General features: G+C 42.3%; 1 protein-coding gene and 1 long non-coding RNA gene across 4 annotated transcripts; one reads left to right on the plus strand and one right to left on the minus strand.

Moving 5' to 3' along the window:
- Positions 1-5,988: 5,988 nt before the first annotated feature.
- On the minus strand, positions 5,989-75,701 carry LOC147893070 (uncharacterized). Of its 2 annotated transcripts, XR_015542372.1 has the most exons (3): positions 75,417-75,701; positions 75,331-75,350; positions 5,989-6,129 (listed from the first exon to the last, which is right to left on the minus strand). It is a non-coding gene; the product is annotated as an uncharacterized LOC147893070 (long non-coding RNA). The 2 variants fall into 2 exon arrangements; XR_015542373.1 differs by lacking the exons at positions 75,331-75,350; positions 75,417-75,701 and adding an exon at positions 6,277-6,808.
- Positions 60,221-60,954, plus strand: LOC147893071 (uncharacterized). Of its 2 annotated transcripts, XM_087387785.1 has the most exons (3): positions 60,221-60,468; positions 60,535-60,559; positions 60,707-60,954. In XM_087387785.1, the coding sequence occupies exons 1-3, from the start codon at positions 60,317-60,319 to the stop codon at positions 60,776-60,778; spliced, it is 249 nt and encodes an 82-aa protein (XP_087243911.1). In that variant the 5' UTR covers positions 60,221-60,316; the 3' UTR covers positions 60,779-60,954. The 2 variants fall into 2 exon arrangements, with proteins under 2 accessions (XP_087243911.1, XP_087243910.1); XM_087387784.1 differs by having other exon boundaries at positions 60,221-60,559.
- Positions 75,702-144,179: the final 68,478 nt, after the last annotated feature.

Raw genomic sequence — 144,179 nt, forward strand, 5'->3', positions numbered from 1 at the left:
TATGAATGTCTCCTTCTCTTTCTCCTTCTCCACTTTTCCTCTTTTCCTCTCTCTTTCTCCCTCTCTTTCCCCTCTTTCGATCTCTTTTCATAAGCATATGTATTTGCCTATGCTTAAGCTTTCTCTCTTTTTCTTTTATGCTCATATGCTCATGCATAAGAATAAGCATATCCTTTATTTCCTTTTCTCTTATGCTTATTTTCTTTTTCCCTCTTCCTCCTCTTATGCTTATACTTATGCTTTCTCTTTTCATAAGCATATGTATTTGCCTATGCTTAAGCTTTCTCTCTTTTTCTTTGATGCTCATATGCTCATGCATAAGAATAAGCATATTCTTTCTTTCCTTTTCTCTTATGCACGAATGTCTCCTTCTCTTTCTCCTTCTCCTCTTTTCCTCTACCTACACCTAAGAATGGAAAGAAAGAAGGAATGGATGAGAGAATTTGAAACTTTAGAAGAAGGGGGTTAAAATGGAGGGGACATGATGCGAATTTTGGTAGTGGATGGGATAAAGGGAGCAAAATGCTAGTAGGAAGGGGGAAATGAGGCTGATGGGAGAGGTAGTGGGAGGAGGGGAAGATGGATAAGAGGGTCTAGGAAAGGGAGGATGAGGTAGGGGTGTAAGGGATGGTTGAAGGAGGATGTAGAGGTGGGGGGGAGGGTAGGAGGAGTTGGGGGGAGGTAGGAGGAGGTGCGGGAGTGAGGTGAAGGGGAGGGTAGGAGGTGACTGGGGAGGGAGGAGGTAGAGGGAAGGGTAGGAGGTGCGTGGTGGTGGTGGAGGAGGAGGAGGAGGAGGAGGAGGAGGAGGAGGAGGAGGAGGAGGTGGCGGTGGTGGTGGAGGAGGAGAGAGTGTGGTGGAATGGAGAGATGAGGGAGGAGAGGGGAATGAGAGAGAAAAGATTTCAACTCAAATATTGGAGGGAGTCCTAGTTGGTAAGGTATTCTTGGATTTTAGTGCGATAAAATATTCTTAAAAAGGACACTAGTCAAACTTTACTTACCAACTTAATCAAAATGGATTATCTCCCTAATCAACATTCTTAAAGAGACCTTATTTTTTCCAAACCTCCCCCAATGATGTAATATACAAGGAACCATCTCATAGTTTCAAATTTAAATAAATTCAAATAAATTTACAGAAGAAGGACACTAATATCATCCCAACATCCATTGAGGAACAAATTCATATCATGCTAGAGTATGTAGATACTTTCCATTCATAATTGAGTATGAGGTCATCATTCCTTACTATAGAACACCAATCCATTATGTGGTCATAACCCTAACTACTAGTTCTAGAAATGGCTTGGTGAATATCTTTTCCATGATGTTATAAAAGCTACATGTGCCTTTCTCATGTCATTCCATGAAGGCACAAATACTCATATGCAGAGGGTCGAAGAGGTATCAACTGACAAGTTATGGGAGTTGGATTCTTGTTGGAAAGAATACGTAACAAATGCAGAGGGAAGAGGTATCGGCCGATAAGTTATGGGAGTTTGATTCTTGTTGTTGGAAATAATACGTAACGAATGTTATCATTGGTTTAGCACTGTGAGACAAATTTGCACAAAGAGTGTTTTACACAAGGAGGAAGGCATGCATTGTGGGCAATGCCCGTAAAGATGCAAGTTGCAAAATATCACCAATGGCTAACATGGAGGCTCAAGCTATTTTAAAGAATCATCCATATATTGACATCTTGCAACATCTAAGGACACAATGGATTTCATTTGGAAGACCAAAGAAACCAATTCATGGCCTTGTAAAAGGATGTAAAAATCACCAAAACATGGATGTGAGTAATAAATTCTACCTTCTATTGTCATGCTAAGGTTTTCACTTATGTTTTCCATGTTCTATTTAGGTATGATTTCTCACTTCATATGGATAATGGCACTACTTCCATTCTGCACAACCTCATAGGAAAAGTGGCACTAGTGCCATTCTCCATGGCCTCATATGAGGTTGTGGAGAATGGCATCTCCAAAAGCTCTTATTAGTCTAGGAAGAATGGAGTTGAGCTTGGCTATTACATGTCTTGGTTAATCTAATATGATTTTAAAAAATAATAATTTGTATCCATGCGATCCATCTTCACCACTGACACCCTTATGCTAACTTATAAGGCATTTGACATCTATGAAAGGTCCATCAAAGTGTTTAACTTTTGACACTTATTGAAAATATATCAATGGTGGGATGACCTTGCAAGCTATTTCAACATTGACATGCAAGTCTATCAATGCTTGCATGAATGAACTGTGAGACATCACTCAAAGACAAGGTACAGGTTGGCAAGGCAACACCAAACTTCCCACAATGTGTAGTCTAGTACATTAATGGATAATTATTGTAGAAGAAGGCACCTATAGCTCAGAGTCTTATTTTCCATGCACAGTCTCTTTGGTAAATATGGAGATGGAAGCCTGAAGGTGATAGATTCTTAACACATCATTTCAGGGATCCACATCCATTTAGATTAGGTGTGCACTAGACACTACACAAAGTTCTACCAAAGAGGTGCAATCCAATAAGGATGCATTTGGCAATTTGACAAGGATGTGATGTAGATCACACTATCTCCATCATAGTTGATATTTTTTATCCTTCTTGAATGAGGGCTCATTTTGGAATAAAATGTTTGTGTGTGTCATCCATCCAGATGATATTTCCCTATGAATAGAATACCTTTTACATCCTAACATTCGTGAGCATAGAGGGTGGCCTTGTAGGATAAGGATGTAGTTGGATTAGGGGTGTGATGTAGACCACAATATCTCCATGATAGTTTATATTGGCATCCTTATTGAATGTGTGGGATATGGTCAATTGAGGGTTCATTTTGGATTCAAATGTTGGTGGGTGTCATCCATCCAAATGACATTTCTCCTATGGAGCCTTCTGCATCCTAAGATTTATGAGCATAGAAGGTGGCTTTATAGGATATGAGAACGTGTTGGAATTATTCAAGCCTTATACTATATTTTGAGATGCTTGGCACTTTATTAATCTTGAGGGTCAAGATATGGGGGATGCAAAAGAAAAATGCAAAGGCAATATCATCAAAGATTGCATCATGTACTTTTGTAGGGAATATCAATATATTGTTGACTGCTTAACCAAAGGAGCTATGTCAAGGCATGCATTGGTGTCCCTAAGAGGAGTGGTTGTATTGGTAATAATAAATCAACAAGCCAGAGATGTCTAGTCCACTGTTTATATTTGGCATCAAACAATCCACTAATTTAGATTTGGGCGAGCATCTCAGAAGAGAGTCCAAGCAACTATTGAGCTATTACAATTGCAAGTACCTAATCCACATGTAAATGGTGAGGTCATTGGTCCCTTGCCTCTTGTATCACCACATGAACTTGAAAATCTCCCATGTATTACATCAATTGCAGATTGGGAATGTGACTTATAGGTAGCCTATTTGTATCATGAGGCCTATTTGTAAAGCCCCTGTTGTGCCAATTTATTATGAATAAAACAAACCCTTGTTATATTCAATCTATGAATTACCCCTTTAATGATACCCTTATGTATGTGAAAAATGTGTTAAAATGGGATTTAAAAAACTCCTGTTGGACCCACATGCTACACTTCACATATATATGAGCAAAACCCCATCCCACCCCCCAAGAGTGCTTCATACAAATCTCCTTAACGTCATAGGGAGAATGCCACTGGTGCTATTCTACACAACCCCATAGGGAGAATGCCACTACATGTTGGAACTATAATGAAGGTATCATTCTCCCCATGTGGTTAATACATTAGTATCATCCTCTCATCATGGGAAATGCCACTAGTCATACTAATCCCCAATGGGGTTACATAGAATATCAGTAGTTCTTTTCCAATAATCTCTATGAATCTTACTTAGATAACCTCATATGGGTTTACATACAATACCATTAGTTCCAATAATCTCTATGAATGGCACTAGACATTACTTAGATAACCTCATATAGTTCTTCTTAACCTCATATGGAGGATGGCGTACATATTGGGACTTTTTTTCAAGAAAGTGCATTTGACGAAATGTTTTTGGTATTCCACATCATAGGAAACAATGACGCATGGAAGGAGATGGAGACAAGTGTAGAAGAAAACATACCATGATTGGGACACTTACAAGCATTAATCATACATTTTTAGAAAAAACATGACACCTGAAATTTTCATTGGATGCACATAAGGGTTTGGAGGAAACAAGAACAAATAATCTTATTGTTGCTACAAACACTTGAAAACATGGCACCAAGCCGTTCAAGGGAGTCAACCACTAGAAATTGAGGTCAATCTAGAGCTACATCCAAATCCAACATCTTTGGATAAGCCAAGACTCGCTACGATATTACACTTCAATAGCTTGCTATAGGACAAGTCTTGAAATTGTAAAAGCTATTAAGATGCTAAGGGTCAATGAAAGAGAATTTTCATTTGATTGAATTTGGAAATCAATGTTTTTGCGATATTTAGAATGTAGTTTATAAAGTGAAGATTCTATGTATGTCGTGAGAATGTAGTTGATATTTCATAGTTTTGAGAATGAAAATATAGTTCATTTTTCTATTTCTCTTTATTTTTCATGGAAAAAAGCTATAGTTCCTCCCAATACTATCATTTATAGACACGGGATTTTCCTAAAATATTCAATATAGTGTTCACTTATCTATGACTACTTTCATCAACATTATCTTGCATAGAATTATAATTTCATATTTTTGTTAAAAGTTTCTATTAACTTCTATAATTTTTCAATCATCTACAATCGTGAGCTATAATTTACTTGTGAATTATAGTGTAGTGAGTCCTCAAGTTTTAAAATATGCAATGATGAATATGCTCAATTGTACAATCCTTCACTTACTTACGCGTATGAGGTATAATTATCAAGTGTATTCAATCATGAGGTATAATTAACAAGTGAATTTTGAAAAAGTATGGCGGGGCTATTTAAAAGGTACTTTCCATTTTATAGTTTGGCACTCTTTCTAGAATGGTGAACGTGTATATTGAAAACATTAACATGTAATAATGAGTCATCACATAGTAACTTTTTTCCTCTCCAATGAGTTTTATGTGTTTTTTCATTTTGTTGATGAATTAAACAATCGTTAATAATTTGAGGACAAAAGTACTTCCTCCATCCATTCTTGTCTATAAATTAATTTAATCTATGTCCAGACGTTAAACAGCAAACTATTAGAACACAATGGTCATAATTTGTACTATCACTTTTATAAAAAAAACTGTTTCAGACTTGTATAAATAGAAAAGGGGGTGGTCATCCCAACAGGACAAATCAGATACAATAATTGGCAGACTCAAGAGGCTAATGCCTGAGGGCTGCCCCACTACTGTAGTATGAAATCACCCTGTAGAATGCTGCCTATGTGCTGAACTAATCCTTCTTAGCTACCACCACTCCCACATTCCATAACTTCTCCTTACAATCATAAACCAGCAAGGACAATCTGCACGCCTGAAAGATCAACTCATTTCTGACAGACCAAATGGCCATGACCAGGGCAACACACAAAAAGGGTTGAATACTAATCTTTCGATTTTCTTCAATTTGTAGAATTAATATATTTTATGTACTGTAGCAGTAGTTGTTCCATCGCATTTCATTAACCTTCAATTCCCAACCGATTTTGGTCTGGGTAAGAACAGAATTTCTAGTCTTACCGCCTCAAAACATTTATAGGCCAGAGTATTATTAAAATACAATTATGGTACGATTAACATCCGTCCAAAATTCAACGTCAACATGCTCCTCAAAATTTTAAATGTCCACATTCGAACGTTTCGGTCGCATACACGAACGTCGCTGCGCGGAGAGCAAATGGTTTCGTCGACCGAAAACTACATACAGTCGACCGACTCGGGACATCAACACGAAGATATTAAACAGAAGTTACAACAACAACATGGGCAAATGCAGGGAACACGATTCAGTTATGAAAATCTGAGCAAGGCTCTTTTGTGGTCTAGAGCCAACCATTTTTCCAACACGCACTGCTTCCGTGCATGGACATTCACACATCATCAAGTACGCTGCAGTGACAGCCAGTCAGAAACGTCGGCCTGCGTTACGATCCTCACAACGCCTGCGACCTACGATCAGAAACAAAAGTTAACGCAAAGCTGAGAAGCGGCATCTTTGAATCAAAAGATCCCAACGTGTAGCTTGGTTTATGGTTTTGAGCTGGGTATGCGGAACAAGGAATACAACATCAAATAGCGATTTTCAACAACCACAACTTACTGAGAACCGCCCTTGCCGTGGTGGTCATGATGGTTATCAAAAGAGTTCTTCCTCGTAGAGTTTGCCTCCGTGATGTCCTTCATGCCCACCACGTTTGGGGTGGTCATGGCGGTAAACTTCGCGCTGACCTTCATGTACAGCTTCAACTTTGGGGGTGGCTTGATGTCCTTCATGTCCACCACGTTTGGGGTGGTCATGGCGGTAAATTTCGCGCTGACCTTCATGTACAGCTTCAACTTTGGGGGTGAAAGCCACCGCCACCAGAACCGCAACCAATAGCACCGCTAAAACCTTGTGACCCATTTCGTCTCACTCAACAGCTTCAAGCAAAATTACTCTTGCAAACTAAGGCTCGCAACCCTTGTGTGCTTTTATACACGAATCGTGACTCACCAGTCCAGGCACCTGGACCGGTAGCCCCTGGCAGCTCCCCTAAATGCGCCGGATCCCACCTAGTGTAAAATTAGTTCTACCTGCGCCTGTTACTCCTGGGAGTTACGCCCGCGGTGTCGGGCTGGCAGTCAGTGGCAACCAGCTCGGTGGCCAGACTTGTTTCCACTCTAATGCCTCTTGTACACGCGTAAAGTATTATCAGGTCGGGCTGGCAGTCAGTGGTAACCAGCTCGGTAGCCAGCCTTATCTTTCAGTGGCAACCAGCTCGGTGGCCAGCCTTATCTTTCAGTGCCATTCTCTTATCACCCCGAGAAAAACGAGGGCACATCAGCATTTTTGGCCAGCCCCTTGTGGGTAGCCTAAGCCATGGCCTCATTTTGGGAAACGAGAAAATACAATTTTTTGAAACTTCCATGATTATGTTGTGATTAGTACACTTTGGAAACCACTAATGGATTGCCTCGAAAAACTAAACGCAAGTCAAGCCCCTCTAGGAACAAACCTTAATTTGGAAGCATGTAACTTGATTCGATCACACCCTGTGACAATGGGACAATACTATGTGAACAAATTTCAAGCATTGAAAAAGTTGTTGAGAAAAGATCACACCATCCTAGGCAAAGTTCGTGATTTTTTCTTCGTGATCAAATTCCAAAATCGAGGAAGCCAACATGATCATGGCCTCGTATGGGTTTGTTAACATCCACAGAGTACAACCACCAAATGCAGGGTAATCAGTGATCAAAGGTGACCAAGCCGCATGATCTACTTCAACGGACAAGCTCAAGGAGTTTGACCCCCAAATACCCCAAGGCCAGTGATTACAAGCAATGTACACACGGAAGGAGTATAGCTCAAACTCAGGGAGTTTGATCCCCAAATATCGAAAGTCCATTCCAAAGTCCAAGGATTCAAGGATTCCAGGCACAGGTTACATGTTCCAGCTAACGCTAAGAACAAAGAGTACAAGCAATGTGTACACTTCTGGTCTACGTCCATGAAAATAGCCATGAAAGGAGTATAGCTCAAACTCAGGGAGTTTGATCCCCAAATATTCCGAAGCAAAGGATTCTAGGCAACGTGCAGGGTTGTCATGGGGTGTCTCATAGAACTTAAGCCTTGCCACTCTAGGTTTTGGGCTGCATTCATGGGGTTTGAACCACAAATGGTTTAAGGTGTGAGGGCACTCAGGGAGTTTGAGCCCCAAATCACCTAAGCCTAGGAGATGCAAGGCTAACACAAGCGCTATTTGGGAGCCGGTTAGGAACACTTCCTAATGCCAAGTTTATCCCAAGTGCTCTAATATGGTTAACACAAGTGCTATTTCCACTAGTAAGGAGAGATTGAAAGAATAGAAATATGCCTTGGCACCCTATGGGCCCAAGAGCCTTTGGTTATAAAGAGAGGGAGAGTGCTAAAAAGGAAAAGGATTAGCCCTCCCTTCAAAAGGTGACTTGTATAAAAGGCCAAATGGTTGACTTTGGTCTTCATTGTTGTTTGCACCAAGTTGAATACAAGCTCCGTCTTCTCTTCCAAGAGAGTGTTTTGGGTGTTCTCTTGTTTCATTCATAGTGCCCTTGTGTCTCCCACTCCATCCCCCTTCATCCTTCTCTTCTCTTCTTCTTCCTTATCCCTTCTCCCTCCCCTTTCCTTCTCCCCTCTCCTCTCCCCTCTTCCCCTTTCCCCTTTCTCATGTGGAGATACATTGCAACAATCCGGAGGCCGCTCGAGTGACATTGCGGATGACTCGTGCTGTGCATTGCTTCCGCAAGGAGTAGCTAGGAGTGAAGACTCTGTTGGCATATCTTCAACATCCCCACAACACGTGAGTGACTGCGAAGAACCACAATATTTTTGGCATCGTTGTCGAGGAGAAAAGATATGCTTTTGCATTTGCACTTGTCTTCCTTCGATACATTCCCATTACACTCACATAAAGTGGGAAATCTACCGTGGAAATCTGAAAACCAATAGTGACAAGATACTGTCCTATCCTGTTAGACCATGCTCTGGGTGCTTGCTTCAAGCCATACAAGGCTTTTTTCAACCTACAAACAAACTCAGGATGAACAGCATGCACATAACCTGGTGGCTGTTCCATATAGACCTCTTCTTGCAAATCACCATGCAAGAAGGCATTCTTTACATCCATCTGATGTAAAGACCATCCCTTCGATGCAGCCATAGCAATGACTGCTCTTATAGTTGCCATCCTTGCAACTGGACTCAATGTTTCTTCATAATCAATGCCTTATGTCTGTGCATACCCCTTGATAACTAATCTTGCCTTGTATTTGCTCATAAAACCATCTGCATTGTGCTTCACCTTATAAACCCACTTGCAGCCAATTGCATTCTTGTCTTTAGGCAAAGGCACCAATTCCATATAGCATTTGCTTCCAAGGCATCCATTTCTTCATCCATGGCTTTCTCCCATTTTTCTTTTCCCATGGCTTGCTCAAAAGAAGTGGGTTCTAGCTCTTGTATCACTTTGACCATATAGGCATAGTGAATGGCCATAAATCCATCATATTTCAGCCTATCCACAGGATACTTGACTCAGATAGACCTGCACAAAATAGGCTCACTACCAAGTGCTCTCAAAACATCCCTTGTCTTCCTTACTCCAAGTGTAACAATAGAAGGAATACCCAACTCATCATTAAGGCTCTGTTCTGAGCCACTGGATTCACCATCCACATAAGAATGACCTGCATTCACATCAACCATGGGCTGATCTACTTCTCTTTTCCTTTTCGTGATACTTGCATACCACTATCTGCATTGCTTTGAGGAGATGCTCCTGATCTCAATTTGCCTGTCCATGGCGAAGTATGTGAACCACTGCTGGAGGACACTATAGGTCCATGAATATTTTGTGATTGCTGATGTGAATTCTGTGCAGCATTACCATTTGGTGCATCTACGTCATCAATCACATTTATTGGTTTATACCAGCTGCTCATCTCATCAAAAACAACATCTCTGCTCACTGTAAACTTATGAGTAGAAGGATTATAGCATCTATACCCTTTCTGTTATAGAGAATATCCAATAAAGATGCACTTCTCAGCTTTTGGATCCAACTTGGATCGCAACTTATCTGGCACATGAACATAGCCAATGCAACCAAAAACTTTCAAATGAGAAATATATGGTTTCCTACCAGTATAGCTCTCCTCTGGCATCATGCCATGTATTGCTGCAGTCAGAGTCTTGTTGATTATGTAGACTGCTGTAGCAACTGCTTCAGCCCAATAAAAATCTGGTACGTCTTTTTCGTTGAGCATGGCATAAGATACCTCTCCAATATGCCAGTTTTTCCTTTCTGCAAGTCCATTTTGCTGTGGGGTATGACTGCATGAATATTGCTGCTTTATACCATTCTCCTGCAGGAACCTTGCAAACTCATTTGAGAGGTACTCTCCCCCTCCATCTGACCTTAGGCATTTTATTTGCAAGTCTGTTTCTTTTTTAACCATAGCTTTAAAAGCTTTGAAATGCCCAAGCACTTCACTTTTCTTTTTCATAAAATACACCCAAACTTTTCTGCTGTAGTCATCAATAAAAGTGAAAAAATAATGACAGCCTCCAATAGATGCAACTTTAGTAGTCCACACATCAGAGTGGATTAATTCCAATGGCCTCTTACTCTCTTGAACATGTCTAGGAAATGGTTTTCTTGCCTGTTTTCCAAATTGACAGGCTTCACATACCTTATGCATTTCTGCAACCTTGAACTTAGGCAATCTTGCAACAATATTTTGGGCCTACATTAATTTAAGTCGATGTATATTAACATGACCAATGCGTTTATGCCAGATATCAATATCTGCAACTACACCGATCCCATGTGCAAACATTCCTGCACTCAATTCAGGCATGTCCACATTCAACGTAAACATCCTACCCTTCTTCTTCCCTTTTACTATCAAGTGACCTTTATTTTTCATATCCTCACCAAAGCATCAATCAGGATTAAATCTGACCTGCAAGCCCTGCTCAACCATTTGACCAACAGAAACCAAGTTCTTAGTGATGTTCAGGACATGAAATACATCAGACAGGTATTTCTTTTTCCCATCCTACATAGACAAAGGAATTTTACCAATCTGTACAATAGGATGCGCGGTATCATCACCAGTCTCCACAAATCCTAGTTTTTCCATTTTCCACAAGGGCAGATCTGCAAAACTGACGAAAGTGGTATTTGACCACACAGTCACTTCCTAGTGATGATTTTGCATCAACAAGCAATAAGAATGATTCTATTACTCTTAATATCTCTGTGCATAGGCATACGATGCAATTTCTACGGCAACTTTTCATCGACCTGTAGAACAATAGTCATACAACCAAAACAGGGCACTTTTCTGAGTGCCTGCGAAAAACTTCCACCACCAAAACAGGCCCTGAAACGGCCTGGAATCAAAAAAATAATGTCACTGAGGGCTTTGGCCTCACCCGTAGCATATACTACCCTCTCGCCACACCGCAAAGGGCATCTCAATGTGAGACAGTGCACTCTTGCACTTTTCGGCTGTGTTACCTGTAGAGATTTACTCCTAAACTGGAAAAAGGAAAGCAACACTGATCCTCTTACTAACACACTGCGAACTTGGTTTGCTTCCTTGAGCTCCTTACCACGAACTGAGCTCTGATACCATATGAAGAGAGTGGGAGAGAGGTAAGGAGTCTCACTTGCAGCTTTCTTTTTTTTTTGGCCGAAAAAACAGTGCTAATTATATTACTTCGAGAACAAGATACAAGAGGTCAGCTTATAGCTGACGGGCTGCGTTCACAAATCGGACACAACCCTAAAAGGTAGCATAATAAATCATCCTCTCACGGAGGGATAAGACGAGTGTGAATGAACAGCCATCGGGGTGGTGAGTAGTGCCACCGAAGGCCTTGCGTAGTCTGCTCGAAGAAGAGGCCCTGTGTGTCCCAAGCCCGGAGGAAGCATCTCCGCTTCTCCTGATCGGCCCGGGAGTCTCCCTGAATCTGGTCCCACTGGCCTCTGAGGGTATGAATAATCTCACTCCAAATCTCTGCCATGATCTAGGCAGTCGATAAGGAGGTGCCACCGAGGATCTACGCGCAGCGCGAGGTCCAGATGTGCCACCCTGTAATGCTGCTAATAATCTCCCAGACTGGCTGCCTCTCCCGAACTCCTGTATCAGCCTCTGCTAGGTGCTGTGGGATACCCTCGAGCGGTCCCCACGTCCCCTGTGTGATAAGGAAAGTGGGGTCCTGCTAGCATGCCTCGAATAAGTGATGAAGACCAGGTGCGGTGCTGCACCAACAGAACGCGCCCCAAGTGATCAATCCTAGCTCTGGTGCTGCGCGAGTAAGAATCCCAAAAGTCCAGCTCCACACATCCTGGGCGCGAGTGCAGCTCCACAGCAGGCAGTGTTTTGGTGACTCCTCATCCGCATGGCAAATCTGGCAACATCCGTCCTGGCCTATCTGCCTCAACCAGCTCCCCACTGGAAGACCTTTGTGGGCAAGAAGCCACAGGAAGTATGAGATCTTCTGTGGCCGCCAGCTCTCCCACAAGGCCTTCCAGAATGCCTGCAAAAAGAACCTGGAAATACCCTGTGCGTACCAGCTGGGTCGCTGGGTGGGGGGGCGGCTCTGCATCCTCCCGAGAACTCGCCTGCCCAGAGTCGTACTGTAGGCAAAGAAGGAGGTCGGCCCCTGTCCTGTCACAATCTCTAGCCACCACCACTCTCCTAGGTCCCAATCAAGCTCTGACAAGGCCCGCCCCTCCTAGAGCCAAAGACGCCAAAGCTGCACCTGGTCCTGCTCGATGCTAGGGTCGGTACGCCAGACCTTCCCCAAAAGGCCTACGACCCGAACCCTCTGCCACGGGAGTAGGGGGTCAATGAGCGCATCCTCTCTCCTGAGTCGTTCATCCCCAGAAACCGCGAAGAAGGAGATAGAGGAGTCATCCATACGTCCTGCGATCACCAGTGGGATGCCACAGGGGGTGAACTGTCCCAGCCAGCGGGTGTCACCAGGCATGAGGACCTGAGGCTCAGGTGGAACCAACCAAGCAGCTGGGATCGCACCGTCGATCTCCGTGCGTCTCGCCTGGGCTCCACGTGCACCTCCAGCTGCGTCTGCAAGATCAGTCATCTCCAGATGTCTGTACGTATCCCTCCAAACTCGAAGGGATCGGGCTGGCCCCCTCATCCAGCCGTCCCACCTGATATGTGATCTCTCCCCCAACTGAAGGCCCTCGGCATCTCTGACCTGACTGTTCCAAATAAGCGGCTGGCGATTGATCTCCTCCTGACAGCTGGGAGGGGACTGAATGAGACTGAGGCGAAGCCGCCTCCAAACCATGAGGAGGCTACGAACGAGTGGGGAGCGGGGCGGAAGTGAAGATCCACCTGAGGGACGGTAGCCACTCTCCACCTCGGCGCGGGACACAAGAGCCGACTCCCTGCTGAAGTAACATCTTCCACGTCTGCCCCCTCGGGGTCAAATCGCGGATGACAAGCTTGCCTAACAAGGCCTGACTCTGAAGCTCTCGATCAATGACCCCCAGGCCACCCTCAGCCTGCGGAAGAATGACTGTCTGCCAAGCAACCCTGGCTCTGGTATCTCTATGACCATCCTCCCCAGACCAAAGGAAGTTCTGAACCAACCTCCTGAGCTGTGCCACGCTGGATCTCGAGAAGCACCAGCAGGAAGCCACATACCAAGCCGTGGCTAGGAGGACCTGGTTAACTACCAAGGCACGACCTGCAAGAGAGAGCTTAGCAGTGCTCCAGAAAGCCAGCTTCCGTCGGATGGAGTCTAGCACCGGGAGAAACTGCTGAGCTGGCGTGATGTCTAGGCCAACCTGAAAGCCAAGGTATCTAGCTGTCTGTCCCCGTGGAATCCATCTAAAACCCAAAAATCGCCCCCACTGAGAACACGCCCCAGGGTCTGTGAGAAAACCAACTGATTTGTTCCAGTTGATTTTTGCACCAGCGGCTGAGCAGAAAACCTCCAGGGCCATCCGCACCCTCTCTAGCATCCTCTCATCGTCCTGGACATAAAGGGCTGTATCATCTACGTACTCCGAGTCCAAAAGCTCCGTGTCCTCCCGGAGTGGAAGGCGAACACCCCTGATCCCTGTGGACCTCGCCCGAAGGTAGTAAGTCATGGCCTCGGCGAAGAAGAGAAACAGGTAAGGAGCAAGGGGGCAGCCCTGACGCACTGATCTCTCCAAGCTAAAGCGCTCACCCATCCTGCCTCCAATGATAACTCTGCTAGACGCTGTCCTGTACAAAGCTGAGATACCCTGAATCCAACCTACCGGGAAACCTAGCCGCTCCAGAGTCCCCTCCAAAAAGGACCAGTCCACGCGATCGTAGGCCTTCTCGAAGTCGAGAAGTAGAATGGCAAGGTGTGATCCGCTGTGCTGAGCCCACTCCGCCGCCTCTGAAAAGGTGAAGACATTATCCAGGATACTGCGATCCTGGACAAAGCCTGTCTGAGTGTCATGGATGAGGTCTGGGAGTAGAGGCTGAACTCTGGCACTGATCATCTTGGCGAGGATTTTGTAGGCAGTGGTAAGGAGAGTGATCGGACGCCACTGGCGGATCTCCTGTCTATCTCCTCCCTTCGGGATGAGGCAAATCAGTCCCGAGGAAAGGCTCTCTGGCATCTGACCACTGCTGAAAATCCCCTGCAGAGCTGCAAGGAGGGGCTGATGGATCTGGTCCCAGAAGGAGGTGAAGAATGCTTGGGATAGCCCATCCTCACCTGGGCATTTCTATCCGTCGATAGCCATCAAGGCCTCCAACATCTCATCCGAGGTGAACGGTGCCAACAACGTCGCCTGCATGCTAGGCTGGACCAGGGATGGAATGTGCCTCCACACCTCCTCACGGGCACGACTAGCACGAGGGGCAAGCGGCTCCTGCTGGAAGAGGGTCCTGTAGAAGTCAGTGGCCAACCCCAGGACCTCCCCCGGATCCGTAACAATGTGACCATCTGCTGTCCTGAGACTCCGAAGCTGATCACCTGCAGCTCTCTGGCCATGCGTCCTGAAGAACTCCCTGCACATCCGGTCACCCTTCCGGGCCCAGAAGGAGAGAGAGGCATGATAGGAAAACTCGGAGCGACGCTCGAGTGTCTCCTCCAGGAGGGCTCTGGCTCGAAGGGCCTGGATCCGAAGCTCCTCCGAGCTCGGGGAAGCCTGCTGGAGTCACTGAATGGAGGCGAGGTCCCTCCGAAGAGCTCTCTCTCTGCTCCACCAATCCTGTCGAACCTGTAGGGCTGCGAGCTGGCAGATCTGGCTGGACTCCTGCAGAGCCTGCGCGACCGAGTCTACCAGATCCACGCACTCCCCCCAGTCTTTGTCCCAAAGACTGCAAATACTGCTGCGCACGTCCACCCTCGAGAAGATGGAGTCGGGAATCCTGCATGATCGGGGGGGGAGGGTCTGGGCTGCCGAATCTAATGATAGGAGCACAGGCGCATGGTCGGAAAGTGTCGTCCCTGGAACTATACCCGCCTGACCGCCTCTGCTGATGGCCCAATCACTGACATAAAATCTATCAAGCCTCTCCAGGAGTCTGCCTCCTTCCCTGCGGAAGCCCCAAGAGAAGTCCAGGCTCTCGTGCCAACGCCGGAAGGACGGGTCTCTCCAACTGTCCCTCCCTCCTGTCGCGAAGATGAAAGAGTCCCAAGCTGACTGCTCTGCCTGAGCCATACCTGTGAACTCCGAACCTCTGCCCTGCTGGTCCTCCAAGGTCTCCAGATTGTTGAAGTCACCTCCAACAATCCAGGAATCCATGTCTGGAAGAATCCCTGTAAGTGTCCTCCAGAAAGTGGCTCTGCATCGGAGGTCTGTGGGAGCATAAATGTTGAGGATTCCTATTTTGGATCCCTCCAAATCCAGGCCTACCCAAAGGGCTCGGCCTGGGATCAACGTGCCGTGACCGAAAACTCCCTGGGCTAACTGCTCGCACACGGAGGTACAGACACCCCCACTCCTCCCCTGTGCGCCGATCAGGGGCTCCCAATAAGTGTAGGAACGTCCAGGGAGAACCTTCTTGCAGCTACGGGAATGAGCCGCAGAAAGCTTGTGCTCCTGGAGCAGAAGTACATCCAAACGACCAATCACTGCAGGCTGAAGTTCCTGTCGCAAAATGAGCTTCCTGGGACCACGGGTGCCAGAAGAGTGAAACCCGTTCACATTCCAGGATACGAGGTGTAGGCTCATGGAGGGGGATGGGGGGCCGCGAACAACTGTCTGCTCGCGGTCGAAGTCGATGAAGAATCAGACATATCGAAATGGAGGCGCTGCCGCTTATGAGAAGGTTTGGAGGGGGAGACGGGGTCGTCCTGCCCGTTCTTCAACACCTTCAGCAAAGGCGAGAGGCCTTTGGTGCCATGAGCAAATGCTTTCTCGAGCCAGCTCGAGATCTCTGAAGTGGTCATCCCGTAGAAAGTTCAGAGTTTCTGATGGGACCAAGCTCTGACATCCTGGGGGAGAGGCCATGACAGGGGAGGTCTGAGGATCACAATCAGTCGAAAGCGTTTGGCGGCGCAACGCCACCGCAGGCGCACATCGCCCTCGGACCACTGAGTCTCGAGAAGCTGTCCACGGGCCTATCTAGGAGCAAACCTGGGCGTGTGTCTGCTCTCTGAGAGCCTCCCAAACCGAGTCGTCTGTCCAGGTCTCGGTGCCATCGCTGAGGAACGTGAAAGCGAAGCTAGGGCCATCCCTAGGGGCCAAGGCGGCAATCTTCCCATCCGCCCCTTTGCGGAGCAGGAAGATACTGATGTCGAGACAAGCCGGGAAGGTCCCAAGGTCGGCCACATCCAGGTAGTCCCAGGGGCCAGATCTGTAAAAGTCTCGAGGAAGCTCTCTCTCCTGAAGCTGAGACCCATCAGAGTCTGCCACTGAGGGGCTAGCGGGCAGGGAAGCCTGCTCCAGTGGTTGTGTAGACTCCGGGTGTCCTGCCAGCGGGGGGGGAGGGGGAGGGGGCTGAGGGGTAGGCGACTCGGACTCCACGGTGGCGACTGGCAGAGAAGGTGGAGGAGGTGGAGCGGGGGTTGCACTCGGCTGGGAAGCCGACGGTGCAGCTAACTCTGTAGGAGAGGCGAGGGGGATGGGGATGCATCTGGAACTGGGGCTGAGAGGGAGGAGGAGGAGACTGAGGAAGAGGAGGCGGGGGCTGAAGCTGCGGGTCGGGCGAAGGGGGGGGGAACTGGGGAGGGGGCTGGGACTGAGAGGAAAGGGGCGGGGGAGTGGGAGAGAGGGGAATCTGAGGCTATGGAGGGCGGGCTGCCGTCGAAGAAGAAGCTCTCCCAGGTCCCTGGGGCGGCTGCCTGTCAGGTCTCTGGGGTGCTGCTGCAGGAAGGGTAATCTCTGCCTCCTTGCCTTTATCCGAAATCTTCTTGTTCCTTCCTCTTTTCCTTCTAACCTCGGTCCAACCGCCCACTACCTCTGGACCGGACTCCGGCTGCCTCGGCTCCTCCTGACGTGGTTGTCCGGGGGGGGGGGCGGGGGCGGAGGGGGCAGGGGCAGGGGGGGTCGAGACGAGCTGGCGAAGCGTGGACAAGCAGCCGCCAAGTGCCCAAAGCCGTGGCACCGTAGGCACTGACCTGGCTGTCCGGTGACTATCATGCTCTGGGTGATGCTACCGGCATCTGTCACAATCTCGATCACTGCAGGGAGAGTCGCAGGATCTGCCACAGCCACACGGACTCGGGGGGCTCCTGCCGTGGTCACCGCGTCGGCGAAAGTGTCGTGCATAACCCAGCCAAAATGGGAGCCCAAGTCCCTGACAATCGGCTGCAGCTCAGCAGCAAGACCTGGAAAAACTAGTGTCACTGGGTGGCGAGGTATACGGAACCGAACATCAAAATTCGCTGCGCTGAATCCACGGTACCACGGGACTATCATGATAATCTTCCCATCCACCGATGTGGGGGAACCGGCAATCAGGTTGCTCGCAGCTTTCTCATTGGAGAGTTTGAGCCAGAAGATGCCCCTTCCCATAAGGGCCACCTCCTCAATATGGCCATCCTCTAGCAGGAGAGTGGACTGGAGCCAGTCCCTGATGGCTGATCTGGAGGGAGAGTGTCCAATGACTCTACCGTAAACAGAGGTACGGGCAAAGTCAATGGCAACCTCCTGAACACGAGATGATTGTTGCTCTGTCAGGATAACGCGGTAGGCATTTGGAGAGGGAGGGTCTGACTGGGCCTCCGGATCCGGGCAGGGGGCCGCCATACCGCCAAGACTAACTGCAAGCTTCCGATGAGGAACAGGCTGCCACCCAAAAAAGGGGGGGGCGAAGCGGGAGGGTGGAGCCTGGGTGTGGAGAGGACGGTTGCGGAGGCAGAAGGTGGAGGTGGGGTGGAGGAGTGGAGCGGAAGGGCGGGCGAGGCGAAGTGAGGGGCAGGGGGGGTCGGGACGGGGGGCGGGGTGAAGGGTGCGGGGTGCGGGGAATACGGGGGGCGCGGAAGAGCAGGGGGGGGGCAGGTTTGGAGTGGCTGGGGCGGAGAGGTGAAGCGGGGGGCGGGGAGAGCGGAATGGAGGTGGGGGGGGCGGGTGAAGCGAGGGGGGTCGACGGGTGAGGCGGAGCGGCGAGAGGGGGGGGTGAGGTGAAGCGAGGGGGGGGTTGGGTGAAGCGAGGTGAGGCAGAAGGGGCAGGGTGGAAGAGAGCGCGGAGAGGTGAGGGGCGGCTGAGACGAGGGAAGGGGGGGGGAGTGGAGGCAAGGGATGACGATGGAGAGGTGAGGTGGAGAGGAGCGGAGGGGCGAGAGAGCAGCGAGGGGGCGAGGTGAAGGGGAGCGGATGGCGAGAGAGCAGCGAGGGGGGGCGGGAGTGGAGGTGAGGGCGCAGCGAGGTGGGCGGCGGGTGAGGGGGAGGGGGGGCGGGGGGCGAGGGTGGAGGGGCAGGGGGCGGGGGTGTCGCAGCGAGGGGAGGAGCTAGGGGGGGAGGTAGAGCTAGCGGCGGGGGGGGAGGGGAAGCTCGCAGGAGCTATTCTATTGTGGCTATATGGAATATGCAAGAAGCGCACTTGCAGCTTTCTCACATACACAATGGGGGAATACACACAAAGGTGGAGGCTGAAAATAGTTCTTCTCTTCTTAGTTGTGAAAACCAAAAGAACTCTCTCTCTTAGTACAAAAGGAATAGATGAACCCTATATGTGGGTCTCAAACCAAACTCAGCTAACCTAGGTGTCATACTAACTGAGCCACTAACTAGAGTACATAAAGATAGCTGTCATCCGAGTGTCATCCAGCTATTATTCATGGGTGCTGTACCAACAGCATCTACAGCTAACAAGTCGGTGACATAAATGCACAACGGTCACCCTAGCATATCACAAGTGGAGCTCGATATCTCAACAGTAGGGGCCAAGAAAGTTTCTAGCATTCACACATGTTCCTCGCATTGTTTTCTATGCTAGGGGGTAGGCAATGGATTGATGACTCTCTCTACTACAACCTGTTTGCAGTAAGCTATTGCAACCTACTTCTGCCTCACCTAAGCCAATAGACTATACATAGCTCGAAGAAATGGTCCAATTTGGTGATATAGAGATCCATGAATCTTTAGACTATTGTACTATCCCATCATTCAGCCTTTTGTTGGGCCTATGAGAAGCTGCAAACTTGGGGGGGGGGGCCGAGGGGAGGGGAGAGTGGGGAAGAGAGGGGGGGAGAGAGAGAAGATACTAGAGAGAAGTGCGAGAGATGAGAGAGAGAGAGAGAGAGAGAATATATATTATATTAATTTATAAATATTAACCAAAATTAAATAATTATATAATATATAAAACAAATGAATATATATATATATATATATATATATATATATGTATATATATGTATATATATATATATATATGTATATGTATATATATGTATATATATGTATATATATATATATATATATGTATATGTATATGTATATATATGTATATATATACATATATATATTATTAGTAATTTAAGAAAGTTGGTACACTCTGAAATCTGCGTAGCTAATTAACGATCACAGAACTAATAAGTAGGCTACAAGCAACTGGGAGTCCTAGATTCCAAAGAATAGTCTCCGAAAATGTTTAAAATTCATAAGAGGCATTTAGATATTGAGATTTATAAATAAAATCTTAAATTATATTCCTTGAAATGAAAGGGAGCCTAGGATCCCAACCTTTAGACCCGGCGGAGCAGGTCACTAGCCCATCATAGACGGGTCAAGTTACTCATAAGCTATATAGCTCAAAATCTCAAAAACAAAACTAGAGAGCTGAGACTCAATATCTGAAACCAGGCACCTTGGTGGCTCTCCGATGGGTTGCAAAGACATCGTGGATTAGTGTTTGTGGGGTTAGTTGACTCGTGGCTGTAGAGCTATCCCATCAACCGTTGCTATCCTGCTACTCTGCTGCTGGTGTGGTGAACCCACCCCTATGTCCGGGTCATATTCATGTCCCTCTGCTCGTCGTGTTACTCCGATCACACTACCCATCATTATTTTCATTCGATCGATCGTTGTTATTTTGATCTCATTGCCTGGTGTTATACGCTTACTCTGCCATTGTCGCGGTATCCTTATTCTGACGATCTTTGCCATTTCAACCCCCATGTCCATCACCATAACTATACTACCAACCGGCGCATTGGTAAGATCCCATCGATTCCCTACGCCACCCCTCGCTATCGTAACCATATCCCTACATCTGAGGGATAGCACTTGCGGCTGTCCCACTGACCACATGGTAAGATCTATTCCACCAATCATCGCGATACCTCTATCCCACTGCCCGCTATGATTCTTACTCTACCGCCATCACTATACACTTATGCCGTCACCCGTCGCTAAACCTGTACCCCATCGCTCGGTGCGATATTAGATCCCACCGACCGTAGCTATAGAGCTATCCTTCCGACTAGCGCAATACCTCTCCGGTAGCCAAAGAATTAAAAGAAAATTCCAGAACCTCAGTTCAGCCTGAGTGTGCCTAGCCAGAGGCATCCCCTCGGCATCCCACATGCACTTGAGGTTTGGAAGGATTTTGCCAAAGGATCCCATGCTGAAAGAAAGTGCTTCGAGCTACGCTCACAGCCCACCCTCCATCCTAGCTAGGAATCCGGAAGCTTGATCCCGAGCCTCCACTCATTAGTAGGTCCCTGACTAGGAACTCTATCTAGTTTTGATGAAGCAGAGAGTCTGGAACAAGCAATGCAAGACCCTTCGGGTCCAAGGGCATCAGAAGCTCCATTGTAGCATCACCCAACTCTCCTGCACCTTCAATTACATCCAAGCTTAGAGGTACATTCTCCAACATGTTCGGCCGCTTAGGCCACCAAACAGAGTCAGTAGACATGGAGAACACCTTTGCCAGTATGTCCGCAGGGAGGGAAGGCAAGCAGCAACCAACTCCTGAACCATAGACCAGGATGAAAACCACTTTCACTGCCACCGAATCCAGGACCCTCCACCTATGCCAGACCTCCCAAGTGGGAAAACATGGATGATGAAGATCCATGGATGTGGAATTTTGAAGGCAAGACCCAAGTGGAGGGGATACGAGGAACTTCCAAGGTGGAGTGCCTTATGAACCTCTAATAGCCCCGACACCACTAGCCTTCATCAACTATGGGGCACCACTAGCCAGCCCTGTGTCCGGTTAAGCCCACAGCAACACCACCCCCGCTAGCCACTCAAACGGTGTTGACTAATGAGGCAATCCATATTTTGGTGAATGCCCTAGAAAGGGGGGCAACACCACCTCCACCCGCCCTAGTGTTTCCTGCAAGGATGGAAAATTCCTCGAGAAGTCGTTCCATAGCCATATCCAAGCTAATGACACTTCCTAGGAGAAGGAGACCCGGTCTTCCACATGGAATGGTTTGAACAGATTTGTGAATCCTTTGGTGCGTCCGGAGACCTAGAGATGTCCAATGCATTTGGACTTAGCCTGGATATCAAGGCAAGCCAATGGTATAGGTCTCTCACCCCAGAAGAAAATATCAATTAGGAGACATTGAGAAAGGCTTTTATTGTGGGGTTCGCCCCCAGCGGCCATAAGTGGAGCCCGATCAATCAATTGTATGGGGTAAAACAGAATGACAAGGAATCCTGAGGGATTGCATTGCTAGGATCAAGCACCTCAATGCCTGCTATGAGCCATATGAGTGGATGAGCAGCGAATGATTGTTGCCTCGCTTCCTTATCGGATTGGCAGACCTGAAGCTGCACAACCACCTCATGGTGATGAACCCTACCTCCTTTGATCTATGCAGCAAGGTGGCCATCTGTATATGTGACATGATGGACAAGGTGAATTCATACAAGGCCTCGATCCCCTCAAAAATAGCTCCATCAGTTAGGTCCTCGAGTGTAGAGTCGATCAAGAAGAAGGCTAACGAACCTAAAGGCTTGGACATGAGTGAGCTAGCCTCCAATTTGTTGGATCAACTAGGCCAACAATGGAGGATAGGAACCTCTAAGGAGGTGCCAAGCGACCCCCACTTGTTTCCATGGAGAGACAATGTCTGGTGTGGGGTATGCAATGGCAACCACCCCTCCAATGAGTGCCCGTGCCTAAGGGCAAGGCCAACACTCTACTGTGCACACTGCCATAGGTGGGGAAATCATGATACCTCCCAATGTCGATTTCCAAGGACCCTTCCCTAACCCATGTATCAAATGAGGCCCCCATTAGCCCTAACGGTGCCACCCAACCCCCAAATCTCTCAAGGTGGTCCCATGGCTGGCTCTAGCTAGTATAGGACTCAACCAGCTCCATTACCACCACCCATTTTGGGTCCATAGCCCTCGCTACCTCATATAGCCCCAGTTAATCAAGTGTTGGTTGAAGAATTGCCCAATGACTGGGAGGAGATGGATCCTAATCACAGCCCTCATGATTACTACCCCTACGAGGAGGAAAGTGGTATCGTGATCCACTACCTCCCACCAGAGGAACAATAGGTCCCTGTATTCCAGACTGCCCCCATAAACACAAGGGTGATGAGGGATCTAAACTCTATTGCTCGGAGATCCGTGCTCCAATGTTGCACCTACCAGGGTCCCCATAGAGTAAGTGAATGCCCCTACAGAGGTACTTCAAACCCTCCGGTGTCTTGTTTCAAATGCCAGGGCCCACACTTCTTGAAGGACTGTCCATATAGGGATCGTATACCCACTGCCCCAACCATGACCAACCCCACCCCTTTGTGTGCAAGATGCGGAATGGAGCATCTATTCCAAGACTGTCCCCCCACGAGGAGACCGACCAACCCAATCATCCTGCCAAAGCCCTAGCCTCAGTTTGCTTAGCATCGACGAACAGGGCCATGTGGCCGCAGTGCCACTACAAGTCATTAGGAGGATGCAAGCCAAGGCATTAGGCAAGGCAATGGGGAAGCTCAAAAGGAAGGGTAAGGTTTCCCCGTTGCCCAGCCTTGAGATTCCCCCACATCCTCTAACTCGATCCAAGAAGGCCATTCGAGTAGGTGATGGCTCGATGCTCATCCAGGACGATTCTGATGAGGAGACAGCTAGTCTTGCCACCTCCTCTACTTCCGAACAGTCTTCCACCCAAGGTGACCTTGAGGTACCCCTGATCCCAGAGGTGAACAAACCAGTGCAGGCCCAAGGCTTGGCACCCTCACCCACCTATAAGGAGACCTATCCCAGTCTTATCTAAAAGCAATACATAAAGGATGCCCAGAACTTGGTACGGGATTGCCAAGAGAAATTTGAGCATAGACTAAAGGCGAGTTGGGGGTCAGATACTATTCATCCAACTCACCTGATGGGCAATCAAAAGGGTGGAGGAAGAGGACCAACACAACTTTGAGCAATCAAAAGCTTCAAATCTGATGCAGAAGATGTTCCAAGAAGACTGAGTGTTGCATAACCTCCAGGACGAAGGAAACCTGTACGGATTCGAGGACATCTTGTCCATGGAGGAAGAAGCTTCACCCTACGATATCGTCGGGTTGGTTGCCTTCCTATTGAAAGAGGTGAAAATGCAAATCACTTCCTTACTAAGAGGAAATCCCATCCTATGGTGTGATCTATCCAATTGGATGAGTAGACCATTCCTACCTCCAACCCTTGCCAGCCCTAAGCCCAACCAATCAATGTTAGAAAAGGGGTAGAACCTACCTAAGTTTCCCATCAACAAGCTAGGCCACTACTTCAAGGGTGATGACACGAATGCCTCTACCCCCATAGTCTATCAAAACTAGAAGGTGGAAGCCATCCTAGATGGGGGAGTAGGAGTGAGTGTCTGCACCAAGAAATGCTAGGAGAAATGGAGAAAACCCGCACTCAAATAGACCCATTTGGTAGTAAAGTTAGTCGACGGTGGGGGAACCGTTGAACCTCTGGGAGTGCTGACTGGCATAAACATTAATGTATTTCGATTCATGTACCCCGTCAAGTTAGTGGTCATGGACTTCACTTAACAGCAAAGATATGAAGCTATCCTAGGCAGGCCCTTCTTGTGAATGTCTGGACTCATGCATGATTGGCGTAATGGGTGTAGCCTTTAGAATCAATTTCCTGGCCTCTACTGCTTTCATTTTAGGGGTTGGTCTTCCTACCATCAGGTACCCAATGATATCTCCACAGCACTCTGGAATAGCATCTATTTGAAATAGTGTGGCATCTGGTAAGTCATCTTCTACTCCAATGGCTTCTTCTCTCGACTTGACATGAGACATGTGATCGGCAATGTAGTGTTGGGCACCTTTGCGGACCACTATTTTGAAGTTGAATTCTTGAAGCAAGAGGAGCCATCTGGTTATTCTTCTTGTTGTACACGGACGGTTCACAAGATAAAGCAATGCTTGATGGTCAGTGTAGAAGACAAAATTGTTTGCTAGTAGATAGTGCCGAAATTTCTTTATACTATACACCATTGCTAGGGCTTCTCTTTCTATGTATAGTTGATCTCTACATCATTGAGTTGTTAATTGGCGAAGTAGAATGGGTAGTCTTTCTTATGTTCACCAGGTTGACAAAGCACACTCTCAATTGCATACTTGGATCCATTAGTATGAACATGAAAATCAATATCCCAATTGGGAGATATAAGGATGGGTGCTATGATTAGGTGCCACTTTAAAAGCTCAAAGGCTTGGTCGCACTCTTCAGTCCATAAGAATTCCACTAATAATTTGTAAAGTGGTGTAGCTATCATGGCATACTGCAATATAAATCTTCTATAATAGCTGGCATGTCCCATAAAGACCTGTACACCTTTGGAATTTCTAGGAGGAGGCAATTCCATGATGATTTTGATTTTGTCCATGTCAGTTGCAATCCCATGTTGAGAGACGGTGTCCCAAAGCAACTCCATGGGTGACCATGAACTGGCATTTGTTGGATTTAGGGAGATGCCATACTCCCTACATTTGATTAGTACTGCTTCAAGACATTTAAAGTGGTCTTTTTTATTTGAATGGATGCACAAATCATCCAAGAACACTTGTAAAAACTTATTCAGAAATGACTTGAAAGCTGTGAACACGACTCACTGGAATGTGGCTGGGGCATTACAAAGGCCGAATGGCATGACTTTATATGCAAAAATACCCCATTCTGTAGCAAATGTTGTTTTTGATTAGTCTTTAGGAGCAATTTGCACTTGATTATAGCCACTGAAGCCATCCAAGAAGCTATATATTTTGTAGCATGCCACCTTTTCCAACACTGTTTCTGTTAAGGGTAGGGGATAGTGATCCCTAATTGTGGCGGCATTCACATTTTTAAGTTTATGCATATTCTAAGTTTCTTGTTGCATTTAGGCACAATGACGATTGGTGAAACCCAATCAGTGTGCTCTATCTCATAGATGAATCTAGCATCTAGGAGTTTTTCTAGCTCGTCATAAACCATGGTGCCATATTTAGGATTTGTGCGATAAGGTCCACATACCTTAGGGTGAGCACCTTCCCTTACATGTGTACTACCACATCTAGTGAAATTTCTTTCATCTCTTTGTATGACCCTGCTAGGCAGTCATGGTATTCCATCTAGAGTGCTTTGAGTTTGGTTTCATCTTCTTGTCGAACATGTTTCCAGATGAAAACTAGTTTTTCTTCCTCCCCTTCAAGGGCGAGGTTTATTGTGTGTGTTGTTTTTGCCGGTCTCTCATAGATTGGAGTTTCTCCAATGTTTTCTATTTCTTGAACTTCAGATTCTCTTAGTGGTCTTGCATTGCTATTGGCATATTGCCACTTGTGTAATTCTTGAAGTATTCTGGCACTTCTCGAAGATTCGGCCTCTGATGGTGTTCAACTAGCTTGACATGTGCCATGTGTACTGGGTGGCATAGTTTCATTTACCAATTTGTTAGGCTCTTTTTGACTTTCTTTTTTGAAGTCTCCTGATCGAGCTTCATCCCACATGTGGCTTATATTTTCGAAACTTTTTACATTGGGAACTATGGGGTACCTTTTCCACTGGTAAGGTGTTTTCAAGTAACGGTTCATTTGTTGAGCATACTCCTTCCAGTCAAGAGGCAGTGGCTCTGATTTTGAGGGAGCTGGCTTTGCAAGGTACAATTCAACAATCCTTGTTTGGACTCATTTGAATTCATTGAAGTGTTCGGCTTTGGCTTTTCTACGATTTCCTCCATCTTTCTTGCAGGATCTTCTGCTATTATTCAACTTTGGAGGTTCAACTTTTGGGAGTTCGACTACCATTAGGGCATGCAAAATGGCTAAGTCATTATCAAAGATTTCATTTTCAATTTCAGCATTCTCAACCTCTATTTCAAGGTCCCAAGGAAAATCTGAGTCATCATTGGTATGGGTACCTTCTTCAAGTTCATTATCCCACTCAAGGTCAGCCATAAAGAATGGCACCTCTAGATCAATTGGTTCTTCATGTGTGAGTGGAGAATCTACCTATAGCACCTTAGCATCAATTTGCGAGAAGATGGGGTCTAATGAATGCTAGTTGTCGATGGTTGCCAATGTTTGTATCCAGTTATTGACATTACTTTGTGAGTCACCCGCTATGGCATTGTGACATGAAGTTGGGGGTAATAAACTTCACGCACCTCTTCACTTCCTGCTGCTTTCGAACTCACAGCCACATATATTTATCATTGAGAATGGGACATTAGAAAAAAGCTTTTATACCAAGATACCACACCATACTTTCCTCCCTTAGATGAGAATGAAGATGGTAACATCACAAGTGATGTTGTAATCAAGCATAGGGAGAAGGAAAGGATTAGCAGAGGCCATAATCTCAGCGAGCCAGTCTACACCAAAGAGGAGTGATACGTTGTTGAAAGAAGATCTTGCAGCTCAACATGACATGAACTGATATATGTCGAGGAGTTTGAAGGGGCTGATTGGGTCGGATGGGTAGATTCTGAGGAAACATTGCACCTCCTTCATAGACACCCTTATACTTAGCTCAAAACACTCTACAAACTGTCATTAGACACAGAGGCCTATAACTTTTAGTAGAGACATGATATCAGAGATTAAAGCACACAAAGAGATGCGCCTTGAGATGGGCTTCACACTGATATAAGTTTCATTGAAAATAGACAAACGGTTGAAGAGATATGGATAGTTTACTGGAAGGGGGTAAAAACTGTCATGAAAATAGACTATCAGACATAGAGACTCATAACTTTTTGCAGCAATATTTGATTCAAGATCTGATTACATAGAAACATGCATCTTGAAGAGAGCTTCATGCTGATATAAATTTCATTATAATCGGAATATTGAGCAGAAAGTTATGAGCAAAACACTAACAGGGGGTCAAAGTGTCATGAAAACTACCCTCCACCCAGGCTAATTTCGCCTGAGCAAAATGCTCCCTCAAGACTGCACCTTCATCAATGATCCACCCCTCATAGATTTTGCCTAGAAGAGGGGAAGAAGTTTGCATGGTGGCTCGGGAAACAGAGGGACCATGTGTGCACAGTGAGCAGCCGAATAGCAAGAACTTTTAAGGCTTTGAAAGAAAGAAAAGGGAAGAGACACTCAAGAGAGAGAGAACCTAAAGTGACCTTCATTACAAATAGAGTGAGAATCCACTTCAACACTACAAACACAAGGGAGAAGAAGAGGTTTCATACATACAAGAGGGAGCAGAAGCTCCAAGACTACTCATAGAGAGAGAATAAACTAGAGAGAGAAGGACTCAAGAGTCTACATAAGAGAATATCTACAAGAGGGAGAGAAGGCTCATGAAAGAGGCTTGGGGAGACTAGAGCTATAGTAACATGAGGCCTAATGGTGGAAGAGATTGATGAACAAGGGAGAGGAGGGCTCCTTTTATAGAGATTTTGTTACCCTCCTTCACCCATTTACAATTGCTGCCTATAGATTCCTTTCCCCATCAATCACATAAGCCCGTATGTCACCATCCATGTCCTTTTTGGCTACTCTTGCCATGGGTCCCATCAAAAGATGCTCAAGACTCTTAAAATATTGAGAAAGTCAAGAGTCTCCTCACATGGAGCCCATAGGGACCCTCTCTTTTCCACATGTCCACATCCTCCTTATTCCACATAGGAGTTCTAGAAGGATTCCTCTTGACTTCACACTCCTCCATATGCCTTCCACATGCTTGGCATGTGGCCTCTCTTATATTATTGAAACACATGGACATGAGCCCACCTCTTTATATGACTCACTCTTCCTATTTTCTAAAAACTCCATAATATCCCCAATACACAAACTCTGCTTCTGTTGTGGAGTTAATCCTCGAGGAAACATGCCTTCTTCCACATATTTCAGAACATCTTGTAGTTTTGGCCATCCAGTGTCTACCCAAGAAACCACCCCCCGATCTGGCACTACAATGGCATTAGCTAACTCATCTGCCCTTTGATTTTCTTTTCTGTTTATATGAACAAACTTGCGAAAATCAAACCGACTACATTGTGCCATAGCCTTTTGATTAGGCTCCTTCAAATGAGGACTTCTTGTCTTGTAATGCCCTTGCATCTTTAATGTTCTCCTTACATTTCTTTTCTTCTCCTAGATCCTCCCGTCCTGTGAGCAAATCTGCCATAGTGGACCTAGTGGTATTTTCAGTGACAAAAGAGAAAGAGAACTCTTGAAGCTCTGACAACCATTTTGCAAATCTCCCCCCAGGATTAGGCTTGCAAACTAGATATGCTAATACAGATTGAGAGGTAAGGAAGAAAAATGGTCCATGTAATAAATAGGAGCGAAACTTTCTGACGGAAAACACCAAAGAGAGAGCTTGCTGCTCCATTTCTTCATACCTTGTTTCCACATCTATAAGCTGTCGGCTGGCATAATAGATGGGTTGCATTCTACCTACCTCTCCTTTTTGTAGCAATACAGCACCAATTGAATGCAAAGATACACTTGGATTTACATAAAAGTCTTGAGACCAATCAGGGGGCTTCAATATTGGGCCCTTACTCATGGCCTCCTTAAGTTGCTAGAAAGACTCTTGTTGCTCCACACCCCATTGGAAAGAAACTCCTTTTCTTATCAACAAGTTCATGGGATGCAATATCTCTATGAAATCATCACAAAAGCGTTGATAATACTTGCTCTTTCCTAGAATTCCACGAACACTAGTGACACTCTCAGGACTTGGCAATGCCATGATTGCTTGAACCTTGTCAGGATCCCTTTGCAGGCCTTCTTCAGACAAAATATGCCCCAACAAGGCTACTTTTGTTTGAGCCAAATGACACTTGCTAGGATTTAGACACCCTTTTGCTTCATCAATCCTAGCTAAGGCCATCTTTAACTTCTCCATGTGATCTATGCGCCGAGAATAAATGCAAAAATCATCCAAAAACACCCGTATGAACTTTCCCAAGTAAGGCTCCAGGACTTGACTCATGAACATTTGAAATGTAGCTGGTGCATTGGTCAACCCAAAAGGCATCACTCTATAAGCAAAAACTCCCCAAGGTGTGACAAATGATGTTTTCTTTTGATCTTCCTCCTGAATACGAATTTGAAAGTACCCAGAATACCCATCACATATAGAATGCATCTCATGCCCTACTACTTGGTCTAGTATTTCATCTTGGAATGGCAAAGGAAAATGATCCCTCTTAGTGCATGCATTCAAAGGACGAAAGTCCACACAAATTCGCCACTTATTTCCTTTCTTTGGTGTGACAACTATAGGAGATATCCATTCTGAATCATCAACAGGAAAGATGAATCCCACCTTGAGTAGCTGTGTTACCTCTTTCTTTAGTGCCTCAGCTTGGATCACCCCCAATCGCCTTAAGCGTTGCACAACTGGCTTGCTTTCTGGCTTCAACTCAATCTTGTGCTCCACAAGAGAGACTAGTCAAACCTGTGAATAGCTTGTTGCAAAGAGACATGGAAAATCATTTAGCATATCCAAGTACTGGAGCTTCTCACTACCTGATAGAGAATCACCAAGAAGCTCTTCATTGCGTTGGCATCGTTTAGTGTGCTCCACATCCTCCACATGAAGTGTCTCTACAGGATCTTCTTGCACCACCACCTTGTTCCTTCCTGACTCATCCCGATCAGCACCAAGACAGAGACCAAAGGCCACTCCTTCCACCTCACCCTCTGAGTTGGACTCCTCGGAGCTACACCCTGTCTCTTCTTCTTCATCGGTTAAGTCAGAGCTTGAACTCTCTGATGTTTAAGACTCCTCCTTGACAACTTCCTTTTTGCGGCTTCTGATGTTGTTGTAAAGAATTAGGGAGAGAGATAGGAGACTCAAGTGTAGCTTTCTTCACAACACACAAAAGAGAGAGGACACAAGGTTGGAGGGTGAAGCCTTTCTTCACTTTTGCACACAACAACAATACAATAGAAGAGGGAAATACCCTATATGTTGAAACCTAGAATACGTGGTTCATATGTGAACCCAAAACCAAAAACATACGTGGTAGTCTAACTACACCACGAGTACAACTAACATAGGCGGTGACATAAATGATAGTCATCCAGGAGATATATCGGGGGTAGAGCTTGATATCTCAACACTCCCCCTCAAGCTCAAATCCATCTCACGTACACCAAGCAAGCTCCTAAATCTGCGAAGCTTCTCGGTACCCAATGCCTTCGTAAAAATATCAGCCACCTGCTCCTCAGTGCTGACATAGACAAGATCAATCTCACCAGCTAGAACCTTCTCTCTCACAAAGTGATAATGCACCTCAATGTGCTTCGTTCTAGCATGATAAACTGGGTTATTAGCAAGCATGATGCTACTAATGTTGTCACAATGAATGACAACTGCTGCATGAACTGACTATCCCATATCTGCAAGTAGCTTCCGTAACCAAGCTACCTCACATGCAGCCATTGCTGCACCCCTGTACTCAGCCTCTGTGTTCGACAAGGCAACTGTTGGCTGCTTCTTGCTGCTCCAACTGATGGCACCACTCCCAAGGGAAAACATAAAACCACTAGTAGATCTCCTGTCTGAGACACTACCAGCCCAGTCATCATCTGTGTATCCATGTACTTGTAATGCACACCCAACTTCATAAAACAGTCCATAATGCAATGTGGACTTCACATACCGCAATATGCGCCTAGCCGCATCCAAATGTGGCTTCCTCGGTGCCTGCATAAACTAACTCACCAGTCCCACAGCATAGCTCAAATCTGGTCTGGTTATAGTCATGTAAATCAAGCTACCTACTATGCGCCTGTACATAGTAATATCTTCAAGAAGCTCACCTGACTCTGCATTGAGCTTCACATTCTGCTCCAATGGAACAGAGTAGGCTTACAGCCTGTCATCCCATATTTGGACAGCATGTCCAAACCGTATTGCCTTTGCAACAGCCATATCCCACTCGGGGATCTAATAACCTCAATGCCCAAGAAGTAACGCAGCTCTCCCAAATCCTTCATCTCAAATTTCTGCTTCAACAGCAGCTTCACTTCATTAATGTCTGCATCACTATCACCTGTTATAATCAAGTCATCAACATAGATGACTACAAGCACAATCCCTCTGTTTGTCCTTTTCACATAAAGTGAAAAATCTGAATTGGAAATCTGAAATCCAATAGTGACAAGATATTGCCCTATCTTGTCTGACCATGCCCTCGGCACCTGTTTTAAGCCATACAAGGCTTTGCGCAACCTGCATACAAAATCGGGGTGTGAGTTATCCTCATAACCTTCTGGTTGCATCATATAAACCTCTTCCTACAAATCACCATGCAAGAAGGCATTTTTCACATCCATCTGATGCAAAGACCATCCCTTTGCAGCAGCCATAGCAATTACTGCTCTCACGGTTGCCATCCTTGCAACTGGGCTGAAAGTTTCCTCATAGTCAATTCCATATGTCTGTGCAAAACCTTTGGCAACCAATCTTGCCTTGTACCTGCTAACAGACCCATCAGCATTGTGCTTTACTTTGTAAACCCACTTGCAGCCAATAGCCTTCTTATCATGAGGCAAAGGCATCAAATCCCAAGTGTGGTTTGCATCCAAGGCAGCCATCTCTTCATCCATAGCTGCTTCCCAATTTTTATGCCCTGCTGCATCCTCAAAACATGTGGGCTCTGGCTCCTCTAGAACCTTGACCATATAAGCATAGTGATGTGCTGTATACCCATCATATCTCAGCCTATCAACTGGATACTTAATACGAGTGGACCTCCGTACAACTGGATCAATTGCAGGAGTCTTTAAATCATGCCTGCTTTTCCTTGCACTAGGTGTAACAACAGAAGTAATCCCAAGTTCCTCATCAAGGCTCATTTCAGAGCCACTTGACTCTCCATCAACATGAGAGCTACCAGCAGACACATCAAACACTGGAGCATGGTCCACTTTTTCTTTTCCCTTATGTGATACCTGCACAACACTATCCGGACTGCCATGTGACGATTCACTAGATCTCAATCTCCCTGTCCATGCATTAGATCCACTAGTAGAGGACTCTCTGGGTCCACTCAAGGCTTGAGATTGCTGCTCTGCATTTATTGCAGCATTCCCATTTCCTGCATCTGCATCTCCTACCATAACAGTTGGTGCATACCAGCTGCTCATTTCATCAAAAACAACATCTCTGCTCACTTGCATTTTGCGGGTGGAAGGGTTATAACAGCGATACCCTTTCTGGTGCAGAGCATATCCAATAAAGATGCATTTTTCTGCTTTTGGATCCAACTTTGTTCTCTTCTCATCAGGAACATGAACATAAGCTATGCAACCAAATACCTTCAAGTGAGAAATATCTGGTTTTTGGCCTGTATACATTTCTTCAGGCGTCATGCCATGGACAGCTGCAGTGGGGGTTCTGTTCATAATATAAACAGCAGTTGCTACTACTTCAGCCCAAAAATAATCAGGCATGTTTTTCTCATTTAGGATCGCCCGTCCTACTTCTGCAATATGCTTGTTCTTCCTTTCTGCAACCCCATTCTGCTGAGGGGTAGACCTGCATGAGTACTTCCTTTGAATTCCCTGTTCTTTCAGATATTCACAAAATTCTTCTAAAAAGTACTCTCCCCCTCCATCAGATCTTAGCACTTTAATATGCACACCTTTCTCTTTTTCAACCATGGCCTTAAAGGCCTTGAAATGGCTGAACACTTCACTTTTGTGCTTCATAAAATAAATCCACACCTTCCTAGTGTAGTCATCAATAAATGTCACATAATAATGGCATCCACCAATAGAAGCAGCTTTGGTTGTCCAAACATCTGAATGGATCACTTCCAAAGGTCTTCTGCTCACCTTAGCATTTTTGGGAAATGCATGTCTGGCCTGCTTACCCATTTGGCATGCTTCACATACCTTTTGCATTCCCTCAACTCTGAATTTAGGCAAACCTGCAACAATGTTTTTCGTTTGCATAGATTTCAGCCTTTGTATATTCACGTGCCCAATGCGCTTGTGCCATATCTCAATATCTGCAATGACACCTCTCCCATGCGCAAACATAGCAGCTTTCACCTCAGGCATATCAACATCCAAGGTGAACATTCTGCCATTTTTATTGCCTTTTGCAACCAAGCGGCACTTATGTTTCAAGTCCTCAACAAAGCATCCATCAGGATTAAATCTAACCTGCAGACCTTGCTCAACCATCTGGCCAACTGAAACCAGGTTCTTAGTGATTTTTAAAACATGAAGTACATCTGCCAAGTACTTCGTTTTGCCATCCTGCATAGCCAATGGCACTTTACCAACCTGCGTAATTGGGTGCGCAGTATCATCACCTGTTTCAACATAACCTGGCTTATCCAAATTTCTAACATCATGAAACCACTCACCATGACTGGTCATGTGGTTAGAGGCACCTGAATCAACATACCAAACATCATTGCAAGCTGCAGCATCTCCTGACATGGAGTTAACCATATGCTGCATCACAAAAAGGTGCTCATTTCTGTCATCACCATGCCCACTTGATGATGCATAGTTGCTTTGCTGCAACTTCCCACTTTTGATGTCATTCTGCTTTTTATAGCATGTATTCTCCTTGTGTCCAGGCTTTCCACAATAATAGCATTCTGTGCTGCTATTTACTTGCTAGTTCCTTTGCCATGAACCACGGCCTCTTTGGCTCCCCCTGCCTCTAGAACTACCACGTCCCCCTCCATAGGACTGGTTTTCCTGTTATTGCTGCTGGTTCTGATTTCCTGCATGGCCACCAAAACGGCCTCTTCCTCTACCCCTGCCTCTACCTGTATTCGAGTAGAAAGCAGTCTCTTGAGAAGTTGAGGTGGCTGAACCACCATTCCTTTGCTCTTCACTCAGCAAGAGAGCAATAAGTTCCTGAAAATCAGGAAATGTTTCACGGACTCCAATGGATGTCCGAAACTGTGCATAATCTTTCCCAAGACCATTCAAGGTCACGGACACTAAGTCCTCATCATCAACAGGTGCTCCAATGGAGGCAAGAGAATCTGCAAGGCCTTTCACCTTCAAGGAATACTCATTTATATTCATATTTTTCCTTTGCACATTGTGCAACTCCTGCTTTAGCTGCATCTTTCGTGCTTTGGTATTTGTGCTATACAGCTTCACCAATGTATCCCATGCCTCCTTAGGCATCTCTACATCCTGTATATGCACAATCATAGAATCTGAAATGCTAACAGATAGCCAATACAACCATTTTCTGGCTTTTTCATGCCATTCCTTAAAGGCCTTCAATTCAGCAGGAGTGGGAGCAGCACCCAAAACTGGTTCTGCAGTTTCACCACTGATGTACTCCCAAACTCCCTTTCCCATAAGGAAGTTTGTCATCCTGAACTTCCATGCTTGGAAGTTGTTCTTGTCAAGCTTCTCACTGACAATGGTAGACAGATTCTCAGACATTTTACAAATCACGAATTGCAACAGCAACCTGTAAACACAGCAAATGCCTCACAAGGGCAAATAGCAAAACTTCTGCAAAAAGCCTCACAGGGACAGATCTGCAACACTGACGAAAGTGGTATTTCACCACACAGTCACTTCCTAGTGACGATTTTGCATCAACAGGCAATAGGCATGAATCTGCAACTCCCAATATCTCTGCACATAGGCATACGATGCAATTTCTGTGGCACCTTTCCACCGACTAGCCGCGCAGCGGTCGCACAGCGAAAAACAGGGTCTTTTTTCGAGTGCCTGCGAAGAACTTCCGCCTTCAAAACGGGCCTCGAAACGGCCTCAAATAAAAAAAATAAAGTCACCAAGGGCTTCGCCCTTTCCCGCAGCATATACTATGCTCTCGCCACACCGCGAAGGGCCTCTCAATCTGAAACAGTGCACTCCTGCACTTCTGGCTGTGCTACCTGCAGAGATTTGCTCCCAAACTCGAAATAGGAAAGCAACACTGGTCCTCTTACCAAGACACCACAAACTTGGCTTGCTTTCTTGAGCTCCTTACCACGAACAAGGCTCTGATACCATGTAAAGAATTAGGGAGAGAGATAGGAGACTCAAGTGTAGCTTTCTTCACAACACACAAAAGAGAGAGGACACAAGGTTAGAGGGTGAAGCCTTTCTTCACTTTTGCACACAACAACAATACAATAGAAGAGGGAAATACCCTATATGTCGAAACCTAGAATACGTGGTTCATATGTGAACCCAAAACCAAAAACATACGTGGTAGTCTAACTACACCACGAGTACAACTAACATAGGCGGTGACATAAATGATAGTCATCCAGGAGATATATCGGGGGTAGAGCTTGATATCTCAACAGTTGTAGCGCACCTTCTTATCATTTCCCTGCAAAATCAATTCTCCAGTATCCCACTTTTGAATAGCCTTCACCTTGCGTAGCCAAGGCCTTCCCAAAATCAATGGATAGGCACGTGCATCTGGCTTGGTAGGGATCACCTAAAAAGTAGTTGGCACAAAAATTCCACATACATCCACTTCTAGATTCTTCACAACTCCCAAGATCTTAACCCTAGTGTTGTCAACCAATTTGATGCGATAAGGAGAGGTAGTACTAGAGTATTTTAAATCAGCATCTTAATCGATGCACCTCCATCAATGTACACATTAGAAATCACTTGACCATCAATGATCACATCAACTACAGGTACATCATCACCAACATCTATATCTACCTTTTGAACAACAGGAATGGCACTTTTCTTCTTTTTCTTCTTTGAAAATCTTGTGCTTGCTAGTTTTCCCCATTCCTTCCGTAGTTTTGGAGACAAAGCAAGTAATTGACCATAGGTGATATGAGCTTCCTTTTCTTTAAGGTCGGACAACAAGTCATAGCTTCCAATTCCTTGTCCTAAAGGAAAGTCTGACTGGCTAATTCTCCTTCTAGATGCCTTCTTTTTCTTACTACAGTGTTCCTCTTCCTGATGTTCCTCATCTATTCCTTCCTTGCTTTCTTCTTCTTCTTTTTCTCTACCACGCCCCCGTTTAGCCATCATTACCTCTCTTTCCTCATCCCCTGAAGAAGCTTCTAACAAAGATACTTGTTTTTCTTCTTTCTTTCTCAATCTAGGACACTCGGGGTGATAGTGACCTTTTTCATTACATTCATAGCAAGTGACCCCACTCCTATCTCGAGGCCTATCTTCACTCTTTGGTGCTCTAGGTTGTCGTGCATTAACCAAATGCAATTTTAAATCAGCAAACTTTGCCATCAATTGGGAGATATTATGATCTAACTCAGAGGACTTTGGTACCTGAGGAGTGCTCATTACCTCCGCCTTAGAAGTTAAAGCTGTTGAAGACACAAAAGAGGATTTGATCTTTAGAGAAGCTTCTTTCTTGGTCTATCCCTGAGGAGTGCTCTATCCCTGAGAGACTTTGAGGGGCTAATGATGTAGATGTCACGGCTCGCAAAGCTGCCCTTTCATACTTTGTCCATAAAGTTTCATATCGGATTGCGGCCGTAGAGACCAACTCACCCTCTCCTTGATAGAACCGGTCCAATTGCAACATCAAAGCATTTGGTGACTCCACTGCCCCAAATCTCCAGAGGCCATAATCTCAGCGAGCCAGTGTGCGCCAAAGAGAAGAGTGATACGTTGTTGAAAGAAGATCTTGCAGCTCAACATGACATGAACTGATATATATCAAGGATTTTGAAGGGGCTGGTAGATTCCGAGGAAACATTGCACCTCCTTCATAGACACCCTTATACTTAGCTCAAAACACTCTACAAACTATCATTAGACACAAAGGCCTATAACTTTTAGTAGAGACATGTTATCAAAGATTAAAGCACACAAAGATATGCGCCTTGAGATGGGCTTCACGCTGATATAAGTTTCATTGAAAATAGACAAACGGTTGAAGAGATATGGATAGTTTACTGGAAGGGGGTAAAAACTGTCATGAAAATAGACTATCAGACACAGAGACTCATAACTTTTTGCAGCAATATCTGATTCAAGATCTGATCACATAGAAACATGCGCCTTGAAGAGAGCTTCGTGTTGATATAAATTTCATTACAATCAAACTACTGAGAAGAAAGTTATGAGTAAAAAACTAACAGGGGGTCAAACTATCATGAAAACTACCCTCCACCCAGGCTAATTTTGCGTGACCTTCATTACAAATAGAGTGAGAATCCACTTCAACACTACAAACGCAAGGGAGAAGAAGAGGTTTCATACATACAAGAGGGAGCAGAAGCTCCAAGACTACTCATAGAGAGAGAATAAACTAGAGAGAGAAGGACTCAAGAGTCTACATAAGAGAATATCTACAAGAGGGAGAGAAGGCTCATGAAAGAGGCTTGGGGAGACTAGAGCTACAGCAACATGAGGCATACTGGTGGAAGATATTGATGAACAAGGGAGAGGAGGGCTCCTTTTATAGAGATTTTGTTACCCTCCTTCACCCATTTACAATTGCTGCCTGTAGATTCCTTTCCCCATCAATCACATAAGCCCGTATGTCACCATCCATGTCCTTTTTACTCTTGCCATGTGTCCCATCAAAAGATGCTCAAGACTCTTAAAATATTGAGAAAGTCAAGAGTCTCCTCCATGGAGCCCATAGGGACCCTCTCTTTTTCACATGTCCACATCCTCCTTATTCCACATAGGAGTTCTAGAAGGATTCCTCTTGACTTCACACTCCTCCACATGCCTTCCACATGCTTGGCATGTGGCCTCTCTTATATTATTGAAACACATGGACATGAGCCCACCTCTTTATATGACTCACTCTTCCTATTTTCTAAAAAACTCCATAATATCCAATACACAAATAACTCTCACCCCATACCAAGGTATTTATAATTCATACCTATGGTATTTTCAATGAGCCATTCCACTCATCCTCTCCATCCCATACAATATCATAGAAAATAGAAATAAGTGAGAGCCGCTAGGCTATCACTTGATACTCAAACTCTTATTAAACATAGAGAAAAACAATACCAATGCCAAATTAAAAATATCAATTTTTGGCGTCACAACATTCTGTTGCAAGGGAGTTGATTTGCTTGAGATTGTCATGGAAGATGTGTCATCCAATGCTCTAGGCACAATTGGTTTTACAACTCCTGTTCCCACATTTACCTTGATTGCGATGTTGTGATTCTGGATTGTCAGTCTATCAATTCCCCAATTATGGAGGACTGATGCTTCTTGTAACCAAGGACGTCCCAATATGATTTGATAGGATTTTTTGGAAAGATCCAAGATTGTGAATTGAAGGGAAAATGGACTCCTGCGACCTTTGTTGACATGCCATTCACTATTCTCAAGGGTTTAGCCCGTGAATCATCGGCAAGGTGTATGTTGAAATTAGCCTTTTGCATTGGTGGGAGACCCCATTCTTCGTAGAGCTCCTTTGATAGGACATTTACATGTGCTCCACCATCCACTATGGCTTGGACTTCATTATATGCCTTGTGGATCAAAGGCAAAGTAATGTTGTGTATGTCATCTCTCTCACCCATTCCAACAGGGATATCTTTGATGTCGTTCATAGGTGGAGGGGGATTTGTGAGTTCAATCCATCCTTTGAAACTCTCCCACAGATTGGGACAATTCGGTAGGAGGATTCCGATGGGAATTGACATAGGGCAACTCAGGATGCTAGAGAGTGCAACTCCTTTAAGTTGATGTGGCAATACATTATGTTGTGGAGTCTGATGTTGGAACAAAGGCTCGAGTATAGTATCAATACTTTGTGGGACCAAGTCATGGATTAGGTCTTGAGCTTGTTTCTTAGCCTCAAATTGAGCTTCTTCCTTTTGTACCCATTGTTGAAGTGCTTGAAAGCGAGCCTTCTCCACCTCTGCATTTAAGTATGGAGCTTCTTTTATTTGAGACTTAGGAGTTAATGTGGATGAGCTCGGCTACTCATTGCTCCACGAAGGTGGAGGTACTTATGCTTTCTTTTTTAAAAGTCGCTTTGGTTGGATTGAAATGTTAGGGTCCTTGGTGGCCTCTTTGTGTTGGCGTGTAATTACATTTATAGGTTGTGATATTACACTTGCCGAACCTAGACTTTGATGGTCCACCCCAATGATGTCAATTGGGACATCAGGCTTAACCTCTGTTTGTTGTGGGACTTTATTTTTCATGGGACAATCCACACAGGCATGTCCTATGCCACAGTCTCTACAGAATGGTTGGAAAGTAGCTGGGCTACCACAATGAGGGCACTCTACAATTCGGTAATTTTTGCCACAACCGTAGCACTTGATTGGTGCTCAATATGTGTTGGGACATACTTGATTTGCATAAACTAGTATTAGACCCTCTACACCTTCTACATAGTACATTGGGTACTCTATTTCATACTCAAATGACAAGCCTACTTCCTCGGCTTGTAATTGATGTATTGGAACTGCTTGAGGAGCTAGATTTGGTGCTCTTGGATGTGGTCATGGATTTGGATTCCTGAGTAGTTGTGGGACTTGTGTCTGGGACTTGTGTCCGAACGGGAACAGGATTTAGCCTCGGAGTTGGGGGCACTTGTGCAAGTTCTGATTGCCTATACACTGGCATGGGTGCCACTTGGTATTCTTGAGGTCAAGCAGGTTGTTGCACATGTTGAAGATGCAACTGTTTTCATCATGGCCGACAACGACACAGATATGGCACCACAACCTTGGTAGTGAATTTGCTTGTGCAGTGATCCTAGCTCTTAGGATCGGGCACTCATTTGCTATATGATTGGCCATGTAGTGTGGACACCAGACATTTTCTCACCATGGATATGTCTATGTTGGCAGCTGAGACAAGTGAAGTTTTTGTTCCATGGCCTGCATCATGTCTTCTTTCAGCTTCATGGTCATGGCCTCTAGGCAATCTTCATTTGATGTTGCAGCAATGGACTTTGATTTGCCATTTTTCAAGTGCTTATCTCGTGCACTAGATCTCCCCTCATCACTACTAGTGTCTGAGTCGGTCATGCCATCCTCGATGTCAATGGCTGCCACATGAGCAGCACCGGACGTTTCATAGCTACTTATCTTTTTCATAACCTTTCAAATTTTCTTTCTTAGTCCTATAATGAACCATGCTGTGAGGTACTTTGCATCTAGGAGTGGGTCACATTTGGCGATTAATCTTTTCATCTTACCCAGGTACGTGCATACATCTTCTCATCGGCCTTGTTTGATCTTGTAGCCTCTTCGTTTGAAAGCGTCATTTAAATTCTGTTTGAAGTAGGTCCCATGTGGCACGGTCTTCCACTAGAAGGTCTAGGTACCATTCAGATGCTTCATTAGTTAAGGCCATGGGAAACCAAGCCACCTTGGTTTCATGGGATTGATCTCCACCTGCTGGGCATGTGGCATCAAAATGCTGGAGGAATCGGGCTCGATCTCCCCTACCATTATATTTGGAAAGTTTTAGTTTTCCCAAGGGACGTCTTTCTTAATTGTTATTATTTCTTCGATTAAAGAAATTGTCAGCCTTTGCATCGAGGTCGATATCCCCATCATTGTCACGATGGCATCTAGCCATGTTGGGGGGTGGAGGAGTTAAAGGGAGTGATTGAATCTCAAGGGGGGATTTGAGGTAGAGGATTTTCTGGGGCAGTGGTTGTAGTGGAGTTGTATGCAAATTTGGTGAGCATCGGAGTCAGAGGCATTGGTCGAAACGTAGCTACATGCAGATTGGGCGAGATTTGCAAAGGGTGTCTCTGCCACAAGTGCGGGTGTGGATGTAGTTTTGTTGGGAGGGTTAGAGTGGTGTTAGTTTGTGTAGGGACCGTCGTGTTAATAATGTGCCTAAGATTGTCCTACGTGTGTAGGGAACTGTGCCGGTGTAGATGGATCGTTAATCGGAGGTCACGGTGTGAAGATACGAGCGAATTTGTGCAAAACGAGGCCCACACGAGGGCGTGAATGAGCAAGTGCTAGGGATGACAAAATGGTGTGCAATGGGTTGGAAAAATACCTCATAGCATGGTGTTTCCATGTGTGAAATCTTGGTTCAAAAGGGGTCCTAGTTTGGGTCCCAAATGGATGAGTTACGAGGGGTTAAAGTGGGGGTAAAATTTGCTTTTTGGGTGAGGGGTCTTAAGGGTGGTCTGAATGGACTTTAAGTCCAACTGAGGGGTTTGAACCAAGTTAAATCTAGTTAGATTAACTAACCTATAACCTCCCAGTTATTGTAATTGGGAGGTTAACCTTGTGAAGATAGTGGGAGAGAAGGAAGGAAGCTCACTTGCAGCTTTCTCACATACACAATGGGGGAATACACACAAAGGTGGAGGCTGAAAACAGTTTTCCTCTGCTTAGTTGTGAAATCCAAAAAGAACTCTAGTACAAAGAAATAGAAGAACCCTATATGTGGGTCTCAAACCAAACTCAACTAACTAAGGTGGCATACTAACTGAGCCATGAACTACAGTACATAAGGATAGCTATCATCCAGCTATTATTTATGGGCGGTGTACCAACTGTATCTGCAGCTAACAAGTCGGTGACATAAATGCACAACGGTCACCTTGGCATATCACGAGTGGAGCTCGATATCTCAACAAACCTAACTAGGTTCATTAACTACAGTTAGTTACTAACTCAAGGTTAGTTAAACGAACCTAACTGTTAGTAGCTAACCTAGGGTAAACCTAACACCTAGGGTTCGGTTTAGGTTAGTTTTTTTTTTTAAAGAACTGTTTGTGGGGGGGGGATTTCATCGCGGCAGCAGGGGGTGTTTCAAGCAGCGGCCAGGGGGGGTTTCTTGGCAGCGGCTGGGGGGAGGGGGGGTTTGCGAGCCACAGTGGGGGGGTCAAACAGAGGGGAGGGGAGGGAGGTGGAGGGGAGGGGAGGGTGGAGGGGCAGGTGAGGGATGTAGGCGGGAGGTAGAGGGTGCGGGCATGGGAGGGCGGAGGGGGGAGGCTAGAGAGAGGCATAGAGAGGGAGAGAGAGAGAGAGGGGGGGAAGAGAGAGAGAGAGGGGGGAAGAGAGAGAGAGAAAGAGAGAGAGAGAGAGAGAGAGAGAGAGAGAGAAGAGGAAGGGGGAGGGGGGGATGGGGGGGGGTGGGAGAGGGGGGGGGGAAGGGGGTGGTGAAGGGGGTGAGGGAGTGGTGGAGGGGGTGGTGGTGGAGATGAAGGGGGGGGAAGGGGGAGGGGGTGGTGGTGGGGGGGGTGGGTGGTGGAGATGGAGGGGGGGAGGGGGTGATGGAAATGGAGGGGGGTGCGAAAGAGATGGTGGAAATGGGAGGGGTGGAGGGAAGGGGGGTTGTGGTGGAGGGGGAGGGGTGGAGGGAAGGGGGTGAGAAAAGGGATGGTGGAGATGGAGGGGGGGAGGGGGGAGGGGGTGGTGGAGATGGAAGGGGGTGGGAAGAGGGAAGAAAGAGGTGGTGGAAATTGGAGGGGTGGAGGGAAGGGGGGGGAATCGTGGAGGGGGAGGTGGTGGAGATGGAGGAGGGGGGGTGGTGGAGATGGAGGAGGGGGGGGAGAATGGAGGGAGGGGGGACAAAAATGGAGGGGATGGTGGTGGAGGCAGAGGGGAGAAAGAAAAACGAAAAAAGAAAAAAACTTGACGAACGGAAAAATTTGACGGAAATCTAAAGGGAGGAAGAGGTGGTCACTTGAACGCTCTCCAAGACTTTCTTGATGTAACGGGTTTGTTGAGGACCAATGGATGGTGGGTGGATGGCTAGGTTATCACTGCGAGATGGGCTCGAAGTAACTTACCATGTGAGGATGGGAGTAGGGTGGTGGTCGATGGAGAGGGAGGAATATCTTGCATAGGGCTCGAAATGGGGAAGAGGATGGAGGCAAGATGTGAAAGATGAAGAATGAGGGGGTACAGCAGGTATTTATAGGAAGGAGGTTCAAGGGTTAGAAGGAGGTTCTAGAGTTTAGAAGAGGTTCTAGGGTTAGAAGGACGATCCAAGGTTCAGGGTAGAGTACATGGTGGAGAACTCGTCTCCCTTGTAGATCATGGAGGTTAAGGGTTGAGGAACAAAGGGTTTAGGGGGAGCACAAGAGTGGGAGAGGAAGAAGGTGTAAGAGCATGGGGGAAAGAAGAGAGGAAAGAGGAGGAGGAGGAGAAGGGAGGAGGAGAAGGAAGGAGGAGGGAGGAGGAGGAGGAGGCAGAGGAGGAGGAGGAGGAGGAGGGAGGAGGAGGAGGGAGGAGGAGAGGGAGGAGGAGAGGGAGGAGGAGGAGAGGGAGGAGGAGAGGGAGGAGGAGGAGGGAGGAGGAGGTTGGAGGAGAGGGGAGGAGGAGTTGCAAGGTTAGGACATGCTTTTGGACATGGAGTGCAAGGGAGCATGGACACTTTGAGACAATTGCTTGGAATACCAAATAAGAACTCAACACAATGCCCCAAAGAGTGTGGGCTTCATTCCATTATGGGGTATTTATACAAGTTGGAGAGCTTCTCTGTATGCATGTAGGAATTGTAAGCCATTCTCTCTCCACATGTAGAACTTGTATATAGAAGTTGCATGTAGGAGTTGCATGTAGGAGTTGCATGTAACTCGCATGTAGAACTTGCATGTAGGAGTTGCATGTAGGACTCGCATGTAGGACTCGCACATAGGAGTTGCATGTAGGACTCGCATGTAGAACTCGCATGTAGGAGTTGCATGTAGGACTCGCATGTAGAACTCGTGTTGGGGTAAAGGGCAGTGTGCCCACCCACTTGTACAGTGCCCATGTATACTCATATATATATGATAGAGGAATAAGCTGGAGTAGCTTTTGCTCCACCACTTTTGGTGTCTCCGTATTCCTTTGTGTGTGCTCTCCTCTCTCACAACTGGTATCAGAGCCCATGGCCTTCGATCTACGAGGAGCTCGGTGAGAGGAGAACGGGCACTGCTTCGAGAGATCTACCGGGAGATTTGGAGAGCTTGATTCTCTCATTCATGAAGAGATTTTGGGTAGACATTATCCAAATCTGTTTGCTCTACAATGCAGCTGCAAGAATCACTTTGGGTTATCTTCTAGCGCTCCAGTGCTCTAGCAACCTAGCATTGGAAGGAGACCGCTGTCTGTTGGTCTTGACGTTGTCTCGTGGGAGCCTATCGTTGGCTGTTGATGCATCCTTTGCAGCAAGTGGCTGGCAGTTGTGTGCTTATTGGAGGCGTTGGTTATCATGGGCAGCTAGTAGATAGGCATCAAGAGCAATTGTTGCTACTATTCTGTGAGCCAGGAGTCGGTTGGTGAGCAACTTCTTTGGCATAGGAGACCGTGAAGGAGCGCTGGAGAGCTGCATATGCAACTTGTGGTGGAGTTCGCATAGTCCTCCGATTGCGATTCCGTCGATGCCAGGCTTCCTAAAAATTTGCAATTGTGCTACCTATAACCTCACATCGAGGTTTCCTCCCTGTAGATTTGGGTCTTATTTTGGCGCCATAGCCATTCTTGGCACTTGCAGGTTCCAGTCTTGGCATAGTTCTTTGCCATTGTCTCTAGCGCTCATCTGGGAGCTGTTGGGAAGCCTCTGGATTGCATGTTTGATGCAGTTGTATGCCTGGGAGATAGCCGGTGTTGCACTTGAGGTCTTGGAGCTGAGCATTGGCTGATTTTGGTCTCTTTGCGGGACATTTTGCAGAAGTACGCCTTGTGGACATTGTGTGGGATATGTGCTTGTGCACTATGCAACTTCTTTTGGTTGCAGTTGAGCTTTGTTAGCTCGTGTTTTCCCGTGCATTTGGGTCCTTGTACGGACATACTCTGGTGCATCTTAGTCCTTGTGAACATTCCGTTACAGTTAGTCACTGGGTTGCATATCTTTTTTGCAGATACATCATTTTGGCAGTGGCAGTGACACATGCTTTGACAGTGGTACATGCCTGGTTGAGATGCATTGACAGTTTGTTGGATGCATGGTTATTTGCCTATGTTGGATACATACGGTGGTACGGTGATGTATAGAGATCCTGTCAAATGAGCATTGTTTGGAGCTGTTTTCAGGGCTGATTTGATACCGTATTCAGGGCTGATTTTATGGCATTGTGTTTGCCATTGGTCAAGACATTACAATTGCTGCTGTTGCTGTTTTTATGACAAAATAGTCATTTTCAAGACTGAATATCTCTTTCCTGAAGCGGAATTGCACTTTGTGCCGAACTGGAAAGTTGTAGTTTACAGAACATACTACAACTTTGCTTTTGGAAGCAAGTTGATCCAGTATAAGCTGCAGGAGTTACAACCTCTGCAAAACCACAAATAGTTGCAGTCTACTGTCTATCTGTGACCAATGTATAGGAAGCTGTTTTTCAGGTGAGAATATCTGAGAATCCACAAGGATTTGGCTCTTGAGGTCAACTGACAAGTTGTAGATCTTTCTACCAGCTACAACTTTGCTGTTTACTGCTTTGGCATCTGGTCTTTCAGTGAAAAGATATCGCTGTTCAAAGACAGGGACACCGTTCTTTTTTGCCCAAAGTGGCTATGAGGTATTGTTGTAGGGATTTCTCTTGCACAACAGTGAATTGGGAACTCACAGTAAATTATATAAAGTGATTGGGATGTCACTTCAGTCCAAGGGCATTATTGGCATTTTGGCAAGTCACTTTGGCACATTTGGCAAGTGGTGAATGCTTGATTTTGTTGCCAAAGGATTGCGCGCTTGAGGTGATGCATTGGTGATGCAGTAAATGCCATTTCGATGCATTATGGATTTGCATTAGTGGATGCCACACTGATGTTTATGGATAGTTGAGCTGGGCTCCTATTGCCATTGGTTGAGCAGGCATTGCTCATTTGGTTCAGTGCATTTCTGACTTCAATTGCCAGGCATTGGCAGGTTACTGGGCTGCATATATTCTTGTTTATGCCTCTTTATGGCTGAGTGCTTTTGAGCATTGGTTCAGCCACTTTATTTGGAGACCTGATTGGTCTGGACAACACTATATTTTTGGTCATTTGGGTTGCCTATTGCACTATACTGCTCTTTGGTTGTGAGCTATTGTGCCACAGATATGGCATCTACAGCTGGTAGTGCCCTCTTTGATATTGAGAGGTTGGATGGATCAAACTTTCAGTATTGGAAAGAGCAGATTTATGATGTGTTAGTGCAGAAGAGGCAACATAAGCCCATTCAATGCAAAGGTGTCAAGCCTAATAGCATTAAACAGAGTGATTGGGATGACATGGATGAGCAAGCATGCTCTATCATTCAGGCATCACTCTCGAAGTCAGTCTACTTGCAGGTACAGGATGGTGTACAGGGTGTAGACTACCATGCATATGAGTTTTATACTCATATATGCCGGATGTATGACCATGATAGTGTTATGTTACAGCATGATGGGCTGAAATACAGCCTTGATATCCACTCCAAAGGTCGATCAATTGGTAGAAACAGGTCATGTTCAAGGGGGAATTCCAGGAGCAAGTCTAGCTCTCGGACTTGTGTTAGATGTTTCTATTATGGAAAGTATGGCCACATGAAAAAGTATTGCTGGAAATGGCTGAGAAAATACAAGAAGAAGAGCAAGGTTAAGAATGATAGGAAAAAGGAGAAGAAGCATGTTGAGCTTCAAGGCGTGGATGCCAGGGTTTCCACTGACAGTAGCAGTGATGAAGGCATTCTTTTGTCTATGTCTGACACCTCCTTCTTGGCCATTGATGTACCCATTCTTGGTGATTGGATGTTAGATCCATGTGCTTCATGTCATATGACCCCTCATAGGTCATGGTTCAATGCATATCAGGAATGCATTGTAGAGAGTGGTTTGATGGGCATTGATCATTCTATGGATGTCTATGGTTATGGGGATATCCACCTTGTTATGCCTAGTGGCTCTATTCTTGTTCTACAGAGGGTTAGACATATACCAGGACTTGCTACGAGAAAGATCAGTACTGGACAGTTGGTTGAGGCAGGTTATCATGTCTCTTTGGGTGATCATGCATGGAAGATTGCTAAAGGCAATCTAGTTATGGCTAGGGGATCATGGGTTGGATTCTCTTATGCATTGCATGTATCAGGTGTCCAGGATAAGATGCTTACGATTAGTAAGTAGCCATCAGTTAGTTTATGGTATGCCAGACTTGGACATATGTCTATTGCAGGTATGGAAGCCCTTATAACATTGAGATACATTCCTGTTATGGATGTCTCTCAAATTTTATGTCATGATTGTGATGATGATCAGCATTTAGGATCCTCTTTTGTGAGGAAGACTGTCAGTGAGAGGTATGTTGAGCCATTGCAATTGGTTCATAGTGCAGTTTGTGGGCCTATGCCTACCGTTTCACTGGGTGGTGCCTCTTACTTTGTGACATTTATTGATGCTGCTACAAAGTACATATGGGTATATCCGATTCGGCAGAAGCATGATGTATATGATACATTTCAGTGCTTCTTGGGTAATGCTGAAAATCAATCAGGAAAGAAGCTATTGAGCTTGATGACTGATTCAAAGCCACAATAAGCCCTGTTTTGCCCTACTAATGTTTTTTATTTAGTAGTTACAAAAGAATGTTTTTTATTACAAAATTTTCCTTATGGAAAGGGTGATACAAAATCGCTCAAATGAACCGATCAAGCGATAGAAGCATATACATGTCAAAGATATACAACATTGTTTGTTACAAAATTACCCTTTCGAAAAGGGTGATACAAAATCGCTCAAACGAGCTGATATACAAAAGCGTATACATGGCGAAGTATATGCAAACTACTACTACTACTACTACTACCACCACCACCACCACCACCACCACCACCACCACCACCACCACCACCACCACCACCACCACCACCACCACTATTACTACTACTGCTGCTGCTGCTGCTGCTACTACTACTACTACTACTACTACTACTACTGCTGCTACTACTACTACTACTACTACCACTATTACTACTACTGCTGCTGCTGCTGCTGCTACTACTACTACTACTACTACTACTACTACTACTGCTCATTTGAATCGTCGTCATCATCCTTGTCCTCGTCTTGCTAGCCTGATCCTTGGCCCTCATGAGCTGCGTCTGATCCCTGGTCCTCGTGAGATGTGCCTGATCCCTAGCCCTCATCAAAGCCGTGTAAGCCTAATCCCTTATCATCACCGCTCACCTCCACTGATGGGATGCTCGAGCTTTGATTCTAAGAGTGAAACCATATTAGTTGGAAACTAGGTTGGAACTTAAAGAATAAAACAGTTTAAAAAGTGAGATTACAAGTAGGAGTAAACTTATACCATGCGAGTAGCCACCTCAACCCAATCGATCGTCGCTCCCACTGACCCATCGCAACTTGCTGTGGGCCCAATTTATGAGAGTTAGATAAAGTGCATGCAATATGTAGTAAAACAAATAAAATAGTATATGCCGGCGTATTGTGCAGTCAAGAGTCACTTCTCCAGCTACGAGTGGTCGATGTACTCCTATGTAGTTGAGAGTCGCTTCTCCAGCTATGAGTGCCCAGTGTACTAGCTCAACACGAAAGGGTAGCAAGTGTAGTAGCAGGGAGAGAAGTGGGGGATGCATGGCACAATGCTTTGGGAGGGGTAGTGGTGGGGACGAGGATGATTCAAAGGATGCAAACATGCCAGAGGATGATGGTACGATCTTCTATGACATCACTCAGATAGGAGGCATCTTGATGGATGCACGGGGGAAGGACATCATGGCCTTCATGCGCTCTGTAATTGCTAACAACTACAGAGATTGCTTTATTCACTACAAAGACCAACCAAAAAAGTTGGCTAATGAGACCCTTGCTATTATTTGCTCTAAGTATCCCAATCCCCCCAATGTTTAGTTCATAGATAAATGGGCCAAGTCAAAGATTGTTATGATACTTGGCAATAAAAGATCTTTACTCAAGAGGCAGGCATTAGCTAAGATTGCCAGGCTTGAGGGAGGTCAACCACCAAGGGGCCATCCCCACACCTATCACAAGCATGAGTGGAAGACAGCAATAAAGGTAGCGAAGGTGGACCCCAATCTACAGCATGTGGAGGCACAAAGGATCCAAATGGAGCAATATAGAAGCGTGGATTTTGGAGTAGGGGGTGTTGAATCATGGGAGGCCCAATTTGTAAGTATCAATCTCAAATTATATTGTTTATGTAGTTTATTAGGAGGTTGTTTCTTTGTACTAACCCCTCCGCAAATTGTGTCATCTCGCAACTTGATGTCATGGGCAAGTACCCTACTCCTGTCGAGACAGCCTAACACTGCCACCATCATAGAGGAGATACATGGGGGCACTTCTATGATGACGGTTTGATTATTGAGGACCAGTATATCCGGGCTACTGGAGTGCCCCCCAGGTATTTAAAAGTAATTAAATAATGTCAATATTGTAACTAAAGATTTGATTTTTCATACATTGATACATGTCCCTTGTTTACAGGGCCTTGTGACTGATCTGGAGGAAGAAGATGAGGAAGAAGGGAGCGAAGAAGGGGGCAAAGAAGGGAGTGAAGAAGGGAGCAAAGAAGGGAGTGAGGACGCCGAGAACTCTGATTAGTCGTAGAAGTAGTGCTAGCTACTCTTTTTTGTACTTGAAGCCATTGGCTTGGCTTCGTGCCTCTCTTGTATATAGACTCCTCTTATTTTTTGTACTTGAAGCCACAGGACGTGGCTTGGCTTTGTGCTATATGTACATACAAGCACTTTTTGAGCTATGAATTAATATACACTCCTTTTATTTTTTTGGCTTTCAATTTCCTTGTGCAACGTTCTATCAATTAATACCTTGTGAACTAAACGCTTTGGAGTTGTAATGTTTTATTCGGAATTGTAATCATTAGCTATAGACATGCTTGCAATCATGCTAATTAAAATGCAGTTGGCTGTAAGAATCGAATTGCACAATGTGGAAATGGGATTCTTGTAACTGCATATAGCATACACAACGTACACAGCATTTTTTTCAACCACACAAAATTCTGCTTTTATTAACAAAAAATATTCTGTAGAGCATCTATAAGCACGTCTATAAATGCATCTATGTACACGTCTCTCTATTTTTTTAAAATTTCTAGTAGGGCATCTATTTACACGTCTTTAGGTGTGCCTATAGGTGCATCGGTCTATTATATAGACGTGCCTGTAGATGCGGGTCTATAGACGTGCCAATAGATGTGCAAATAGACGCACCTGTAAGCTTGTTTTTAGTTAAGGAAACGCATCTGTGTGTGCGTCTATGGGTGCTTTGTCTTGTTGTGCTTCATTGCCTAGGAAAAAGCATTGTAGTCCACAACAAGAGAAAACAACTTCATTTAAAGCAATAATGGCTTGTTGTCATCACAATACATTAAGAAATGTACTTGCAACTTCAACGATCATTAATCAACATCGTTTGTGCCTCTTTTGGGGGGGTTAGCTTTTGGCTTTTCATGTCTTATACTCTTAGATTTATGTTCATGCTGCACATGAGAGGTTATGGTAGACTTAAAGCTAACGTGCTTTGGGATTTCACAAATTAGCTTCTTCACTAGCACACACAAAAAAAAAGGAATTTAAAAAAAATTGTTTCAAAACTATTAGAAAATTTTAAATAAAAATTATATTACCTTGAGCATAAGCTTCTTGAGCTACTTCTTGAAATGAGTTCTTCAATGACCATCGTGGGGTTTTCTTTATTGGGAAATTTTTTAGAAGATTGTCTTTGGGGGGGTTTGCTTGGAGTGCCAATGAGCAATGGACTTGACTTTGCACTAGGTGGACATGCATTCTTTTCAACGTATGAACAAGCGGAGGTAGTAGGTCGAACTAAAAAATTTAAAATGCAAAGGAAATGAGAAATAATGAGGAGCAAAACTCTAGTGGTAAGGAGGCTGACAACTAATGCCTAATTAAAACAATATTACATGCATATCAATTCTACTGCCATTTTCATGCAGCAACCAAATACCCGAAATCAACAACGTTGGACTTATATGTATGATATTTGATCATAGCATAAGAGATCAAATATAATATTCGACAAAAATAGCAAAAGCAAGTATCATCACACACGAATTGCATACAAATAAAGGAGAGTAATTGTAGAACGAAGGATTAGAATCATATTTTATGCTCCAACTTGGAATTACTATAGGGTGCTTTCGCAAAAGACACCATCGCAGATTCAGACTTCCGATTTTAATCACCACTACCGTAGAGGATGTGCAACGAATGGTTGCAACATGAGGGGCATTCACAATTCTAAAACATTAAATCATGGAAGTGGAGTGAGCACCTGAGGCGGTGTGGCATGTAGTGTTAGCTGACTGGGGGACGTGGGGAAAAACAACAGCAAGATGAAGTTCTATCGCATGACCATGATGATGAAAGCCAAGGCGTGGGAGGAAGACAGAACTTCTATCACACATTGGAGATGCATAAAGAGAACCATTCAGAGGTTCTTCGCATGCAAAGAAAAATTAAAAGGAGCATACATCCTCTAAATCTATCTGCAAAGAGCGACCTCTAAATCCATCCGCAAAAAATGACTTCTATTGCATGTTGGAGATGCATACAGAGAACCATTATTAGTGCATATATATTGAGTGGGAATCCTGCTATTCCGGAGGCACTTAGCGAACTAGCAACAAGACTCATTTCAGCACATTGTTCAACTATACATAGGGAAGCTCCAAAAAGAATATGAGGTATGAACGAGCTCCTACACCAGGGGAGTCCATGTACACATTCATTGGAATTTCTCCATGAGCTTCAGCTTACACTGGAGAAAGACTGAACGTTCCATCCACCGGCTCTTGAAGCATTCAATAGCTTACATTGGACCAAGACTTCAACAAGTTCATTTCTCGCAGAGACAGGAAAAGGCAAAGAAGCATACGTCATATACCCTGTGAATAGGAAAACTAATTCTACAAATGATATGTACCAACAAAATGAATTCTCAAGTGACTAATTAGATGATAAGAGTTGTTGGGACACATAATACTCTAGAACAACGGATGCAACACTGGGCAGAATTTAACAGAGTTGGCGACCTCTATGGAAGGATAAAATTTAAACGAGTAACGACATTAATTAAGGTAGAAAAGTGCTACAGTCATGGGCGATAGATGGAGTAAATTAGCAGGATGCAGATGACACAATGAGAGGAGGCACTAGAGTGATGACAATAGACTCAAAACTATTGCTAATAATCACCATTTCACGTGGGATGACAGCTTTCTACCGAAGCAAATAAGTATTATCACCTTATAAAGTGTTGAAATGGAAATAATTTGCGCACAGAGCCAAGCACAAACCTGGGCATGCCCATCATAAGGGAAGGAAGGGTAGGAGGGGTCACTTATCTTGTGCTACCTCGAGAGATGTAGACGAGTCAGCACACTCACATCCCTACAGGTCTCCACTTGGTCTCGAGACCCAGTACCAGTCAAGTCCCTTTCCCTCTCCTACTCCCACTGCTACTCCTTGCTCCAAAAGCGCTCATAGTAACACCACTTGCTCTGACTTTGCCACTGCCATGAGTCCTCCTTACTCGATCGAGGACCTTTCCTATCAAATCACAGCTACTGGAGAGATAATAGACGATAAAAAGAGCATAGCAGTGATGGCCACCATGAGGCAGTTGATGAACCACTTGTTCAGGAGCAGTATAGCTACTCATTGGCGGTACCAAGATGACCAAAAGAAGCAAGTAGTCATCAATGAATTGAAAACAAAATATCCTAACCCCCCAATTGGGAGTTCAATGAGAATTACATGCGAGAGGGCATGGGTTTGGTCTTAAAGCATCGTAGGTCAACCTTGCATGCTTCCATCGCAAAGGGGAAGGCTAAACCCAGCTGGGTAGACAAAGCTGATTGGAAGTTTTTCAAGAAGCAAAACAGGAACCATCCCAAAATGTTCGAGGGTCAGAGGAGGGCTGCGAGGAGACAACTGGACTCCATAGGTACTTCGCACTTTGGTGCAGGCGGATGATTGGCATTTGAGGCAACTGTGGTAAGTCTACTTCTTCTCGGGGAGAAGGGGCTCGGCTCTATAGCTGGTTGGGTTATCTCGACTCCACTAGGGTAATCTCAGCTGGTGTGGGGTTGGGGTGGTTTGGAGTCTGTACTGCGGTGTTTAGAGTACCCGTCATGTATGTGTATAACTCCCTAGGAGTGGGAGGGTGCCCCAAAAGGTTATATAACTCCCGAAAGATGGCATCCCAAAGATCAGGTGAGGCTAAAGAGCTTCCTAGCCACATGATAAACTGAAGAAAAGAAAAGAAGAAGATTACCATCGAGCATGCCCTTGTCACGAGATGCAAAAGAAAAAATAGAGTGATAGCCTGACATTGAGTAAGCATTTACACACTCCTGCATTCTTTGAATTAGAGTGACAGAAGTCTATATCTGCTTGCTCAATGTCAGGCTATTGAAGCTTCACATGGGGAAAAATAGAGAAGGAAAGAGAGGAAAAGAGAGGAAAAGAGAGGAGAAAAAAGAAAGGAGATAAGAGAGAAAAAGAGAGGAGAAAAAAGAAGGAAAGAGAGGAGAAAGGAGAGGAATAGAGAGGAGAAAAAGAGAGAAAAATTGAGGGTAAAAGAGAGAAAAAGAGAGAAGGAAAGAGAGGAGAAAAAAATAGAGAAAAAGAGAGGAAATAAGAGAGGAAAATTACCACGAAAAGAGAAGGAAAGAGAGGAGATAAGAGAGAAAAAGAGAAACGAAAAGAGAAGGAAAGAGAGGATAAAAGAGAAGGAAAAAGAGAGACAAAGTGAAGGAAAGAGAGGAGAAAAGAGAGGAAAATAGAGAGAAGGAAAGAGAAGATAAAAGAGAGAAAAAGAGAGAAGTAAAGAGAGGAGATAAGAGAGAAAAAGAGAGACAAAAAGAGAAGGAAAGAGAGGATAAAACAGAGAAGGAAAAAGAGAGACAAGGTGAAGGAAAGAGAGGAGAAAAGAGAGGGGGGAAAGAGAGAAAAAGAGAGAAGGAAAGAGATGAGAAAAGAGACCAAAAGAGAAGGAAAGAGAGGAGATAAGAGAGAAAAAGAGAGAGGAAAAGAGAAGGAAAGAGAGGATAAAAGAGAGAAGGAAAAAGAGAGACAAGGTGAAGGAAAGAGAGGAGAAAAGAGAGGAAAATAGAGAGAAGGAAAGAGATGAGAAAAGAGACGAAAAAAGAGGAAAAGAGAGGAGAAAAAAGAAAGGAGATAAGAGAGAAAAAGAGAGGAGAAAAGAGAAGGAAAGAGAGGAGAAAGGAGAGAAAAAGAGAACACAATCCCTTATTTCCTCACGAATGCAATCTCTTTCTTCAATCATGCTTTCCCTTTCCATCGTTCATGCAATCCCTTCATTCATGCAATCACTTATTTCCATCATTCAATATGCAATCCTTCTCTTGGAAGTGGAAGTGGAAGTGGAGGGGCAAAGGGCAGAGGTGGCGAGCTGACGGTGGTGGCTGGTGGCTGCAAGTCGCAGAATTCAGAGGTAGTGCCACGCATGTTTCACAATTTGTTGCGCCAATTGCGGCACGCACCACCCGGTACATAGGGCCGAATGCAGAGGCGACTAAGGGGGTTGACGTGGCTAAGGCGACGCACGGGACCGGACTCCAAGTCAATGGCGATCGCACGATTTTTGGCACAGACTAAGTGGGAGGCCACATTACAAGCCTACAAGGCTCCCCCCCTTGTTACAAAAAACTGATTGCCTCCCCCCCCCTAATTAAAGAGGGGAGATAGACTAGGGTTGAATGCCCACGTATGTTGGGTGGCACAGCTCTCAATGCACATCTCGATGCGCCATGCGGCAAAGCACGACGGGGGATTGCATGACGGCGAGGAGGAGCTTCGTAATAAATTTGTCCTTTTACAAGCCCCTCCCTAATTAAGAGGTGTGTGATGCCTCCCTCCTTTACCCCCGGTTCCCCTATTAATAAAAAATCAGAGTCCGATGTCACCCCCCCCTTTTCTAAACATCAATATGTGCGAAATTCTTGTTTCTTTATTGTAAAAAATTTGACTTTGAGAGAGAGAGAAAGGAAATGCTCCCAAGTGATTTATTGATTCTTGTTCTCTCTTTGTGTCCTCGACGATGTCACGCTGATGTCGGCATGGTACAACATGGTAACTCCACACAGTTAGAGAATCACTACTCTGATACCACTTGTCACATACCTCAATGCAAGGATGTGTATGTGTTCTCAAAGATCGTAGGCTTTCGCCCCATTTTGCAGGTCCATTCAAAGTTGTAAAGAGGGTGGGAACGCTTGCCTACTAGCTCACCTAGCAGCTAGACCTTCTTGCACATATCAAAGGTCCTCAAATTTTTCATGTTAGTTTGTTGAAAACTTATGTCGCTAATCCTTTACACATTTTGTAGGACAACTCGAGAATCAAGGAGGATGCGAGTTTAAAGGTGGAACCCGAGATGATTCTAGATAGAAAGACACGCCAACTCAGAAACATAAATATAGTAGAAGTATTAGTAAAATGGGATGTCTACCCCATCGATGATACGTCATGAGTTGACCTAGATGCCTTAGTTGCGGAATTCCCGTCCTTAAAATTTTGAGGGCAGAATTTTTTTAATGAGGGGAGAATGTGATGTTACATTTTTATATATGCAAATTTTGGAACTGCATGTTGTAGAAATTTGTTAGAATGGCTTGATTTTATGTTTTGAACATTTTGGAAAAGTTTTATGTTGCACAGGAAAAGTTCGAAATGAACATTTTTGAGTCGAGCATGTTTTTACAGTTGAGTTTTCAGTACTTTAAAGGATGATTTTGGAAAAACTTACTTGAAAAAAACAAAAAAAGAACACAAATCAAGATGTGATGCGATGTGGAAGGCAAGGCACGTGGATTGAGATGGCCGCTCAGATTAGATCGCCAGATTTGGAAGAGTTGGCCGTTTTTGGAATGTGCGCACTTTTCAAGGCATGACGAAGCTTCAGGACGATTTCGAACTGGAAACGAAGTTCATAAGCCTGCACGAGATCCAAGACACTAGACCAGAGTGAGATTCCAAATCAAAATTCATGTATCTTTCTCCCTCGGGAGTGCGATCATGAGTGAGAGTGCGATCATCAGATTGCAAGTGAGATCTGCTCGGGGGAGGTCGGGAGGTTGAGCTCTGATTATGGAATGTGCTGCTCGAAAGCTGCTGTAAAGGATTTCTCTGTTCAATAAAGAAGGCTTCTGTGGTTTCGTGTTAATAGTGCCTCGAATTCTGATTTCGTTTTTCTGTATTACGCATCGCGTGACACATGGTGCATCAACGATAGTGTATAAAACATGAATGCCATTCAAGCCATGGTGACCATGTAGAGCAATTTCTCTCACCATCCGTTTGAGGATGAAAAGCAGTGCTCATTTTCAATTCAGTTCCTATTACTTTAAGTTTGTCAATGAAAGAAAACCCACATTGACTCCACTTATGCAAGAATTCAATGCAGAAGGTGTGGTTATGTATGTTCTCAAGAATGTTTCATTCTTGAAAGAAAATAATACAATTTGTGTTTTTGACTTCACCATTTTGGTGGACGTCTCGATGGTCCAATGAAAGAAGACTTGAAATTACGTTCTCTAGCCAAGTTGCACGACTGGGCTATGGAAACAATGTATCTACGTCAATTCATAATTTATTCTTTTTCTCAAGAAAACATATTCTCAAACAAAGGGAACTTCAAATTGTAGGTGTCTGGGATTTTGTACTTCACAAATGTGAACACAGACCTGGTGGAGCACATTTGCAAGTCTTGTCGTGGCTTTCGTGTGAGGCAGGATTTGCTTTATCCGTTTTGCTACTCTTGCCAAAGTCCCACAAATGTTGTGCAAGTTTGTAGCTTGACAGGAGACATTGATCAACACAATGGTCAGCAAATTCCAATTCACATAAGGGATCCATATGTGGACATTGTATTGTCTTTAGGTGTACCATTTCTTCAAATGTATGAAGAAGATCTCATGATGGTATGAAGCAAACTCAAAACTTGCAAACCTAGTGGAAGCTTCACTATCAATAGCTCTGGCTTCATAATAGCATTCGAATTGAATGCGTAATGTATCTTTTTATTTCTATGCAATATTTTGTTGGACTTTCTCCATCTCAACTCTGAAATTCAATTCTAATGCACATGTGACATCATTGTTTTGTAGTTGAACACTTTGTTGCCAACACAATGGATATAGAACAACTTCTTGAGAGAAAGCACTGTGCAAAAAGCCAAACTTTCATTGCTCTTTATTCTGCTAACAAAAATTCTCCCATGTGTCTTGTAGACTTCTATCCCACTCTAACTTATGAACAATTGAAAACAGCATTATTTGAGAACATTGTTTGTAATTGTACAAATCTTCGCACACCATGGCACATTTTCCAAATAATATCCAATGCATCAATGTTAACAATTGACAACATCCAAATATTACTTGAAAATTCATGAACATCCACTGCATTAATTGTTGACATTCTTGAATGATTTAATGTTATCTTTGAAACAACGTTTACCTTTTTATGCTATGAGGGAGTTAAACTTCAAAAAAAAGCCACAATAGGCTCAACTAAAGGAAGGACTAAGAAGGCTCTATTGTTAGGCCAATCAAATCCTATTTCTACGCTCATTCCATTGGTACATTTGCATGGCAAACAAACCTACAAAATTTGGAGTAGAGAGCATGAAATTGAACTTCAACCACTAATATTTAAATATCTGAGTCTGCCAGCTAAAGAAGGAGGAAGACAAAACTTCTATCGCATGTTGGAGATGCATAAATGGAACCATTCGAAGGTTCTTCACATGCATAGAAAATTTAAAAGGAGTGTACGTCCTCTAAATCAGTCCGCAAAGAGCGACCTCTAAATCCATCCGCAAAAAATGACTTCTATTGCATGTTAGAGACACACACAGATAACCATTATTACTTCCTATATATTGAGTGGGAATCCTACTATTCCAGAGGCGCTTAGCAAACTAGCAGCAAGACTCATTTCAGCACATTGTTCAACTATACCCACAGGCTAGAAGCTCTAGAAAGAATACGAGGTACGAACGAGCTCCTACACTAGGGGGAGTCCACATACACATTCGTTAGAATTTCTCCTTGAGCTTCAACTTACACTGGAGAAAGATCGAATGTTCCGTCCACCCGCTCTTGAAGCATTCAATAGCTTACACTAGACCAAGACTTCAACAAGTTCATTTCTCGCACAGACAAGAAAATGCAAAGAAGCATACATCCTATAATCCGTGCGTAAGAAAACTAATTCTACAAATGATATATACCAACAAAATGAATTCTCAAGTGATTGATTAGACGATAAGAGTTATTGGGACACATAATACTCTGGAACGACGAATGCAACAATGGGCATAATTTAACAAAGTTATCGACCTCTATGGAAGGATAAAATTTAAACAAGTCGCGACATTAATTAAGGTAGAAAAGTGCTGCAGCCACAGGCGACAGACGGAGCAGATTAGCAGGATGCAGACAATGCAATGAGAGGAGGCAGTAGAGTGACAACAATAAACGCAAAACTATTACGAATAATCATTGTTTCATGTAGGACAATAGCTTTCTAAAGAAGCAAATAAGCGTTATCACCTTATAAAGTGTTGAAATGGAAATAGTTTGCGCACAGAGCCAAGCACAAACAACAAAAATCCATATCCAAAAAACCCAAAGTCAATAGTGTTCGACTCTGCTAAGCACGAATCGTGTCTTATACAAAACGCGACCACATCAATTGGCTCTAAAACCATTGCATGGTTATACCTTTGCCTGCATCACTCATGTTCAATGCATTCTCCATTTCACCAGCAGGACGTTTTGCACATATGGGAGTGCTAAGAGAATCGATGACCGATGGGCAAACTTTGGCTAGACCTACAACCACAGAACAAAAATCTCAATGAAGTAATGAAGAGGAGAAATAATGAGAGACGCTTTGGAAAGCAAACAAAGAGAAATGGAAATGAGTATAAGCCATAGTTGCAGACCTTGGGCAAAAGCACCGCTATCCGTGTCCATGTACTCTGCAAAACCTTCCATTGCAAAAAATCTGAATAGCAAAGAACAGTGCACAACGATACAACCAGCGTACTTGTTTATAAAGAGCAAGGAGGTACATTAACACCAACATAAAATCCGTGCTTTGATAATCATGTTATACTTTCCACGTTTCTCCACGATTGACTCCAGTACCATGAGATGGCGCCAACTCAGAACATGGAGAGGAAGAGAACAAACCCATTTAAAATGAAGAATTAAAGAGATTCTACCCTTACAATGCAGAACCATGGAAAAGCAAGGAGAACAATTGCCTCCACCGTAAAGAAGAACTCGAGCAACGAAACCCCAATTAATAGCACATGCAAACAACCTATCTCATCTAATAGTGAAATCACATGTGTACCAATCACATGTGTACCAATCACAAAATGCTGATGTACCCTCGTTTTTCTCGGGGTGATAGGTCACCGGCAGACAATGGCACTGAAAGATAAGGCTGGCCACCGAGCTGGTTCCCACTGACTGCCAGCCCGACCTGCTAATACTTTACGCGTGTACAAGAGGCATTGGAGTGGAAACAAGGCTGGCCACCGAGCTGGTTGCCACTGACTGCCAGCCCGACACCGCGGGCGTAACTCCCAGGAGCAACAGGCGCAGGTAGAACTAATTTTACACTAGGTGGGATCCGGCGCATTTAGGGGAGCTGCCAGGGGCTCCCGGTCCAGGTGCCTGGACTGGTGAGTCACGATTCGTGTATAAAAACACAACGAGCCTCAGCTTTCAAGAGCAATTTTACTTGTAGTTGTTGAGTGAGACGAAATGGGTCACAAGCTGTTAGCGGTGCTATTGGTTGCGGTTCTGGTGGCGGTGGCTTTCACCCCCAAAGTTGAAGCTGTACATGAAGGTCAGCGCGAAATTTACCGCCATGACCACCCCAAACGTGGTGGGCATGAAGGACATCAAGCCACCCCCGAAGTTGAAGCTGTACATGAAGGTCAGCGCGAAGTTTACCGCCATGACCACCCGAAACGTGGTGGGCATGAAGGACATCACGGAGGCAAACTCTACGAGGAAGAACTCTTCCACCATGACCACCACCGCCACCATCATGACCACCACGGCAAGGGCGGTTCTCACTAAGGTGTGGTTGTTGAATTCTCGCGTTTTGATGTTGTATTCCTTGTTCCGCGTACCCAGCTCAAAACCATAAACCAAGCTACACGTTGGGATCTTTTGATTCAAAGACGCCGCTTCTCAGCTTTCCGTTAATTTTGGTTTCTGATCGTAGGTCGCAGGCGTTGTGAGGATCGTAACGCAGGACGGCCTTTCTGACCGGCTGTCACTGCATCGCACTAGATGATGTGTGAATGTCCATGCAGGGAAGCAGTGCGTGTTGGAAAAGTGGTTGGCTCTAGACCATAAAAGAGCCTTGCTCTATCTAGTTCATAATATCTAGTTCATAAAGGGTTTGTACGCCTGCGAAGATGTTCATGTTGTAGATTTTCATAATTGAATCGTGTTCCCTGCATTTGCCCATGTTGTCGTTGTAACTACTGTTTAATATCTTCGTGTTGCTGTCCGGAGTCGGTCGACTGTATGTAGTTTTCGGTCGACGAAGCCATTTGCTCTTCGCGCAGCGACGTTTGTGTATGCGACCGGAACGTTCGAATGTGGACATTTAAAATTTTGACGAGCATGTTGACGTTGAATTTTGGACGGATGATAATCGTGCCATAATTTTATTTTAATAATATAATGGCCGATAAATGTTGTTTGAGCTTGTGTAAGACTAGAGATTCGGCTCTTACCGGAATAGAAGGTTAATGAAATGCGATGGAACAACTACAACTACTGTACATAAGATATATTAATTCTACAAATTGAAAAAAATTGGAAGATTAGTATTCAACCCTTTATGCGTGCGGCCATGGTCATGGCTATTTGGTCTGTTAGCAATCGGTTGATCTTTTGAGAAATGATACACTGGGTGTGCAGATTGCCCTTGCTGATATATAATTGTAAGGAGAAGTTATGGGATGAGGGAGTGGTGTCAGCTAAGGATTAGTTTAGGACATAGGAGTTGGTTTGGTACTGCGGTAGAAATGTAGACCGAAGGCTAATATTAGCCTCTTGAGTTTGCCAATTTTTGTACCTGGTTACTTGTGGGCTGACCACTTCCTTTTCTATTAATACAAGTTGGCACAGTTTTTTATCAAATTAAAGTGAGTTTAGTACAAATTATGACCATTATGTTATAATATTTTGTTGTTTTACATCTGGACATAAATGAGATAAGTTATAAACAAGAATAGACGAACGAAGTACTTTTGTCCTCAAATTATGAACGATTGTTTAATTCACGCAACAAAATGAAACAATACATAAAACTCATAATTGGAGAAGAAAAAAGTTATTTCGCGATGACATTGTTGCATAATAATGTTTTCAATATACATGTTCACGCATTCTAGAAAGAGAATGGCAAACTATAATATTTGTTAATGAAAATTTGAAGCATCTTTCAAATAGCCTCCCGTGGTAATTGTGCTGCACTTTTTCAAAATTCACTTGTTTATCAGACCTCATGATTGAATACACATTTTAATCATACCTCATACTCGTAAGTGAAGGATTGTAAAATTGAGCATATTCATCATTGCACGTTTTAAAACTTGAAGCCTCACTACTCTCATAAGTCACAAGTTAATTATAGATAACGATTGCAAATGATTGAAAGATTATAAAAGTTGATAGAAACTTTCAACAAAAATATGAAATTATAATTTTATGCAAGGTAGCTGATGGTGGTAGTTGTAGACAAGTGAACACCATAATAAATCTTTTAGAAAAATCCCGCATCTATGAATGATAGTGTTTTCCAAATTCCAACAATTCTAACTACGATGTCGTGTGAAAAGGGATAGTGGTACTAGCATGTAGACATATAAGAATGACACTGATGCCATTCTCCCTATGAGGAAATAGAGAATGGAACTAGCACTAGTGCCACTATCCCTTTCCTCACGGGGAGAATGGCACAAGTTCCGTTCTCTGTTTCTTCATAGGGAGAATGGCACTAGTGCCATTTTGAAATATGTAAATGATAATGGAATTAGTACCATTTCCCATTTCCTCATAGGATGAATGGAACCGATTCCACTCTCATATCCTAATAAGAAAAGTAGAAACAATGCCATTCTCCCTTTCTTCATATGAAAATGGCTCTAGTTCCATCCTCTCTATCCCTCCTCTATCCTCATAAGAAGAATGGCACTAGTGCCATTCCGCTATTCCTCATAGGGAGAATGGCACCAATGCCATTTCCACCTTTCCTTTTAGGGAGAATGGAACCATTTACATTCTCATATCCTTATAAAGAGAATGGAAATACTATTCTTCCTTTCCTCATAGGGAGAATGACACCAATTCCATCCTCCCTTTCCTCACAAGGAGAATGTAAAAAAATCCATCCACCCTTCATCATAGGGAGAATAGCACCCATGCCATTCTCATATCCACATATGAGAAAGACACCAATGCCATTCTCAATTTCCTCATAGGGAGATTGGCACCACTGCCATTTTTCCTTTCTTCATTGGGAGAATTGCGCCCATGTCATTATCATTTCTTTCACATATAAAGATATGAGAATGGCAGAACTGGTGCCATTCTCCATATCAGGAAAGGGAGAATGGTACTAGTTCCATTCTCCATATAAGGAAAGGGAGAATGGCACTAGTGCCATTCTCATATGAGGATATGAGAATGGAACTTGTGCCATTATCCAAATTTTAGAAGTTTTTTGAACTAGTGCTTAAAATGATAAAGCAAGACAATACTAGGAGTAGGAAAGCCTCTAAGAAATCAAGAAGTACAAGACGTCAAAGGATAAGTCTCATAGGATCCCACGACACAAGGACAAGTGGGGATATAGAAATAGGTGGTGATATAAAAATAGGTGGGGATAAATAGAAAAGAGTAGAGATAGGCAATACTGATCAGGTGAAGGTGGGTTGAATAGAGGTTACTATTTAGGAGAACATGGGTAACAATTAAAGGTGAGACATCTGGCATAACTAGGACAATACATTAGGGGAGGTTCTCCACTAAACAGGCCCCTTTAAGATTAAGGATTTAATCAAAAGTGATTAGGGAGGGGCTATGAGAGAGTGCCATTTGCACATAAATGTTGGGTTTTAGTTTCCCAAGAAAGGGGGCAGGTCAAAGATTCCCCATATCTTGTGGGATCTCTCATGATTGCTTTCTACTCTCTCTCTTACACTCTCTTTCCTACTCAACCTCCACTCTCTCTCTTCCCACCTCCTTTCTCATCCCTTACCCTCGCACCTCCCTCTTCCCTCCTCATCCCTCCCTCCTCCCTCCTCCCTCCTCTTCCTAGCTCCCTCCTCCTCTCACCTCCCAGCTCCCTCCTCCTCCCTCTTATAGCCACCCATCTCCTCCCTCCTCCCTCAAGCTACCACCACCTCCTGCCTCTAACCACCACCTCCATGCTCCCTCTCTTCTCCCTCCCTCCCTTCCTCCCTCCTCCAACCACTCCCTCTCTCCCTCCTATAGCCACACCCTCCCTCTCTCCTCCCTCCCCCCTCCTACACCCACTGCCTTCTCCTCCCTCCCTCTCCAACCATCTCCTCCAACCCTTTTCCCTCCCACCACCCACCATCAACATGTCATCACCTCTCAATAGAAGACCAAGGGAAACCTTGACATTTGTAGAGTCAAGCAATGCCAAGGACAAGGATGTCTACACCTCAAAATTGGAGCCAAGATAGAGAACGAAAGGAAAAAAAATTGTAAGTTTAAAAAGGCTTTTCTTTTCTACTACTTGCATTTATTTTATTTTGTGTTTTGTAATATTGATATATGTGCTCTCCATGATTTTGACATTTTTTCATAAATTTGTGTAGAATGGAAACCTCTAGAATGTTTGAAAGAAACTTTCACAGTGTTCCATGCAGTCATTAGAATGCGAGCCTAGGTAAGTCCCTAGGGTTCATCTCATGTATGGTGGACCAATCACATCAGGAGGTCATTGCACAAGCCCTTGCGTATTAAAGATAGCAATCTCGAAGAAGGAATTATAGAGGATCCAAGCCTTGGTACCAAAGGTCTCTAAAGAGAAAGAAACATCTTCAAGATCCCCATTGCATGGAGGCATCAACGTCACAAGGGAGGGGATGGTAGAGAAAGATGAATCCATGGTGGTAAGTATTGATCAATCGTATCTTATTTCACTCTCTACATCATGTATAAAATGCTAAATGTACGCTTGTATTTTGTAGGTTGCATTCCCGATTGACCCCTTTGCTATATGGCATGGAGATCATAGAGATGTTTTTTAAGGATGCTGCACTAGCACAATACCAAGGATGTATATCACCATAAGTATTAGTAATTTTCCACCACAATGGATCTACAATTCACGCACATGTGGAGCTAAAAAGTGTAAAGCACTTAGGAGTTTTTTGTGCAATGAAATGTTCTTGAGAATGTAGGCAAAGTCCTCTTAGTGTGTAGAACTAGTGCTATTTATAGATTTTGTAGCAATTGGTCTTGGCAAAGACTACATTTGCTCTACGAGCGAAAATAGAGGGCCCAACAAGCATAGCCACGTCATTATCTTGGAATACTATATTTGGTGTAAAGAGAAATAATTAGATGTACTCTCTATTAGACATTCAAAGAAGAAAGTATAAGTTGTACATTCATTGAATAATAAATCCAATTTTACATGTATATGTGTGCATCTTGTCATGAATCATTATTACAATTCTGAATTTCTGAAGTACAATATAACATATACAATATTGTTGAATTCTCACATGTGAAGCTGTGTATTCTTTTAACATTCAAGCACCACAAAATTAACGCTTTGAATGCCAAACACAATGTTGCACAAGTTAAAATATAAATGATTATTTTACCCAACATGTTATGTATTTTTTAAAAATCTAACACAACGTTGCCAAACACAATGTTTCACAAGTTATAATATAAATCCTTATTTTACCCAACAAAAATTTTTATTTAAAGAATCCATCTTAAATCAAGTAACAAATTGCACCAGACATTTGAAAATGATAGCTTTTATTATCTCTCCAATTTCATCACGAGATTTAGCTGCTTCACTGCCTTATATCCCATCTTAGCACTTTATCCTCCTACTCATACATGTGGGAGACAATGGTTGAATCTATGAACAAAAATTCTATAACTTTGGGGTATAAAGAGATGTTTCTCCACCAAAAGTGGTTTTTCATATCGAGGTGTGGTAGCTTAGTTTAGTAATACGATGAGATCTCTCACCAATTTATTTTGGAGACCACCATGGTGGAGTCTAATGAGGGCCTCATTCTCAAGTATGTGGGGGTCTCATTCCTCACATTCATAGTTATTCTCTCCTATGAATTTGGATGAAGCTTAATTGATGGGAAGAAAGAGTAGAGAGAAAGTTGGGCACTACTCTTAGAATCAATACTCACCAGAAGGCATCATGATTCTATACAATAGGATAGAAAGAGCACTTCTGCATATGCTAGAAACTGGACTCAGTGAGTTCATTGATGCAGAAGTAGCCTATCCTGTTAACATCATGCAAGACGATGCCCAAAATGCCATTTCAACATTTATAGCTAATGATGCTAATCGGGTAGTCCCCACCCCTTACACACAAAGGCAACACCAGTCGCGGCCCAAGGCACAATCACCACAACCACCCACCAACCACAGCCATACACACACCATAGCTACAAGCACAAGGCAGCAGGCAATGAGAGAGTGTGAAGACTCACAACAACAAGGCTTGCCCATGCTTTCAAAGGAAACAATCCAAGATCTGCTTCAGCCCAAGTATATATAGAGGGTGATGCCTCCGCATATCTTTTGGATACTCCACCAAAGCCCTTCCCCACACAAGGCATCCCATAGTCCAACAAGACAATGATCCAAACTGGCACACACTCCTTGATCAGTATAGGGTCTTTGAGACTGATCGGGATGTTAGGGGATGGCAAGAAAGCCTTCAAATAAACTAAAAATCACACATATCATGGAGGTAGAACGCCTCATAGAGAACATCGAACGCTTGTATCACCAATGGAGTCACAAGTACACCAGGGATCGACAAAAAGTGGTCTAGGACAGGGCAAAATCTTGACAGCCCAAAGGCACCCACTAGGGACTTCAACGGCACAAGAATCGCAACGGGCCAACTTCGGGCCCAATCGGAGTTAAGATGCCCTCTGGGCTGCCAAGGTGTGACCAGGTGCCATTTGACCCTGTCATGGTGGCCTTGATGGCATCTTAACTCCGATTGGGCCCGGAGTTGGCCCGTTTTAACTCCCTCCCCATTGCAGTCCCTACCCACTTTTCATCGATCTCTGGTGTAATCATGCACATGAATAATTTTTTTAAATAAAATTTAGCAACAAACAAACCAAAATGATTAAACACCTTGAATATATTGTATTACAAAAATTCTTGTTGGTACAACTTAAGGGCACCCCTTAATTTTGTGCTAATCAAATGTCCATAGACATCAATATCATCCTCTTGCTAGGCACAATGAATTCTCAAAAAGAACCATCGAGGTATTGCTATGTTGCCTCTTGCAAGGCCATTATAGGGCAAAGGATTATATCCTATGGTTGCTTCGACCAATATGGTACATAATGTCCTTAAATAATTTGGCAAAATATGCCTTAGGGGTGAGGTGGTCCATGCTTTGCACATCTCTTGTAAAGCATGGGCTCCTTTTTTTGCCTTCCTCTTTCATGGATGTAGAACACGTGGACCTCTTGTCACCGTCTCCTTTAGTTGGATTTTGTGTTGAGGACCCTGCAATTGCTTCTATTATACTTGCTCGCTTGAGATGTTGTTAGTCCAACCACCTTGGACCTACTTGGGGTTATTGAAATGGAAGTTTACGTTCTGGGATTAGAATGTGGGGTGGTATATCGAATGATGATTGGTCTAGGTGAAACTCATGATTTTCTTTTCTAACATTGGTTTTTTGAGGTATTCTCCCAATTCTTATCCTTGTAGTGAAAGTGTGGTGCAATTTCTTGATTAGACTAAGTATTCCATTATTTCTTTGATGTTGAAACTTGTTTTTTTGACATTGAACCTACTTGGGATTGTCAAAATGGAAGTTTAGGTTATGGGATTGGAATGTGGGATGGTAGAATGGTGATGGGTCTAGGTGAACCTCATGTTTTCTTTTTTGACGTTGGTTTTTTGAGATATTTTAGAATTGGTCCCGGTGCAATCGCTTGATCATAAATAAGGATTCCATTCTTTCCTTGATGTTGTAATTTTCGTGTCGCTTTTTTTACACATTGATTGGTGTTTTTTCTTGATTACAACTAAGGATTCCATTCTTTCATTGATGTTGTAACCTGCATGTTCCTTTTCTTTCACATTAATTGGTGTTTTTGTATGAGGAAAATACACAAGGAGGAAAGAGTGGACGTTAGGGCCAGGGAGGCAGATTGTGCATGAACTTTTGTTATACATTTTGGTACCACTCCATGCAATTGGATCTTGTGTTGAGGTCCATGCAGTCATATATGTTGTCGTGACCCCACCCACTTGAACATACTTGGGGTTGTCGAAGTGGAACTTTTAATGTACCAACTGACCCAACAATCAAATCATGGTTAGTGAATGTTCATTGTTTATTTAGAACTCAATCGTTCTCCTACAGACCCTCAGAACTCTTGTCACATAAAATAATGCATGCAACAATTAAGTGATTTCCTCACTCAATGAATACACACTAGGTGGGTCCTTTTCCAAGTGCTCTAGACCTCTCACATGTAGTCGAACATTTATGTATTTATACAATCACATTAAAAATTGAGAAATATTAAGTACAATTTAAGGAACTTCGATCACTAGCATTTTCACAAAAAGGAATACTATTATATTTAAAAGAAACCAGTAGACAAAGTACATCCAAAAATGGCTTGGTGAATATCTTTTCCATGATGTTATAAAAGCTACATGTGCCTATCTCATGCCATTCCACAAAGGCACAAATACTCATATGCAGAGGGAAGAGGTATCAACTGACAAGTTATGGGAGTTGGATTCTTTTTGGAAAGAATACGTAACAAATGTAAAGGGAAGAGGTATCAGCCGATAAGTTATGAGAGTTTGATTCTTGTTGCTTGATCATAAATAAGGATTCCATTCTTTCCTTGATGTTGTAATTTTCGTGTTGCTGTTTTTTCACATTGATTGGTGTTTTTTCTTGATTACAACTAAGGATTCCATTGTTGGAACCTGCATGTTCCTTTTCTTTCACATTAATTGGAAATAATACATAACAAATCTTATCATTGGTTTAGCATTGTGAGATACATTTGCACAAAGAGTTTTTTACACAAGGAGGAAGGCACACATTGTTGGCAATGCCTGTAAAGATGCAAGATGCAAAACATCACCAATGGCTAACATGGAGGCTCAAACTATTTTAAAGAATCATCCATATATTGACATCTTGCAACATCTAAGGACACAATGGGTTGCATTTGGAAGACCAAAGAAACCAATTCATGGCATTATAAAAGGATGTAGACATCACCAAAACATGGATGTGAGTAATAAATTCTACCTTCTATTGTCATGCTAAAGTTTTCACTTATGTTTTCCATGTTCTATTTAGAGTATGATATCTCACTTCGTATGGATAATGGCGCTAGTTCCATTCTGCACAACCTCATAGGGAAAATGGCACTAGTGTCATTCTCCATGGCCTCATATGAGGTTGTGGAGAATGGCATCTCCAAAAGCTCTTATTAGTCTATGGAGAATGGAGTTGAACTTGGCTATTACATGTCTTGATTAATCTAATATGATTTTTAAAAAAAATAATTTGTATCCATACGATCCATCTTCACCACCAAGTACACCCATATGCTAACTTATGAGGCATCTGACATCTATGAAAGGTCAATCAAAGTGTTTAACTTTTGACACCCGTCGCAAACATATCAATGGTGGGATGACCTTACAAGCTATTTATACATTGGCATGCAAGTCTATCAATTCTTTCATGGATGAACTGTGAGACATCACTCAAAGACAAGCTACAGGTTGGCAAGGCAACACCAAACTTCCCACAATGTGCAGTCTAGTACATTAATGGATAATAATTGTAGAAGAAGCCACCTATAGCTCAGAGTCTTATTTTCCATGTACAGTCTCTTTGGTAAATATGGAGATGGAAGCCTGAAGGTGATTGATTCTTAACACGTCATTTCAGAGATCCACGTCCATTTAGATTAGGTGTTTAGACACTACACAAAGTTCTACCAAAGAGGTGTAATGTAATAAGGATGCAGTTGGCAATTTGACAAGGATGTGATGTAGACCACACTATCTCCATCAAAGTTGATATTTTTTATCCTTCTTGAATGAGGGCTTATTTTGGAATCAAATGTTTGTGTGTGTCATCCATCCAAATGATATTTCCCTATGAATACCTTTTACATCCTAACATTCGCAAGCATAGAGGATGATGACTTTGTAGAGGATAAGGATGCAGTTGGAAGTGGATTAGGGGTGTGATGTAGACCATAATATCTCCATCATAGTTTATATTGGCATTCTTATTGAATGTGTGGGATATGGTCAATTGAGGGTTCATTTTGGATTTAAATGTTTGTGGGGGTCATCCATCCAAATGAGATTTCCCCTATGGAGACCTTCTGCATCCTAACATTTATGAGCATAGAGGGTGGCTTGGTAGGATATGAGAACGTGTTGGAATTATTCAAGTCTTATACTATATTTTGAGATGCTTGGGGTCAAGATATGGGGGATGCAAAAGAAAAATGCAAAGGCAATATCATCAAAGATTGCATCATGTACTTTTGTAGGGAATATCAATATATTGTTGACTACTTAACCAAAGGAGCTATGTCAAGGCATGCATTGGTGTCCTTAAGAGGAGTGGTTGTATTGGTAATAATAAATCAACAAGCCAGAGATGTCAAGTCCATTGTTTAGATTTGGCATCAAACAATCCACTAATTTAGATTTGGGCTAGCATCTCAGAAGAGAGTCCAAGCAACTATTGAATTGTTACAATTGCAAGTACCTAATCCATATGTAGATGGTGAGGTCATTGGTCCCTTGCCTCTTGTACCACCACATGAACTTGAAAATCTCCCATGTATTACATCAATTGCAGATTGGGAATGTGACTTATAGCTGGCCTATTTGTATCATGAGGCCTATTTGTAAAGCCCCTTTTGTGCCAATTTATTATGAATAAAACAAACCCTTGTTATATTCAATCTATGAATTACCCCTGTAATGATACCCTTATGTATGTGAAAAATGTGTTAAAATGGGATTTAAGAAACTCCTGTTGGACCCACATGCTACACTTACACATATATATGAGCAAAACCCCATCCCACCCCCCAAGAGTGCCTCATACAAATCTGCTTAACCTCATAGGAAGAATGGCACTAGTGCCATTCTCATTAACGTCATAGGGAGAATGCCACTGGTGCTATTCTACACAACCCCATAGGGAAAATGCCACTACATGTTGGAACTATAATGAAGGTATCATTCTCCCCATGTGGTTAATACATTAGTATCATCCTCTCATCATGGAAAATGCCACTAGTCATACTAATCCCCAATGGGGTTACATAGAATATCATTAATTCTTTTCCAATAATCCCTATGAATGGCACTCTAGACCTTACTTAGATAACCTCATATGGGTTTACATACAATATCATTAGTTCTTTTTCAATAATCCCTATGAATGGCACTAGACATTACCTAGATAACCTCATATACTTCTCCTTAACCTCATATGGAGGATGGCATACATATTCGGATTTTTTTTCAAGAAAGTGCACTTGACAAAATGGTTTTGGTATTCCACATCATAGGGACCAATGACGCATGGAAGGAGATGGAGACAACAAGTGTGGAAGAAAACATACCACGATTGGGACACCTACAAGCATGACACCTGAAATTTGAATGGATGCACAGAAGAATTTGGAGGAAACAAGAACAAATAATCTTATTGTTGCTACAAACATACTTGAAAACATGGCACCAAGCCATTTGAAGGAGTCCACCACTAGAAACTGCGGTCAATCTGGATCTACATCCAAATCCAACATCTTTGGATAAAGCCAAGGCTCGCTATGATATTACACTTCAATAGCTTACTATTGGCTTGTTGCTTGTTCAAGTCATAAATACACCCCTCTATTATGTATGGCCACAGTATTTATATGGTTATTAAAACTAGATCCATTAAGGATCTTTGTAGAAAGTTTCAATGTAGGTATTTGGTCAACATCAATGGATCATAGTGTCCTTGAGATGGTAGAAAAGCTACAAATATATGCAGAGAAGAGCCTCCCTTTCTTTGTGATATGGGCTCAGCAGGGATGCTACACTTGAAGCAAGAGGAGAGTAAATAGTTTTGACAAAGTTGGTGTTGAGGCAATGCTCAAACCCTTAGCCAAAATATCAAAGGTGATGGTAGAAGGACAATACTTATTGATGGCTCTCCATAGCTCTCCATACAAGGCTAGCTTGAGTCCTCCATCAAATGTAATGTAGAATACAAGGAAGATAACATTGTAATAGAAAAGTTGATGCCTTACTTGCTACAACTCAATGTAGCTAATGATGTGTACAACATGATCGAGAGTAAGCAATATGAACAAGCACCTATGGAGGGATATTTAGATTTCAACATCGCCCAAGTAGTTCTTGATGAATGGAGTGAGCGAAATCATCAATGGTCAAGAATGGAATGCAAAATTGGAAAGCTTCCTCTTGTAGAGAGAGGGCTACAAGTAATAAGGGAGAACCAGAGGATGCGTCCCCTGGGTCAAGTTATGATAGTAGTGATCAGTTGCCTCAGCTTAATACATTGCAAATAATACTTCTAAGGGATGCTCCACCCATCTCTAGTATGAATGTTATGCAAGCCTCTTATTTGGCTATAGAACTAGGGTACAAAGGTCGCTATATCAAGAAACACAGTGCTAAGGCCTACTAAAGTGACTGCAAATTGCATGTGGTTTTGTACGAAGCCTTACAGATGAAAAGTCTTCCTTGGATTTAATCTCAATTGATAATGATTGCATAATTACATTACTTTGGTTTTTGGTGCTAATTAGACTTGTCTTTTTTCATGTAGACAAGGATGCTTTCAAATCATGCTTGAGTAGATACATAGGAGAAGTTGACATAGTTGGAACAGTCCTCATGAGCAAGATGTATTACAGAATATGGGCACATATGTGTTGAAATCATAGATGATATATGTGCAGGAGAGGAGCTATTTGTAGACCATGAGTTTGATTAAAAACATTGAACTTGTTTATACATTCATTACTAATTTAAATATTGTGTGCTTAATTGTTGTGTATGCCAATGTTGGAGCTATTTGCACACTATGAGTTTGATTAAATACACTCATTGATAATTTAAATAGTTGTGGAGTTTGGTGCTTAATTGTTATGTATGATGTTTGATTGAATAAAATGTGAAGTTTTGTTCTCCCTTAGAGAACTACAAAGGGAATGTTTTTCTCCAAGGATGTTTGATTTCATAGTTTCCATTTGTGCATCAACGAATTGTTAAATTTTTAAGAAAAACTTATTTATTTTCTTTGCATGTCGAATCCACATGACTTTACACAAATTACACCTATAGTTTTCTAACATATGCTACCTTAGATAGTGAAATTTAGAATTTGGTACAATGTGATTACAAATTCATGGTAATCAATTGTACTTTTGAGTTTTTAAGGGTTCTTTATGAACAGCACTAAGAATCACGACATGAGGACAAAATCGCATAAATAAGTATGGGAGATTTTATGTAGCTTTGGAGATTTTGAGATGAATATGCTCACAACAAAGGACAAGTCTTGAAAATGTTAAAGGTATTAAGATGCTTATTAAGGGTCAATGCAAGAGGATTTTCACTTAATTGAATTTGGAAATCAATACTTTTGCGATATTTAGAATGTAGTTTATAAAATGAAGATTCTATGTATGTAGTGAGAATGTAGTTGATATATCGTACTTTTGAGAATGAAAATGTAGTTCATTTTCCTATTTTTCTTTATTTTTCCCGAGAAAAGGCTATAAATTCTCCCAACACTATCATTCATAGACGAGGGATTTTTCTAAAATATTTAATATGGTGTTCACTTGTCTACAACTACCACCATCAACTACCTTGCATAAAATTATAATTTCATATTTTTGTTGAAAGTTTCTATCAACATCTATAATCTTTCAATCATTTGCAATCGTGATCTATAATTAACTTGTGACTTATGAGAGTAGTGAGGCTTCAAGTTTTAAAACGTGCAATGATGAATATGCTCAATTTTACAATCCTTCACTTACGAGTATGAGGTATGATTAAAATGTGTATTCAATCATGAGGTATGATAAACAAGTGAATTTTGAAAAAGTGCAACACAATTACCACGGGAGGCTATTTGAAAGATGCTTCAAATTTTCATTAACAAATATTATAGTTTGCTATTCTCTTTCTAGAATGCGTGAACGTGTATATTGAAAACATTATTATGTAATAATATGTCATCGCGAAATAACTTTTTTCTTCTCCAATTATGAGTTTTATGTATTGTTTAATTTTGTTTCGTGAATTAAACATCGCTCATAATTTGAGGACAAAAGTACTTAGTCCGTCTATTCTTGTTTATAACTTCATCTCATTTATGTCCAGATGTAAAACAACAAAATATTATAACACAATGGTCATAATTTGTACTAAACTCACTTTAATTTAAAAAAAAACTGTGCCGACTTGTATTAATAGAAAAGGAAGTGGTCAGCCCACCAAGTAACCAAGTACAAAAATTGGCAAACTCAAGAGGCTAATATTAGCCTGCGGTCTACCTTGCTACCGCAGTACTAAACCAGCTACTATGTCCTAAACTAATCCTTAGCTGACACCACTCCCTCATCCCATAACTTCTCCTTACAATTATTAATCAGCAAGGGCAATCTGCACGCCCAGTGTATCATTTCTCAAAAGATCAAGCGATTGCTAACAGACCAAATGGCCATGACCATGGCTGCACGCAAAAAGGGTTGAATACTAATCTTCCAATTTTTTTCAATTTGTAGAATTAATATATCTTATTTACAAATTAATATATCTTATGTACAGTAGCTGTAGTTGTTCCATCGCATTTCATTAACCTGGTAAGAGCCGAATTCCTAGTCTTACACAAACTCAAACAACATTCATCGGCCATTATATTATTAAAATAAAATTATGGCAGGATTAACATCCGTCCAAAATTCAACGTCAACATGCTCGTCAAAATTTTAAATGTCCACATTCGAACGTTCCGGTCGCATACACAAACGTCGCTGCGCGAAGAGCAAATGGCTTCGTCGACCGAAAACTACATACAGTCGACCGACTCCGGACAGCAACACGAAGATATTAAACAGTAGTTACAACGACAACATGGGCAAATGCAGGGAACACGATTCAATTATGAAAATCTTCAATATGAACATCTTCGCAGGCGTACAAACCCTTTATGAACTAGATATTATGAACTAGATAGAGCAAGGCTCTTTTATGGTCTAGAGCCAACCACTTTTCCAACACGCACTGCTTCCCTGCATGGACATTCACACACAGTGACAGCCGGTCAGAAAGGCCGTCCTGCGTTACGATCCTCACAACGCCTGCGACCTACGATCAGAAACAAAAATTAACGGAAAGCTGAGAAGCGGCGTCTTTGAATCAAAAGATCCCAACGTGTAGCTTGGTTTATGGTTTTGAGCTGGGTATGCGGAACAAGGAATACAACATCAAATCGCGAGAATTCAACAACCACACCTTAGTGAGAACCGCCCTTGCCGTGGTGGTCATGATGGTGGCGGTGATGGTCATGGTGGAAGAGTTCTTCCTCGTAGAGTTTGCCTCCGTGATGTCCTTCATGCCCACCACGTTTGGGGTGGTCATGGCGGTAAACTTCGCGCTGACCTTCATGTACAGCTTCAACTTCGGGGGTGGCTTGATGTCCTTCATGCCCACCACGTTTGGGGTGGTCATGGCGGTAAATTTCGCGCTGACCTTCATGTACAGCTTCAACTTTGGGGGTGAAAGCCACCGCCACCAGAACCGCAACCAATAGCACCGCTAAAAGCTTGTGACCCATTTCGTCTCACTCAACAGCTACAAGCAAAATATCTCTTGAAAGCTGAGGCTCGTTGTGTTTTTATACACGAATCGTGACTCACCAGTCCAGGCACCTGGACCGGGAGCCCCTGGCAGCTCCCCTAAATGCGCCGGATCCCACCTAGTGTAAAATTAGTTCTACCTGCGCCTGTTGCTCCTGGGAGTTACGCCCGCGGTGTCGGGCTGGCAGTCAGTGGCAACCAGCTCGGTGGCCAGCCTTGTTTCCACTCCAATGCCTCTTGTACACGCGTAAAGTATTAGCAGGTCGGGCTGGCAGTCAGTGGGAACCAGCTCGGTGGCCAGCCTTATCTTTCAGTGCCATTGTCTGCCGGTGACCTATCACCCCGAGAAAAACGAGGGTACATCAGCATTTTGTGATTGGTACACATGTGATTTCACTATTAGATGAGATAGGTTGTTTGCATGTGCTATTAATTGGGGTTTCGTTGCTCGAGTTCTTCTTTACGGTGGAGGCAATTGTTCTCCTTGCTTTTCCATGGTTCTGCATTGTAAGGGTAGAATCTCTTTAATTCTTCATTTTAAATGGGTTTGTTCTCTTCCTCTCCATGTTCTGAGTTGGCGCCATCTCATGGTACTGGAGTCAATCGTGGAGAAACGTGGAAAGTATAACATGATTATCAAAGCACGGATTTTATGTTGGTGTTAATGTACCTCCTTGCTCTTTATAAACAAGTACGCTGGTTGTATCGTTGTGCACTGTTCTTTGCTATTCAGATTTTTTGCAATGGAAGGTTCTGCAGAGTACATGGACACAGATAGCGGTGCTTTTGCCCAAGGTCTGCAACTATGGCTTATACTCATTTCCATTTCTCTTCGTTTGCTTTCCAAAGCGTCTCTCATTATTTCTCCTCTTCAATACGTCGTTGAGATTTTTGTTCTGTGGTTGTAGGTCTAGCCAAAGTCTACCCACCGGTCATCGATTCTCTTAGCACTCCCATCTGTGCAAAACGTCTTGCTGGTGAAATGGAGAATGCATTGAACGTGAGCGATGCAAGCAAAGGTATAACCATGCAATGGTTTTAGAGCCAATTGATGTGGTCGCGTTTTGTATAAGACACGATTCGTGCTTAGCAGAGTCGAACACTATTGATTTTGGGATTTTGGATATGGATTTTTGTTGTTTATGCTTGGCTCTGTGCGCAAACTATTTCCATTTCAACACTTTATAAGGTGATAATGCTTATTTGCGTCTTTAAAAAGCTATCGTCCTACATGAAGCAATGATTATTAGTAATAGTTTTGCGTTTATTGTTGTCACTCTATTGCCTCCGCTCATTGCATTGTCTGCATCCTGCTAATCTGTTCCGTCTGTCGCCCGTGGCTGCAGCACTTTTCTACCTTAATTAATGTCGTGACTCGTTTAAATTTTATCCTTCCATAGAGGTCGATAACTTTGTTAAATTATGCCCATTGTTGCATTCGTCATTCCAGAGTATTATGTGTCCCAATAGCTCTTATCGTCTAATCAGTCACTTGAGAATTCATTTTGTTGGTATATATCATTTGTAGAATTAGTTTTCTTACGCATGGATTATAGGATGTATGCTTCTTTACATTTTCCTATCTGTGCGAGAAATGAACTTGTTGAAGTCTTGGTCCAGTGTAAGCTATTGAATGCTTCAAGAGCAGGTGGACGGAACATTCGGTCTTTCTCCCAGTGTAAGCTGAAGCTCAAGGAGAAATTCTAACGAATGTGTATGTGGACTCCCCCTAGTGTAGGAGCTCGTTCGTACCTCGTATTCTTTCTAGAGCTTCCAGCTTGTGGGTATAGTTGAACAATGTGCTGAAATGAGTCTTGCTGCTAGTTCACTAAGTGCCTCTAGAATAGTAGGATTCCCACTCAATATATAGGAAGTAATAATGGTTATCTGTGTGTGTCTCTAACATGTGATAGAAGTCATTTTTTGCGGATGGATTTAGAGGTCGCTCTTTGCGGAATGATTTAGAGGACGTACACTCCTTTTAAATTTTCTCTGCATGTGAAGAACCTTCGAATGGTTCTCTTTATGCATCTCCAACATGTGATAGAAGTTTTGTCTTCCTCCTTCTTTAGCTGGCAAACTCAGATATTTAAATATTAGTGGTTGAAGTTCAATTTCATGCTCTCTACTCCAAATTTTGTAGGTTTGTTTGCCATGCAAATGTACCAATAAAATGAGCATAGAAATAGGATTTGATTGGTCTAACAATAGAGCCTTCTTAGTCCTTCCTTTAGTTGAGCCTATTGTGGCTTTTTTTTGAAGTTTAACTCCCTCATAGCATAAAAAGGTAAACGTTGTTTCAAAGATAACATTAAATCATTCAAGAATGTCAACAATTAATGCAGTGGATGTTCATGAATTTTCAAGTAATATTTGGATGTTGTCAATTATTAACGTTGATGCATTGGATATTATTTGGAAAATGTGCCATGGTGTGCGAAGATTTGTACAATTACAAACAATGTTCTCAAATAATGTTGTTTTCAATTGTTCATAAGTTAGAGTGGGATAGAAGTCTACAAGACACATGGGAGAATTTTTGTTAGTAGGATAAAGAGCAATGAAAGTTTGGCTTTTTGCACAGTGCTTTCTCTCAAGAAGTTGTTCTATATCCATTGTGTTGGCAACAAAGTGTTCAACTACAAAACAATGATGTCACATGTGCATTAGAATTGAATTTCAGAGTTGAGATGGAGAAGGTCCAACAAAATATTTCATAGAAATAAAAAGATACATCACACATTCAATTCAAATGCTATTATGAAGCCGGAGCTATTGATAGTGAAGCTTCCACTAGGTTTGCAAGTTTTGAGTTTGCTTCATACCATCATGAGATCTTCTTCATACATTTGAAGAAATGGTACACCTAAAGACAATACAATGTCCGCATATGGATCCCTTATGTGAATTGGAATTTGCTAACCATTGCGTTGATCAATGTCTCCTGTCAAGCTACAAACTTGCACAACATTTGTGGGACTTTGGCAAGAGTAGCAAAACGGATGAAGCAAATCCTGCCTCACACGAAAGCCACGACAAAACTCGCAAATGTGCTCCACCAGGTCTACGTTCACATTCGTGAAGTACAAAATCCCAAACACCTGCAATTTGAAGTTCCCTTTGTTTGAGAATATGTTTTCTTGAGAAAAAGAATAAATTATGAATTGACGTAGATACACTGGTCCCGTAGCCCAGTCGTGCAACTTGGCTAGAGAATGCTAATTTCAAGTCTTCTTTCACTAGACCATCGAGACGTCCACCAAAATGGTGAAGTCAAAAACACAAATTGTATTATTTGCTTTCAAGAATGAAACATTCTTGAGAACATACATAACCACACCTTTTGCATTGAATTCTTGCACAAGTTGAGTCAATGTGGGTTTTCTTTCATTGACAAACAATAGCTGCATAACAAAGAAGATGCAAAAATAAGATAAATGTCCTCCATTTCATTCACCACATAAAAAAAGCGTGCAAAAAATAACTCTAACTTATTGCTGCTCTATCTTCATCTCGTGGGCTATCCACAACAGTAATTAGATTTGCCATTCCCTCTTCATTTGCCACTTTGATGATTAGAATTACAACCGTTCCCATGATATTTGAGATGCTCAATTTCCCAATGTTTATCATGTCATCAGCCTAATAGACGTATGTGCAAAGGGGATGGTCGGGCAATAAAGGAAAATTTCCTTCGAAAGGTTCTCCTCTAAGGATGCATGTAGTTGCATCAACAAACAAAGAAAATTTTGATGTCTAAGCTTCCGTTGCCCCTCTTGGCACAACACTTTCTCCTTCTATTCTATAAAACTCGCCAACTTGCAAGAAATGCACAAATTGGTGGATGTAAGTGGCAGGAATTAGTAGTGTTACTGTGTGAGAGCAATAACTATCTGTTAAGTCTCCTTTCAAGAATGTGGGATATTTCAGGTTTGTTACTTTGTACCATACTTGCAAAGCAATTTTCCCTTAAAAACAAAATGATGTACAATCCGATAGTTGAGTTATAAGAAGCAATACTAAGGAATTCCCACCCCCCACAAAATTTTCTTTCGATGGTATGATTGCTTTGGTTATGGATGGAACATTATGGGGTGAAGGATGAAAATGATTAGAATGGTTTGCCACATTGTGAGAGTTGACTTCATCATTTTCTTCCTTACACATAAGTTGTTTGCTTGCTGCAAGTACAAATACCAGTCTAAGTGAGGCACTAAATTATTTCGGAAAACATTGTAATGAACACAAAAGATTAGAAACACATATGGCAACAAAAGACATTGTTTCTTTGTGCATATTATTCTGACTTTAAAATCTCTTTGATATTGTTCACATGAACTACATCTACATTTCCACAATTCAATTTAATATTTGTTGTCATGAATAATTTTGAGCATATAAATTTGATAACAACGTTCAAATTGAATATGCTTTACAATATCTTTTGTCATAACAAAATTTTAGGAAAAATCATTGTAGTCCACAACAAGAGAAAACAACTTCATTTAAAGCAATAATGCCTTGCAATGACAATGTTGTCATCACAATACATTAAGAAATGTACTTGCAACTCTAGCCATCATTAATCAATCACAATAACATCATTTGTGACTCTTTTGGGGGGGTTAGCTTTTGGCTTTTCATGTCTTGTACTCTTAGATTTATGTTTACGCTACACATGGAGGTTATCGTAGACTTAATGCTGCACATGAGAGGTTATTGTAGACTTAAAGCTAACGTACTCCGAGTTTTCACAAATTAGCTTCTTCACTGGCACACACAAAAAAAAAGGAATTTAAAAAAAATTGTTTCAAACCTATTGGAATTTTTTTTTAAAAATGCTATTTCCTTGAGTGTAAGTTTCTTGAGCTACTTCTTAAAATGAGTTCTTCAATGACCGTTGTGGGGTTTTCTTTATTGGTGAATTTTTCAAAAGATTCTCTTTGGGGGGTTTGCTTGGAGTGTTAATGAGTAAGGGACTGTACTTTGCACTAGGTGGAGATGCATTCTTTTCAATGTACGAACAAGCGGAGGCAGCAAGTCAAACTAAAAAATTCAAAATGCAAAGGAAATTAGAAATAATCAGGAGCAAAACTCTAGTGGCAAGGAGGTTGACAACTAATGCCTAATTAAAACAACAATACATGCATATCAATTCTACTTCCATTTGCATGCAGCAGCCAAATAACCAAAATCAACAGCGTTGGACTTATATGTATTATATTTGATCAGAGCAGAAGAGATCAAATATAATTTTCGACAAAAATAGCAAAAGCAAATATCATCACACACGAATTGCATACAAATAAAGGAAAGTAATCATAGAACGAAGGATTAGAATCATATTTTATGCTCCAATCTGGAATTACTTCAGGGCGCTTTCGCAAAAGACACCATCACAGATTCAAATTTTTTATTTTAGTCACCACTACCATAGAGGATGTGCAACTAATAGTTTAGGGGCATTCACAATTCTAAAACTTCAGATCGTGGAATTGGAGTGAGCACCTGAGGTAGTGTGGCATGCAGTGTCAGCTGACCAGGGGACATGGGGAAAAACAACAGCAAGATGAAGTTCTACCGAATGACCCTGATGATGAAAGCCATTTTTCTAAAGCATTCTCTCGAAAACACTTATGCAATGTGGGCAACTTTAAATAACATATACAAGATGAGGAGAGTTGTTCTTGCGCCACTTGATTGCATGGAAAACTTAGAAGCAGCAAAACAAAAGAAACATCCAATGTTGAAGGGCTTTTCGTAAGGAAGAGAAAAAGGAATAATAATACATATCATAATCAATATATGAAAAACATTTGGACACTCCAACATTTGCATGTGCTCGTTGTGGTTCAGTAAAGTTCTTACTGAAGTTGAAGAGGCTAAAACAAGATATGGTAATTTTCATGGAAGGTAATGGAATACATTTACCAACAACTATTAGTCATAAGAATTTCTTATGTTCTATTTGCTACAAAGACATATCAAAGAAAAAAGTACCATTGCTATGTAGCAAGAACTTGAAGATGAATGCGAAAAAAATATCCAAAAGCAAACTCAATGACATTGAAGCACGCTTGGTCTCCATTAGAATACCATTCACACAAATTCGTGAAATTTCATATGAAGGTCAACTTGGACTACATGGGAGCGTTGTGAATGTATTTGCAAATGTTGATAGAGCTCTAAGTGTGTTGCCAAGATTCATGGGTCAAAATGACACAGTAGCTCTAGCAATAAAACGTAAACTATCATATAGACATAGCTACATGAGTGGAGTGGTGTGTCCAACTTTGACTATGCTTGCTCTAACGAAACAACGTGAAGATAAACTCACTTTGGGAAAATCACATTAGAAGCATTCAACAAGAAGAAGAAACACAACAAAATAATATCCCTGACTACAATGACATGCAAGAATAATACCTTGCAAAACTGAAACTTCAGTTCATGGGATATATGCAAGCCAACAAGTGGTAGACTTTGAGGATCAAACACTTGTTGTTGTCCATCAGAAGGATTTTCTCCACAACATTTTCAAAGACGAATTCTGTGAGGAACTATCATACCCCAAACTATTCTATAGACAACAACGTAACTATACCATACCCAAACATACTTCATATCAAAGCATTGCAGCTTGGGAACTTACGAATGTCGACAGGTGACTTGCATTGTCAATAGACAACCTTTTCTTCAAAACAATGAAAATTTTAGAGTGGCAAGTCCTTTCATCATCTTGGGTGTGCATGTGCAAAGCACAAACAAAAGGGAGGACTTTGTAGGTAAAGGATGCTCTCTTAGATAGCAACATCGAAAAACGTATGCAGTTAAACATTGGATTTTGAGACTTCACCCACATTAGAACATCGGTTGACTAAAGAAAAAATTGTTTGCAATGTTGAGACAACTAGGACCTCCATGCTTCTTCGTACACAACAAGACAAAGCACACATAGACGTGCGCACAGACGCGTTTCACGAATTAAATAAAAAACTTGCAGGCGCGTCTATTTGCGCATCTATGTTCGCGTCTAGAGACCCGCGTCTAATTGCGCATCTATATATCAGACACACACGCGTATAGATGCGCAGTTAGATGCATAAATAGACGCACTTATAAATGCGTTTATAGACGCCCATATAGATGCAAGTCGAACAGACAGACGCGCATATAAACGCGTTTTTAAACGCACTGATAGATGCGCTTTATTTTTTTTTTTAATTTTACAGAATACTGTGTATGTTGTGTATGCTATATAGTTACAAGAATCCCATATCCACATTGTGTAATTCAATTCTTACAGCCAACCGCATTTTAATTACAAATCCAAATAAAACATTACAACTCCAAAACGCAATAAAATTGAAAGCTCAAAAAGTGCTTTTTTATACATATAGCACGAAGCTAAGCCATGTCATGTGGCTTCAAGTACAAAAAATAAGAGGAGTGTATATACAAGAGGTACAAAGCCAAGCCAGTGGCTTTAAGTACAAAAAAGAGTAGCTAGCACTACTTATATGACTAATCTATGTTCTCCAAGTCCTCGCTCCCTTCCATGCTCCCTTCTGCGCTCCCTTTTGCGCCTCCTTCCTCCTCTTCCTCATCATCTTGTGCACGGGCCTGTAAACAAGGGACAACATATATCAATGTATGAAAAATCAAATCTTTACTTATAATTTTGGCATTATTTAATTACTTTCAAATACCTGGGGGGCCGCTCTAGTAGCTCGAGTATACTGGTCCTCAGTAATCAACCCGTCATCATAGAAGTGCCTCCATGTATCTCCTCTGTGATGGTGGCGATGGTAGGCTGTCTCCACTGGAGTAGGGTATCTGCCCACGATCTCAAGCTGCATGACCGCGACACACTTTGCGGAGGGATTAGTACAAAGAAACAACCAACCTCCTAATAAACTACATAAGCAATATAATTTGAGATTGATACTTACAAATTGGGCCTCCCATGATTCAACACCCCCTGCTCCAAAATGCGCGCTTCCATATTCCTCCATCTGGATCCTCCATGCCTCCACGTGCTGCAGACTGGGGTCCTCCCTTGCTGACTTCATTGCCTTCTTCCACTCATGCTTGTGAGCGGTGTGGGGTGGGCCCCTTGGTGGTTGACCTGCCTCAAGCCTGGCAAGCTCTGCTAGTGCCTGCCTCTTAAGCGAAGATCTTTTATTGCTAAGTATCGTAACAATCTTTGACTTCCCCCATTTATCTGTGAACTGGCGATTGGGGGGTTTAGGATACCTAGAGCGAACAGTAGCGAGGGTCTCATCAGCCAACCTCTTTGGGTGGTCTTTGTAGTGGATAAAGCAATCTCTGTAATTGTTAGCAATTACAGAGTGCATAAAGGCCATGATGTCCTTCCCCTGTGCATCCATCAAGATGCCTCCTGTCTGAGTGATGTCATAATAAATCGTACCATCACCCAGAGGCATGTCTGAATCATCATCCTCCCCACTGCCACATGGCCCAAAGCACTGTGCCATACATCCCCCACCGCTCTCCCTGCTACTACGCCTGCTACCCTGTCGTGTCGAGCTCGTACGCTGGCCACTCGTAGCTGGGGACTGCACGGGACTACGCTGACCACTCGTAGCTGGAGAACCGAGTCTCGACGGCATAAGAGTACGTCGACGGCTCGCCGAGACAGAAGGACCTTTTGACGGCATGGGCGAAGGGGCATAAGACGGGATGGCAGAAGGGACATAAGACAGCATGGGGGAAGGGGCATAAGACGATACGGGGGAAGGGGCATAAGAAGGGGCATAAGACGGCTGTGCTGACTCCGCTGGGGTGATCTCAGGCAGTGTGGGGTGGCTTGGAGTCTGTAGTGCCGACTCCTGGGGAGTGTTTAGAGTACTCGTCATATACCCGTATAACTCCGCAGGACTAGGAGGGTGCCCTAAAAGGTTATATAAGTCCTTCCAAATAGATTCCCGGGGATCAGGTGAGCTAGAAGCGCTTCCTGGCCACATGTTGAACTGGAAAAAAGGAAAAAAATCTATTACTGATGAGCTAAGAAGAAAGGGGAAGAAAAGAGAGGCTTACTGTCAGCGCGCATCTATAGACGCGTCTGATTTGCACGTCTATAGATGCATCTAACAGAGCGTCTAAGAACTCGTTTAACAGAGCGTCTAACAGAGCATCTAACAGAGCGTCTAACAGAGCATTTAACAGAGCATCTATAGATGCGTCTGTTTGTGTTTGCAACAAGAAGCCAGACGCACGGTTAGATGTGCCTATAGACGTGCTTTTAGACACGCTCTGAGACACACCTATAGACGCGCTCCGACAGAAGAGATTTCTAAAAAGTAGAAAAGGACATTGCGCCCGACACAAAAACGTGACACTGATACCCAGATCATGCGCTTCTTGGATATGAGAAAGTACAAAACTGGAGAGAGCAAACTTCCAAACAAGATCAACTACAAAAAGACTTACTTGGATAGAGGTATGGAAGGTTCTTCTTTCTTTTTCGAAGTTGCTTCTTCTCCTTGTTCGTCCTCCTCTCCTTTAAGCTTAGAAGTAAGTGTGGGTGCCTTTCTCTTGAGTGTAAGCTTGGAAGTAAGTATGGGAGCCTCTCTCTTAAGCTTCAAAACTATGGATCTGCTAATAAAGAAGGAAGCAAGCCGCACGAAGTATAAGTAATGTGAAGAAAAGCAAAGCGAGCGACGCGCCGAAAACCAAGTTTAAAAGCCACGTCTATAGTCGCGTCTAATAGCGCGTCTATAGGCACGTCTAAATACATAGAGTAGATGTGCGTTTAGATGCGCCGTTAGATGCGATTTTAGACGCGACTATAGACGTGGCGATAGACGCAACACAGAGTTTAAATTAAACATTTGAAGAAGAGAAAATTTGGTGGGTTGTTTGTTTGTAGGATGTCTCCATCTTCAACAAGTAGCTCCAGTGAGGATGAATCCCTCCGTATCCACCATCGCAAAATGTGGTTGGAGCAAAAAATCAAATGTCTGTGTGATCATGTCGAGGAAACATGTATCGTGCACGCAGGATTACACTCAATCATATCTCAAAGTATGGAGAATGGGATGTGATCGTAAACAGGGTAAGGGTTTGTAAGTTAAGGTTGATTGAGATACCTATGGGTGTTCATATGTTTGAGTTATGATCCCGTTTTAATTTGATACAAGATGCAGTGCCACACCCGCATATGTTACCCTATGCCCGTCGTGAGGAGGCGAAGCGTCGGCGATATGAGGTGGGATCTTCAGGAGGGACCGTTACGCCGGATGCATGGAGTGATGGTGATAGTAGCCCTTTGCCATTACCTCATGAAGCCGTGGAGGAGGAGGTGTTTGATGATATGGTGCGGGATTTATATGTCCATCAAGGGAGAGATAATAGCATGGAGCAGGATGATCTTTTTACTGCGGCATCGACTCCACTGTTTGAGGGGTGCACATTCTCTGTTCTACGTGCCTCTCTTTAGTTACTAAACTTGCAAACCATCTATGGATGGAGCAATGCAAGTTTGAATGCATTACTCAAGTAAGCTTTAAAGTCGATTTTGCAAACATGGTGAATTATGCTAGTGGGTCAATTACTCGAATGCTTTTCCTCATTTATGGTCTTCACGTGCAGGCTATTGTGTAAAATGCTTCCAAGGGAGAATAAACTACCGACCTCAAGAGATATGGCAAGGCAACATGTGACCTCTCTTGGAGGATTAGATTACAAGCGCATCCATGCATGTGTCAACGATTGCGTTTTGTTTCGTGGACTACATAAGGATGCAAGAGAGTGTCCTACTTGTGGAGAGGCAAGATATAGAGCAGATCTCAAAACCTTGGACGTGCCTCGTAAGGTATTGCGACATTTTCCCATAATCCCTCGCATCCAATATATGTTCAAGTGCAAATCTATTGCAGAGCTCATGTCATGGCATTCCTCCCATCGATCAACCGATGGCAAGTGGAGAACTCCCACGGACTCTCCTGCGTGGAAGCATATTGAAGACACATGGCCAAGCTTAAAGGAAGAACCTAGGAGCTTGAAACTTGGATTGGGTATGGATGGTGTGAACCCATTTGGTCTCAAAAGCATGTCTTACAGTGTATGGCCAGTGGTATTGGTGAATTACAATCTTCCACCCTCAATGGCTATTAAGAAAGGACATGTCATGCTGTCCCTTCTAATTCCATGGAAACAAAAAGTCAAAAACCCTGATGTTTATTTGGAGCCTTTGATTGATGAGCTAGAGATACTTTGGAGAGGTATCGAGGTGCATGATGTGAGCAGGCCTCCCTCGTCACGAGACTTCAACTGCAAAGCAGTCTTGATGTAGACGATGCATGACTTCCCAGGCTATGGCAAGTGTTCAGGTAAGCATTGCATTTTTTAATTATGAATAGGCAAAGGATGTGGCACCCTAAACCCACCTTCCACTCTTAATTGCATCTCTTGTTCAGGTCTCACTACATCGGGTTACCATGCATGTCCTGTTTGTGGTCCTTCGCTAGTTGCCTCACAGGCAGACGCATTGAATAAGGTCATCTATGAGAATCACCATCGATTTCTCCCACCTGATCATCCTAGATATGTTGCCCCTTGGAATGAAGTCCTCCCACAATCACTCACCGCAGGAGATTGGATGAGAATTTGGGACGGTTCCACGACTCCTCCACCACTTGGCATGAGCCGGTAAGGGTTTGTAACTATTGGCTGGAAGTAAAGATTGGCTATATTGGCTGAAAGTAAAGATTGCACGCTAACACTTTATTTTGTTTAGATACTCCATCTTTTATCGTTTACCATATTGGTCCCACCTCAAGATCAATCACCTGCTTGATCCCATGCATATCTTCAAGAATGTGGCATCTACCATTTGGGAGCATTTGAATGGGACACGAGATTCGGCAGGCATAAGGGAGGATCTACGTACCACAGGGAGGATGCGTGAAGCTTGGCCTCAAGAGAGACCAAATGGGCATGTTTTTTTACCTCGTGCACCGTGGATGTTATCAAAGCTAGAGATGGCGACAGTGAAGCGCGCTATTACTACAATTCGTATTCCCACTGGATGCATGAGGTGTTTGAAGGGAGCCTTTACAAAGAGCAAGAAAAGAGGTGAGCAATTATATGGCTTGAAATCTCATGATTGGCACAAGATGCTCCAAGTAAGTATTTTATATGCATAATATCTTTTTCCTTTCAAATTTGTGAGTGAATAGCTATAAGCAACTAATCAACCACCTCCTCGCGGGTTCAGTTCATACTACCTACTAGCATTTCACGTAGTGCATCGAAGGATGTGAAAGATTGTATTTACAAGATGGGCGAGCTTGTGAGGTATGTGAGCTCAAAGGAAATAGATCCCACCATGCTTGAGAACGCTCGAGTTATGTCAGTGGAGGCGGTTTGTTTAGTGGAGGAGACATTTCCACGTTCTATTCTCACAAGCCAACTACATCTCATAGTGCATTTGGTGGATGAGATTGCTATATGCGGTACTATACATGCACGATGGTTGTTCTTCCTCGAGCGCTTCATGAAGACCTTGAAGGGCTTTGTGAGACAAAATGCAAGACCCGAAGGTAGCATGGCCGAGGGTTGGTTGGTACAAGAGTCACTTGTATATATTTCTGAGTTTCTTGTTGATGTGGATAGCTCTCTCCCACGACTATGGAGAGATGATGAAGACCTAAGGATGACCTCTATTATGCCTCAAGGGAAAGGACGCAACAAAGTAATAGACACGGAGTTGCTTAATAGTATCAACCTCTTTTGCGTGCTTAATAGTGATGTGATGAAAAGATGGGTGACAAGATACGAGGATGCAAAGGCAAGAAGACAAGAAGAAAGGGCCCTCTTTCGTACACACCACGGATCTCGTGTGCCATACCCTCAGTATCTAAGAGCACTTCCAAAGGATATTCATGTGGATTGGCTACTTGATGAAATGGAGAAAGCAGAGAAAGACGAGGGGATGCATATCACAATGGAAGAATGGGAGTATGCTAGGGGATGCATGAGCAAGGTCGGTATATAGAATGTTATGCATAAGTTAGGAGCTTTTAATAATTTAGATTGCTTATTTAATTGATTTTTTCTTGGTGTAGTGCACTATGTTCAATGCTATATGGTGTGAGGGCAAGAATTTTCGAACACAACGGATTGATGATAAGAGAAACACATAAGATTGCGGCCTCAGGGGGGTTATTCATCATATGTAACCCTATCACGTGAGTTCAACAGAAGGATATTTTTTATTTCCAAAATTTATAGAAATAAATATACATAAGGGACTATTTTAAATAGTTTTGGAAAAAATTTACAGATTTGTATAGAAAAGGGCTACATTATATTAATGAAAAATTTTACAGATAAGGGATTTTAAATATAGGCCTTGAACGCACGTGATATAGAGGGTTTATATGTAGTGACCCCCCTGAGATTGCGGCGTCATTGCTAGCTTTGAGGGAGCCAATGGAGCCATGGATGATTATTGTGGCATAATCCAAGATATTATTATGCTTGACTTTCGACGCTTCTTTGTGTATGTTTTGGATGTAAAGTGGTTTAAGGACGTGGTGGAAAGAGGCCCTAATGCAACAATCAAACGCCATGCAAGTGGCTTTGTAACTATTGACTCCACAAAGTTTTGGCAAAGTAGGAAGGACACACTAGTACTACCGCAACAATGTGAACAGGTACTGTGCACACATATAAAAATACTCGCTTTTAAATATTTGATGCAAGAAAAGTAACATGATTGTATTTGTGTTTGAATTAGGTTGTCTATCAACCAATGGTGGATAATAATAGATGGTGGCATGTCATACCTATTATGCCACGTTCCAAAGTGATGTATAGTACATTTACTAATATGGAGCGTATGGAGGATGATCATGGCCATGGACGTGATGATGACCGTGATACAAGAGAGGAGGATGATCATGAGATAGGAGATACAGATATTGAGGCCATTACCCGTGAGGACAAGCCTACCATTCGAGATGCTGATTTCGATGAGCACATGAGTGGCACAAGTAGTAGTGGGTTGAATGTATTTGTAGATCTAAACACTTGTTTGGATTTTGAAGTAGATAGTTTGGCAAGGGTTGATCTCATTGAGGATGAGATTGAACCGTAGCCCCATAATTGATATTGGCAAAACTATTTTACATATTGTCTCATTCTCCTCATCTCACTTAATTCTTGTATATGTGGGCTTGCAAAAAATTATGTGCTTTGGTAATCATGGGCAATGTTTGGAAAGCAATGATGTACACCAAAATCTCACTTTCTGTATTCTCTGGTTTGCATCTATTTATGCGTCTAAATGCGCGTCTGATTCTCAGTGTAAACGCGCAAATAAACGTGCAAATGCACGCACAAATAGACGCGCTAATAAACAAGATGTTAGACAGGCCCGTATTTTTTTAGGTCAGACGTGCACATAGACGCGGTAATTTACGTGCAAATAGATGAGATTTTAGACGTGCATTTAGACGCGCCCGTAATTCCTCTACTAAAGCAACGCCTATAAACGTGCCCGCTATTTTGCGCGTCTACCAAGCGCGTCTATAGTTGCTTTGTGTTGTTGTGGTAACAATATCTACTGCTGAAAAACTTTGGAAACAACCCTCCCCCCCCCTCTCTCTCTCTCTCTCTCTCTCTCTCTCTCTCTCTCTCTCTCTCTCTCTCTCTCTCTCTATCTATCTATCTCCATCTTTCCCTCCCTCCCTCTCTCTCTCTCTCTCTCTCTCTACCCCCCTCTCTCTTCTCTCTCTCTCTTGCTATCTCTCTCTTTCCCTCCCCCCCCTCTCTCTCTCTCTCTCTCTACCCCCCCTCATCGGTCGCTCCCTACACAAAACTAACCTACTAACCAAGGGCCTAAAGGCCCTTGCTATACTAAGGCATGGTGCCCACAGCGACGCCCGCCAAAATGACGGTGCCAGCCCAGGGCGGCACAGCGCTCGCCTCGCCAATGGTGGCACTCGCCCGCCCTCATCCCCTCCCCTCCACCCCCTTCCTCCCCATAAATAAACTGACTCTACAAGATGAAGTCTAATAGTAGACTTTGCTAATGTATCCAATCATCCTCAGACATATTTGTCCTAAAAAAACTAAATGCAAGTCAAGCCCCTCTAGGAACAAACCTTAATTTGGAAGCATGTAACTTGATTCGATCAGACCCTGTGCAATGGCACAATACTATGTGAACAAATTTCAAGCATTGAAAGCGTTGTTAAAAAAAGATCAAACCATCCTAGGCAAAGTTTGTGATTTTTTCTTCGTGACCGAATTCCAAAATCGAGGAAGCCAACATGGTAATGGCCTCGTATGGGTTTGTTAACATCCACACAGTACAACGACCAAATGCAGGGTAAACAGTGATTAAAGGTGACCAGGCCGCATGATCTACTTCAACGGACAAGCTCAGGGAGTTTGACCCCCAAATACCCAAGGCTAGTGATTACAAGCAATGTCCACACGAAAGGAATATAGCTCAAACTCAAGGAGTTTGATCCCCAAATATCCAAAGTCCACTCCAAAGTCCAAGGATTCAAGGATTCCAAGCATAGGTTGTATGGTCCAGCTAACACCAAGACCAAAGAGTGCAGGCAACATGCACACTTCTGGTTTATGTCCATGAAAATAGCCATGAAAGGAGTACAGCTCAAACTCAGGGAGTTTGATCCCCAAATATTCCAAAGCAAAGGATTCCAGGCAATGTGCAGGGTTGTCATGGGGTGTCTCGTAGAAGTTAAGACTCGCCACTCCAGGTTTTGAGCCGCATTCACGAGGTTCGACCCATAAATGGTTTAAGGTGTGAGGGCACTCAGGGAGTTTGAGCCCCAAATCACCTAAGCCTAGGAGGCACGAGGCTAACACAAGTGCTATTTGGGAGCCGTTTAGGAACACTTCCTAATGCTAGGCTTGTCCCAAGTGCTCTAATATGGTTAACACAAGTGCTATTTCCACTAGTAGGGAGAGATGGAAAGAATAGCAAATGATGCCTTGGCACCCTATGGGCCCAAGAGCCTTTGGTTGTAAAGAGAGAGAGAGTGCTAGAAAGGAAAAGGGTTGGCCCTCCCTTCAAAAGGTGACTTGTATAAAAGGCCAAATGGTTGGCTTTGGTCTTCATTGTTGTTTGCACCAAGTTGAATACAAGCTCCCTCTTCTCTTCCAAGAGAGTGTTTTGGGTGTTCTCTTGCTTCCTTCATAGTGCCCTTGTGCCTCCCACTCCATCCTCCTCCACCCTTATCTTCTCTTCTTCTTCCTCATCCCTTCTCCCTCCCCTTCTCTTCTCCCCTCTCCTCTCCCCTCTTCCCCTTTCCTCTTTCTCACGTGGAGACACATTGCAACAATCCAGAGCCCACTCGAGTGACATTGCGGACGACTCGTGCTATGCATTGCTCCCACAAGGAGTAGCTAGGAGTGGAGACTCCGTCGGCATATCTTCAGCATCCCCATGACACGTGAGTCACCGCGGAGACCCACAACATTCTTGGCATCGCTGTCGAGGAGAAAAGGTATGCTTTTGCATTTGCACTTCTCTTCCTTCAATACATTCCCATTGCACAAGTCTTCAAGCTTAACTTGGAGCTTGTTAGTGGAGTTGTAGGAGAAAAGAGAGAGAGAAAGTGAGAGTGAGGACGGAAAATTGTTTTCTCTTGTAGGAAAGCCATTTGAGAGCATTTGAAGCTTGTCTTTGATGCTTTTTGGTATTTCAAGTTGATAGAAACTTAGTGGTTTGATTGCTAAGGTGTGCGTGAGGTCCAAACACCTCAAAAAAACAACAAAAATAAGGATTCTTGCCAATTCTTGAAGTAGTTTTGTGTCTAAAAACTCACCCTTTTTGAAATTTTGCATTTTGGCTTTCAGAAAGAGGTAAGCAAAAGAACCGTGAGGGTAAAATTAGATCTTCACACTAGCTGTCCTATGTAGGCACCACGACTGCTCACCATGGGTTCTCCAACTGGGGAAACAGGGTAAGTAGGGTAACCACCCCCGTCGGCTCTATAAGTACAATGGAAGAGCCCCCTTCAGGTCCCAAATCCCCTGTATGCAAAGGCAAGGCTAAGGCCAAAAAGACCACTGCTCCGATAGAAAAAGAGGAGGAAATTGAGGATAAAGAGGACCTACGGCAGGTACCAGCTCACTACAAGGCCTATACTATTTAGGATCATAAGATCTTATACCAACAGGCCAAAAGGTCTCAAGAGGACAATTGTCCTCAAGGGTATGATGGGTTGGCCCCGATCAAAGAGGTAAACCTAGTCTCAGAGGTGCAGGACCCACAACCCGTATTTGTTCTCGATGACCTCACCCCCAATGAGGAGAATGCCTTAATAGCTCTCCTACAGGAGTACAAGGACTTCATGGCCTGGAAGTACACTGACATGAAAGGGTGCCTGCCACAGTAGTGCAGCACACAATCCCCATGATGGATGACGCTAGACCCGTATGACAATGCCCCTACCCTATGAATCCTAAATACGCACTCATAGTGAGGGAAGAAATCCAGAAAATCATAGATGCAGGATTCATCTATGAGATTGAGCATACGAACTGGGTATCACCCATTGTGATAGTCCTAAAGAAAAATGAAAAAATTAGAGTATCCGTGGACTTGGAAAAAGTTAATGTTGCCACCACGAGATGTGACCACTACCCCTTGCCATTCACAGAACATGTTCTAGAAAGGGTAGTCGGAAAGGAAGCATATAGCTTCCTAGACAGATTTTCAGGTTACAACCAAGTGTCGATTGCCCCACAAGATCAACATAAGACCGCCTTCGCAACCGAATAGGGTGTATATGTAGCCAAGGTGATGATATTCGGATTAACCAATGCCCCTGCCACCTTCCAACGTATGATGATTGCAGTATTCAAGGAATACCTGATGGACTTTGTGGAAGTCTTCTTGGATGACATCTGCATAAACTCAAAATGGGATGACCACCTGAAGTACCTCAGGCTCGTTGTCCTCGAGAAGTGCCGCTTATAATGCATATCCCTCAACCCCCTTAAGTGCAAGTTTTGGGTCAAATATGGTGTCATCTCAGGCCACATAGTGTCCCAGAATGGAATCTATACAGACCATAATAAAATGAAACTCATCTTGGAATTACCGCCTTCCACCGATGCCAAGGGAGTCCAACGATTTACTAGCCACACGGGCTATTATCGGAGATTCATCTTGTTCTTAGCGAACATATCCCATCCATTATACAAACAATTAGTATACTTTGAGTGGACCGAGGAATGCCAAACATCCTTGAAACACTCAAACTAGCTCTAGCCGCCGCACTAGTGTTGAGGTCACTCGACTAGAATTTAATATTCCATGTCCATATCGATGCCTCTAACTTTGGCATCGGATGTGTGTTAGACCAACCCGGGGAGCATAATTTTGTTAACCTGGTATACTTTGCGAGTCGCCAATTGAACGAGGCCAAGGTTAACTACACTACCACCGAGAGGGAAGGTCTCGCCATGGTCTATGCAGTAAAGAAGTTTAGGCACTACTTGTTGGCTAACAAGTTTGTCTTCTTCGTGGACCGTCAAGCATTGCTATACTTGGTCGACAAACCCTGCATGACGGGACCCATCACTAGGTGGATGCTGATTGCTAGAATTTGACTTCATAGTTGCTGTACATAAAGGCAAAACCCATGTCCTGGTCGACCACTTATCAAGAATCCGGAATGGTGAGGCTCCAACGGGAGTAGAAGATGATCTCCCAGATGCTTCTTTTCTTCCGCGACATTATTCCTAAATCGGCCGCCGAAATCCGCCACTACTTGGCCAATGGATTACCCTTAGGCCAGGCCCTAAAGAAGGATAGAGCCCGCAAACTCATTAAGGACACATCACCAGGTCAACTATACCGCATGGGCAAGGATGGCATGATACTACGAAGATGCATGTGCGAACATGAATACATCGATCTGCTTGAAGAAGCCCACTCGGGAATCTTCGATAGGAGGTCATTTTTTCGCTGATGTTACCACCACCTTCTCCTCCTCCTACCCTTCCCTCTACCTCCTCCCTCCCTTGCCACCTCCTACCCTCCCCTCCACCTCACTCCCCCACCTCCTCCTACCTCCCCCCATCTCCACATCCTCCTCCTACCCTCCCTTACACCTACCTCATCCTCCCTTTCCTAGCCCCTCCTACCCATCTTCCCCTCCTACACTACCTCTCCCATCATCCTCATTTCCCCCTTCCTACCAGCATTCTACTCTCTTTATCCCATCCAGTACCAAAATTTGCATCATGTCCCCTCCTCCATTTTAACCCCCTTCTTCCAAAGTTTCAAATTCTCTCATCCATTTCTTCTTCCATTCTGAGGTGTAGGTAGAATATGTGTGCTCTAAGTTTTTCAGTGAGGAGTGAAGAAGATGCATTTAGGGAAAGGGAAATGAATGGGATGCATACGAATGGTGTAGGGAAGTGTGATAGAATCAGGGGATGGAAAATGAAGTGAGTGTGTAGGGGAATGCTTGAAAATTTTGGGGGAAGGGGGCCCCCTAGTGAAAGAAGAGGGGAGAGAAGAGGGGGTCCCTCCAAAGGAAGAGAGGGAGAGAGAAAGTGTACTTTTTGGAGAGAGAGAATCCTCTTGAGTGAAGAGAGAGAGTGTCACTTTTTTGACTTTTTGGACTTCTTTTGGACTTTAGTGGGCTTTCTTAAGCCCTTAATCCATTTTCCTAATCCATTCATTATGAGGCCCTTTTTAAGTCCAAATCTCCCCTGATGGACCAGGGATGGAATTGCTTGCTAAGTATGATTTTGAGATTAAGTACATTGAAGGGAAAGAAAATAAAGTGGCTGATGCTTTAATTCGACAACTGATAGAGACTGCTTTGACTGATGTTTCTTTGATTGATGATGATGGTTTGATTGCTCATGCTTTGTCTTATGATGTTTTAAATGCTAATACTTTGACTGTGGATGAAATAAACTCAAGAATTGCATCATGTAATAGACTTTATGTGAATTCTTTGATTGTTTTCCATTCAGATCTTAAGGCTAAAATAAAATCTGAAATTGAAAAATATCCCTTTTACATGCCCATTCTAGAAAAGGTAAAGAAGAATGTTATGAACAAAGAGGATGGGAAGTATCATTTAGTAAATGGCAATCTGTATTTTAATGATAGGCTTTGTTTACCAAAAGAATCTCCTTTTAAGTCTTGCATATTACATGATTGTCATAATGCTCCTTTTTCCGAACATTGTGGATACAATAAGACATACATGGAAGTTCGAAAGTCTTATTTTTGGCCTAATCTGAAACATGATGTGAAACGCTATGTTAAAAAATGCTTGCATTATCAACAAGTAGAAGTTGAACGACTAAAAACACATGGACTCATGCAACCATTAGATATCCGTCTTAGAAAATGGCAATCAATTTCAATGGATTTTATTATTAAATTACCAAGGCGGAATAGGACATGATTTTTGTGGTTGTTGATCGTCTTACTAAAATGGCTCATTTTTATCCTAATGGTGCTCTGGAAGTTGCTGAATTATTTGTGAAAGAGATTTTCCGATTGCATGGTATGACAAGAAGCATTGTTTCTTATAGGGATTCGAAGTTCTTCTAACTTCGGGCAGGCCACGTTTAAAGTAATAGGAACTGAATTGAAAATGAGCACTGCTTTTCATCCTCAAACGGATGGTGAGAGAAATTGCTCTACATGGTCACCATGGCTTGAATGGCATTCATGTTTTATACACTATCGTTGATGCACCATGTGTCACGCGATGCGTAATACAGAAAAACGAAATCAGAATTCGAGGCACTATTAACACGAAACCACAGAAGCCTTCTTTATTGAACAGAGAAATCCTTTACAGCAGCTTTCGAGCAGCACATTCCATAATCAGAGCTCAACCTCCCGACCTCCCCCGAGCAGATCTCACTCGCAATCTGATGATCGCACTCTCACTCATGATCGCACTCCCGAGGGAGAAAGATACATGAATTTTGATTTGGAATCTCACTCTGGTCTAGTGTCTTGGATCTCGTGCAGGCTTATGAACTTCGTTTCCAGTTCGAAATCGTCCTGAAGCTTCGTCATGCCTTGAAAAGTGCGCACATTCCAAAAACGGCCAACTCTTCCAAATCTGGCGATCTAATCTGAGCGGCCATCTCAATCCACGTGCCTTGCCTTCCACATCGCATTACATCTTGATTTGTGTTCTTTTTTTTGTTTTTTTGAAGTACCCGAAATCTGCAATCACAGAAAATCAACTTCGACTTGTAAAGTTTTTCCAAAATCATCCTTTAAAGTACTGAAAACTCAACTGCAAAAACATGCTCGACTCAAAAATGTTCATTTCGAACTTTTCCTGTGCAACATAAAACTTTTCCAAAATGTTCCAAACATAAAATCGAGCCATTCTGACAAATTTCTACAACATGCAGTTCCAAAATTTGCATATATAAAAATGTAACGTCACATTCTCCCCTCATTAAAAAAATTCTGCCCTCAAAATTTTAAGGACGGGAATTCCGCAACTAAGGCATCCAAGTCAACTCATGACGTATCATCGATGGGGTAGACATCCGATTTTACTAATACTTCTACTATATTTATGTTTCTGAGTTGGCGTGTCTTTTTATCTAGAATCATCTCGGGTTCCACCTTTAAACTCACATCCTCCTTGATTCTCGAGTTGTCCTACAAAATGTGTAAAGGATTAGCGACATAAGTTTTCAACAAAATAACATGAAAAATTTGAGGACCTTTGATATGTGCAAGAAGGTCTAGCTGGTAGGTGAGCTAGTAGGTAAGCGTTCCCACCCTCTTTAGAACTTTGAATGGACCTGCAAAATGGGGCGAAAGCCTACGATCTTTGAGAACACATACGCATCCCTGCATTGAGGTACGTGACAAGTGGTATCAGAGCAGTGATTCTCTAACTGTGTGGAGCTACCATGTTGTACCATGCCGACATCAGCATGACATCGTCGAGGACACAAAGAGAGAACAAGAATCAAGAAATCACTTGGGAGCATTTCCTTTCTCTCTCTCTCAAAGTCAAATTTTTTACAATAAAGAAACAAGAATCTCGCACATATTGATGTTTAGAAAAGGGGGGGGCGACATCGGACTCTGATTTTTTATTAATAGGGGAACTGGGGGTAAAGGAGGGAGGCGTCACACACCTCTTAATTAGGGAGGGGCTTGTAAAAGGAAGAATTTATTACGAAGCTCCTCCTCGTCGTCATGCAATCCCCCGTCGTGCTTTGCCGCATGGCGCATCGACATGTGCATTGAGAGTTGTGCCACCCAACATACGAGGGCGTTCAACCCCAGTCTATCTCCCCTCTTTAATTGGGGAGGGGGAGGCAATCAGTTTTTTGTAACAAGGGGGTGAGCCTTGTAGGCTTGTAATGTGGCCTCTGACTTAGTCTGTGCCAAAAGTCGTGCGACCGCCATTGACTTGGAGTCCGGTCCCATGCGTCACCTTAGCCACGTCAGCCCCCTTAGTCACCTCTGCATTCGACCCTGTGTACTGGGTGGTGCGTGCTGCAATTGGCGCAACAAATTGTGAAACATGCACGGCACTACCTCTGAATTCTGCGACTTGCAGCCACCAGCCACCACCGTCAGCCAACCACCTGTGCCCTTTGCCCCGTCCAGCCGCCGTCGGTATTTAAGGCCATTTGTCCCTCCCTTTCATTTCAAACCCCTCTCCCCTCGTATTTCATTAGTTAGTTACCCCTTTCCTTAGTTCCCTTCCTTTGTCTAGGTACTCCTTTCTTCCTCCCTTTCCTTATTTATCACTCTAGAGCTTAAAATAAAAGAAAACATTAAAAAAAAAAGGGAGATCATTGAGAAACAAAAGGAAAAGGTTTATTAGAAAGAAAAAAAAAATTAATGAGAGAGAAACAAATTTAATAGAGAAGGGAGGACACTAATAAGGAAGTAACATGGAAGAAGCATGGTCGCTTCATAATTAAAAAGGGAAAGAAACACTACAAAATACTTTTAAAAAAATTTTAAAAAACAAAAACAAAAAGAGACGAACATAAGACGAGATTAGTTTTTAGTTTCAAGGACAATGAGATGTCCAATGTGGGGTTAGATTATGATAGCTTGATAGGGAGGCAACTTTGGATCAAATAATCAACAAAGATTAGAATTGTGAAAGCAAGACACTTAGAAAGGAAAGATTGGTAGTAGTGGTGGAAACCTGATGGTAAAATTCTATGAACAATGGACATAACAAGTGATGTATCAACCTGAATAGGTTATGAAGATGGTAAACGAACTTGGAGTAGTTGGAGGACACTCGAATGAAGGCTACAAAAGTGACTCGTCATCTAGAGAAGACCGGAATACACAATTGCGTGATGGTGACAAGGGTCAAAGGATTGATCTACTTAAACTTAAGATGAGCATTTAGGATAATGAATTAATAATGCATTTGCATGTAGGCTAATGAAGTAATAAATGCATTTGCATGTAGGATCATACACTAGAAATAAAACTCAAGAATTGAGCACATGCACAATTATTACCTTGGAAATGTACACATTGGTATCATATAGACACATTGGCAAGCTGGGCTTGGAAAGCATCCATGGTGCCAAGAGTCTTGAAGTTGGAGTACTAGAGATGGTTAAGTCATTCTCTTAGGTTGGGTTGATGAGCCAAGGTAGTGCTTGGACTCTTCCAAAGCAAGAGGGTGCTATACATGGTCATAGATGGTGGATATGTGAGCACTTAGTAAGGTCTGGTGACCTTCGAGAGATTTCAAGTAATTGGTAAGTCATGGACACATGACTATGGGCGGATCCACAATTAGACCTGGTGGTCTAGAATGAGTACTCAAGCAAGATCTGGTGATCTTGATTTTTTAAGTGAGGCCTATCTTGTAACTTTTGGGTCTGATCAACCTAAAACTAATGGTTCCAAACTGGTCACTTCGAACTTGGACCAATGCATGCATATCAGAGAGATAGATTAGGAAATGGTATCCTATTGGAAAGGAAAAGTAGGACAAAATTTGCATGCATATGAGAGAGATAGATTAGGAAATGGTATCTTATTGGAAAGGAAAAGTAGGACAAAAATGGATTCCTACTAACCCTAATAGATAAAGTTGAATTAGTATTTGTAGGAATGTCCAAAGAAAAGGAGTATATGGTCAACACAACGTGAAAGATAAGTACTATGTCTTTCTTATTAATTTATTTGAAAATTGGCTTCAAAGGAACTTATTAATGTTGCATTTGTTTGGCAGGAGTACCAAATATGAAGATGAAAGATTAAAGTTGTTGTATGGAAGTTTATACAGCAACCCAATGAGTGCTAAAGACCATGAAGAGAAAGAAGAATACCTAGTAGATGAGGACATCTATGTCCCAAGCAAGAGGGCATTTAGAGATTGCCTAGAAGTGAGGAGGCCCAACCCTAGATGGTGGTTGGGCTTGCTATAGTAGGATGACTCGCTCGTGTATGGGGGTGGCCCTTTCCAAGGCTTGGCTACCTACATATATGGCCCCTTCTCTTTTCCCCTTGGACAAGTCAAGGGTGGCCTAGTGTTGGGGGCCCCCAAAAACTGGATAATGTATTGGATATGTTAATTAATTAATATAAATGGTGCACTCACACATGTAGGTCCTAGGATAGGAATGGGTGGGAACGCATGGGTGCATTAATAAATGGTAGGCATAAAAGTGTCATAGGCTAAGGGTAGAATAATGGGGTATGCCCAAGGGATGGATCCCAAGAGGCATGAGAGGTTGTGACCTCTCGTATCCATGGAATGTGTGCATGAGCCATTAGGCATTCATATGTGGTTTTGTGGATTGCATGAGCATGGTAGAGTGGTCAATAGCAAAAGTACACTCACGTGGGCATTCCTTCCACGCCGTTTGGAGGGCCAATGTTTCTCAATTTATGCATCAAACTACACACATGCGCATCCCTGCATTGAGGTACGTGACAATCACGTGTGTTCAAGGGATATTTAAAAAACCCCTCAACTAAAATTTTTTTCCCAAATAAAATCACCCCTATGAACTAACATATTGTTTTCTAAAGCTAAATTGAAAAGCCCATCCTGTTGTTGTAAACCTGTTAAAATTTCTCCAAAAGATGAATTAAAATATCCCCCCTTTTGAATGCACATGGTACATCAAATTTTTTTAAGGTGAACCCCCCGAGCAATGTACTCATGAATGTGAAAATCCCCTTTAACAAACTTAAAAAGGTTTCTTGCTCAATGGTGTGATTGAAGAAAAGAGTTCTTATGGTCATTGCAAGAACTAGGCACAATGAGAAATTGCATATCACTATCAACAATGGATTGAAGACACATGGAGTGCATCATACTATAGTTATAATTGGCTCATGACTTTTGTATAAGGGCAATCCATCTTCCCAGGTGTGATGTCAATAACATCACAACCATTCGAGAAGCCTTAGAACCCTTTCTTGGCATGAGCAATGGCGTTACATGTTAGGCCTTGTAATGAACTGAGATTAATGTGCAATGAGAGTTGCAACAATTGATCCTAGTTTACTTAGCCCAAAGTGGTCACTAAACTCCACAGCATGTGTCCTACTTGCAAAACAAAGCAATTCCATGACAACGTACTTCTCAATAGAGATAACATGGCACTAATGGAAGCAAGTGATGTAGGTATGCTTGATTTTATGGACTAGGAGCAAGGTCTTGCAATAAATGAAAGGAAGACAAAAGATCTCATGTCTCCACATGTGAAGGTAATGAATGGAGTGGTTCCACCACTCCAAGGACCTAGGCATAATGTAGAACCTAGAGCTAGATGTTGGGAAACAACAATGTCGATGAGTTGGACCCTCATTTGCTTGTGAATGGAGAGGAATGTGGGCATGATATGTCCTTAGTCAGTGGGCATTATTAGGAGTGATGTAGCGAAGGAATGTGCAAGAAAGCTAGGGTTTGATGGTGTTGCATGCGAGATAGGGATGGCCAAAAAGAGTGCCATAAACATTCTTGTGGAAGAGTGAGCCATGCTCTTAAAAAGTTATCAGTATGCAAAGACTGTGGTCTTTGCTCAAATGGACGGCATCAAATCAGTTTTAAAAAAAACACTTTCTCCTTGTTGGTGTGCCTCTAGAGTCTATAACAAAGTGAATTACATTCAGGAGGCCTTCCCTGGACTTATATTTATTTTTGTGTAAAGAAGGGAGTGGTCAGACTAGTAAATGAAGTTTGTTCCAAAGGAAGCGTGATCTTTATTGTTGTTAGCCTAAATGTTGTCAATGGTCAAGCCGTTGTTGATTGTTCAATTAATTGTGTGAAATTGTGTTGTTCCATGAACTTTGTTAATGGTTTGTTTACACTTTTCGTTTTGTCGTAGTTGATATTGAAATCTCCAATGATTGTTGTTGATGTTCCTTCTTTTATTTGCTACAAGATTTGAGTAAGGGCAGCCAAGAGCATTGTCACTTTTTCGGTAGGGGACTTGTAGACACCTACTATTGCGAAGGTTTGAGATTTGTTTGTCTTGAAATTTGTCAGCAAGCACTGGCTTCCATATTTTTGGACGTAATGGTGGCTCGACAATTGGATGTCTCTTTTGAAACATGTAGCTATTCCCACACCATCAGTTTTAAAATGCATGTGAATGAGGGTAGAGTCAATGTTGTTTTTTTGTAATGTAACTCTTGAAGGAAAATGATTGTTGCCCCTAGTAGACTATTGTCATGTAGTATGTCTAGGATATGAGATTGTAGGGCACGTGTGTTGAGAGATTGGATTGTCAGGTGAATGTTATCATTTGATGAGAGGTTTTGTTGTTGTGTAATCCATTTTCTTTCAGTTCTTAGTCGATATATTTCTTTTAGAATGTTTTGGTTGAATCGGATGTAACAAGAGAAGGTGTTCATGGTTTCATATACGTGAGAGGGTAGTGTATGTTAGGCCATGTGATTTGATAAAAGATGGATCAAAAGCTAGTGGATCCATGGAGAGTCCTTGGGATCAATGGATTGTTCTTACTGCTACTGGCTGTATAGGAAATTATTGTCAAGTTATGGAATTGAAGTTGTTTTTCCCAGGTTGGAATTCTCTTGTTATTTGATGTATAGATGTACATGGGATGTCATTTGTGTACAGTGATCAGTTAATGAAGCGTGCTTTCTTGCCTATAATGTCATCATTGAATAGTATCCAAACAACATGTGGTTCATTTGTTGTGCTTGAATCTTTGAATATGCCATCGGCACCATTTACCATACCATCAGATATGTCCAAATTTCTAGAGCAAATTTCGACTATCATTTTTGGCTTCAGATGTAGTGTTTTGTGCAATCCTGCTGTGGTCTTAGGAGTTGATGGCACTATTTTAGTTTTGCTGCATGTTTTGTGTCTTTTGTTAATGGCTTCTAAAATATATGGAGTTCGTTTGAGTAAATACACTTCTTTGTTGTGAATGTATTTTGCAGCGTTAGTATAGAATAGGTGAGGAATGTTTTCTTTCTGCAAAGGTTGCCTTAGGAAGTTATTGTTAATGTAGGATATGTCATCCATTGTATGATGTCCACACCTTATTCTATTAAGAACTTCTAAGCATTGGAGGTTTGTTTGTCCCATTGGTTTTGTGAATTCTGAAGAGTAAAACATTGTCTTTCCAGAAAGTTGTAATCAATGATGTGTTTGTTAATTGCTCCATGAATATTCATGAATCTTTTGTTAGGTGAGCCTAGCATAGATCTCCACATAGCAGAATGTCCACTCCTCTGAATGAGGATCGCATAGAGGTCCAGCTGTCATGACGTGATGTCTCCAATCGAGTCACCACCTGGCAGTAGCTAACCTTTATAAGCTTCACCTTACCCCACAAACACATAGAGTCAAGCGAAGCATATAAAGTCCAAATCTTAAATCACACACATTACCTTTTTCCGCACACACACATAATCAAGAGAAGCATATGAAATGAAAAACTTAGAGCACACATATTCTACGTACACCTAAGAATGGAAAGAAAGAAGGAATGGATGAGAGAATTTGAAACTTTGGAAGAAGGGGGTTAAAATGGAGGAGGGGACATGATGCAAATTTTGGTAGTGGATGGGATAAAGGGAGCAGAATGCTGGTAGGAAAGTGGATATTAGGATGATGGGAGAGGTAGTGGGAGGAGTGGAAGATGGATAGGAGGGTCTAGGAAAGGGAGGATGAGGTAGGGGTGTAAGGGAGGGTTGGAGGAGGATGTGCAGGGGGGGGAGGGTAGGAGGAGTTGGGGGAGTGAGGTCAAGGGGAGGGTAGGAGGTGACTGGGGAAAGAGGAGGTAGAGGGAAGGGTAGGAGGTGGGTGGTGGTGGTGTTGGTGGTGGTGGAGGAGGAGGAGGCAGAGGAGGAGGAGGAGGTGGTGGTGGTGGTGGTGGTGGAGGAGGAGGAGGAAGTGGGTGGTGGGGAGGAAGAGGAGAGAGGGTGGTGGAATGGAGACATGAGGGAGGAGAGGGGGAAGAGAGAGGAGATTCTAACTCAAATTTTGGAGGGAGTCCTAGTTGGTAAGATCTTCTTGGATTTTAGTGCGATAAAATATTCTAAAAAAGTACACTAGTCAAACTTTGCCTACCAACTTAATCAAAATGGATGATCTCCCTAATCAACATTCTTAAAGGGATTGTTTTTTTCCCAAACCTCCCCTAATGATGTAATATACAAGGAACCATCTCATAGTATCGAATTTAAAAGAAATTCAAATAAATTTACAAAAGAAGGACACTGATATCATCCCAACATCCATTGAGGAACAAATTCATATCATGCTAGAGTATGTAGATGCTTTTCATTCATAATTGAGTATGAGGTCATCATTCCTTGCTATAGAACACCAATTCATTATGTGGTCATAACCCTAACTACTAGTTCCAGAAATGGCTTGGTGAAAATCTTTTCCATGATGTTATAAAAGCTACATGTGCCTATCTCATGCCATTCCACAAAGGCACAAATACTCATATGCAAAGGGAAGAGGTATCAGCTGACAAGTTATGGGAGTTGGATTCTTTTTTGAAAGAATATGTAACAAATGTAGAGGGAAGAGGTATCGGCCGATAAGTTATGAGAGTTTGATTCTTGTTGCTTGATCATAAATAAGGATTCCATTCTTTCCTTGATGTTGTAATTTTCGTGTTGCTGTTTTTTCACATTGATTGGTGTTTTTTCTTGATTACAACTAAGGATTCCATTGTTGGAACCTGCATGTTCCTTTTCTTTCACATTAATTGGTGTTTTTGTATGAGGAAAATACACAAGGAGGAAAGAGTGGACGTTAGGGCCAGGGAGGCAGATTGTGCATGAACTTTTGTTATACATTTTGGTACCACTCCATGCAACTGGATCTTGTGTTGAGGTCCATGCAGTCATATATGTTGTCGTGACCCCACCCACTTGAACATTTTGGGGTTGTCAAAGTGGAACTTTTAATGTACCAACTGACCCAACAATCAAATCATTGGACAATCTTTTCAAAATTAGTCATTTCCTTTCAAGCATATGTCTTTTAGTCAAGAAATCAAGGCAATTACTAGATGAAACAATGGTTAGTGAATGTTCATTGTTTATTTAGAACTCAATCATTCTCCTACAGACCCTCAGAACTCGTCACACAAAATAATGCATGCAACAATTAAGTGATTTCCTCACTCAATGAATACACACTAGGTGGGTCCTTTTCCAAGTGCTCTAGACCTCTCACATGTAGTCGAACATTTATCTATTTATACAATCACATTAAAAATTGAGAAATATCAAGTACGATTTAAGGAACTTCGATCACTAGCATTTTCACAAAAAGGAATACTATTATATTCAAAAGAAACCAATAGACAAAGTACATCCAAATATGGTCCAGTTAATTCAATCATTATATCTAAGCATCCTCATCAGATAATTCGTGCAAGCAAAACAAATTATATAAGTTGACTTGTTGGTGATTGCATCATTGAGAGTTTTGATCAACAAACTTCACCACTATGGCCTGCTACTACACCCCATTAATCATACTGACTTCTTTAGGTTTCCAAATAGAATTGATGTAGCAAGCATGAAGCGAAACCAAAGATAGCTAGATTAGCATATCATTTTGCAAAAACTTAATTGATCTAAGTATAGCCAAGGACCTATGATTGAATAGGAGAAGATCTACAAGCTTACAATGAGTCATCAATTCAATCAAAGGAGAGAACATATTGAGATTCAACAAAGACACCATGTCACCAATTGCATAGAGTTGAAAACACATGTTACTTGTGTAGAAGTTAACAAAATGTGCACTTGACTATTTTCCAATTAAAAAAATAGAGCCTACTAAATATTGAGAAACCAACACAAGAGTTCATTGCATAGTCGTTTCCTATCCTTGCAAGTATTTTCCTCCAAACTGCCCCTTAAAATTCTCCAATCGAGTCACCACCTGGCACTAGCTAACCTTTATAAGCTTCACCTCACCCGACAAACACATAGAGTCAAGCGAGGCATATAAAGTCCAAATCTTAAATCACACACATTACCTTTTTCCTTACACACACATAATCAAGAGAAGCATATGAAATGAAAAACTTAGAGCACACATATTCTACGTACCCCTAAGAATGGAAAGAAAGAAGGAATGGATGAGAGAATTTGAAACTTTGGAAGAAGGGGGTTAAAATGGAGGAGGGGACATGATGCAAATTTTGGTAGTGGATGGGATAAAGGGAGCAGAATGCTGGTAGGAAGGGGGAAATGAGGATGATGGGAGAGGTAGTGGGAGGAGGGGAAGATGGATAGGAGGGGCTAGGAAAGGGAGGATGAGGTAGGGGTGTAAGGGAGGGTTGGAGGAGGATGTGGAGGTGGGGGGGAGGGTAGGAGGAGTTGGGGGATTGAGGTCAAGGGGAGGGTAGGAGGTGGCCGGGGAGGGAGGAGGTAGAGGGAAGGGTAGGAGGTGGGTGGTGGTGGTGGTGGAGGAGGAGGAGGGGAAGGAGGAGGAGGAGGAGGATGAGGTGGTGGTGGTGGTGGTGGAGGAGGAGGAAGTGGGTGGTGGGGAGGAGGAGGAGAGAGGGCGGTGGAATGGAGAGATGAGGGAGGAGAGGGGGAAGAGAGAGGAGATTCTAGCTCAAATTTTGGAGGGAGTCCTAGTTGGTAAGATCTTCTTGGATTTTAGTGCGATAAAATATTCTAAAAAAGTACACTAGTCAAAATTTGCCTACCAACTTAATCAAAATGGATTATCTCCCTAATCAACATTCTTAAAGGGACTGTTTTTTTCCCAAACCTCCCCTAATGATGTAATATACAAGGAACCATCTCATAGTATCGAATTTAAAAAAAATTCAAATAAATTTACAAAAGAAGGACACTGATATCATCCCAACATCCATTGAGGAACAAATTTATATCATGCTAGAGTATGTAGATGCTTTCCATTCATAATTGAGTATGAGGTCATCATTCCTTGCTATAGAACACCAATTCATTATGTGGTCATAACCCTAACTACTAGTTCCAGAAATGGCTTGGTGAAAATCTTTTCCATGATGTTATAAAAGCTACATGTGCCTATCTCATGCCATTCCACAAAGGCACAAATACTCATATGCAGAGGGAAGAGGTATCAGCTGACAAGTTATGGGAGTTGGATTCTTTTTGGAAAGAATACGTAACAAATGTAGAGGAAGAGGTATCGGCCGATAAGTTATGAGAGTTTGATTCTTGTTGGAAATAATACGTAACAAATCTTATCATTGGTTTAGCATTGTGAAATACATTTGCACAAAGAGTGTTTTATGCAAGGAGGAAGGCACACATTGTGGGCAATGCCCGTAAAGATGCAAGTTGCAAAATATCACCAATGGCTAACATGGAGGCTCAAACTATTTTAAAGAATCATCCATATATTGACATCTTGCAACATCTAAGGACACAATGGGTTGCATTTGGAAGACCAAAGAAACCAATTCATGGCATTGTAAAAGGATGTAAAGATCACCAAAACATGGATGTGAGTAATAAATTCTACCTTCTATTGTCATGCTAAAGTTTTCACTTATGTTTTCCATGTTCTATTTAGAGTATGATTTCTCACTTCGTATGGATTATGGCACTAGTTCCATTCTGCACAACCTCATAGTGAAAACGGCACTAGTGCCATTCTCCATGGCCTCATATGAGGTTGTGGAGAATGGCATCTCCAAAAGCTCTTATTAGTCTAGGGAGAATGGAGTTGAACTTGGCTATTACATGTCTTGATTAATCTAATATGATTTTTTAAAAAAATAATTTGTATCCATGCGATCCATCTTCACCACCAAGTACACCCATATGCTAACTTATGAGGCATCTGACATCTATGAAAGGTCAATCAAAGTGTTTAACTTTTGACACCCGTCGCAAACATATCAATGGTGGGATGACCTTGCAAGCTATTTATACATTGGCATCCAAGTCTATCAATTCTTGCATGGATGAACTGTGAGACATCACTCAAAGACAAGCTACAGGTTGGCAAGGCAACACCAAACTCCCCACAATGTGTTAATGGATAATAATTGTAGAAGAAGGCACCTATAGCTCAGAGTCTTATTTTCCATGTACAGTCTCTTTGGTAAAGATGGAGATGGAAGCTTGAAGGTGATAGATTCTTAACACGTCGTTTCAGAGATCCACGTCCATTTAGATTAGGTGTGCACTAGACACTACACAAAGTTCTACCAAAGAGGTGTAATGTAATAAGGATGCAGTTGGCAATTTGACAAGGATGTGATGTAGACCACACTATCTCCATCAAAGTTGATATTTTTTATCCTTCTTGAATGAGGGCTTATTTTGGAATCAAATGTTTGTGTGTGTCATCCATCCAGATGATATTTCCCTATGAATACCTTTTACATCCTAACATTCGCAAGCATAGAGGGTGATGACTTTGTAGGATAAGGATGCAGTTGGAAGTGGATTAGGGGTGTGATGTAGACCATAATATCTCCATCATAGTTTATATTGGCATTCTTATTGAATGTGTGGGATATGGTCAATTGAGGGTTCATTTTGGATTTAAATGTTTGTGGGGGTCATCCATCCAAATGAGATTTCCTCTATGGAGACCTTCTGCATCCTAACATTTATGAGCATAGAGGGTGGCTTGGTAGGATATGAGAACGTGTTGGAATTATTCAAGTCTTATACTATATTTTGAGATGCTTGGGGTCAAGATATGGGGGATGCAAAAGAAAAATGCAAAGGAAATATCATCAAAGATTGCATCATGTACTTTTGTAGGGAATATCAATATATTGTTGACTGCTTAACCAAAGGAGCTATGTCAAGGCATGCATTGGTGTTTCTATGAGGAGTGGTTGTATTGGTAATAATAAATCAACAAGCCAGAGATGTCAAGTCCATTGTTTAGATTTGGCATCAAACAATCCACTAATTTAGATTTGGGCCAGCATCTCAAAAGAGAGTCCAAGCAACTATTGAATTGTTACAATTGCCGGTACCTAATCCATATGTAGATGGTGAGGTCATTGGTCCCTTGCCTCTTGTACCACCACATGAACTTGAAAATCTCCCATGTATTACATCAATTGCAGATTGGGAATGTGACTTATAGCTAGCCTATTTGTATCATGAGGCCTATTTGTAAAGCCCCTTTTGTGCCAATTTATTATGAATAAAACAAACCCTTGTTATATTCAATCTATGAATTATCCCTTTAATGATACCCTTATGTATGTGAAAAATGTGTTAAAATGGGATTCAAAAAACTCCTGTTGGACCCACATGCTACACTTACACATATATATGAGCAAAACCCCATCCCACCCCCCAAGAGTGCTTCATACAAATCTCCTTAACCTCATAGGGAGAATGGCACTAGTGCCATTCTCATTAACGTCATAGGGAGAATGCCACTGGTGCTATTCTACACAACCCCATAGGGAGAATGCCACTACATGTTGGAACTATAATGAAGGTATCATTATCCCCATGTGGTTAATACATTAGTATCATCCTCTCATTATGGAAAATGCCACTAGTCATACTAATCCCCAATGGGGTTACATAGAATATCATTAGTTCTTTTCCAATAATCCCTATGAATGGCACTCTAGACATTACTTAGATAACCTCATATGGGTTTACATACAATATCATTAGTTCTTTTCCAATAATCTCTATGAATGGCACTAGACATTACCTAGATAGCCTCATATAGTTCTCCTTAACCTCATATGGAGGATGGCATACATATTGGGATTTTATTTCAAGAAAGTGCATTTGACGAAATGTTTTTGGTATTCCACATCATAGGGACCAATGACGCATGGAAGGAGATGGAGACAACAAGTGTGGAAGAAAACATACCATGATTGGGACACCCACAAGCATTAATCATACATTTTTAGAAAAAGCATGACACTTGAAATTTGATTGGATGCACATAAGGATTTGGAGGAAACTAGAACAAATAATCTTATTGTTGCTACAAACATACTTGAAAACATGGCACCAAGCCGTTTGAAGGAGTCCACCACTAGAAACTGAGGTCAATCTGGATCTACATCCAAATCCAACATCTTTGGATAAAGCCAAGGCTCGCTATGATATTACAGTTCAATAGCTTGCTATTGGCTTGTTGCTTGTTCAAGTCATAAATACACCCCTCTATTATGTAAGGCCACAGTATTTATATGGTTATTAAAACTAGATCCATTAAGGATCTTTGTAGAAAGTTTCAATGTAGGTATTTGGTCAACATCAATGGATCATAGTGTCCTTGAGATGGTAGAAAAGCTACAAATATATGCAGACAAGAGCCTCCCTTTCTTTGTGATATGGGCTCAGCAGGGATGCTACACTTGAAGCAAGAGGAGAGTAAATAGTTTTGACAAAGTTGGTGTTGAGGCAATGCTCAAACCCTTAGCCAAAATATCAAAGGTGATGGTAGAAGGACAATACTTATTGATGGCTCTCCATAGCTCTCCATACAAGGCTAGCTTGAGTCCTCCATCAAATGTAATGTAGAATACAAGGAAGATAACATTGTAATAGAAAAGTTGATGCCTTACTTGCTACAACTCAATGTAGCTAATGATGTGTACAGCATGATCGAAAGTAAGCAATATGAACACGTGCCTATGGAGGGATATTTAGATTTCAACATCACCCAAGTAGTTCTTGATGAATGGAGTGAGCGAAATCATCAATGGTCAAGAATGGAATGCAAAATTGGAAAGCTTCCTCTTGCAGAGAGATGGCTACAAGTAATAAGGGAGAACCAGAGGATGCATCCCCTGGGCCAAGTTATGGTAGTGGTGATTTTTTCAAAAAAATTATCATTTTCCCCGCACAAGTTGAGAAAGATCAGAAAGAGATAATGTCAAAAATAATAAAATTTCACAGAATTTATTATCATTATTTTTTGAGATTGAGCTCAATCTTATTCCATACATTAAAAACAAAAACATGATATACCACCTTTTTTTTTTAACCATGGCTTTTGGGGAAATGAGATTGAGCACATGCTCAATCTCCTTCCACATCACTTTAAAAAAAACACATGCATTTCAACACATGTGAAATGATATTGAGCATGCACTCAATCTCTTGTGATTGAGTGTAAGCTCAATCTCATCCCACCACTATTTAAAAACAACAACAGCTATCAAGGTAGGCAAGGATGGGGTAATCATCAGTCAAAGGATGTAAGGAGGATTGACGATGGAGTAGCAATGGATGGGCGATGGAGGAGACTGGGGATGGAGGGACGATGGAGGAGAGATGGAGTATGGAGGGGCATTGGCCTAAGGGGTGCACTATTAGGAAACCTTAGATACGATGTGCGTTCAAGGGGTGTTTTAAAAACCCCTTATCTATAAATTTTGTATTGATAAAAAGACCCCTTTTTCTATCTAAACTATGGATTTTTTCAAAATTTAATTTAAAACCCCCATATTTAAATATATTGTTGTAAATTCACCATAAATTTTTTAATTATAAAAGCCCTCCATTTGAACCCATGTGGTATACTTACACATTTCTAGGTGAACCCCCCGGGGGCATTGGAGGGATGATGGAGTGGGAATTGAAGGGGTGATGGAGGAGGGAGGGGAGGCATATAAGGGAGGGGCGATGGAAGGGAGGGGGGGCATATGAGGGAGCATGGGTGATGGGTGATGGAGGGAGGATGGGATGGAGAAATTAATTGTCTTGGTTGCCAAAACTTTACACTTGAGAGACTTCGATCTTCACGTTGAAGAGAGAGCCTTATAGATCCATGGATTAGGGTTAGGATTTTGTATTTTTATTTGGGACCTTATAAATAGTTCTCTCTCCTCATTCTACACTCTTCTCCACTCACAAAATAAAGCATGATTCAAGAAAGAAAGTCAAAATGCCAAAAAAGTTCAATCCTCTCACCTTGAGAGCACACTCTATTTTGGAATTTTAAAAGTTCCCTCTTTCAAAAAAAAAATTCAATTTTCCCCTCTACTCCCTCTCTATCTCAATAAGGAACCAATCTTAAACAACCAAAACCACCAAATGGAACATGCCTTGATTCCTTGAGATTCTTAGCTAAATGCCAAAAAAGTTCAATCCCGTCACCTTGAGCACACACTCTATTTGAGTTTTAAAAGTTCCCCCTTTTTTATGAAAAAAATTCCCCCTCACAAGCTAATATAGAGCATGATCGAAGAAGAAAGTTCAAAATGCCACAATAGATTCAATTCTCTCACCTTGAACGCATGCTCTCTTTGAGTTATAAAAGTTCCCTCTTTCAAACAAAATTTCATTTCTGCTTCACAAGATGAGATAGAGCAGGATTCAAGAAGAAAGGTCAAAATGGCACGAAAGGTTCAATCCGCTCTGAAAGTTTCCACGCTATTTAGGCACTAAGGGGAACCACATGGGTGCATTAGAACATGAAAATCTGACATTTCCCAAAATCTAGCTGACATGGCCATGTCAGCAAAGCGCTAACTTCATCATGTCATCGTGATTTTGCAAACCAACTCCAAATTCAAATATGAAAGTTTCTACTCTTTCCAGGCACTAAGGGGAATCACATGGGTCCATCAGAATATCAAAATTTGACATTTCCCACAATCTAGCTGACATGGCCTTGTTAGCAAAGTGTTGACTTCACCATGTCACCGTGATTTTGTAAAACAACTCTGTTTTGCACCAGATTTGGCAAGGTGCATCTAGGTCACATCATAAAATGTGATGTAAAAAAATGCAAAAAGAATATTCACAAGGCCCACTTTACAAAATATCTAGCTGACATCGAGCCCATGTCAGCTAAATTTTCATATTTTGCAAAACAACTCTATTTTGCACTAGATTTGGCAAGGTTCATCTAGGTCACATAATAAAATGTTGGGATGCAAACAATTGCAAGGATTGGCACCACAAGGCCCACAACTAAAAATCTCGCTGACATGGAGTCCATGTCAGCGTGATTTTTCATATTGGCACTTGGGCAACTCCATTTTGCATCAGTCCTGGTGGGGGGTACCTAGGTCATATCATAAGACATTGGAATGAAAAAAAAAGCAAGAATTAGCACCGCAAGGCCCACAACTCAAAATCTCGCTGACATGGAGCCCATGTTAGCATGATTTTTCATATTGGCACTTGGGCAACTCCATTTTGCACCAGACTTGGTAGGGGGTACATAGGTGACATCATAAGACACTAGCATGCAAAAAATTACAAGGACTAGCACCATAGGGCCCACAAATCAAAATCTCACAAACATGGAGCCCATGTCAATGTGATTTTTCAAATTGACACATGGGGGTCACCAGTCCAACTTGGTAGGGTTGCATCTTCACCGGGGGGTCACAAGCACTCACGGTACCAATTTTTAGCACAAAATTCATTGCCAAAGTCCCTAAACTATAAAATTTCATTGACATGGTCCCATGTCAATAGCTTTCTGCAAATTAGTCCCCGAAAAGCAAAATCAAGTGCACAGAAAGCATAAATCCATCATTTAGAAGCTATGTGCACCTTGGGGCAAAATTGAGCACTTGAAAAGCCAAAAAAGGCATAAAAAGCAAAATCTCGATGACATGGCCTCATGTCAATAAATTTTTGCATTATCACTCATAAAGCATGCTTTTCATCAGCTTTTGATGATAGATAAACATAAATAGATCCCAGGGGGCTGCATCAACCAACATCAGCACTTCAGTTGCCCCAGATCTTGCATATTGCAAAATCTCACTGACATGGACTTATGTCAGTAAATTTTTGCATAGAGCTCCGATTTATGCACAGTTTGCCATCCATAGGGTCCATCTAGCCTCATCATAATCCGGTGCACCGCCACAGTCAATTTGAGCTATTCCAGCACTTCATTGAGGCCCATCTTCAAAATTTCGCTGGCATGGCTCCATGTCAGCGAATTTTTGCATATCATGTCCGATAGGCTCAGTTCGTGCTCAAATGATGGCCAGAAGTTGCTGATGCATTGAGGTGAGGTTTTGGAAACTTTTTATAGTTCGAGGTGCTCCACAGGGCCCGAACTGCAAAATTACACTGACATGGCTCCCATGTCAACGAAAATTTGATTCTAGGCTCCATCAAGGCCCCGTCAGCTGCCAAACGGGTCAAAATGGTCATATCGACACATCTCATGGTTTTTGCATCATTTTGGCATATTCCAAGGTGCTCTGGCAAAAATCTTACTGACATAGAGCCCATGTTAGCAAAATTTTGATTTTGGGCTTTATCAGCATAGAAAGACCTCAAAAGGGTTGCATTGGCTCCTCTTATAGTTTTGGCATCATTTTGGCATCTTCCTGCAATTTCAGACATGCTCCAAGTGCTTTGGGAAAAATCTCACTGACATAGAGCCCATGTCAGCAAAATTTTTATTTTAGGGTTGATCAGCATTCGAAACAGGTCAAGACGATCACATCAGCTCATCTTATGGTTTTGGCATCTTTCGACGGTTTCAGACATGCTTTGGGGTGCTCTGGCAAAAATCTCACTGACATAGACCCATGTTAGAAAATTTTGATTTTAGGGTGGATCGGCATCAAAAACAGGCCAAAATAGTCGCATCGGCTCATCTGATGGTTTTGGCATCATTTCAACATCTTCCGGTGGTTTCAGACATGCTCCGGGGTGCTCTGGCAAAAATCTCACTAACATAGAGCCCATGTTAGAAGAATTTTGATTTTGGGCTTGATCGACATCAGAAAGACCAAACATTTGCATCAGCACATCTCATGGTTTTGGCCTCATTTTGGCATCTTTCAGTGGTTTCATACATGCTCCGGGGAGCTCTGGCAAAAATTTCACTGACATAGAGTGTCTATAGGATTTTGAAATTGGGCTCCGACGTGGGTCCAGTAGTGCCCAAAAAGGTCTGAATGGCATCAAGATTCATCAAAGTTACAGTCCAGGTAGTATCACGTTTTCCAACATGCACAAAGGGGTCTTGGCAAAAATCTCATCGACATGGGGTTGATGTCATCAAAATTTTGCATATTGGCATTATAGGGTAGAAGTTTTGGATCCAAATAGGTTCAGATGCATCGGTGACTCATTGACAACCTCCAGGATCAACCATGATCAAAATTGACATCTCGGCAAAAATTTAGTTGACATGGCCATGTCAACATATTGCTGACTTCCTCATGTCAGCAAAGTGCTAACATCCCCTCTCTTATATAAACCCCATCCCATTCTGTAGATTTCACAATTTGGGCCAAACTCTTGCAAATTTTCTTCAAGATTCTTACGTCATCCCCATTCGCCATACAACTCCCCTTTGCCTCCCGTTGCCTCCCTTTACTCCCCCTTGCCTCCATTTTCAACCTTTTACCTCTTTTTTCTTGCACCATGGCCCCCTCTCTACATGAATCCTCCATTGCCCAAACCAGCCACTTCCAGAGCCCAGACGTTGGGATGACTTCTTTTTTGAAGAGGACTTCTAGGAGAATACAACTGAACATTGGCCTACAAGCAAGAAGTGGAAGATGAAAGCAAAAGAGCCGATCCAGCCAAGCACAGAGTTCAGCATCTTAAAGATGAAGATCTCACCATTGGGATGTGATTGGTGATGCAGCTACAAGGAGGGTTCATACATTCGGTGTATAGGAATGCTAAGGGACATGAGGTGAAACTCATGTATCACACAGCGCAGTGCTACAATTCATTGCACAATCCTGAGGTAGTGCCATGCTTGCAAGAAATGGGTCTATAGCCGTTAATGGAGCATCTGCCATTTACTTGGACCTAGAGCTGGTGACACAATTCTTATCCACTTACACACCCAACATGCATTCTCTTTAATAGACTCGCAGGGAGACAAACGCACTTATCACTGTAACATTGATATGTTAAGGATTGTGTTGGGATTTTCCATCATGGCAAAGAAATGGACTTGGGCAAAAGGGCCAAAACTAATATCATCTCTAGAAGGAGTGGTGCATTGGGAAAGAGATAGATTCAAGGGCGGGGTACCCTTCTACAAAATCTTATGGCCAGAGCTGATCAAGCCAGCAAGGGTGATCAAGTTTCTACTCACAGTAGAATACTTGGATCACCATAGAGTTATTAATTCGAACTTCTTGGCCAAACTCTACAAACCGTAGCCCAGCACCATAGATTGGGCAGATCTGCTCCACACCCAAATTGCTTATACTTGCCTTACGGATAGAAAGAGGGCGGAACACTATATTAGAGAAAACATTAAAATTTGAATTTGGCCTCCCCATTTAAAAAAAAAAAGCAAGGTGTTGCACATGCAACACCTTGCCCCCTAAAAATAGTTGCAAGGTGTTGCACGTGCAACACCTTGCCTTCCCCCTTCCTATAAATTTTAAAAAAAAACAACTTTTCATTAATTAAAATTCAAAAAAACAACACTATACCCTTACCCTATGGCCCCTTTCCTTAAATTTGTTTTTAAAAAACAAGGTGCAACACCTTGCCCCTAAAAATAGTTCCCCTATGTTTACCCCTCCCCTATACCCCTTTGCATAATTTAAAAAATATATCCCCTATAACCCTTTCCATTTAAAAAAAAAAGCATTGCCCCACTAAGAATAGCCACAAGGTATTGCAAGTGCAACACCTTGCCCCCTAAAATTTCCCTATTGGAAGAATGTAAAATTTTACAAGAAGGTGTTGTGACTCATCTTAATAAAAATATTTTTTTCTAATTTAATTATCTAATCACCATTGTATTTTGTTTTTGGGAAATCATGGCAGGTGATCGATTTATCGATCATGGTTGGTACATCATTAGTAGATATTCAAACTTGTTTCTATTAGTCATAAGTGAAAACGTTTCACATCAATGATTTAATGCTAAAGCAGTAAGAAATGGAGGAGTAATCCTGAGTGTAGAAGTCAATGAAGCATGTTTCATTAAAATTACATGCAGAAACAAGGATAAGGAGGATAACCAATCTACTCACATTGTTTATGACTTTATTCTTATACTTTGAGGTATACTTTTATACCAAGAAGGTGTATATATACACTTCTTAAAGAGAGAAAGTCATCTTAGGAAGTATAATTTTGGTTTGTATCTTAAATAATATTAATCATATAAAATAGTTAATGAATGTTAGTTATTTGATTGAAACATTGGCCTTAAAGTTAGCATAACAACCACAATCACTTCCATATAGTATTTGTCTACTTGGTTATTTCATCAAAATATCGGTCTTCAAAGTTAGCATAACAACCACAATCACTTCCATACAGTATTTGTAAGGTCTAGATTATCTTTTTCAAAGTATTTTTTGTGAGATGGTAATATCATCAAGTTTTGTTTATTTTACCAAACTTTGGTTTTCGAAGTTAGCATAAAAAGCACATTAGCATAGTATTCATGATTTTTGGACTTGTCCTTAGTCCAATTTTGAAATTGGACTTTACACAAGTCCAATTATTTTGAATAGTGTGTTACTCTTTCTTGAAGTGGGTGTTTGAACGATCTCACTAAAACAACAACACAATTTCCCATACAACTAGCATCTGCAAGAACAATACACCGGTCACAGTAAGGACTGTCAATGAATTCACTAGCATTTGACCCATCTAACATAAAATCACATGGACTAGTATACACAGCACTATCGAGAATACGAAACCCTGAACACATGTACTTGTTAACAACCTCCAAACAAAACATATAAAAGTTGACAAAAATGTGCTAGACGAAATTGAAAGATTAAAAATCATTAGACAATGGAAATTCAACCAAAAAATTTTTAAAGAATTACAACCACAACATTTAAACATCTAATCATTGAACACATCACACTTTAATTCACATAAGGACGACAATTCACATAAGGACGACATTAAAACAGATGAAACCATTATGCAAGCAACAATTCTTTGCACTCAAGAAACACATGCTACATCAAATGACAACTTCAATTTTAACAATTTCAAACATATTCACAATTAAAAAGGTGTTGGAATTTGCACTCATTACAACAAAGCATAAAGATTCTACAACACCACTACATACATGACCAAGGCACAAAAGCTCTACTAACCACTTTCCAAACATTAATGCTAGTAGAAATAGCAATAATAAACATTTGCAAACATCCATCCTCAAAAATTAAAGCAGTGCTAAAAACAATAGAAAAACAACTAATCAAAGTCAAACCTAACATAAACACATACATCCTGGGCAACTTCAAAATCAATTACCATAAAAGAACAATAGATCTGAAAGTAACTCTACAAGAGTTCATGCACTTACATCACATGAAACAACACATAGATGTCCCAACTACAATATATGGGTCAACTTTAGATCATATTTGGACAAATGACGAATCCAAAGAAAACTTATACGGAGCAAACTTTGCATATTGGACTAACCATTCCATTATTTACACATTTACTTCAAAGCCAATATAAAAAATCAGGGCGGGCCCGATCAATATAATTCACCTTGTTTTGGAAATACTTGAAATCTCCAATCTTTGCCAGGTCGCCAAATGTGCCTCCTTGCTCCTTTTGGCAAGCTTTATAGCTTATCTCAAAGCCCTCATCCTGTTCTTTGACTCTATATGTGAGCACTCAAGTCCAATTCCTTCATTTGGGCCTCCGTTTTTAACTTGCCAATTTTGACACACAAATCTAGGTGGATTTTTTGGTGTAGAAATCTCTTTTTAACAACATTGGGACCTTTGAACGGGCCTACAAAAATGAATTAATTTTAGAAAATCAACTTTGACTAGAATGTTTCTCATCAAAAATCCTAAAACTCTCTCATATAAATTTTTTTCCAAAATCATCCTCTAAAGTGTTGAAAACTCAATTGCAAAAACATGCTCGACTCAAAAATATTCATTTTGAACTTTTCTTGTGCAACATGGGGTTCTTTTTGTTGGATATTGTTCTACATCCATGAAACTCCATGTTTGGAAACTTTCAATGACATTGGTGATTGATGCCTCCTCTAAGATTTAATTTTTAAATGTTAATGTACATATTAGTGTATGTGATAAATTTTCATATATAAATGTGTGTGAACCTTATGCTAATGTGTTAATAAGTTCATGTATTCATGTGTGCAATATAAGCTCATGAGTTATAATGTGTGATATAAGGTCATAAGTTAATGTGTGTGTAGCACGATGGTAATGTGTTTTATAACAAGTTCATATGGTCATGTATGGGATGTAAGTTAACATGTTATAGTGTGTCACATAAGCTTTTAAGTTAATGTGTGTGATATAAGTTCATATGTTCACGTGTGTGTATGATTTCACAAGCTCTAGTTATTGATGTACGTTCATCAATTAATATGTGTGAAACACAATTTTAATGTCTTTATAATAAGTTCTTATGTGCATGTGGGTGATGCAAGTCCAAAAATTATAGTGTGTGATATAAATTCATAAGTTGATGTAAGTTCACAAGTTAGCCTTGTGTGATATAGCTTCATATGTTCATATATGTGATCTATAATCTCACAAGATATAGTTTATGATAGAGTACTTTGATAGGGAGGCTAGTTAAATTGTAATAACAACTATTCCATATGGCTTCAAGTGATCAATATGTGCTTTTTTTATGTGTTTGCTAAATGGCCTAAGTCTAGCAATGAATTGCCTAAGTGTTTGCTAGATGGCCTAATTCTAAGTAATGAATGCAAGAAATTCACACCATTGAACAAGAGACCTTACTCAATCATCCTCATTTTGATAAGGGGGATTTTTGCATTTGTGAGTACCTTATGGGTGATTGAAGTTACACATTGAAGCATTGGCTCAAAGTTACATAGGGGCCCCATCACTAGTTCAGGTTCAAGCTCTCATCAACCCACTTTGTAAGTTCTCATCCATGTGAGAAATTACATAGGAGCCCCATCACTAGTTCAAGTTCAAGCTCTCATCAACCCACACTATAGCGAACATTGTGGGGTAGTTTCTCAACAAAAAGATATTGAACCCAAGGTAGAAGTTGGTTGCAAAGTCTATTATTGCTTGTTGCACACCACTAAACATTCCACAAATGATAGGTATGATTTACACATTGCCCCCATGAGTGGCAACATCATGACCTATATCCATCAATGAGCTGCCATACTGTGGTCATGACTTGTGCCATACATGAGCCTTGGCAACATGAGCAAAATAGGATGCTTTGGCTTGTTATGTGGTGTATCTTTTCCTATGTGTGTGGATAATTTCTTTCACTTTGTTGTTGGACATTGCTACACATCCCTATATCTCCATGTTTGGCAAATCATGAAATAGTTCAGTTTCAATTAAATTGACGATTGATCCCCCTCTAATTCTTTCTCCCTCCTCTTGAGCAGTACACCTTTGTCCTTCATTGGTGGACTCCGTCGGTCTTACATCTTTGTGAGTTAGATAATTACACTTGATGAATTAAAGAATATCCCATCGAATTAGTCCTTGTGTTGACCATGTTAACATGCCCCCCTTCCTACATTTCATCCATCCTTGGATCGTGTCGGCAAGAAGGTGTGGGTCGAACATGTTAGATATCAATGCTCCACTCTCGTGTAACTACGTCGGAACCAGCTAACTCTACTTGTATGCCCCCCATATGAGGAGAAGGCATTTGAGTAGCTAGGTTATCCGATAGGTCCTGGTTTGGACACCAGATGGGGACCATGTGTGGCCTGATGACTGGACAGATAGAGTTGGCACACTGCCAACTAGGCTACATGCAAGTGCAGGAAGGCATCCCATGACTGACCGCACTGAGGGTAGATGGAGCATTTCTCGGGGCAACAGTCCACTCTCGCGTTATGGGGCCCGCATTTGGTGTGAAGATAGTGGGAGAGAAGGAAGGACTCTCACTTGCGGCTTTCTCACATACACAATGGGGGAATACACACAAAAGTGGAGGCTGAAAACAGTTTTTCTCTTCTTAGTTGTGTAAGCCAAAAGAACTCTGGTACAAAGAAATAGAAGAACCCTATATGTGGGTCTCAAACCAAACTCAGCTAACTAAGGTGGCATACTAACTGAGCCACAAACTAGAGTACATAAGGATAGCTATCATCCAGCTATTATTCATGGGCGGTGTACCAACCACATCTATAGCCAACAAGTCGGTGACATAAATGCACAATGGTTACCCTGGCATATCACAAGTGGAGCTCGGTCACCTTGGCATATCACGAGTGGAGCTCGATATCTCAACACTTCCCCTCGAGCTCAATCCCAATTTCTGCACACTAAGCATGTCTCTAAACTTGCACAACTTCCCTATGCCTAATGCCTTCGTGAATATGTCAGCTACCTGATCCTCTGTGCTGACATAAACTAGATCAATAAGACCTAGTAAAACCTTCTCCCACACATAGTGATAATGCACCTCAACGTGCTTTGTTCTAGCATGATAGACTGGGTTATTTGCCAAGTGTATATTGCTCAGTGTATACTGCTCATGTTGTCATAATAAATGACAACTGGCCCATCTGTAGACTGATGCATATCAGAAAGTAGCTTATGCAACCAAGCTACCTCACATGCAGCCATTGCTGCACCCTTGTACTCAGCCTCTGTGCTCGACAAGGCAACTATAGGCTGTTTCTTGCTGCTCCAAGTGACTGCAGCACTCCCAAAAGAGAACACATATCCACTAGTAGATCGTCTATCAGAAATACTATCAGAAATACTACCAGTGTACCATGCAACTGTATCTGAACCCCAGCCTCATAAAATAGTCCATACTGCAATGTGGACTTCACATACCTGAGTATGCATCTAGCTGCATCCAAATGCGGTTTCCTTGGAGCCTTCATAAACTAACTTACCAATCCAACAACATAGCTCAAATCTGGCCTGGTAATAGTCATATAAATCAAACGTCCTACTATGCATCTGTACATAGTAGCGTCTTCCAGAAGCTCACCTGCATCTGTGCTCAGATTCACATTCTGCTCCAAAGGAACTGAAATAGGCTTATAGCCTGCCATCCCATATTTGGACAGCATGTCCAATCCATACTGCTTCTGTAAGAGATGTATCCCACTTGGTAATCTAATCACCTCAATGCCCAAGAAATAACGCAACTCTCCCAAATCCTTCATCTCAAACTTCTACATCAATAGCATTTTCACATGAAGGATATCTTCATCACTATCACCTGTGGTTTTCAAATCATCAACATAAATGACAAGCAACATAATACCTTTCTCTATTTTTCTCACATAAAGTGAGAAATCTGCCTTGGAAATCTGAAAGCCAATAGTGACAAGATACTATCCTATCTTGTCAGACCATGCTCTAGGTGCTTGCTTCAAGCCATATAAGGCTTTCTTCAACCTGCAAACAAACTCAGGATGAACAGCATGAACATAACCTGGTGGCTGCTCCATAAAGACCTCTTCTTGCAGATCACCATGCGAGAAGGCATTCTTTACATCCATCTAATGTAGAGACCATCCCTTTGATGCAGCCATAGCAATGACTACTCTTACAGTTGCCATCCTTGCAACTGGACTGAATGTTTCTTCATAATCAATGCCATATGTCTGTGCATACCCCTTGACAACTAATCTTGCCTTGTATCTATTCACAGAACCATCTGCATTGTGCTTGACCTTATAAACCCACTTACAGCCAATTGCATTCTTGTCTTTAGGAAAAGGCACCAATTCCCATGTAGCATTTGCTTCCAAGGCATCCATTTCTTCATCCATGGCTTTCTCCCATTTTGCTTTTCCCATGGCTTGCTCAAAAGAAGTGGGTTCTGGTTCCTGTATCACTTTGACCATATAGGCATAGTGAATGGCTGTAAATCCATCATATTTCAGCCTATCCACAGGATATCTAGCTCTGGTAGACCTATGCAAAATAGGCTCACTTCCAGATGCTCTTAAAACATCCCTTGTCTTCCTTACTCCAGGTGCAACAATAGAAGGAATACCCAACTCATCATCAAGGCTCTATTCTGAGCCACTAGATTCACCATCCACAGAAGAGTGACCTGCATTCACATCAAACATGGGCTGATCTACCTTCTCTTTTCCTTTTCGTGATACCTGCATACCACTATCTGCATTGCTTTGAGGAGATTCTCTTGATCTCAATCTGCCTGTCCATGGCAAAGTATGTGAACCACTGCTAGAGGACACTACACATCCACTAATATTTTGTGATTGTTGTTATGATTTTGAGCATAGACGTTGTATTTTTTTCTTACAGGACAGTGTGATTTGCATCATTGATTGGCGATCAAGGAGGTGAGGGGAGATGTGTTGCCATCCAGGTGGGGTAGCCAAAAACGTGTATCATGTATATCTTCAAATGCTCTTATTTGAGGCGAATGAAGATTGCAAACATTGAAGTACAGTTGCAGGCGTTGACGGAAGGTTGGACCTTGGTCCATGTCAAAGGTCATTGTATTCTAGAGCCCAAGTTGTCGCTCCTCTGTAGTGGGCCCTAGAGGATTACCTTACAAAAAGAATGGCTTGCGACCATAGCAAGGTCCGGTACCATTCGATATGTAGCTATCATGTTTTTTAATTGGTACACCAGGCCTTCACCCTGCTGAGATCTTTTGGAAAGTTGAACTTGGAAAAATTATAGATTAGACCGAGATCCTCATGTTGGTGCTTTATGAATTCCTCCCACAACCATCTTCTTCAGATTGGCATGTAGGTTGGGTGGATCCTTTGGCATCTATCTCCTGTACAATAGAGACGCCAAGTGTCCCTATCCTTCAAAAATGTGTAAATGATTTTGGGTTGTATTGGCCTCATCTCTACCTGTTCTTCTCAACCAAGATAAGTCCCAATCTAGGGTTTTGGGGGCTAAGGGGTAATTAGGCATGTTGTCTGGGATATGGAGGGACAAAATGGGTTCTTCCATGGGAAAATTGCTAGAGTTTTTAAGGAGGTGGGTCTAGCACTAGAAGTTTTTTGGTAATTGGGTGTGCTCCTAAGCCGCCTATGTCTTTGGGATCTTTGAAGGTAAGTGGGGCGGCAAAACATCCCATAATTATGAAAGGAGTGGCTGTGGGGGGTGTGATAAAAAATATGTAACGGGATGGTATTGGACTACCTAAGTTGATGTGTCTAGTGATAGTGGCCATACTGATTAGGTCAAGATGGAAGGTGAATGTGACATGCACAGGGCAGTCCATAGAAGGTGCAGAGTGAGTGTGGCAAAGCAAGAGAGTGCATCGAACTCCTCTTCAATACTTACGGGTGGCTCTTCACCTTACTTGCTTTGCAAAGTTCCTTGGAGCTGGCTTGTCTCAGTAGGCACTCCGTGGTAAGTTCTTGGGTGGCCTGAAGCAACTGGTTGGCCAATGAATGGCATTGAGCTACCACCACCTATGCTTCCTAGAGCTATTCTCTTAGGTTTTCCACCTCTTGCCGCAAGGTCACATTTTCTCATCTGACCCTATTGTAGTTCTCTTGTGAGATTCTTGTGGTCTCCAACTGATGGTGGTATTGAGCCTCAAAAGCTTTCCTGGAGGAGTGTTCTTGTTCCGCCATCTGTGTAAGGTGTCTCGTGGCCTCTTGTTGTCATTTTAATAGATCATTGTGGCCATAGATGCCACTGTGGGGACCACGGACATAAGCTATGCCTCCATTTGATGTACACCCATTGGATCTGCTTGAAGGGTTTGCCCCTAAGGCACCAACTCCCTTTAATAAGAATACCTATTACAATCTTGAGTATGAGATGAATTTAACAATATGCCATGAGCAAAAAGTAGTCAAATTAGCATGGTTGTGTTCTACACTAAAAGAGCTTCAAATATGTCTTTACACCTTGAAATTTGGATAACACATGAAAAGTTACATGATTTTGAAAGGAGGTTGGTTTTTATATTTTAGTGTATTTTTTGTTTTACCCGCCCCTCATCCAAAATCCCCCCCCTTGGGTCTCACATATTATGAAAAATATGTACAAATCTTGCATATTTTTCAAGGTATATTCCATATCATTTGTGGGAGGGGGAACCTAAGATTTTCATATTTTTCCCTTACATATTTGTACTTTTTTTAAGAAATCCATGCATATTTTAAATGGACCATGTCCCCCCATACCCTAAATTTTGGACGAGGGTAGTAACATAATACATATTGAGTTAGCATCCCAGGGGTTTGCCTGTATATCTCAAGGTTTTGATACTGAGGCTAAGAGAGGAATTGGAGGGCCGTTAGGGTTTTGTCCCATTGTTGAGTTGGCACCTCTAGTGTTGGTTGAGCCACTATTGTTGTTCGAAGCTATGGAGTGTGCATTGTCGCTCCTAGGATGGGAAGGTTCATGAAGTGTGTCCCGTGATCACTCATAATCTCTAGCAGATATCCAAACCTGGTTATTACATTTTCATACAAGAACTTGGTTGTGGCTCTAGCATCTTATTTCCTTGTGCCCTTGGCTTCCACCCATTTTGTAAAGTAGTCAGTGGCCACTATTACATAATGAGCTTGGGTGCCCTTAGCTGCTGGACTAATAATGAGCGATGCCTGGTACTATGTCAACCATGAATAATGGGGCATCTGGAAGGTCATCGTCCACTCCTATAGGGAGTTCACCATTCGAAATTCTAGACATGTGGTCAGCCATGACATGCTTCTTTCCCTTACACACAGCCACAGTGAAGTCAAACTCAAGGAGTATGAGCATCCACCTGGTTATTCTTCCAGTCATACATGGTTTATCCACTAGGTCCACATAGAAGACAAACTTGTGGCCAACAAATAGTGTCTAAACTTCTTCATAGAATAAACCATGGACAGACCTTCCCTCTCTGTCATGGTGTCATTTTGCTAAGCATCGTTTAGCTGTCGCGACTAGCAAAGAAAATGGAATAGTCCAAATTGTACTCACCGGGTTGTGCCAAGACACAACCAATGGCAAAGTTGGATGCATCAGTGTGAACATGGAATTCTATATCCGTTTTGGGTGGTATCAAAACAAGGGTTGTAGCTAGTATGAGCTTCAAGGTACTGTATGCCCCTTGGCATTCATCATACTACCTAAAGATAACTTGCAGTCTATACAAGCCCGCGGAAAATATCGGCATAAAAGAGTATAAATCTTTGATACATGCCTGTGTGCCTCATGAACCACTGTACTCCCTTAGGATTGGCTAGTGCAGGGAATTCTAGAATGAGCCTTATCTTTCTCAAGTCTGTAGGGATCCCGTTTCTAGCATTACACAAAATATGGGTGTCAAAAGGGCCTTGTAAGAAAATCATAAAAAAAGATTGGGCTAGCCAATGGGAGAGCTGGGATTGAAGATCCATGTAACATGGATCTTTTTGAGTATCTTTACCCAAATCTCCATTATAATAGTAAAAATAGTTAAAACCATAGATTGTCAAACGTTTTAGCATTAACTCTTCTTTCATCTCAGGTTCATTAACCATTCTTAACTATTCTAGACCACATCGATGTTTGAGAAACTTGGTTAAAATTTTTGCATTTTCCTCCTCTCATTCGCGTGCAAGCAGTTCTTTCCACCTTTCATGTTCCCATAACTTTTTCACTTTCCTACCTTTTCTTTTGAGGCTCATTAACATTTTACGATGGTAACACTGAACATCTTGTTCTTGTAGCCCTTTCTCTTTATCGGGTCGCAACTTTGCTTACTAGTTCTTACTACCGTGATTGAATACTTGTAGAAAACCTACTATCCCCAATGATCGCAGGTGCATGGCTAAAAATGTGATTTTTTCTTATCACTAGTAGTAGATTGCATTGTCGAAAAACTACAATTGTCTTGGTTTTTCTTTACCCTCCTTTCTGTGTATGGTTCATTCGAACATAAGCTCATTTTCCCTTTTCTTTTCAGCCTCCTTCCCATTACGACAGCGCCAAAATGCATTTTTGCAAAAGTTGCTTTCAAAAACTTACTCTTCTTTGTAGCATCAGAACGTTCTTCTTCTCATTAACATGTTTTTACTCTTGTGCTTTGTGTGGATTGCTTGGGCCCGGGGTCACTCATCATATGTAACCCTATCACATGAGTTCAATAGAAGGATATTTTTTATTTCTAAAATTTACAGAAATAAATATACATAAGGGACTATTTAAAATAGTTTTGGAAAAAATTTATAGATTTGTATAGAAAAGGGGTACATTTTATTAATGAAAAATTTATAGATAAGGGATTTTAGAAATAGGCCTTGAACACACGTGGTATAGAGGGTTTCTATACAGTGACCCCCCCGAGGTGGATTGTAGAAGGTAATGTCTTGATGCATTACTACTAATTTCTTGGTTGAAATTTCAATTTCATTTGGTTAGAGTTCCAGCATAAATGTCAAACAATGTGACCAAGTACTCGTGGGAATTTTAAGGTGAGGATGAACAATGTAAATAACCCTACCAAACAATGGAAGGGTAGAATCACAGTCTTTCAAAGATGTAAAAATGGTGCAAATACAATAACAGAGGCTTTGATTCAACATGTGTATATGCACAAGGAGATTCGAATGCATCAAAATGGCTATAATGCAGGAAACAAGCCCAATAGCTAGTTTTAAATTTCTATAGTATTTTGTTATTCACTTTTAGTCGATGAATTTAAAGGAGTGTTTTAATTTAGGAATATTCTTTGCTTGCAGCCTTATATCCATCTACTCTCCATGAATGGCAGAATGTAGAAAGTTTAAGTGGCAAGATGAATGCTTTTCATGTAGAGATACGTGCTTTGCTCTGTTACAACAAGAATGCAAGTTACTTGGCATCCAAAAATATATATTTTTATGATTCATTGTATGACATGGAAAGGCAAACCTTTGAGTGCATACCAATGCCACCGATGTGTAGCCCCAAATGGTGTAATCCTAGCCTTGACATGTTAGAAACATGTAATGTGAAGATACAAACTGATATTCATGGTGCCATGAAACCTTCAACTGGTTTGAAAGATGTGCATTTGAGTTGGTTTATTCCATTTGGTTTATTTTCTAACATGTTTGGATCATGTGAGGCAGTGAGGAAAACCAAAACTACTTATCAGTGCAAGTGTCCTCCTATGGATTGGATGATTCAATTTCTAGGTGAATCATGGCATGCTAAGAAAACTCAACATGATGACATCATCAAGTGTAGAGTCACTCCATTAGATGTTACCTTCATGTGAGATTGCAATTCATTTTAATTGTCTTCATCTAAATAACTACCTCACAGTTATATACTTATGTTGCATCTCGTTGACTGGTACTTTATCGTGAGGCAAACATTATGCATTCAATTCAAATATAGGAGATGGAGACTTTTGCAAGGCAAGTGGCTAATTTTGGACTGACTAATCGAAGCTGAAATGTTCCTCTTCCTCCACCTTGTCCAGCACCTTGAGCGATTTCACCCCTCAAGGGCCCATTAGGTGGGCTAGATGGATAGTATCTAGCCCTTTGCTTGCTTTGAGCCAATCCTCGAACTTCTCTTGGTAGTCCCGTACCAAGCTCTGAGCATCTATTACGTATTGCTTTTCTAGGACTACGTCAAGATAGGTCTCCTTATAGGAGGGCGAGGGTGCTAGGCCTTGTGCCTGTAGTGGCTTGTTTACCTTTGGACTCAGAGGGACATCTAGGCCACCCTGGGTGGAAGCACGTTCAAAAGCAGAGGAGGTTGCAAGAGTGGCTTTCTCCTCATCAGAACCATTCTAGATAAACACTTGGTCAGCCCATCACCTACCCTTATGGCCTTCTTGGACCAGGTCAAGGGATGTTGAGGGATCTCAGGGCGTGGCAGTAGGGACCCTTTATCTTTCCTTGCTAGTTTCCTTATTGCCTTGCCTAATGCCTTGGCTTGCATCCTTGTAATGACTTTTAGGGGCATTGCGGCCACCTGGACTTGTTCGAAGCTAAGTAGGTTAAGGCTGGTGCTCTTTGGCGAGGTGATCGGGGTTGTTGGTCTTCTCACAAGATAGTCTTGGAATAGATGCTCGGTCCCACACGCCAGACACAAGGGTGTGGGGTTGGTCGTGGGAGTGGCAGGGGTATGATCCCTATAGGGACATTCCTTCAAGAAATGTGGCCCTTGGCACTTGAAGCAGGACATCAAAGGGTTTGTAGTACCTCGATAGGGGCATTCACTTGATCTGTACGAGCCCTGTCAGGTGTAACATTGGAGCGAAGCCCTTTGGGTGACTGAGTTTAGGTCTCTCCCCCTTGAGTTCACGAGAGTAGTTTGGAACACGGGGACCTGATGATCCTCTGGCAAGAGGTAGTGGCTTAGGGTGCCCCTTCCTTCCTCGTAGGGGTAGTAGTCATGAGGTCCGTGATGGAGATCCATCTCCTCCCAGTCATTGGGCACTTCCTCTACCAACACCTGATTGAGGGATGGTTTTTGTTACATACCTCACACCATATGTTGTCCCTCCATGGAAACAAGTGAGGGTTTCTTAGCACCTCCTTGGAGGTTCCTATCCTCTATTGCTGGCCTAGCTGATTTAGTAGATTGGAGGCCAGCTCACTCATATCCAAGCCCTTGGGCTCATTGGTCTCCTTCTTGATCATTTCTACACTTGAAGACCTAGTTAATGGAGCTAATTCTAAGGGATTTGGGGTTTTATCTGCATTCCCCTTGTCGATCATGTTGTCACTTATACAAATGGCCACCTTGTTGCATATATCGAAGGAGGTAGGATTCATCACCATTAGGTGGTCCTGTAGCTTCAGTTCTGCCAATCTGATGAGGAAGTGGGGCAATAGTCATTCGTCGCTCATCCGCCCGCACCATTCACTATAGGCATTGAGGTGCTTGATCCTGGCAATGTAATCCCTACTAGTATTCCTTGTCATTCTACTTTACCTCAACTAGTTAATTGGGCTCCATTTATGGCTGCTTGGGGTGAACCCCACAATAAAAGCCTTTCTCAATGTCTCCTAGTTGACTTTCTCTTCTGGGGTGAGAGCCCTATACCATTGGTCTACTTTGCCATCCAAGCTCAGACCAAATGCATTGGCCATTTCTAGGTCCTCGGGAGCACCAAAAGCTTCGCAAATTTTCTCAAATCACTCCACATGGGAGACTGGATCTCCTTCTCCAAGGAATTTGGTCTTTAACTTGGAGATAGGTATGGGTTAGCTCCTCAAGAGATTCACAACCCCTACGGGGAAACACTGGGGCAGGTGGAGGTGGTGTGGCCCCCCTTCCTAGGTCATTCACCAAGATGTGCATTGCCTCATTAGTTAACACTATTTGAGCAGCTGGTGAGGGCGGTGTTGCTATGGGCCCCTCCTTGGAAGCCTCTCGCAGCCCCTCGACTGGGATCTTGCCCTCAAAATTCCCTCATCCATGGATCATCCATGTATTCCCATTGGGAGGTCTTGCATAGGAGGAGGGTCCTATGTCTGCAAAGGTGGTTTTCATCCCGATCTATGGTTCGGGAGTTAGATGTTGTTGACCCTCCCTTCCTGCAAACATGTTGACAAAGGGGTTCTCCATGTCTGTCGACTCTGTTCGGCCTAAACCTTCAAACATGTTGGAGAACGTACCTCTTAGCCTAGATGCAACCAAAGGTGCGGGAGAGTTGGGAGAGGCCAGACTAGTGAATGGGGCTTTGGAAGCCCTTGGACCCGAGGGGTCTTGCATTACCTCATCCAAGCTCTCCATCTCATCAAAACTGGACAGATCTTCCTGTCGGGGCCTATTACCAAGTGGGGGCTATGAATTGAGCTTTTGGATCCCCATCTAGGATGCAGGTGGTATCCCCACGGATGTAGGGATAAGTTTAAGACAATGGTCAAAGGGATAATAGGGTCAGCGGGATATTGTTCAACACATCGATTAGCAAAATAATTATGGCAATGGGCATGGGGATAGAGAATAGCCATGGGTGGTGTGATAGGCATAATGCAATGGGCAGTGTAATAGCAGTAGAGCAACGGTGCAATAGTAGTAGAGTGGCGGGCATGAGGATGAGCTTACCACGCCGATCGATGAAATAATTAGATCGGCGAGATACGAATATGGCCACAAACATGGGGGCAGGCTTACCACACCGGTCGACAAATTTAATCAACGCAGCAAATTAGGCCAGCTTAGGTCGGCGGGATATGGCTAATGCATGGGGTCAACATGGTTTGACCGGTAGGATACAGCTAACATGTCGATTGCTCTAACGCACCGACCCGTGGGGGTAGTGAACACTAAGTCACCGACTAGTTTTTGGGCAATTTTCGGGGACTATGAGTTTCAATTCTAGTTTTTTAATGATAGGGGGGTGCTACACTACCTAGTCTACCTACACAATAAAAAAACTTGAAAGAAACACAATTTTTTCAAGCCAAAATGCAAGATTTCTTGAGGGGTGAGTTCTACCACATAAAACCACTTTGAAATTCAGCAAGAATCATCATTTTTTGTTGTTTTTTGTGTGTTCAATGTTCCTATCAACTCAAAACACTAAAAAGCATGAAAAACAAGCTTCAAATGATCCAAAATGACTTTCCAATAGAAAATGATAGCTTTCCTAGCTTTTCCATCCAAAACTCTCACTTCTTCACTCTTTCTTCTCCTACAACTCCACTAACAAAGCTCCAAGTTAAGCTTGAAGCCTTGTGCAATGGGTAGATAATGAAGGAAGACAAGTTCAATGCAAAAGCATACCTTCAATCCCTAGCAGCGGTGCCAAAAATGTGTAGGTCTCAACAGTGTCGTGGGGATGTTGAAGAGAGGCCTTGGGGTATTTAGGGCTCAAACTCCATACTATACTCCTTCCATGGCTATAACCATTGAAGTAAATCATGAAGCCTAATCACCTCTAATCACTAATTACCCTGCATTCGGTGATTGTACTCTATGGGTGTTAACAGAAGTCGAGTGCCGATTTTGCCCAAGGCTAGTCGCTTCCTAGTAGTAGCTGAATTAGTTTCATCACATAGAGAATGTCATTCTTATCTTTCATTCTCATCAACCCTATGCCTCCTTCTTCCTTTGTTGTGTGTAAAGAGCAGGTCCTCACTAAAAGCGTGCCATCTTCCTTCCCAAATGAAGTTATTGATGCATCTGTCCACCTTTCTCAAACAGTTTTTTGAGAATGGTATTAAAGAGAAAACATAGAGTAAAGCTGATTTCAGCACGTGTTTAGCTACTATTAGTCTTCCTGTGAGAGAGCGTTTTTCCCGACCATTTGTCAAATTTTGCTTCAATTCTCTAAAATGTCCATTCAAACTGATATTTCAAACTCACTCCTACACAGATCAGGTAGCCAAGGAACCTGATTATTTGGCCTTTTGGAACCCAATTAAAGTCAAACCTGTTTGACCATTGGGGCTACTCAATCCAAGAGAGCCATAGGGCTTCTATTTTACTATTGTTGATTTTTGACCCAGACAATTCTAAAAATTCATTAAAGACCTCCATAAACTTCTCAATGTTTTCTTCTGACCCCTCTAAGAGTCTCATGTTATCATCTGCAAAAAATTGTGCACAGTAGTTGGTACCATCCGGGAGTAGTAGCCCCTTCAGTGACCCTCTATTTTGGTGCCAATCAATTTGGCTCAATAGTGGCTCAATTACTATGGCAAATAGAAGGGGTCCCAATGGACATCCTTGCCTAACTAATCTTTGTAGGTCAAAGCTCTTGTAGTGATATCCATTGATCGCTGTTAGGGCCCAAGCATTGGAAAAAGGCATCCTAACCATTCCATAGAATTTTTTTTTTAATCCCAATACTCTCATTGTGCATAGGATAAAATCCCATGAGACTCTATCATATGCTTTCTCCAAGTCCATGTTGAGCATCATATATTGCTTGTTTTGGCCATTGTATAGTCTATTGCAATCAACGCATTAAGAACTACATCTTTAATATTTTTTCCTGTGATGAAACCATAATATCTCTGATGAGTTATTCTTCCCAAAATAAACTTGATTCTATTGGCTAGCAACTTGGCTATGATCTTATATGTTGTGTTGAGCATTGCTAGAGGTCTCCACTAATTTGGGGTTAACTTGTTATGGCTTTTGGGAATCAGTTCAATAATTCCCATGTTTAATCTTCGAGGCATGGCTCCTTTCTTGTATAACCACTGAATCAATTTGACCAACTCATTCTTGCACAATGGCCAAAAGTGTTGGTAAAACTCTGCTGGTATTCCATCCGGACTCAGAGCTTTTTCTTTAGGCATTTGCATTACCGTGAATCTGATTTCTTCCTCTAAGAAGGGTCTCTATAACATGGAGTCTTCATATATGTTTACTCTCCTTGGCATCTCTACTAGTAATTAGTCCATCCTAGTTTCATAGTTTTCTAGCCTTATTGGACTGGAGCCAGCTATTCTACTAAGATGTGTCACAAAGACAGCTACTATTTCTCTATCATCTATTACTATATTTCCTGATTCATTCTAAATCATTGTAATGCAGTCTCTTTTCCTTTTGTCTTTGACAACTTTGAAGAAAAATGCATTGGGCATGTCCCCATCTACTAGCCATTCATGCCTCAATTGGATGAGAGCTGCTTTGAGCCTCTCATGTTTCTGCATTCGTAGAAAGACTTCAATAGTGCTTAGTCCTGTAGGGCTTTGAGGAGTGAGTCTCTTGATATTTCTGCTAGTCTTACTTGTTGCCTTCCTCTTTTTGCATTATTCCTCCCAAACTCTTTGGCCACTCTAGTGACTCCTTGCATGCATTCCAACCACTTTTTGACTGGGTTTCCTTGTCTGTTGGTCGCCTTTTCCTTGTCTCAATGATTGGGCAAAAGAACATGCATGTAGGAGTTGCATGTAGTACTCGCATGTGGAACATGCATGTAGCATTCCTAAGGGAGATAATTCCTAGCCTTATGCAAGTACAAGTGGAGCTTTATCGCTACTCTACACACACATTATGTGCTACCCAAGTCCATGTCGACACAGAGATAACACAAAGTATTCCATAGGAGCGCACTAGATGCTATAGTGGTCCTAGTGGATGCTTTGTGTGATTTCGTTGGGGATGCCTAGCTAGGCTACGATTTGCCATGCTAAATGGTCAATATATATTGTGGGTTATTCCATATTATACTTACCCCTACATCCTAAACCCTAAAACATAGATCTTAGATCAGCTTAGATCTTAGAACTTAGATCTTAGACCTTTGACCTTAGACCTTAAATCCTAAACCCTAGACAATATATCTTAAAGCTTAGCAAAACTCTAAATTCCAATCAATAATTTATAAAATATATTGGTTTGGCATTAGGTTGTATGAACCCCCAACCTGTTACATGTGCGACAGGTTGGGGGTGCATATAACCTGTTTCACAAGTTACAAAAATTTGATCATTTGTGCAACACATTGTGTGCACCCCTAACCAATTGCACAAATCATTTTAAAAAAAATATTTGTGAAAACAGTGTCTCCCCCAAACCTATTGCATATGCAATAGGCTATAGGGGGGGAGGTTGGGTAGCAATCCCCCTTCCCCCCCTCCCCTCCCTCCCCCCTCTGCCCCCATCCCCTCCTCCCCCCTCCTCCCCCCTTCCCTCCCTCCCTCCACCACCTCCCCCTCCTTTCCATCCCTCCACTCCTTCCCCCTCCCTTACCTTGTTGTTCCCTCCTCCCTCTCCCCTACTCCACTGCCTCCTCCCCCTTTCCCCCCCTCCCCTCCTTCCCCCCCACCTTCCATCCTCCCCCTCTTCCACCCCTCCACCCCCATGGCCACCCTCCCTTCATCGCCTCCCCCTCCACCTCCTAATCTCTATCTCCACATAATCGACAACATAGCATAGGATAACATATTGTATGACTTGTTCCAAATAGATGTTGTATAATATGTGGCATTCATGTAAGAAACATTATGTATCTTATGTGGCATCCACATAGAACGCATGTGCATCTACAATGTATTATACAATCAAATGGTGTATCTATACACCATCTATATGTTGAATTCAACAAATTGTTTCCAATCAAATGGTGTATCTATACACCATATATTAGGCCATATTTGTGTGGAGGTGACCATTTTTTTGTAAATCTACCTTGCATGATGTATTGAGTGGAGGTCACTACTTATAAATTTGGGGAATTTTTAGCTTTATTGGGCCATATTTGTGTCGAAGTGACACATTTAGTAGTCCAAAAAGCATGCTTTTGGATTTCACCAAGTGATATTTAGTCGAGGGGATGTGCTAAAAAAAAAATTCCAAACGAAGAGAAAAAGTCCAAAGAATTTTAATAGTATGTTGCATGCTACCAAGTGCCCAAAGAGAAGGTGCATATGGAAGCATCTATCATATTACTCTTCCTAAAAATTAAAATTGATTATCAACAAACTTTAAAAGCCGTGGTACTTTTTTTCAATAAACCTCCAACCCCATGCTACATTACTTGGAGAGCCTACAAGCTCTCTCTCTCTCTCTCTCTCTCTCTCTCTCTCTCTCTCTCTCACACACACACACACACACACACATGCAATGCACATGTGCACACACACACATGAATGGTGTTATTCATGGATAAAGAGATGACAAGAATAAAGGAAGGTGACATTGAGGTTAGTGTAGCTTCAGGGATCCTTTTAATCACTATGATATCAACTTTTATCTAAACACTCTAGATCTCATAGGGCTGAATAGCAAGATAGTTTTCCCAATTAATCATCAATATTCTCAACTTCTTTAATCAGTGATGTCTTTAAGGCATGGGGGAGTGTAGGGGCAAAAACACGATTACAAGTGATTACAAAGTGCTCACAAATGTATGGTAACACAATTTTTCATCCAGGCAATACTCAAAGTTTAAACTTTGACTAGCATGCTTGAAAATAAAATGATTTCAATGAGCTAGATTTTTATACAAATTGTTTATAAGTATATCAAATACCTTAAGAGTGACGAAATTTTGTTAAAAGCTAATTTTTACAATATTAATTAGTTAAAAGATTAATTTTGGCAAGATTGGTTGCCTTGTGAGTTGCATTGTAAGTTGCATCACAAATAAGCATCTTTATGTACTACACATAATAGCATCAAAGTGTCATATCTTCACAATACTAAAATTCTATTATACCGAATAGTCACCACATCATAATAAAGGCTACAACTAAATTAAATTAAGTGCTCTTAATCTCAACTATCAAAATGAGTTGCACATTAAATCTTGTTTTTATAGTTTTGAATTATCCCATACTTATTTTAATTGATATCACTCATTCATGAGTAGAGGCACTCTATAAGTATAATTTAAACATTTGAATATTCTTATGATATCAGTCAATGCTTGTATCTTGAAACTAACATAAATTGTAGCATAAGGAACAATTAAAATAAGATTTGAATTCGGTGTTCTACGTCCCCTAAAAATGCATGCTACTACATAATATCCTGTTGAAGAAATACACAAAGTATTATTGAGTTTGGAACATTTTAGACATGTCAAAGACTATGCAAAATGTCAAATTTTGCCTTGCTGCTCTCAACATTCATTAAAAGTATGTTTATGGCCATAGATTACAATAACTATGATTATCTACCTCCAAATCAATCTAAAAATTTTTTTATAGTTATCCTTATATTCTAGGACTTAAAAACTCTTTTTAAAAACTCATTCCAATTAAGAACTATAGCCATTTATCTTAAAAATGAGGAAATAGCTTGAAACTTATGTGTTAGGTCACCCTTAAAACTTTATGTAAAACTCCAAGTAATAGGTTTGAGTTCCAATCCATAATAATTCCAAGTTGTTTTCAGCACATAAGTTGTTATGAGAAATGATCAAAACCTGAAAATACATTATCAATGCCTTTGAATACTTCTAGGAAGTTGCTAAGAAAATACATTATCAATGCTTTTCAATACTTCTAGAAAGTTGCTTAGTTGTTATGGGAAATGATCAAAACCTAAAAACACATTATCAATGCCTTTGAATACTTCTAGGAAGTTACTAAGTTAATAGGTGTTCTAGGTCATTTTTTTGTCCTTATACCAAATTAGTGTTAAGCTTCAATATGGACTTCAAAGATGTCAAAGTTAACCACATCTTATAATAATTGAGTCAATATGCTAAGCAATATTTTGAAGATGCAATGCAAGGGGACAATCGAGTGATGCCATGGCCCAAAAGTTATCCTTCAAGTCCTTACATGGGAATACAACGTGTTTACCACAACCTTAATGCTTCTCCATAAAAGTTTCTCCCCTCAATCTTGTTGATGTGATCACCTTATTGCTTTATAGGTAGCTTACATCGATTAGAGATGCATTAAAGAAGCGCCCATGATTGCGTAAGCATAGGTTGATGACTCCTTCTTCACTCCTATGAACAAAGAAAGGGACTTTTTGTAGCTCATACATGCATTATCATTGTATGGTTTGCCAATTGGCCTATGAGTGTAATTTCAAAGATCGAGGCTTTTACCATTACAAGTGAAATACTAGCATAACATTCTATGACTTGGGGATTGTTCCACCCATGCAACTTGTGCACCATATTAGTTACACTTTGGGGTGGACAATCTCACAGCCAACAAACAGGATGGATGCTCACCAAACTAAAAAGGAAATTGGAATATTGGAAGTTAACTACTTGGCCACTTCATGTCTAATTGCACATAGTCCAATCAATCTTGGCTACATATATACAATTCTTGTCTACTATCATAGAGATCTTTTGGCAAACAAAGCACAACCATAAGGTCCTTAGTTTATGTTCAATGGAGCACCTCTACATTTCTTGTCTACTATAACAAAGATATTTTGGTAGACAAAGCACAACCATAAGGGCTTTAGGTTACATTCAATGGAGCACCTCTACTTGTTAAAGATGCATGGGAGACTAAATATTCTTAACATCCATATACACACACTAGCCCACAAAATAAAAATGATAACTGAGTTCATGCAAGGCAGGCATGGGCCGTCATGATGCATCATTTACTCTCGCTATAGCCTTTGAAACTCTCCCACAGATTGGGACAATTCCGTAGGAGGATTCTGATGGGAATTAACATAGGGCAACTCAGGATGCTAGAGAGTGCAGCTCCTTCAAGTTTACGTGGCGGTACATTATGTTGTGGAGTCTGATGTTGGAACAAAAGCTCGAGTACAGTATCAATACTTTGTGGGTCCAAGTCATGGATAGGGTCTTGAGCTTGTTTCTTAGCCTCAAATTGAGCTTGTTCCTTTTGTACCCATTGTTGAAGTGCTTGAAAGTGAGCCTTCTCCACCTCTGCAATTGGGTATGGAGCTTCTTTTATTTGAGACTCAGGGGTTGATGTGGATGAGCTCGGCTACTCATTGCTCGACGGAGGTGGAGGTACTTGTGCTTTCTTTTTTATAAGTCGCTTTGGTTGCATTGGAATGTTAGGGTCCTTGGTGGCCTCTTTCTGTTGGCATGTAATTACATTTATAGGTTGTGATATTACACTTGCCGAACCCAGACTTTGATGGTCCACCCCAATGATGCCGATTGGGACATCAGGCTTAACCTATGTTTGTTGTGGGACTTTATTTTTCATGGGACAATCCATACAGGCATGTCCTATGCCACAGTCTCTATAGAGTGGTTGGAAAGTAGCTGGGCTACCACGATGAGGACACTCTGCGATTCGGTGATTTTTGCCACAATCGTAGCACTTGATTGGTGCTCGATATGTGTTGGGACGTACTTGATTTGCATAAACTAGTATTAGACCCTCTGCACCTTCTACATAGTACATTGGGTACTCTATTTCATACTCAAATGACGAGTCTACTTCCTCGACTTGTAATTGATGTACTGGAACTTCCTGAGGAGCTAGATTTGGTGCTCTTGGATATGGTTGTGGATTCGGATTCCTGAGTAGTTGTGGGACTTGTGTCCGAATGGGAACAGGATTTAGCCTCAGAGCTGGGGGCACTTGTGCAAGTTTCAATTGCCTATACATTGGCATGGGTGCTGCTTGGTATTGTTGAGGTCGAGCGGGTTGTTGCACATGTTGAAGATAAAACTGTTTTCATCATGGCCGACAATGACGCATATATGGCACCACAACGTGGCAGTAAATTTGCTTGTGCAGTGATCCTAGCTCTTAGGACCGGGCACTCATTTGCTATATGATTGGCCATGCAGTGTGGACGCCATACATTTTCTCACCATGGATATGTCTATCTTGGTAGCTGAGACAAGTGAAGTTTTTGTCCCATGGCCTGCATCATGTCTTCTTTCAGCTTCATGGTCATGGCCTCTAGGCAATCTTCATTTGATGTTTCGGCAATGGACTTTGATTTGCCATTTTTCAAGCACTTATCTCACGCACTAGATCCACCCTCATCACTGCTAGTGTCTAAGTCGGTCATGCCATCCTCGATGTCAATGGCTGCCCCATGAGTAGCACTGAACATTTCATAGCTACTTATCTTTTTCATATCCTTTTGAATTTTCTTTCTTAGTCCTGTAATGGACCATGCTATGAGGTACTTTGCATCTAGGAGTGGGTCACATTTGGCGATTAATCTTTTCATCTTACCCAAGTACGTGCATACATCTTCTCGTCGGCATTGTTCGATCTTGTAGCCTCTCCGTTTGAAAGCGTCATTTAAATTCTATTTGAAGTAGGTCCCATGTGGCACGGTCTTTCACTAGAAGGTCTAGGTACCATTCAGACGCTTCATTAGTTAAGGCCATGGGAAACCAAGCTACCTTGGTTTCATGGTATTGATCTCCACTTGCTCAGCATTGCATCAAAATGCTAGAGGAATCGGGCTGGATCTCCCCTACCATTATATTTGGAAATTTTTAGTTTTCCCAAGGGGCATCTACCTTAATTATTATTATTTCTGCGATTAAAGAAATTGTCAATCTCTGCATCGAGGTCGATATCCCCATCATTGTCGTGATGGCATCTAGCCATGTTGGGGGGTGGAGGAGTTAAAGGGAGTGATTGAATCTCAGGGGGGGATTCGAGGTAGAGGATTGTCAGGGGCGGTGGTTGCAGTGGAGTTGTATGCAGATTTGGTGAGCATTGGAGTCAGAGGCATTGGTCGAAATGTAGCTACATGCAGATTGGGCGAGATTTGCAAAGGGTGTCTCTGCCACAAGTGCGGGTGTGGATGTAGTTTTGTTGGGAGGGTTAGAGTGGTGTTAGTTTGTGTAGGGACTGTCATGTTAATAATGTGCCTAAGATTGTTCTACATGTGTAGGGAACTGTGCCGGTGTAGATGGATCATTAATCGAAGGTCACGGTGTGAAGATACGAGTGAATTTATGCAAAACCAGGCCCACACAATTGTTGAGATATTGAGCTCCACTCGTGATATGCCAGGGTGACTGTTGTGCATTTATGTCACCGACTTGTTAGCTACAGATGCGGTTGGTACACCACCCATGAATAATAGCTGGATGACGGCTATCCTTATGTACTCTAGTTCGTGGCTCAGTTAGTGTGCCACCTTAGTTAGCTGAGTTTGGTTTTAGACCCACATATAGGATTCTTCTATTTCTTCGTACTAGAGTTCTTTTGGCTTTCACAACTAAGAAGAGGAAAAACCTTTTTCAGCCTCCACCTTTTGTGTGCATTCCCCCATTGTGTATGTGAGAAAGCCGCAAGTGAGACTCCTTCCCTCTCTCCCTATCTTCACATGGTATCAGAGCCTAGTTCATGGTAAGGAGCTCAAGAAAGCAAGCCAAATTCAAGGTGTCCTAGTAAGAGGGCCAGTGTTGCTTTCCTTTTTCAAAATTGCGAGCAAATCTCTACAGGTAGCACAGCCGGAAAGTGTAAGAGTACATTGTCTCAGGTTGAGACGCCCTTTGTGGTGTGGCGAGAGGGCAATTCGAGGCCATTTCGGGGCCCGTTTTGGAGGCAAAAGTTCTCCGAAGCACTGAGAAAAAGGCCCTATTTTTACTGTGTGACCACTGCTCAGTAGGTTGGTGAAAAGTTACTGCAGAAATTGCATCATATGCCTATGCGTAGAGATACTAGGAGTTACAAAATCATCCTTATTGCTTGTTGGTGCAAAATCGTCACTAGGAAGTGACTGTGTGGTCAGATACCACTTTCATCAGTTTTGCAGATTTGCCTGTGTGAGGCAGAAGCTGTGTTTTTTGCAGTGAAAGAATATTTTGTAGTGTTTTGTAATGGCGTCTAATTCTCTTTCACAGATTGTCACTGAAAAGCTTGACAAGAACAACTTCCAATCATGGAAGTTTAGAATGACGAATTTCCTTATGGAAAAAGGCTATTGGGAATTTGTTACAGGAAATGAAGAAGAACCAGTTCTTCCTAATGTTCCCAATCAATAGGAAATGTAGGCATTTAAAGGATGGCATGAGAGAGCTAGAAAAGTTATGTATTGGCTATCTATCAGTATTTCAGATTCTATGATTGTGCATATTTAGGATGCAAGTACACCAAATGAGGCATGGGATACTTTGGCAAAAATGTACAGCACAAATACGCAAGCCAGGAAAATGCAGCTCAAGTAGGAGTTGCACAATGTGTAGAGAGAAAATATGAGCATCAATGACTACCACATGAAGGTGAAGAAAATTGTAGATGCACCTGCTTCCATTGGGTCACCAATGGAAGATGATGATTTAGTTTCTGTGACCTTGAATGGTCTAGGAAAGGATTATGCACAGTTTCGGACATCCATTGCCATCCGTGAAAAATTTACTGATTTTGAGGAGTTGTTTGCTCTTCTAATTTCTAAAGAGCAGAGAAATGGTGGTGCATCTTCTTCAGGAGGAACTTCAAAAGAAACTATCTTCTACTCAAATGCTAGAAGCGGTAGAGGCAGAGGTAGAGGAGGCCGATCTGGAGGCCGTGGTAGAAATTAGAATATGTAGCAAACTCAAGAAAACCAGTCCTTTGGAGGAGGACATGGTAACTCTAGAGGCAGGGGCAGCCAAAGAGGTCGTGGTGGATGGCAGAGAGGCCAAAATGCAAACAGCAATGTTGAATGCTACTATTGTGGTAAAATGGGTCATATGTCTAAATACTGCTACAAAAAGCAGAATGACATTATGAATGGAAAATTGCAGCAAGGCAATTATGCATCCTCTAGTAGATAGGGTGATGACAGAAATGAGCATTTGTTTATGGTGCAGCACATTACCAATTCTGTGACAAGTGCAAAAGAAAGTAATGATGTGTGGTATGTTGACTCAAGTGCATCAAACCACATATGACAGGTCATGTAGAATGGATGCAGGATGTAAGGAAAATGGAAAGACTAGGATTTGTGGAGACTGGTGATGATACTGCACATCCTATTGTGCAAATTGGTAAAATTCCTTTGTCTATGCAAGATGGGAAAAAGAAATACCTGTCTGATGTATTTCATGTCCTGAATATCACCAAGAACCTGGTTTCTATTGGTCAAACGGTTGAGCAAGGCTTGCAGGTCAGATTTGATCCTCATGGATGCTTTGTTGAGGATATGAAAAATAATGGTCGCTTGATAGCAAAAGGAAAGAAGAAGAGCAGGATGTTTACGTTGGATGTGGACATGCCTGAATTGAGTGCATCAATGTTTGCACATGGGACTAGTGTAGTTGCAAATATTGATATCTCGCATAAATGCATTGGTATGTTAATGTACAACGACTTAAATCAATGCAGGCCCAAAATATTGTTGTAGGATTGCCTAAATTCAAGGTTGCAGAAATGCATAAGGTATGTGAAGCCTATCAATTTGGAAACAGGCAAGGAAACCATTTCCTAGGCATGTTCAAGAGAGTAAGAAGCCATTGGAATTAATCCACTCTAATGTGTGGACTACTAAAGCTGCATCTATTGGAGGCTGTCATTATTTTGTCACTTTTATTGATGACTACAGCAGAAAAGTTTGGGTGTATTTTATGAAAAAGAAAAGTGAAGTGTTTGGGCACTTCAAAGCTTTTAAAGCTATGGTTGAAAAAGAAACAGGCCTGGAAATAAAATGCCTAAGGTCAAATGGAGGGGGAGAGTACCTCTCAAATGAGTTGGCAAGGTTCCTGCAAGAGCATGGCATAAAGCAGCAATATTCATGCAGTCATACCCCACAGCAAAATGGACTTGCAGAAAGGAAAATCATGCATATTGGAGAGGTATCTCGGGCCATGCTAAATGAAAAAGATCTACCAGATTATTATTGGGCTGAAGCAGTTGCTACAATAGTTTACATAATGAATAGGACTCCCACTATAGCAATACATGGCATGACGCCAGAGGAGATGTATACTGGTAGGAAGCCATATATTTCTCATTTGAAAATTTTTTGTTGCATTGCCTATGTTCATGTGCCAGATGAGTTGAGGTCCAAGTTGGATCCAAAAGCTGAGAAGTGCATCTTTATTGGTTATTCTCTACAGCAGAAAGGGTATAGATGCTATAACCCTTCTACTCGTAAGTTTACAGTGAGCCGAGATGTTGTTTTTGATGAGATGAGTAGCTGGTATAAACCAGTAAATGTGAGGATTGATGTAGATGCACAAAATGGTAATGCTGCACAGAATTCACAGCATCAATCACAAAATATTAGTGGACATGTAGTGTCCTCTAGCAATTGTTCACATACTTCACCATGGACAGGTAGATTGAGATCAAGAGAATCTCCTCAAAGCAATGCAGATAGTGGTATGCAGGTATCACGAAAAAGAAAAGAGAAGGTAGATCAGCCCATGTTTGATGTGAATGCAAGTCACTCTTATGTGGATGGTGAATCCAGTGGCTCAGAATAGAGCATTGATGATGAGTTGGGTATTCCTTCTATTGTTACACCTGGAGTAAGAAAGACCAAGGATGTTTTGAGAGCACCTGGACGTGAGCCTATTTTACGCAGGTCTACCAGAGCTACATATCCTGTGGATAGGCTGAAATATGATGGATTTATAGCCATTCACTATGCCTATATGGTCAAAGTGATACAGGAACCAGAACCCACTTCTTTTGAGCAAGCAATGGGAAAAGAAAAATGGGAGAAAGCCATGGATGAAGAAATGGATGCCTTGGAAGCAAATGCTACATGGTAATTGGTGCCTTTGCCTAAAGACAAGAATGCAATTGGCTGTAAGAGAGTTTATAAGGTCAAGCACAATGCAAATGGTTCTGTGAACAGATACAAGGCAAGATTAGTTGTCAAGGGGTACGCACAGACATATGGCATTGATTATGAAGAAACATT

The sequence above is a fragment of the Dipteris shenzhenensis genome, chromosome 16, assembly GCF_047967505.1.
Source record: "Dipteris shenzhenensis isolate YYH24624 ecotype China chromosome 16, Dip_SZ_1.0, whole genome shotgun sequence".
Lineage (NCBI taxonomy): Eukaryota > Viridiplantae > Streptophyta > Polypodiopsida > Gleicheniales > Dipteridaceae > Dipteris > Dipteris shenzhenensis.

Bases quoted from the DNA above. Each gene is read 5' to 3' on its own strand.
- LOC147893071 (XM_087387784.1), top strand. From the start codon at position 60,317: ATGAAGGTCAGCGCGAAATTTACCGCCATGACCACCCCAAACGTGGTG. The intron at 60,560-60,706 runs GTGTGGTTGTTG...TTCTGATCGTAG, and splicing joins CAAGGGCGGTTCTCACTAAG to GTCGCAGGCGTTGTGAGGAT.